A 144,179-nucleotide genomic window follows, 5' to 3' on the forward strand; every position below is an offset into this window, starting at 1 on the left:
TATCCTCTTTTATCAACTTTCTTTCTCTTTTTTTCCCTTTTTTATTTTTTCTTTTTCTTTTTCCTCTTTTCTTTCCCATCTCTTGAACAATATTTCTCGATGATACACGTCTGCGTATAACAAAAAGAATACACGTGAGAGAGGGATTGGAAAAAAATTGTCGAGTCGTGATCGTGTAAAAAATATCTTCATTCTCTTGAAATTTACGGAGGGAGGAGTTGAATCGAGGACAATTCGAGAAGCGAGAGCGAAAGCGAAACGGGGACAGAGTTAGGAGGACGAAAATCAGCCTCTTCAGCGTGTATTGTAAAATCGCGCGTATTTTTTTTTTTTTTTTTTCTTTTTTTTTTTTCCTTTTTTTTTCGTGTGTATTTGTATGTGTGTATGCGTGTGCGTGTATATCTTTTTATTATTTTCATTTCACTCGTGAAAATGCAGTCAATGAGACTCGGGAATCAGGCCAGAATTAATTATCGAACGATCGTTCAGCGAAACAATATTCTTAATTTTTTTATTTGAAAAGTCAATAAGTGTAGCGTGATATGAAAATCGAACGGAGAAATTTTGCCTCTTCTTTTTATTATTTACTTATTTATTTAAAAAACGAGAAATATATCTGTTAAAAAGGAAAATTTCTCCTTTTTCTTTCTCTCTCTTTATATTATTTTCTTGTGTATATTATCTTTTCGCCTAGCCTGTTCCCGTGAATTTTAGAATATCTGCCTTAGAGTATTTTGAAGATACAAAAACTACGATAGAAAACAGAACAGACTTCGAATATTTTTGTTCCAGTTTTTTTTTTTTTTTTTTCTTTTTCTCCTTATTCTTCCTCATTTTTTTAATTTCACACTCAACATCAACGTCGTATATTATTATTTTTATCCCATTTTTTTTTAAAATTATTACTATTATTATTTCTCTTATCATTATTTATTAATATTATTGTTATCATTAGTGTCATTCTTACATCTACATATATATATATATACATACACAACATGTGTTATGTATGTATATACACAATTTAATTTCACTCGAGCTCTGTTATCAAGAATTTAATCATCGTTACTTTTATATCGTATTATATTAATAGCATTTCTCTTTCTTCAATTTTTTTTTCTTTTTTTTCTTTCTTTTTAATATTGATTTTTCTTTGCTTTTATTATACAGATTGTCATGGTCGGCATCGCATTGCCGTCGATTTTTTTTCAGCCTGTTATTCTTACTTTTATAAATCTATCGCCTTTCATTCTTTTTTTTTTTTTTTTTTTTTTTTTTTTTTTTTTTTTCTATTTCCTTTCCATTCGACAAAATTTCGATAAATAAATAACCATGGCTGAGATTTTACTTTCAATATCATTCGCTTTATTTATTCTTCTCATTTTTATTTCTATAATATGAAATTTGTGCAGTTTTTCTTACGTTAAATTAAATTTCTCAATCGATCAAATATCTTTTCTTCGTTTTCTTTTTTCGTCTATAATAGTCACGATCAATATGAATATCCATTCCATTCTTTTATTTTTTAAGACTTTTCCCTTTGATCAATATCTATCGATTCTATAATTATATTAACAACCGGTTGTTCGAAACGTGTTTCCATAGGAAGAACAATTTATTGAAGATCTTTGAAAAATGATCGTCTATGAGATCCATCATCGATCCTTGGCACGATCAATTCGATCCTCCTTCACACGATGTTTCAATGAAGTAATAACTCTTGGATGAGATATTTCTTTTTACTTTTTGTTGACCACCCTTATTTATCGAAGAACTAGTAGTAGTTAGAGTCTACTTTCCTCAGGTACGTATTGTTCCTTTCATTTTAATAAGGGTGAAGAGAGGTAAAAAGGGCTGTTGAATTAATACACTATGCACGATATTTTTTTTAGAGGCCACAGTCGAAACTCTCCTGGTTTTGCACTTTTTCCTTGTAATCTTCCAAGTAACTATCGACGTTCCTGAAGATGCCAGAGTTTGCTTGATACATCAACGTTTCGAGAATTCTCTCGTTTTTGATCGCTTTCGATGGCAGAACGATCTGAAAGATATAGACGTAAGAAATCAGTTCTGTTATATTATTTTATTTCTCTCAAGTTTTAATTTCAATTCCTTTTCGAGCTTAATAATGAATATTCTAAGATTTTTTTTTAGAAAGAAGTGATAAAAAAAGAAAGAAATATTAGATAATCAAATCCAAATTCTTTTCTTTCATTGTCACAATAATAGAATTCAATATTATTTCTAATTTACTTATATTAAAAATTATAAAAAAAATATATTTGACCTTTAGTGAATTAACATTCTCACCCTGATAAGTTCCTGTGGTGTTATCCTATGCAGTTTCAAATCTCTACTTAGTCTGTCCATGATACGCTTGAATTCCACTTTCGGATCGACTTTGGTCGATTTTCTATCTTTAATCCTGTTCTTCGCCCACTCGAGCATCGCCTCGAATTTTCTAATCTCGCCAACTTCGAGACCTCTGCACATGATCATTTGAACCATCGACTCGCTCAGTGTCAAGAAATCAGGTGATTGGAACAGTTGATACGCTCTGGTTTCGATGAAAGCGAGGATCATGTTGACCAATTCTGAGGCGGACGTGTAACGCCAGCAATAATTCTCCAACGCGCTCAGCATCACGCATACGATCTCGATCCGTAAGAATTGTTTTGCATGGTGGAAACACGCTTGTAGAAGCTCAGGTAGATCGTAGTGTTCCGCTGCACAGATGAGACCCGGTATGTTGCTGCAAGTCAGTGGACAGGAGCCAGTTTGCAGATAATTGAGCAGGATTTTGAACGTCTTTGGATCGAACTCGATGATGTCGAACTGTATGAACGAGAAAAATTTACAATATAAAATATATATAATAATTTTATAATATTAAAATATATAAAATGTTATTCTATATAAAAAGTGTTGGAAATAGTTTGTAAAATTACAAAATTAAAATAATGAATTTTTAAGATGTATTAGAAAAATATTGAATAACATTTATATAAATCAAAAGTTTCATTTATGAATTTTGTTGTAATATAAAATGTATATGAATATAATTTAACAGAATGTTTTTTTACAGATATTTTAATTATTTTATTACATATTTGTGATGTGTGTATAGTTATCAACGGCAAAAGCTGAATCATTATTTTTTTTTTTGTATATTATTATTTACATGTAGAAAATTCTTGGAAAAGAAACGTTTAGAATCAGAAGAGTTACGACGAATTTTCAAGAATTTCAATCTCTATTAATTATTATATCATTTTATTTGCATATTTTCACATGTATCATTGTTTTTATATATTTTATGCATATTTTATATATATTTTTGTATTTTTTTTATAGTTGATAGATTTATAATAATAGCAGAAAGTTAAATATGTACAAGATAAGTACAAAACAGGTAAGTATATCAAATTTTATAATTTTTCTTTGCATGAAATTTTTATAATATTTTATAATAGAAGATTTATTGAATTCTTTTTAGAGAACAATGGACAATATTGCATAATATTATTGAATATTAAATTAATTGTTACAAATTATAGATTATTCCAAAAGTATGTATATTTATGATTTATTTTTCAATTCTAGTTTTCATTTTATAATTACAGAATTGTTTATGAAATATTTAAACAATTTTTATACTTAAAAAGAATTAAAAATATTTTTTTCAAATATCCAAAATTATCAAATGTTAATAGAAATTATGTTTCCAGCAAAATATTAAAATAAAGATATTAAATTTCCTTCTTTTTAATTGAAAGATTGTGGGACGAATTATAGATTTCGTTTTATAGAGAAATAAAATTAAATAACAAAATTTTTGAACCAGTTACGTTCAACACATTTTAAATTTGGAGTTTCATAAAAACAAGGAAATAGTCGATTTTTAAGAAATTTAATTTTAAATTTTTCTATGTTTTTATCATTTGTATAAACTTCAAAATAATAATTAACTTGCTCGATAAAGCAATCGAGACTTAAATATAATTTGTATCAAGAGATTCAATCATTATGCATTATAATTTCGAGGATTTTATACGTAATATTTTATCAATTTTAATAATATCTCATCTAATGTTATTAGTTTGAATATTTCATATAATAATCTTAAGATATAGATATATGTAATTGTTTTTTATATATTTTATATTCTTATTTCAAATATATTTTACTTTTTTTTTTACAGTTACTGGATAATAATATGATAAAGAAATAAATATAGAAAGGGTAAGTTAAATTTATAAATTTATAAATATAATTAGATATAAGTAAAGTATTGTAAAAAAGATTTGTTTCAGAAAATATAGTAGACTAAAAAGGTAAGTATCAGGAAAATATAAGGTAAGCATATCAAATTTTATAACTAGATATAAGTAAACTGTTGAAAAAAACATTTGTTCCTGAAAATAATAGCAGATTAAAAAGGTAAGTATAAGGTAAGTATAAGGTAAGTATATTACATTTTTAGAAATTTTTATCATCTTTCAAATTATATTTTACTCATGAAAAATTTCAAAATTTTCGAAAATTTAGAGTTCTGGCGCTAAAATTTCGGTTTGTTTACAAACATTGGTCTGTTTATTTACATTTTCAATGTTTATTTACATTCTCGGTTTGTTTATTTACATTTCCAATGTTTATTTACAAAAATTTTCGAAAATTTAGAGCTTTGGCGCTAAAATTTCGGTTTGTTTATAAACATTGCTTTGTTTATTTACGTTTTCAATGTTTATTTACATTCTCGGTTTGTTTATTTACATTTCCAATGTTTATTTACAAAAATTTTCGAAAATTTAGAGCTCTGGCGCTAAAATTTCGGTTTGTTTATAAACATTGGTTTGTTTATTTACATTTTCGGTTTGTTTATTTACATTTTCAATGTTTATTTACATTCTCGGTTTGTTTATTTACATTTCCAATGTTTATTTACAAAAATTTTCGAAAATTTAGAGCTCTGGCGCTAAAATTTCGGTTTGTTTACAAACATTGGTTTGTTTATTTACATTTTCAATGTTTATTTACATTCTCGGTTTGTTTATTTACATTTCCAATGTTTATTTACAAAAATTTTTCGAAATTTTCGAAAATTTTCAAAAATTATTTGTAAAATACTTACCTTTACTTACCTTCTATTTACTTACCTTTTTACAGCTACTTTTTTGTATTATATATTTTTCAACAGTTTCCTTAATTCTATATACTTACCTTTACTTACCTTTACTTACCTTTTTATAGCTACTTTTTTTATTGTGTAGTTTTCAACAGTTTCCTTAATACTATATATTTACCTTTACTCACCTTTACTTACCTTTTTACAGCTACTTTTTAAAGTACTTTTCAACTGTTTCCTTAATTTTAGATATACTTATCTTTACTTACCTTTTTACTTACTTTTTTACAGCGGTCTTTTCCGGCATTAATTTTTCAACAATTCTCTTAAATTTACATACTGTCTTTATATATATTATTTTGAATATCTCGTTTATTTTTCATAATATTAAAAAACGTTTCAGATAAAAGTTAAATGGTTTCGAAAGGGAGATATTCTTATAATCTTAATTTTTCCATATGTTGATCCATAGAAGATTTATGAACGTTAATGTTGATTTTTTAAATAGAATTTTAGATTCTTTAATGCTTCAATAAATGCATCTTATCATTCTCTATAAAAAAAAGTATTAAATCCCATATAGCAAATAACTCAGTAGTTTAAAAAATAATTTAATTTGATTAAATATTTTTTAAACTTTTAATGGTTTTATGCTATGAATGCCTTAATACTTTTTTATAAAGAATATCGTGTTGCATTTATTAGTTCATTGAAAGATATATAATTCTAATTAAAGAAACAATGTTAATTTCCATAAGGCTTCAATGCGTCCATTTGTGAAAAAATTAAAGAAAACAACATATCTCTATTCAAATCATATAACTTTTATCTCATTTTTTAATATCTCATTATGAAATATTAATGAGATATTAAAATAATAACCCATCCTATATTTCCCTCAATCCCTTAGAATTAAGTAAACTGTTAAAAAATGATTAATTCCTAGAGAATATGATATAAAAGGTAAGTACAAGAGGGTAAGTAAAAAAGGTAAGTATAAAACTTGTGCCACCTCCTATTAATTTATATTCTCCTAATACAATGTTAAAAATTCGACAAGAAATTTTTAATACTCGAAAATTGGACTTTGTATTAGGAGAGCATAATACTACAGGAGGTCGTTCGAAAAATACTTCCAAGAATTTTGACAATTCTTAGAAATGATGTCAAATACTTGGAAATTTCTAAATATTCGAACCAACGAAACATTTGGCCGAAAAGTCGACTTTGTATTAGGAGAACATGATATAATAGGAGGTCGATCGAAAAATTTTTCCAAGAAATGACGTCAAATTCTCGGAATTTCTAAAATTCTTGGAAACCAGGTCGACTTCTTAGAATTTCTAAACTTCTTGGAAATGACGTCAAATTCTTGGAAATTTCCAAATATTCGAACCAACCAAACATTTGGCCGAAAAGTCGACTTTGTATTAGGAGAACATGATACAATAGGAGGTCGATCGAAAAATTTTTCCAGGAAATGATGTCAAATTCTCGGAATCTCTAAAATTCTTGGAAACGAGGTCGACTTCTTAGAATTTCTAAATTTCTTGGAAATGACGTCAAATTCTTGAAAATTTCCGATTGCTCGAACAATAGAAGGTTACCTTTGGCCAAATATTCGATTTTCTACTAGGAGAACATAATTTAAAAGGAGTTTTTTCACATTTATCGTATATTTACCGTTCTCCTGCTTACTTTTTTACCATTTCCTCTTATCGTAGCCGATTTTTTAGAGCTTTAAAACGTTATTTTTCCCAATTTAAATATAAATTTAGACTTCTACTGCTAGTACACTTATCTCCACCTACTTTTGGTGCGTTTTTTATCATTTTTTTAAATTTTTTAAGAATTCGAGGATTCTTTGAGCACTGTACTTTTATTATTGGGAATGAACCGATTGTTTTTAATGATCTATTGCATAATATAATGCACTGGGTGTTCGATTAATATTATCTGGAATATCTCGCTTGTTTTTGGGAATATTAAAAAATGTTTGAAATAAAAGTTGAAGGATTTCGTGGGAGGTACATCCCTTTGCTATTTGTTTTTTCAAATATAGAAGCGTAAAGGATTTATGAGAGTGAATGTTGTTTCTTTAAATGGAAACATACTCTTTTTAATATTCCAGCTGATGTATCTTGGCATTGTCTGTAAAAAATTATTAAGGCATACATAGCAAAAAATTTATAGTTTAAAAAATAGTTAAATTTAATTAAATATCTTTTAAACTAATGATTTTTTGCTATATATGGCTTAGTAATTTTTTATAGAGAATAGCACGATACATCGATTGGTCCATTAAAAATTGTACGATTGCATTTAATGAAATAAAATTGACGTCGAGAACTTTTTTATGAGTCCATCTACGAAAAAACTGAGGGCACCAGAAGATAATCCTTTCGAAACCATTCAACTTTTATTTCAAGCATTTTTTAATATTATAAATAGTAAACGAGATATTCGAGAAAAAAGAATAAGATCGAAAATCGCTGAGCGATAGAAAAATTTTTGTCCAAAAAGTCGACTTTGTATTAGGAGAACATGATATAATAGGAGGTCGATCGAAAAATTTTTCCAAGAAATGACGTCAAATTCTCGGAATTTCTAAAATTCTTGGAAATCAGGTCGACTTCTTAGAATTTCTACATTTCTTGGAAATGACGTCAAATTCTTGGAAATTTCTAAATATTCGAACCAACCAAATATTTGACCGAAAAGTCGACTTTGTATTAGGAGAACATGATACAATAGGAGGTCGATCGAAAAATTTTTCCAAGAAATGACGTCAAATTCTCGGAATCTCTAAAATTCTTGGAAACGAGGTCGACTTCTTAGAATTTCTAAATTTCTTGGAAATGACGTCAAATTCTTGGAAATTTCCGATTGCTCGAACAATAGAAGGTTACCTTTGGCCAAATATTCGATTTTCTACTAGGAGAACATAATTTAAAAGCAGTTTTTTCAAATTTATCGTATATTTACCGTTCTCCTACTTACTTTTTTACCATTTCCTCTTATCGTAGCCGATTTTTTAGAGCTTCAAAACGTTGTTTTTCCCAATTTAAATATAAATTTAGATTTCTACTGCTAATACACTTATCTCCACTTACTTTTGGTGCGTTTTTTATCATTTTTTTAATTTTTTAAGAATTCGAGGATACTTTGTATTTTTATTATTGGGAATGAACCGATTGTTTTTATTGACCGATTGGATAATAAAATTTTTTTCTCCAATTTGTTTATCCGGATAATCTTTAACATATTTACGCTTGCTACAAACAAACACTTAATATGATTATTATCTTACCTGATATACGAAATAATTGCTGATTGTCGTGCATTTGAACAATTAATGCGTAACCGTTTGCATGCACTGTCATGTATGTACATTTATAAAAAAAAATCAATAATGTGATTTTATAACATATATAATTGAAGCCAATAATATTAACTGAGAGAGCGGCTAAGTTACAGATTCATCAATATTTATATTAGTTTATTATTGTTTATCAAATTTACCTCTGTCTGTGCCAATTTCGCTCTGTCAACTTTTTGCGCATCTGCACAAACACTTAGCCTTGGCACCGCTAATTGTTGTGCAGCTTTCTCCTTTTCCTTCGCCTCTTTATCTGTAAATATAATGTAAATAAATTTGTCTGGAACGAGATTTATCTCAATATCCGTTTAAAATTTAAAAAAGAAGAATTAATCCATGTTAATTCTTCAAATTAATATCTCATAGAGTTAGTTATCTGCTATTATTAAAAATTGAGCTTCTATTGCAATAAAAATCTAAATCTAAATAATAATGATACTATACTTACTGCTGCAATCCTGTGAACTAGCCCAACGTTTTCGATCCTCGGATTGCAAAGTGTTTCCGCTCCCGTGTTTTTTGATGCTCCTTCCCCAGCCTGCAGTGATCGTGCCGAGCCTCGAGAACGCCCGCTTCATCATCGGTGACGAGGGCACGCTTTTAGGTCTAAACAAGTCAGAGCCAGTATCTCACAGAAACCGCAGAGCGGCACCTCAGGATACGGAGAGGAAATTCTTCTTGAGAGGGAAAGATCATCGAGTTCGGAACAAATTGGATCCATGATGGAACGTTCGAGGGATGGAATTATTTATTTTTTTTCCAAAGGTTTGATCGGGTTTAAGTGGACGTTCCTGAACGCATCGAATAATAGCAGTAAAAATGTACATTACGAGACAACGACGAAAGCTCGTCTCCTTCGTTCGCAAAAATTGGAGAATGCCAATATAGAGAATATAGAGAAACCGAGCAGAGACAAGATTAAGAGATAATAAATTCAATTAATTCGTTCTCGAACGTGTTTACCGCATGCCTATATAGCCAGATCGTATGCCATAATCGTTTGTAAATAAATTTTTAAGATATCGAACATGTTTTTAACCCTTTGCGGACGAAACAATTGGAAGAAACAACAAACATTAACTCATATCACTTTTATATAATTATCTGTGTACTAAAAAATACAAAATATATTATATTTTATATATATCAATTAATTATAACTGTATTTACGTAAGTAGAAATGATTGTTCAATAATAGAAACTAACTGTTCAAGCACTATAAAATTTTCTGTATAAAGTTTTATTATCTCAAAAATTCATCAAACAGTTATGAAAACAAAGCGAAGAATTTTGATTTTCTTTTCTTTTTTTTAAATACTTCTATTTACACTAATAAAAACGATCAATATCTAATATAGATGAATATAATAATAGATGAATTTGAAAATTCTATTTGCGAGTACATTCGCCAGCAAAGGGTTAAAATTGAGAGAAAAACCGAGAATTCGAGAGATAGAAGGCAAACAGAGCACGCACGGCAAAGGAAAATGAAATAAAATATAAAGAAGAAAAAGGAAGAGAAAAAGAAAAAAAAAAGGAAAATCGACACGTCTATCACGACCGAAGCTAATAAGATAGATATATATTAATAATAATTAGCATGGCTGGTGTGATAAGTTCGATAGTTATTCTTGCAGTGCTTTTTTCAACGTTTTCAATTCGTTTTCAAATTATAATTTCGAATAATTAAACATGCTACACAATATAATCATTCAAAAGACAAGGAAAATATAAGACACCGGATTTCAACTATATCTTGCATCGCAAAAAATTCAATTTGCGTATATAATATAGAATATAATACGGAAATTTTGTCAAAAGTGAAAATACTTATATAATCACATGCGGTGCTGTGTGTAATTGTTTGTATATGCACGTGTATACAAGTGTGTAAGTGTGTGTACGTGTGTGAGGATAGGAGACATGGAAGTGCCGTAAAAAATACACATAATTACGATTAAATGTACGATATATAATATATAATATAAAGATAAATATATATAAAATTACATTCGACAACGACATCAAAGGCAAGTTGAATCTCACCGTTACTTCCGGCTTTTTTTTACTTGCTAAATAAATCCAGTTATATCCTTATCTTAGTCCATTTACATTAACCCATTTCTTTCGTGGATTAATTATGCAAAAAATTCGAAAATCGAAAATAAAATAAAATAGAAATGTTAAGATAGGATAGGATTGTGATAAGGATTCGTGTATGTATTTGTTTCCATGCAAGTCCTTTTTGATTAAAACGAAAATATTTTACTAGTTAATATTCTGTAAAAAAGATTTTATTTAATCAGGGGAGGATAGGAATGAAATAAATATTTTAACACAGAAAAGGAAAGTTGAAAATAAAAGAGAAGAAAAAATACAACTGATTGATTCTTTAATTTACAAAAAATAATATAAACAATATAAATTATAATAATATAATATAATAAAATGATACAATATAACAATATAATAAAACTATATTACTAATTACATTAATATTAACATAAAAATAAATATTACAAAATCTAATACATATAATTTAATTAATATATTGTTAAATTTAAATTACATATAATATTATAATGTAATGTTGTATTTATAAAAAAAATAAAAATTGTACAAAAAAAAAAAGGAATAATTTTCTTTATAATTAGAAAAAAATGGATTAATGAATACATTGCGTCTGAATTATATAATTGTCAATAAATATTTTTATTTGTTGCATATGTATTAATTAACCTTGATATATATTGATATATAAACTGGATTTGAAAATAAAAATGCACAATTCTAATTAACAAAAGTAATTCGCAAGATACAAACCTTGGACTTTCCACGTCAGGAACCTGAAGAAAGTTTGAACTTCTTGGTTTCTGTGGACTGAATAATGTGGGCACTGGCCTAGCAAGTAATTCGGCAACCGGTACTTGTGGACTTCCAAAACCAGCTTGAATTCCATACAACATTTCTTGGAAGACTCTAGAACAAATTTAAAAAAATCAGTAATTTTATACGATCTTATTCAAACGTCAATTTATTATTTGTATTTTTGGTATATTTAATTTTTAAATAAGAGTTTCAAAAATTTAAGACATTATTATAAAAATAGTAATAAAGTAATAGTAATAACAGTGAAATGAATAAAAAAAAAATGAAATAGAATTTTGTGAAAAGAAATTTATTTTGATATCAATTTTACATATATTTGAAAATTATTTACATTAATAACAACAATATAATTTAATTTCTTGATTGCAGATCCAGTACCTGCTTCTGACCGCCAAAATCGCTCTAACACCGAAGAATCGAACTTTCTGCTTCTGTGGACCATGCACCAAGAACGAAATGTCGAACAGATTCGTATTTAACGTGGCATTCTCTTGATCGTTCAAGAACACTTTAGTGAAGTCCTTGGCAAGTTGGTCTGGATCCTCGAATTGATCCCTGACTGAATCCAAAAGCGGCGAAGATGGCCTCATGTGTCCTATTGGTCTCCATGAACCACGCCTAAAAAAAAGAAAAAAAATAACAATGTCAATTGTAATAATTGTATTAATTGTAAAATTGTATATAATTTAAATAAAATGTAATGCAAAGTAAAAAAACCAATCAGCGTTTAATTTATCCTTATCCTTATTAATTTTTATTTTTTTACTCACCTGTACGGTTTTGGAATTTGGCCAGTTTCTGCGTGATTGGCCAAGTTAGCTACAATATCTTCCAACATTTGAGTCCTCGTTCTCTCTTGCATCTTTGCGAATTTTGGCGCGGAATAACTCGCTCTCTCTCCGTTGACAATCTTTGTCAATAACCACTCACGAAACATGGGACCTATATATATATATATTAATATCTTGTAGAAATCACAAGCCTAACTATATTCATACATTTTTGCAAATTAAGATTTCTTGATAGAATGTGTAGGAAATATTGTTTACCCTTTTTAAACACATTTTGTTCCCAAAGATAAGGTTTGTATGCTCCAACTTCGTCCCTCGTAGCGACGGATACTTCGTATCTGGTAACTTTCCTTTTTATCCGTGGACTGACTCGAACCAGAATAAACGTGTAGAGGAAATGCGACTTCATACAAGCTGGATTAAACGACGTCTTGTCAGCCTCCAAGAACACGACGCACACTATATCGTTTCCTATGTGTCGTTTCTTTTGCACCTAAAAAAAAAAAAAAAAAAAACTATTATTACCATTATCTTGAAAAATTAATTAAATTAATTAAATAAATTAATTAATTAAATTAATAAATATCAAAGAGGACAGATCGATTTAATTGACAGAGGCATAGTAGATACAATAATGAAAATATCGATTATTTATCGATGAAAATTAGTTACGTTAATCGGAAATGAATATGTTGGAGAAAAGAATTTTTCTTTACCCTCTGTACGTCGTGTTTCTCATTGGGGAGAAAGGTGGACACGTGGTACATGATCTCGATCCCTCGCCAATTGGTGTAGACCGAGTACAATCCGGTCAGATCATGAATCGTATCCAATCCACCCTTGTACTTGTCGAAACCCTTCAGACGAATTTTATCGCCGAGAATCTGCAGGAACTCGTCGAACAATGGCGAATTCTCGTGATTATCCAATATCTCTTCCTCTGTGCATTGATTCTCTTGAACGTAAAGAACCCCGACTTTCAGCTCCGATTTTATGAACACCTGATCCAGCTTCAGAAGCTCGTCCTGGGTGTCAGGTAATTGGCCCAACGTTAACGGTGGATTCACGTTCACCTCTTTGCCTAAACTACGCACCACTTCCTCTCGATTGTACCTGAAAAACGAGAATGAAAAATAATTTTCGTAACACGAAAACGATCGATTTATATTTTCAAAAAGAAGAGATTTCGAAAAGTGAGGGAGATTTACCTGATTTGAAATTTAATTTTTTTTTTTTTCTTCAATTTTTGTAGAATTTTCATAATTTGTATTATTTTTTTTAATCGTTGATAAATCTTTAAAAAAAGAAAACGTAATATTACGTAATCAGCATATTGTCAATGCATCAACAGATTTAGATTTTATTTGATTTCACTCCGATTGATTACAGCGTAACATTTCTAAATGAAAATAAAAGCAATTCTGTGTTACAGAGAAATCTGTGTTGTCTTTCACTAAATGATTTCTAAAAGCGTATATATGTTTCATATAAGTATGTGCTCCTCGTAGCAATAAAGTTAACTATTTGTTATTTGTGCAGCAAATAGCATTTTATGATTCTTTCAATTGGAATATAATAAATTTGTAATATTCTCAAAAGTAATTTAAAACATATCTTCCTATCCAAAGACACAAAATTTGCATTATCCCATTTCATTTCGAAATATAAAACAACTTTTCTCTTAATCCCATTTACTTAAACGATATTAATATCTCTAGAGAGAGTTAGGATATAACCATTCTTTACTCTCACTTTTAACTGTGTCACTCGATATGCGTATATTACACTTACAAGCGAAATGGCTGACTTATACTACTTGTTCGACTCGTGTTATTGATTTTTCGAAATTACTTTTGCAATTGACGCAATCAACAAATTTCTATCCACTTAAAATACAAATACAAATAAAAATACAAATACAAATTTTTCCAATATTTTTTCAAGAGATATTAAAAAATATCAAAATTCTTATAAAATTCTTACTGAAAATAGAAAATTAAATAAAATAAATACCTATCAGCAAATACACAACTCGCGGGAATCAATCCGTGTACAGTGTAACTGATAGCCCTGACGAGAATTCTGAACTGATCCCGACTGTTCAACGTTTCCTGCTTGATGCTAAGTATCACGGGGCCAAGGTCGTCGTCGTTGGTGAAATAATTCCAATGCTCAGTTCCATAGAAATATTTCTCGTATGTCTCTTGTTCGACCGAGGTCAACTCGAATCCTTGGTTCTTCTCCCATTGCTCCTCGATCGTGGTCTTCTTTCTGGGCACTTCGTCGGTGTCAGACTCTTGCTGGACCTCGGCCAATTCTGTGTCGGTCGCCTCTCCGCTCTCGCTCTCATCCCAGATCGTGTCAGAGGTGATCTGCTGTCTGGAGCACTCGATCCAGTAGCCAGGTGTAGGTATCAGGTTGTGAGGGAACTCGTTGCAGAATTCATCTATTGGAAAATATAATATTTTGCTTAATCATATTGCGAATTATTATGGATAAGAGTAACGAAGGAAAGGATGGTCTCTCTTCGTGAGGATTTAAGGAATAAATTAATTTGAACAAATTAGAGTTGGATTATTTGAATTTTTTTTCTTTGAAATTTAAAATAATAATTTTAACGTAATTTTTATATTTAATTCCATTTAATTTTTATCCATTTAATCAAAGAATGATTTTTTTAAAAGATTAAATTCAGGTTGAAGTTGTGAATAATCTTGAAAATGTAAAATAATAATTTTAGAATAATGATTATTTTATAATATTAAGAATACATAATGATATAATTTTTTTAAAGTATTCACTGTACCCATTAATCAAGTTATAATTAATTATTTATTATTTTTAAACTGTATTTATTATGTTCTTTAATAATTTATAATTCGAATTTTATTTACTAACGAGAGAAGAGGATTGTAATTTATTACAATTTTGAAGTTTAATGGGAAATTCAGAAACTAGTAATTTTATTAAAAAGACATTGCGCAACTTCATTATAATGATGTACGACTAAAATGTAATTCCGTGAGCGAGAAGCAAATAAAATAAAATTAAAAAATATGATACATGAAATATTTGTTGGACGTTGTTCAAATAACGAAAGAGATTTTATTTGTTTCATCCGTTTGTTACTTGATTACGGTTATGTATTCCATTAATCATTGTTCATTATTTAGTACTCGTAATCTCTCATTAATTTATCCGATTTTCATTCTTTTATTTGTTATATAACAGAAAACTTATTTGTTTGCTTTTACTTTTATTTTTATACGAAATAATTATTCATTTAAATTTATTTTATTTATTTTATTTCTTATTTCTTCATTTAACAGCGAATGATCATTATCTTTTCCTTATTTCGACGAGAAACTACGTATTATTCGATAAAGCAATCCTTATCGTTTGATATTTATTCATTAAAAAATACAAATTAGCAAATCTACAATTATATAATTATCATTTTAATAAAAACTTGCAATTTCACAATCTGAATTCACTGTAATTGAACACAATAGATATAACGAAAATTATTTTATACATATACCACATATCTAATTTTAACAATCGTATACCAAATTCAATTATTATTTATCTATCTATATAACAACGTTGAACAACTTTTTATCATTATTACTTACTTTATCGTAAAAGTAAACGACATCTAAAAATTATCCTCACGAGTCTCCTCAAAACTCAGCAATAAACAGAAACTTTTTCAGAAACACCATGCAACTACTTCACACCCCTGTCTCCCCCCAATTTCATTTCCCATTATTCTCCTCAATTCACCCTTCCATCCTCCTCGAAACAACACACTCCTCGCATCCTCGATCGAGAACGAAATTTCAACGAATCCACCCTCTTATTATTCACCCTCCACCCCGAAGCAACAGTCGATCCAAACCACCTCGAAGACGTTTCCTCGTAGCCACGTGGAAACGTGAAAGAGTCGAGAGGCGTGGAAATCATTAAGGAAGCAAGGCTGCTGTTGGGGTCGAATCCGATCGAACTATCGGGGGTTGCCCTCTTTCAAGGATTTTTTCTTTCGACGTGCAACTAGGCTATCCCGTCCACTTAGTCACGTATCGCGTTTCCCCCTTCGCAACATTCCGCTTTTCATCGATCCGCCCTTCTCCTTCTCTTTCTCTCTTTTCTTTCTGCCTCTTTTTTTCTCTCTAGAAGGTTTATGACACGCGGATTATTGTACGAGATATTTTTGAGGAAATCAAATTTTGGGTAAAGATTTTCTGGAAAATCTGAACCACCGTGGACATTTTTCATGGATATAAAAAATAAAATTCCTAAGTGATATGAAGATTATGTCATAAATCCTTGATATTATAATTATTGTATAGATATAGATATTATTCTTTTTTTTAGATTAAGAGAAGTAGAATTGATGATTGGTAAATTCGAGATCATTTTATATAGTGTCACGAAAAAAGTTCTTAAAGATAAGATGGCTTGATCACGATATATGAAGACGATATATTTGAAAATTTATACAACTAATTAAATCTTAATGCAACATTTTGTTTGTAATTTTTATTCTTTATGTATATAATTATATCATATGTTATTGTAAAAATTCGTTTGTTATTTTTCTATTTTCGTTTTCTCCTTCATTTAGAAATAATCCCTAGTAAAAACAAAAAATAGTAAAAATTCAACCGTTATTTATATATTGAAAGATAATTAAACATCTAACATTTTTTTTTTTTGATAAACAAATTCAGATATTAAGAATTGTCCGGCAAAAAGAGAGAAGAACTAAGAACTTCTAAAATATCCTATCAAAACGATCATCGCATTAAGAGCAAGCAATTCAAGAGAGCCCTCTCAAGGAAAAAAATCGCAAATCAAGCGATATATCTCTCGAATATCGATAACCTGTTAAAAATCCCCTTAGATCAATAAAGCCAATAAAAAAACACTATATTTTTTCAATCAAAAATTAATTTGTCGTGAATATACGTGTTATACACCAACCTTTAGATGGACACACACGTTCAACATTCTCTCTCTCTCTCTCTCTCTCTCTCTCTCTCTCTCTCTCTCTCTCTCTCTCTTTACTTGTTGGAACGTCGACGATACCACGGTCGACTCACTGTAAGGTAGAACACCAAACTGTTTATAGACAGGCTTGGTATTCGAACTTAAAGTGAACCGGCCCCGGTGCATCCTCGTCTCTCTCCCTCTCCCTCTCTCTCTCTCTCCCTTTCTCTCTCCAGACTGGTCGTCTTTCCGCCCCTCTAATCTCGGCTTTCTCCCTGCAGGAACTAATGGCCTGTAGTGGTTCGTAAATTCGATCGTCGATACCCGGGGACAGCCGGTTCCTCTTTTACACCCCCTTCCTACGGATGACGATGCTCCTCTTCCAGCTTCTTCTCGTATCTCTGCGTCGAAGGATCGCGAGATATATCCTCTCATATGGAGGATAAAATAACGATTAAACTGCGGATGTTTCCCCTCGTGATTTTCATCCTTACGTTTTATATATATATATATATATATTTTTTTTTTTTCAAAATTCGATGTAACTCTCGCAATAATAATTTTCGAAATATTTTTCTCGGTTATATTTCGGTTTGCGGAAAAATATGATAATACGAATATTTGAAAGGTGAGATAACGAACAATCAAAAAAATTGAAGTAGTAAGTATATGTAATAATAATAATAAAAACGTTGGGCAGAAGTAAGTTAATGGATCGTGTGACGTTAGTATCGCGTTCTCGATAGTGTTAATGATGATGGATTTTTAAAAAAAGTTACGTCTATTTTTTTTTTTTTTTCTAAATATCCAAAAATCCTTGTACGAATAATTATCTTATCGTTCTGATAATATCTGAATTGTTCTAATTCAAAATATAATGTAACGTGTTCAATTAATAACTCAAGGTTGCAAAAAACATGGTTTGTGTAGCCTATAATTAGCATTTACTACACGTATACTATGACTACGCTGTTATGTGAGAGTTTACCGATAGAATAAATTAATCTAACGATACAAATTTGCCATATGATTATAGAATATGCATGTGTGAATATATAATAATATATTTTTGCATATAATTATAAATATCAATATGCAAAACATACTTATTACGCGAAAGATAGAAAATAAAATATGTATTTGTCCATTATTGCTTTATCTGTTTTCTATATAATAATTTATGTAAACATCCGCAGTCTAATATCGTTGGTAATTCTTGGCAAAATTTTTGGACTTTTTGAGAAGGGAGAGAAGGTTGGTATTACGGTGAGATTTTTTTTTTTTTTTTTAGGTTGATGGAGGGGTGGTAATCTTGTCGCGGTGTCGAGTAAATGTTTGATGGATCGAGTTTGCTTCTAGATTAGTTTCTTTTTTTTTCTTTTCTCTCTCTCTCTCTCTCTCTCTCCTTTTTAGAATTATATGGATTGGATTTTATCCCGATGAGATAAGTTTAAATTTGTTACTTTTTCTTCTTTTCATCGATAATGATTTATGTATCTTTAAAAAAAATTTAAAATTGAGAAAATATATAATTTTGTTTTAGATAGATAGTTATAGATATTGAAGGTTATTTTCACTTAAAGATTTTTGCGATACTCTAGCTTTTATAAAATTTATTTCTATCGGAAATAATAGAAAACATTGAAATCCAGATGAAACTTTTTACACATTTCACATGAGTTTCGATTTTTATTTTAAAACTGGACAGATTTATACGTGTATGTATGCACGTTGCTTGCATACACGCGAGTTTACGGTAATTTTGTCGTTGAACTCGATGGATTCCATTGTAACAATTGTCAGTGAAAATTCTGTAAAAACGTTTATTTGATTTTTCGCACTTACGCACGATTTCAAACCGAACCCGTTTCATGAATAAAATGGATATTTGTATTATTGGAACCGAATACTTTTAACATCGCATTTCCATGAATTTATGTAAACTTGATTAATTTCGTACGCGGGCGATGTTGCGGATGTCATTTAGCAACGGTGTATTAAATTAAATAACGATTTAATTACACGTACGAGAATAAATTTTCAAAGTATACGAATGTATAAATGCTCCCACACGTATGGAATATTAAGTTGTCTATAATTTTGTCAGATTATTTGGATTTTTTCTGTTATTAATTTTTCATCAAAAAAAAAAAACGAATATTAATTATTGGCGAAAGAGATTTACTATTTTACTTTCGTTGAATTTTATTTTACTTTTGATTATATTCAACGTGGAATATATTGAACATTATTATTGTTTCGATGAGTGTACATATATAAATTTATTTGATAGAAAGAATTTCGTTTCTAAGTCAAGTGACATAGAATTTTTTTTTATAAACTGTGTTTTATAAACTTTCTTTAAAAAAATGAAATATTAATATTTATTTTAATTATAATGAATTTTAAACGTATTAATTTCTTTCAAAAATTACTTCCTTTTAGATGAAATATATCTATATTGAAATATCAAGTGGAAATAATTTAAAACAATAGATAAATAAAGTATTAAGTATTTTAAAATGCTCAAACATTTATTTTATCAAAATTTGATGACATTTCTATTTTTGCAATTAGCAAATAACCATTTCTGTCCACATGACAAATATTTGCCTTGAAATAACAAATAACTTGAATATGCGAAACACGTTCGTTCAATTAAGCTTTCAAAACATGTTGCAAAACATGTTTATTTACTTAAATGATTCCAGAATACAAAATACATGCACGTTTCCTTCACGTTTCTTCAAATATGTCGAGAGATATGTCCCAATATCATTAAGTGGAAATTTATTTACTTACGATAATAAATTTTATAAATCTCTACGAATTTATCTTCTAAACAGAAGATTTTTCTTTCTAAAATTTATCTTCAAATCTTAAGATCAATTTGCATTAAGAAAAATTAAATTTCTGAGATATACTTTTTTGAAAAACTTAAAAGATATTAATAAAAATCAAACATATCATTTTAAGTCAAACGAAGTAAATTACAATCTTTTATTATATGAAAAATTTATAATATCTCAGAATTCTTTTGTAATATCAAAAAATAACATTCCCTTGGAACAATAAATTATTATAAGAAGTGAACCATAATTAATTGAAATAAAAATTTTATAAATCAATTTTTAAAATTCTAAGATAATTGATATTAATTGTAAAGTATTCTTTCCAAGATAAAACATATGTGTAGCTTTTTTTTCTTCCTAAATTATATCTTATTTTAAAAATAAGAATGAGAAAAATGTAGAAATTAAATCATATACCAGTACGCCAACAAAACGACAAAAACTTAATCACGAGTTGAACACTTGAGGATTTAATTCGATTCGATTTAGATTCGAAACGAAGCCAGTGAATGTAAAGGCGTGTAATCCAAGACAGGAGAAACCACCTGTAGCGTCGACTCATACATATGTACGTCTAGTAAAAGTTCGCAATTCTAGTCTCTTTCCTTCCGTTTCCCCTCGACTCGTTCTCGAGTCTCTTAACTTGTTAACCTTCAACCGGCGACTGCGTGAATTTTCAGCATCTCTAATAACATCAGCTTATATATTTCTCGAAATAAGTCCGCGTTATATAATTATCCTAATATTTAGTTATCAAATTTGATAAATTATATTATTTTTAACTTATTATATGTAATTAAATGAAAAATTAATAATCGATGGAAAAGTTATGTATGATTTTTAATTTTATCATTATGTAATAACAACTTTGTGAAAACCTTTGTTTATTGAATCGTGAAATTTAAAAGTCTGCTTGAATTAAATGTGTTTCCATTGAACCGTGTGTTCGATAAAAGTGATTATATATTCTGTTTTATTTTGTTTTTGTATATCAGAGTTAATGAGGAAGGAGATAAGGAATTTATAATAGGACTTTCTCAATATTACTTCCTGTTAGCAAATAACTGTTCGAACCTTAAGACATTGATAAGAAATATGACAAATATATTATAAATCTTGACAAAGTGAAACCTTGTTTGATTCACTGATAAAACATATTCTAATATTACTACACTTTACTTTATAATACAATATTTCCTTTTTACATTGATTGCTATTTTAAACCATTTCACAAGACACACATGCCACAAGATAGTTTGGAAAATTGACAAATTAGCTGGCCATACCTGAACAAGCTTGCGGTGGTAAGGGGAAGATTAAGGTGGTCGATGACTTCCTTCGGGCAACTGCGCAGCCTAAACTTTGTGGTTTGAAGCTGCGCAACTGCTGCATGAAGTCCGAGCACTCCATCAGCGCCACGTCAGCGAAGTGAAGATCGCAAAGTATTTGGTTCTTGAACCTGTGAAACAGAAGGAATTAATGATCCCTCTGCATCTCTAAATAAATCGAACAATATTTTTTGAATTAATAACGACGAGCTTGTTATACGTATAACGAGCTGATGGAAAAATTTCTTCTGATTTCCGATACGATATCTTTTAACTTGCTTCCTGATTGATTTGCTCCATTTCACAATTTTTTTTTTCTTTCTTAAATTTATAATCTTACCGTTGCTCTTTAGAATATTTTATAATCGATGATGAAATGAAGATTTAATAATTATTGATATTATCTTTGTGTTTGATATTGCGGAATAATATCCAGATTATAGAATTTCATATTTTATAAATTTGGAAAAACTTTTTTGCTATCTTGTTTTTGTACCATGCGAAGATTTGTCTTTTGTTATTTAATAATATTTTGATGAGAGTTTTTTTTTATATTTTGTGAAATGTAAAAATATATCTCTTGTTATTTTAACTTTATGTTATGTAATAATAATTTTTATTATTATAAATTAAGAGGTGAATTTTAAATTTACTTTAATCATGTCATATTTTTCCTTTTTCTACTTATCTTTATCGAATTTATGAATATTTAAGAAAAAATTTTAGAAAAAATTTTATTCCCTTGTGGACAAATATTATTCTTTTCTTACGAGATGTATGTTTATTTTGTAAAAATAGCGCAAGTTGTATATTGTATGTTTTATGTATACAATATATCGGTTGGGAAAATATTTATCTCAGCGGTTCAATTAAATTGTATATTTTTATAGGTCGACGATCAATAAAAATAACAGCTTCTCCCTCGGGGTATATGAAATGAAAACTGCAATCTTTTTATTCGTGCAAATTTAATAATATTTGCGCAATTGTAAAACTTTATATCTTTTGATATGATACTCACCTTATCATTGTATTTCATATTACTTTATTATCACTTTATAATTGAAGAAATAGATTAAAAATAATTAATAAATATCAATTATTTTATTAAGAATCGATTAAAAAAATATATATATATATTTCACATTTGTAATGATTAATACAAAATATATCTATTAAATTTTGAATAATTTGCTTTAGAATTTATTCGTGCATTATTTAATTATCATCTAAATTTTAAATTTACGAAATCAGATAGAAAAATAAATAATAAATTTTAATGATCTATATTAAATAAATAACTTGAACGATATTTAATATATAATCTAAAACACTCGTAATTCCATACGTAACAGTTAATATTAATATTATATTAATATAATATTATATATAATATTAATATTAATATTACAAAAATTATATTGAATATAATCTATCTAGCAGCAATTTTTTTCTCTATGAAAGAGCTGGCAGAAAGAGAATTTACAGTTCCATTTATAAATAAAATATATCGTTCTCAAATATTTCTTCCAGAACATATTTCAAATTACCTTTTTTATTATTCTATGCAATCTTCGCATCTATTCACATGTGCACGTTTAACTACTTCACCTGCATGAAATAAAAAACACACACGACACAATTTTCGTTTTATCGATCCTCGAATCAAATGCATCTCGGGGGCCACGATCGAGCGAATACCGATTCCAACAGCCATGACGTTTTTCCATGTCACGTGGAAATACATTTCGCGATGGGAAAATTCTTTTGAACGAAAACAAACCGCGAGGAAATGAAGATCCTCGATCTAAAAATTTTTATTAGGAAAAGTCAATCCGTGAACGATATAAAACGTCAGCCTTTTGTATCTCTTTTGTAGCTTGAAATAACAAAAATATCGTGAAAAGTTTCATTATCTGTATTAAAAATAATACAAAATATGGATAAAAAAAATTTTGTTGATTTACCCGCGAATGTGTTTTGTTTATAAAATTCTTGATTAAAGCGATTGAAATGAAGTTTTTCTTTTATTTCTACGAATGAATTATTTCTAAGAATGCGTAGAATTATTACATTTATATTTTTTTTTTAATTTAATTTAGATTTTAGAATATGTTTCGCGTATACATAAAAGTTTTGGATAAAATAATATATGAAAATTATTTATCTTTATGAATAAATATAAGGATACATGGAATTATTTCAACAAATATATGTATATATATGTTGAAATACACATATATTTTTTTCTTAATAATTCAATCTAGATGAAAATTCGTTTTATATTTATATGAAAGTTATAAGTGAAGTAAAATGAAAATTTGGTATTTTTTTTATGAATGAAAGCAAGAACGTATATATATTATGATATAATATTATTAAAACTCGAGCAATATTTATTTTTTGAAAAATTACTCATAATATAAATTCATGAATAATTATCGATGATCATCACAAGAAATACTAATTCGAGATAACTGATATCTTGTTTGACCTTTTTCTTTCTGGGCATCAACAAGTATTTCGATTGCCCGATAATTTCCTAATGAATTCATTTCATGTTTTATGCATGCATTCTATTTTCTTTATTTGAAAAAACTGGTTTATGTTGCCAACAATGTTACCTTTATTTAAACGATTCCATACATATTCTACAATATTTAGGTCATAGCTATATTTATTACATCATTTCTAAAATCTTTGTAAAGCATAAAGATTCATTTCCATGTAATATTGCGAAAGATACGTTCATTTCCTATTATACGACAACTACTGTGAATATGGTATAAGATTTTTCCATTTTGATATTATTGAGGAACTGTATTGTTGCCTGCGAATTCATGAAATTGCATTAAAATGTAACATTGTGTAAAAAGCTTTTACATATATATTCCGTTTTAAAAATACTTTGCTTAGTTGCAATCAAAGAACCATAATGGCTTCGAATATAACATACAATGGTAAAAACTTCTTATTTGGTAAAAACTGCTTATTTCTTTACATAATACAATTTCCATTACAATAAAATATAGTGTTGTTGTTGTAATACAGAAGAATCGAATCATAAATTTATATTTTGCTGTAAACAAAATATTTCAAATCAATTATATAATAATTACAAAAAATTAAAAAAGAATCAAATTATACCGTGCGTTCAAGTTGTTAATTAATACAAAATATTAAGTACATTCATCTTAAATATACAAAATTTTGTATGCATAATTGTAACATTTGATGTACAGATTGTGTTTATCATTATAATGCAAAATTTTGATTACAGATAACAGAGTAACATTTAATATGTAATTATATAAGATTGCTTAAATCACTCACCGTCTAGCCCGTTTCTGATTGGGTCCTGTGAGATTCAAGCCGCAGCTGTTACATTTTAGACATTCCTCATGATAGTGATTGTTGTCGTACAGTGGTGATGGTTCTTGAAAAAATAAAAAAAAAAAGAAAAGATTAATCGTTTTAATCGTTTTACGAAAATAATTCAATATAATGATATCGATATAATATCGATATAATTTAATAAAAAATTCATTGTACGTAGCTTAATATAAAATTTTCATATATGGAAATTTTTGAAATGATTTAATATGAAATATGGTACATGTAAGATAAAATATGTATCTAGATCAACGTGATTAAAATAATGAGGGTTGAAAAAGGTTGAAAAGGGTCGAAAAGGGTTATCAAACGATTATCTAATCATAATTTTAAATATTTAATAAATCTTAATATAAAAGGAAAACTGTTTGTTGGTATATATAATGTACTATACATTATAACGTTTATTAAGTAAAATTAGAGTTTGTCGGTAAGTTTTTTCCATAAACTTTAAAATTTTAGAATCTAATCTAGCATAAAAAATTAAAAGGGAGAAAAAAGAAGAGGAAAAGTTAATAATGTGAAATGAGAGCAAACACAGCAGAGCAGCTGTTTAAAATTCTCATAGGTATTCGTCCACTTTGATCCAAGTCTTTTCACTTTCTCGTTGATGGCATAATTTTCGTGGAAATTATTCCTTTGAATGGAGAAAGTTTACAGAATTAATAAAGCCCGAGTGCGAAATGAATTTGCAATGGTTAATCCAAAATCAATAGAACTTCCATTTATATCTCATTAGATCTATTAAATTTCGACTTACCGGAATTATTAGACATTAACTGTATCTGTAATTTATTCAAATTTGCTCTAATTTGAAATAAATCAAGATTTATTATTTATTTTATTTTTCTTTATTTAATATAATATAAATCCCTTTTCTATAATATTCTTAAAATAACTATTGAAAGATTATCAATAGTTGTCTGTGATATTTCAAATTTTATTTGAAGCAAATATATGTGCGATTCAGGATTTAAAAATTAAATTATTAAATTATTATCTGAAAATAGAAAATAATTATATCGATTCCGTTTACGAAAAAATGCAAATAAACGAAAACCTAAATGAATGTCTTTAATCAACATGTTTTTAATTGAAGTAAATATCTCGTTTGAAGAATTTGAAATATGTTAAATATTAACTTGATTACAACGTTATTCCCTGATATCATAATATAATAATCTTCAAAATATTTCCATAATATACGTGAATATTTCTAGTATCTATGTAAGAAAATTATTTTGCAATTTGAAAATTATCTATATCGAAAAATTTTTCTCTTTAGATTTTGGTTTCATATATTTTCTACCTTCTACATTTTTAATTTTATTTTCTATCTCTTATATCTTTTCGGTCTCTAACTTCATTTTCTGTCTTTTATTCTTTTTGTATTACTTTATTTCCTATCTTTTTTTATTCAATTCTATTTTCTGTTTCTAATAAAACGTCAGATATAATCTAGTTCAATTACAAACAATAACATTCTCTTATTTAAAATTATTACTTCTATTAAACTTTATCGACTTCGAAAATCTCACTAAAACAGAATCCGCAAAATTCTAGCCTACATATCCGCCTCGATAATCCAATCACTGTGCAAACTAGCGAAAACGCCTGGAAAACGAACCTAATCCACGTATTCACAGAAACAAGAAGAAAAAAAAAAAATTTTGTCAGTGATGCTTCATCGATCAATTTCGAGGATTAATACTAGAAATCCTTGAAATTTTATCCTATAGAATTGTATTGGCAACTATTTTGATCGTGCACAATTTATCTATCTCTAATCGTTATATTATATTCGATATATCAATGATAACTTTTATTTATCTGTATATAAAGAAAATTTGATACGTGATTTAATAATAAAACTACAAGTAACACGAATAACACCATCTTTTTTAAGTACACCAATATTTTGAATGCTAATTTTATGTACTTTAATAATATTATAATATAATAATAATAATCATATACTTATTTATCTACAATAATATTTCCATTAATACTAGTAAATATAAACAAGTACTACGAATCAATATTTGATTCATTATTATATAACAATATAATATACACTATACGTTTTACAGTTATCTGACAAATGTTTATCATATTGCAACAATCTATCCTTATTCTATACATGCGAATTAACACCTTCCATTTCAAAAATTAAATTAAACTCTTCTTCTTTCCTTCTTTCTATTACTTGTCCCCTCCCCTCCCCCAAAAAAAGAAAAAAATAACTAGCTTCTCCTTTCTCATTCAATTAAAGAAATTAAATTCAATTGTTGATTTAATCACTTTAACAAAGGAAGAGGAAAAAAAAAATCGAAATGGTTTGACAAACGTGATTCCAATATCAAATTAGATCAAATCCAATCGCAAGGCTATACCTTTTCTCGCGTCCTCGATCGTCCTTCTTCTCTCCTCTTCACCCCCACGTTTTATAGTTAACGACCAACAGTCGAAGGGTGTGGCCTTCGATTCTCCTTCTCCCTTTTCATTCATTCTCCCTTTCTCTCCCTCTCGTGGGGACCATAAAAAATTCCAACGCGTGCCGAGCACCACGGTATGTTGATATCAAAGAGAGGAGAGGAGAGAAGAGAAGAGAAAAAGAGAAGAACGAGGTCGCCGAGGCGCCGGCGTCGTTCTCGTGACCGGCTAAACGTCTAATTGCACGCACGCACGCGTGCACGTTCAGATGCTTCTCTGAATCGGGGCAGTGACCGGAAATTTACATTTTTATTGCCGCCACTCGATGGCAGAATTCGAACGTTGGACGACTGATAAGGATGTAGGGCTCGAGATTGGGGATGATTTAGTAGACTGGAGAATTTTTTTTTTTTTTTCCTTTCTTTCTTTCGTTTTTCGAAACGATTGAGAAGGAATTGTGGTTTATGTATTTTTTGAGGATATCGGTCTCTTGTGTGGATATCGGTGTATGGAATTGTATTGCAATTTAAATGAGAGAATTTTTTTTTATAAGATTTTTTTTTAACAGGATATTGATTGAAGGAGAAAATTGTTCTGACATTAGGAAAATATATTCTAGTTTGAATTAAAACATGCAATAAATTCGATATTTTTTTTTTTTTTTTTTAGAAATTTGATATGGATTATTGGAAATATAAAATGTCATAGAATAAATTGTAAATTATTTTGAATTGTATGACGAATTGTTGATAATGAATATTAATCATAAAAAGAAAAAAAGGATAATCCTTTTTTAATTGGATAAAGAAAAAATATAAAGCTAATTGCGATTCCGACTTCAATTGAAAATACTTATATAACACAATTTAAAAAATTGATATCTGCGAAACATTTTTATTTGATATACGATAAAAGCAATTACATATTGTATAGAATATACATATGTAACATGAGGATATAAAAATGATGACGAAACAAAAACTTTTCTCTTAAAATGAAAATACGTTTCATCAGATAAAATGTATAACCTGTACAAGATTCTTTTTATCTCAACCAATAATCTTCTTTCATAAATCAGGGGATTTATCTTAAATTGCATCTTCTTATGCAATTAACTCAAAACTCTATAAAAAATAAAATAAACTACCAAATAAATAAATAAATATAAACGATATTTAAAAAATGACTCGTTAAACAATTAATATTTATAAAAAAAAAAACAACATGCAAGTAACAAAATAACTACGCAATCAATGTACCAATGAAATAACAGAGAATGAAATTGCAAAAAGAGAAAAAAAACTACTCTTTTCTAAAAAAAGAGAAAAGAGAATCACGTAACTTAAAATCTGTTCGACTTCATGTCACGATCGATTAAACCAGAATCCAATAACGTGACGCACACGGAAGAAATCGCGTGAAACAGGAAACGTTTCCCTCGAACTGGAAAAAGTGCTCTATGTGGAACAGGAAATTGTTGATTCGAAGTCCCGGAGATGCTCAAGTCCCCGGGTTTAATCGATACTGTACTATTAAAGCAAAATTAAATCTCTATCTCTCTCCCTCTCTCTCTCATTTTGCACGCCTACACAATCTGCGATCTACACAATATCACGAAACATACGAACAGCTAGATTGTTCAAGGGTTAACGCTCTCGTAAGCAGGAAGTGAACTTTATCGTGCTGATCCGCGACGAGCGATACACGAGATAAAATTCGAAACTTGTAAAAGGCGCGCCCGATTAATTAAGACACCTGAGGGTGATGATAAAGTGTGGTACAACATCCGTGAGGAAACGAGGGATGTTAATAGCGCCTTTGCAAAATCGTTCGCGTTATTTCGTTCATGGTTGGACGATGGAATATTTTGAGAGAATGGAGAAATTTGAAAAAATTTTAAATTTCTGAGAATTACAATTAATTTTCGATTGGAGAATTTGAAGATATGTACGGATATTACGAAATTAATAGATAGTTTATTTGTATTGTTGAAATTATAAATTTTAAAAAAATGTATTGTTTAGAAAAAGCCAATTCAAAAAGGAGTTTTATCTGTGCATTTAATTTCTTTTTTATGATTATTAAATAGAATTATTTTTTTTTTTTTTAATAGAAAATCAAGTCGTTGGCCTCTTTTATACACTCTTTTTTAATTCCTAAGTGATTCTTCAACTCTTTCTTGAATTAATGAATTTTAAAATTAATTGTTACTGATTAAAATATTATATGATAAATCATTGCTCTACATAATACTGAAAAAAAGTTGTGTGTAGGTTAATAAGAAATTTCTTTGCAAACGATTATATACATCTTCCATAGACGTGGTTTTTATTAAAGGCTGTTTGATATTCTGTCGTAGTTTTCGAAACCATTGCTTCTTTTAGAAGCAGGGATAAGAGCATAGAGGAGGAGGGGAAAAAAAAATGCCCTTTATCGTCTCCATCTCGATCAGGACTTTTAAAGAGGCTCGTTCGACGAAGAGGACTGGAAAATAATCGTAAATAACGAAAATTGCCCCATTGAAAAAAGTCTCTAACCCATGAGGAATATTTGTTGCGATGTAGAGAACAAAAATGGGGAAGATTGAACGATACTTTTTCTTTGAAGAAATTATACTTTTTAGAATTAATGACGAAGTTATAATTTTTATATAGTTTAATTAGAAAGTATTGTTTTTTTTTTTTAATTTAAATTCATTTTTTCATATTCTTGATATCATTTGAAATAATTAGAACATCTTTCTAAGTTAGACGAAGAACTAGGTACTTTCTGATTAACGTCATTACTATATTCTTCCACTTCAGTAACCAATATGACGAGAATCCACGCTTTATTGACTTCATCAAACTTGTCGAACTATTCATTGACATTAAATTAACCTAGTCTAGTTCAAGCCTACAAATCTTCAAAGCTTCCATTAGAAATCTTAATAGATTATTGAAATAAAAAAGATCAAATAAAACGAACGTTTTTGTCTAAGATATTTTACATCTTTTTGTTATATATATAATTAATGTATATAATTAATTAATATATAATATAAATTAATTTTATATATGTAAATATTTTCATATTACAATTTATCATTTTCATTGTATAATAATTTTAAGGAATATAAATACAATATAACAATTTAAGAAGCTATCATGAATTCTATTATAATATCATCCTATTTTGTTAATAAATATATATTTTTACTAAATGTTATTATATGTTCGCAAATATTTCCATATTACAATTTAATAAATCGTACAAATGCTTTACGTGGGCGAAAAAAAGAGAAATTTTACAATATTTCGTATTATTTTTCCAAATATTGACTATTTTTATTCCCTTCATTAAATATTTGAAATTTCGTGCTAGCCTTATTTCAGTTGTGTAAATATCTACAAATGTACAATATTTGTACAATATTTGTCCAGACAAAGAGCGCATTGCAAAGAATGAAGTACAATATTTACGTAACAAATTTAAACAAAATTGAAATAGATAAAATTTCTTAAAAAACTATCTTTCAATCAACCGATTCTCTCCTCTGCAACAATTTATCATTTCCTCAAATCAAGATAAATTGTTGAACAAAATATCTGTGTTATTTATCAGCCAACAAATGTGTTAATAACCACGAACAATTTACACGACGTGGACAAAGCCTGGCCACGATTATTCGCTAAGAATGGAAGAAGAAGAAGAAGAAGAAGAAGAAGTTAAGAGGCAGAAGCTCACTGTCGTAAGCCAGGTTTATCGTCGCTTTAACCTCTGCTCCGATTCCCTCCTCGCGCAAACCGACAAGTATCTGGCTTATCTGACTCGTTCGTCTGAAAGCCGAATCTCTGTCTCGGCTCGTAAAAAAGAAGAAGAAAAAAGAAGAAAAAAGAAGAAGTAGAAGAAAATCAGAAAGAGGGTGAATTTTTTTTCTGGCGAAATTCGTGAGGGAGGCGCAATTAGATGATCGTGAAACACGATTATGTTAAACGCGTGGATTTACGCGATGATCTATAGCGTGTGGATTGAGTAGGATTGATCTCGCGAATAGTTTTATTGGATATCGATAAATGTAAGGATATTCGTACACAACAATTTAATAAAAGTTATTCTAACGAATAATTTGAAAAATAAACGATTTGGGATTTTATTACGATTTAAAAAATTAGTTGTTTTAATAAGTGAAAAATAAGTAAAAGTGAAATATATTCATGGTATTTATTTTTATAATAATTATTTTTCTATGTATAATTAAATTATCATGTATGATCAACGAAAAAATTATCGTAATAAACGATTGAAAAAGTTCGTTTAGAAAACTAAATTAAGAAAACAATAATATGACATTTTATTGACTTTATAAATATACCAAGATAAGTTTTTTTTATAAAAACTTCTTTCTATAAATATCATTTATCGATTACCCCGAGTAATTTATTAAACACCCTTCCTCTTTCATCCCCTTTCTTTATAAATTTCTATCTTAACAAGTTTTCTCGAAAAATTTTTTCCAAATTTTTTGGTCAAAACTTTTGTTTCATTCATTCGATCTTTATTCTTCTCAAACTTCCGTCCTCGAAAATTATTTTTCGCATTTCTTTCGAAACTCTTCTTCAAAAAATTCTTCGTCTTGATTTCTTACTTTTTCTCTTTTTCTAAATTCCTCATTTTTAAGACTTTGATCGAGGCTCTCCGGTGCTCGACTTTCTTTCTCAGCTTCTAAAACCCTCTTTCTCCATCTCTAAACCATCTTTATCCCTCCTATTACTCCGTTCCCTTCAAGTACGGTCACTCCTTCGCACAAAGAGATATGCACACATCATTTTAAGCAATCCATTTCCCTCGTCCAACGAACATATTTTCCTTTAGCTTTTATTCATCAAACGTCGTATCGACACTCTACTGAATTACTGATTAATTATGCCATGGAAAAATAGAGGGATAGATGAATAATAATAATAATAATAATATCTGAATATAATTAATGAAATTTTAGAAAAATACGATGTAATATTACTGTATAAAAAAAAAAGTACAAAATAATTGAAGAATTTTTTGAAAAGAGAATTCTTGATATTATTGACTAATAAGTATTCTATATACAAAACAATGTCCAATTATAGAATATATTTATACTCTACTACGATAATTATTGAGATTTAATTTTCTAAAAAGAATAATATTTTAGATAACTCGAAGAAAAGAACGAAAGGGAGCTCATATTCAATGCAAAAAAGGAGACGGCATTACTTTCAAGCAAAGAGTAGACATCGTAATATATTCCACAAAAAAGATATCCAACGCAGCTCTCTTTTCTTACATTATATATTCTTACGTATCATCGATCGTCATTTTTCATTTTTTTTCTTTTTTTTCTTTTTTTTCTTTTTTATTTCATTTCCATTAAACGCTCCTCGAAATCTTCTCCAATACACTTCAAGCATGTCACGAATATTCTGGAATATTTCTCACGTGTCTCGCAACTTCATCGTAAACCTACTTTAGCCACCACGTAATATATACGGGCTTAATACACGTGTACATAAGTATACGCAGTATACATGTGTATAACTATGTGTTGCGCTCGTGCAAAGTCACCACCCATGGATATGTAAGGCTTTCGTGTTTACTGCAAAATTGACCGAAGTCAAACTAGCACGTGCTAGAAAGCAACATAAATTTAACATAAGATCACTTGCTGAATTGTGTGATAATTTATTAAATTGATAATATTAATCAATTGAGAAAACCTTTTTTTTTTTAATTTTATAATTTTCCTTTAAATAAGATAATTGAATGACTCACTATTTTACGTTAATTTATTTCTAAAATCTCATGTTTATATATACCAAAATTTTTACCATTACAAACAAATTCTAATTTTATTTGTTTTAGCTTTATAAATTAATATATAATATTGATAAAAGAGAGAGAGGGATAAATTTTATGTTAAAATAAGAAATATTATGCAAATTCATTTCAATAAAAATAATTTATATTTTCTTAACAGTAATGAAAATTAAATTATTTAAAAAGCTTTTTAATATTCGTTATCTCACGTTATTTCTAACGAATTCAACTAATTTTAATGAGATTGGAGAAATTCACTTCCTCGTTCCATTTTCAAAACTGTGAATTTAGAATCGCTCCAATTCATAGTTAATGTACACGAAATATGGAACTTTTGGCACGAATTTGCGATTTCAGCACATATAAAATAATATGGTACGGATCTAGTAATAAAGTACATATGTAAAGTTCCTACAATCTTTCAATTGGCACTCACCAAGGCCATGGATTTTCTCGAAACACAATCTCTCATAGAATTTCACCGTGGCGCCAATTGCGTTTCTCACATCCCTCTTACGAAGAAGGATAACTCTATTACCTCCTTCTCTAGGGAAAACCTGCTCAAGGCGTAAAAGAGAGAAGAATATAGAATTCTTGGAAATGATTAGTTTTAGAATTTTTCTACGAGAATAGAAATAATTTTCAGAATCCAAATATATATTATACGTAAACGATTATATTTTAACAAAAATATTATTATATATATAATTTATAAAGATAATTTATAATAGAATAGAATATTTATATAAATTAAGCTTTAAATACAGGATTAAAATAAATTTTAGAAAAATCAAAATTACTCAATGCCCTATTAAATTAATTAAATTATATTATAAAATATAATATGCTGTGTAACAATTATCATATAAAAATCTATTCTGTAATTTATTTATATTTTATTTAACGATTAAATGTTAATTACGATTAAATGAACTACTGATTGAATTCATTTGTCTAAAAGTGGATTTGTATTATTTGAACGAAAAATCGTAGTTAGAGGAGAGAAGTGGTGACCTCCAATTACATGAACTTCAATTATATAAACTGTTCGTTTCCCGACAACTTCAGATAAACGAAGTTCTATTATAACTGAACTATAATATATATACATTGTACTACTAACTACTAACAAGAATTACTACCAGGATCTAGCAAATGATTGAAATTATATCGTTCTAATAGCTTTTAATCAAATTCTAAATTCTACGATTTCAAATCAAGGATAAGTAAAGTATTTTTGATCTAACAATTTTTTTTCAATTCATTATTCTTCATTAATTTTTTAAACAAGCTAATAATTCAACAAATCTTCTTTCAAAATTAAAAATCCTTATTATTGAATTAGATTATCGTTTAACATATATTTATCTAATGTAATAATTTATAAAATAGAGAAACATTCAAATATAAATGTTTCAGTAGTAAAATCCATTATATTTCGCCATTCTATTCTTCCTATTCCTCCAAGAAACTTCCAAATTGAGATAGAAAATTATACATAAAAATATACATGAAATAGAATAAATCACTATCCTTTAACCGATAAAATATTCCATAAAGATAGTTTTACAACAAATTATTCATCCTCCTTCTATTCTCCGTATAAAAATTGCATTCAATTTTCAATGCGAATAAAATTGGAAAAGCTTTTAGACAATTAGGACGTTTCTAATGATGATCGATCGATCGTGGACGAATTGAATTAATGTGTTACGTAGGAATTAGTAATGAATGCGGTGGCTGCGTTGGAATTAATGACGGAAGACAATTGAGGCTAGACGGACTGAATTTATCGAAACTAATGAAATTCCTGGAATCGCGGGACGATGGCGATCACCACCGCTGCTCTGTTAAAATGATAATTATTTCTCAGGCAGTTTGTGGCTGGAATTCCTTGACGATTCTTGCGAATAAGAGAGAGAGAGAGAGAGAGAGAGAGAGAGAGAGAGAGAGAGAGAGAGAGAGAACGATGTCAACGACAACAGATTTTTCGATCGTGGCTTCGTATAATATTTTGGTCTGTGAAGATTCAGATAATTTATTATTTGTTTAATTCAAATAAATAATCAATAATTTGTTTAATTCAACAAATAAATAATCAAAAGACGAATAGATGAAGATTTGTTTAAAGGAATATATTTGGAATTAATTCTTTTTTGATGTTTTATAAAAAATTTTGTAAGCAGATAAAATGATAATTTTAATTTTATTCGATTTTATATCTTTAAAACGAAAAATGATGAGAAGTAACTGAAAAAAAGAATTTCAGTAGTGAAACTCGATATATTCGTGGCCATTTCATCTCGTCTCTTTCCCCAAGAGACTTGTCTTTAAACTGAAATAAGAAACCGAGTATTACAATATAAAACTTTCAGCATTGTTATTGAATGTTATTTTTAATTTCTTGTTACAATAAATTTTATTTGTCGAAAAGAAATAATTTTGATTCTATTGATTCATTCTTATATAAATGACAACAATTTATTTCTGACATCGATGATAGTTATTATGGACAATATTTTAATTTTTGAATTTAAATTGTTGAAAAAATTGATTTTCATTATCAATATATAAAATAATTTATTTGTAAATACAAGTTAAACATAAATTTTCAAATGAAAGATTTAATATTGATTTGATTTGAAACTGAACTTATCAATTATTTCTAAATTAATATCAGTATATTAGATTTTTCATTAGATTTAATTTAATAATTTATACAATTTTATAAAAAATTATAAAAACTAATTTATAACTTTTATTAAATTTTTTAATTAATTTTATTCGAGTTCATATTTTTTGCCGAGATTTTCAATTGGTTTTATTCAACAAAACGTTCTACACTATACTGAATCTTGTCATTTCATAAGTTACAAAAGTGTTTAACGATTTTCGCGTATTTTTCAAAGTTATAAAGTTACTTCCTTTTAAAAGATTCTGTATCAGAATTGCATGCATGACAAAAAAAAAAAAAAAANAAAAAAAAAAAAAAAGAAAACGAAATTCATTTTTCAATGTTCGATTTTACAAAAAGTATTTTTCTTTATGAAATTTTTCCCGATGGTGATATAAAAATTCTTTATCAATAAAATTAATCAAATTGAACATTTTTCAATTATTCTATTTGTTTTCTAAAATTTTTTACTTTCTATCTTGAAAAATTAAATATATAAAATTATTATTAAATTAAATTTATTCTTTTATATATTACTTACAATATTTTTTTATCATGCATAATAATGTTTGCAATTTAAAAAATATTATTTTTTCATATTATCCAATCCAAATTACCGTTCAACAAACTGTTAAACATAGAATCGATCATCATGTACGTAATCAGTAAAACATCACTGGCTTTTCAGTAGTAAAAACCAGTATTCGTAGCCATTTCGTTTTTCCCTCTTCCTTCTAGAAATTTCTTTTTTAAATTGCAATAAAACTCAATATTGTGCGCGTCCATCATACTTTCATCATATATATTCTTCGTAACCAATATATCATATATCCGTGATAGCTTTTATTCATCTATAAAAAGATCTCAACCGAACAGTAGTAAAAGCCAATGCCGAGCAATGGTACAACTCAATATTTCATTCGACGTTCCATATATGCTGTTCTTCATAATTATTCAAACGATGAGATTTAGTTCGATTAAAAGAGTTGAAAGCTTTCGAAGATTATCAATTATCCAAGATGATCAATTTTGCAGAATCATTTCAAAGATTATTCTCATTTTATTGCTAAAGTATTTCCCTCGATCTTTATTTCAAATAGTATAACTCAATATATATCGTCTAACGTACTCTATTCTTGCATTTTTCTACAAATTTGTATTAAAAATTAATAAAATTAATAATATATTTGAATATCAAAATTTTTCACGAAACTGGTATCACGTTCCATCTTATTTTTTCAAATTTATAAAATCAACCACTAATAAATTCCTTAAATCTATCGTATGATTATAAAGATACGATACGATTATTTTAATTTATTTTATTTCCTATATCCAAAACACTTAGACAAAATAACCTACAAAGTATATTATCATCTATTTATCTTACATCATGGATATTTTAAACAAACTTCCTCGCTTCCAAACTTTCCCCTATATATAAATATATAAGAGAGGTATCCCAAAACTTTTTAATAATACTTTTTAAAAATCATAAACCGAATAAACGTGGCCGAAGAAAATAAACATTTCGATCTTTCACGAACTCCGCCAAAGCTCATCCTCGATACATATTACACAATTTGCCAAAACTTTCCAATCCCCCGTAACATAATTTCTCCGCAAAATATTTCCCGCTAAACCGAGCGAAACTAATCTGAATCTTAAACAAACGTGATCCGCGCGAGGTGAACCTCTCTTCCCCCATCTACCCCCCCTTTCGATTAACATTTTTCGATTAAAAGCCCATCAAGCCGGCGTGACAAGCGGCAAGAGGAAGAGGTTAGATTAGGGAATAATGCGATCAGGCCGTTCGATTGAATTTCCATTCGTCGGGCGCAATTGCCCTTCCTTCGTCCATCGTGGTCCATCGTCTTCGATCTAAAACACGCTGCCATTGTACTCTCTCTCTCTCTCTCTCTCTCTCTCTCTCTCTCTCTCTCTCTCTCTCTCTCTGATTCCGCTACCAAGCGATCGAGGGAAGAATACGAAACGATCGACAGGATCTCTTTACGATTTTTTTTCCCTCCCCTTTTCTTCTCTTGGAGGAGGTTTTTGAGGGAATGAAAGTGAAGGGTCGAAGGAAGAGGGAGAGAATGGGCCGTTCACATCGTGAAACGAAGGGTGTTGGCTTCCATATAATATTCGTGAAGATGATTGTACAGAAGAAAGATCGATTTTTCTCTTCTTTTGGTATAAATGTTTCATTATTTGGAATTTTACGTTAAAATTTCTTTACCATCTCTTCGGATTTTGTATAAATAAAATCTATTTTTATTTACTAAATGCAACTTAAATATTATGATTATAATTTTGTTGCGAAAAAACGAGATATTTTCACACAATTTCTAACATAAAATTCAGAAGTATCTATTTCTCTTTTAATATTTTGCAAAAATCAAAATATAAATAATCATCAGAAATAACAAACATCTCTAATACATCATAATTATCCTCAAGTAAGCTCTTAACTCTTTGAACGTCACATATATATTACAAAAAACTACATACTATTTTACTCAATGTATAAGTCGAAATGAGAATATAGAAATAACAAGAGATTAATACAACAAAGATAAAAGGAGTTGATATCGCGAGAATCGAAATAGTCACTTATATTAAACAACAGTATTGACAAGGATAGGGGATGAACTCGAAGAAGAATATGTTTTCATCTTATTATTCGAACAGGAGAATACGGAAACAGACCCTAACGCAATTTCGAAATGGAGCCGCGAGGATTACATTAGTCTGCGGTTCGCGAATTAAGGCCAATTCCTTTTTTCCTTCCCCTTTCTTTCTATCCGCATTTCCTCCATTCCAGATATGGAATGGGATAGAAGAAGGAAAGATTGACTTCGAGACAAGAGTGTTGCGAGGAATAAGCGATGAGCCTTCGTGATAATGGAAGTGCGTCAGATGGTCCATATGGGGTGGTATCATGGAGTGTTTATTCGATAAGGAAAAGTTCGTTAAAAGGTATTATGGAGGATTGGATTTCGTTGGATTTTGATCGATGAGTTTTTTGTTGAGAAGTTTTGATTCCTGTGTTGAATATCGTAGCATGAATTAAAATTTCGTAAAATATATTTGTAATTCAATTTCTTTAAATCAAATAATATCTGTAAGCTGTACTATTCACTCTAAAGTGTAGCAGGTCTTTTTTATTTAATATACGAATATATATTCCATGAAAATATAAACAAATTCCTTTTAACAATCTCCAATAGGCCGAGAACTTTTGGAAAAAATAAAAATTCTTTCTAAAAAGAAGGGGCTATCACGATTCTCTAAAAAAATTCCGAATCGAATCGTTTTCGAAGATCAACGAAACCAAGGAACAAATATTTCCATTTCTTGTTAAAATACAAAACGTCCCCAGATGGCACCACTATACAGCCTATTATCCGATATTCCTTTTAACAATCTCCAATAGGCCGAGAACTTTTGGAAAAAATAAAAATTCTTTCTAAAAAGAAGGGGCTACCACGATTCTCTAAAAAAATTCCGAATCGAGTCGTTTTCGAAGATCAACGAAACCAAGGAACAAATATTTCCATTCGTGTTAAAATACAAAACGTTCCCAGATGGCGCCACTGTGCAGCCTATTGTCCGACATTTTCCAACGGATGGATGGTAATTAAATTCACGAATGAAGAAACTCATTGTCAAAGAGCTTTCAGAGGGAAGATAAGCGACAGTCGAGCAACTTTTGTGGAAGAAGATTCTCGTTCGAGGATGGTTATTCAAGAATGAAATGAAAACTCTCTCGCGCAACAGGGAACGGCAGAAGAACCGTTGTAACGACTTCCGGGGAGGAGTTATTCCAATTTCTTCTTCTTTTTCTTTTTCTTTTTTTTTTTTCCCTTCCCTTCTCGTAAGGAGGGATCTCGTAACAGACGTGAATTTGCGTGAAACTTGCGCTTTCGCTGCGAATTTTTCGCGAGGTTCCCTTCGTCGTCACCCTTGGTAACGAACAGAAGTTTCTCTCCCCTTCTCGGTTGAAATGAAACGTCGTCCCTGATAAATGCGAGTAGTTAGGAAGACTGGCCCTCGTGACTTAATGAAACGAAAGATCCGAGGGACGATCGTTCTACAGATTGGTGGTTAATCGAGGGGTAATTCAAGATGATGGTTTAAATGGAAGAATTGAGGGAGGAAATTTTTACTCGCGAGATGAAAGGACTCGACACAGGATTGTGTAATGGAAAGGAATACTATTACGATTTGCATTTGGAGATGAAAGTTATGAAAGTTATTTCAAAATGTGACGAGCTTTTGTACAATACTTCTCTTTTAAGTTTGTTTAATTAATTAAACAACTTTTATAATTATATAAAATGGAATTAGGTCATTCTATATAATAAGAGTAAAATTTTTATAGCTTGTGTTTACTGATAAACGGATAAGAAATAGAACTGACAAAATTGAATTTTATTACGAGAATAAGATTAGTAGACGATTTGATTATTCTCTCTTAAGAATACTATAAATATTAAATGTTTACTTTTCTGTGAAATTAAAAAAGAAGAAAGATTTCAACGTATTAAAACAGAAGAGAAACAATGAACGATATTATCGTTTTAATGAAAATTGAAATAACTGAAGAAACGAATATCTGTACGATCGTGACTAAATTATTAAAAAAGATTATTAAAACGATGATAATGAAATGATAAATACAGAAAGATTATGCGAAGAGTATATTCCTTTATAATGCTGAAAAGCTTCCCTCAAACGAGAATAATAATATTTATAATTTGAATTAACATATATTAATAATTGGACACGTTACATTTTAACGAGATTATTTGTCGTGTGCAATAAGAATTACTGTCATAAAAGCAGAAACTTCGTTTTACTTCGTTATTTTATAATGACTCGAGAATATTCTATCATTGTTAAATCCAAATATTATTTCTAATATAAATTTAACAATGCAATGACAATATTAATGAAACAATGGATTATAATTACTTTCCTCTTAAATTTAAAATGAAAAATAGATCTCTTGCGAGATGAAACGTATTTTAATAGGATTTAATTATGCAATTTGTATGATCGAATTGTTGAGACAATATCAAAAATGAATAAAATAAACAAATAGTAATTATTCGTCCGTGTTGTTTTATCAATCAAGAATCTATCTTTTGTTGGATAAACCGTAACTGTTTATATTACGACAAATTCGTTAATTAAACGATAATAAACGAATGAAACGATTCTTTTAAAAAGAAGGAAAAGAAGAAGAAAAATATTCCAGAAAAAGAAAACTCTACACCGGTGAAATAATTAATATGATAATAATAATATACAAAAAATGAATAATTCTATTTATTAAAATTACTTCGAATAAAAAAAATAGTTGAAAAATAATTACAAACAACAATATATAAACTGCAATCTTAGTTGAAAAATTAATATAAACTTTAATTTAAAAAAAAAAATAAAGAAAGATCCTTTAGAAAAATCTTTCTTTAATATCCTTGATAACATTTAAATTTCAAAAATAAGAAAAGAGGAAAGGTAAGAAAATAAATCCAAAATTAAAACAAATCAATAATTTCACAAATAGAAAAAAAAAAAAAAGAAAAGAAAGTGAAATAAGAAAATAAATCCAAGATAAAAAAAAATCGTGTTTATTTTCAATAAACCTGCTCCAAGGCCAATATGGAATCACATAATTTTTTTTACCACAATCTCTGGTTAAACGACGTTCCCGTGGCGCGAGATTAAAACCTGGTCAGGAACGAATCCCGTAATTCTCAATTAGAGATCCCTTCGAATTTAATCAAAGCTCCGACCGTAAGTAAGCGAGAAAGATCACGAGATCCTCAAGATTGTAGCCGTCAACACAGATTACGAAATATCCATGAAATATCGCGTGTTCGTTTTCCAATTATTGTATGCGTTTCGAAATACGATTGAACAATGAAAGCGTTTTAACGAGCACCGTTTATACCCTTCACTAATCGTGAAAAAATCGAAAATACGCGTCGCTTTTTTAACAACTGGCACGGAACGTGCTTCGCCATCGATATACAATAAAGAGCACAAGTGAACCAATACTGAGATGAAAAATTGCCGATTATTTTAAAGTGTAAAAAATTTCACGATCCTAAATTTGTTTTCTTCAAAGATGTTTCCATATCGTGTATTTTTCTATTGAAAATTTTGACATATTTTACCAATTGTAAGGACATTGAAATATTTTAGATATATTCGTGTAAACTAATTTACTACTTTAAATTATATAAAACCGAGAATAAAATTAAAATAAATGAAAACAAATTTGGTAAAATATATCTCAAAAAAGAAAAATATTATATTTTTTAACAATTGATCGTTAAAAAATATTTTAATATGTAAAATTTTTACATATTATCGTTAAAAAATATTTTAATATGTAAAAATATTTTAACAGTAAAATTTTAATTGGAAAATAGTGACGAGATTTTTTTTCTAAATGAACTATATATAATAAAAAAAAATATTATATATTCTACTATTAGTCTGATATGATATATATATTTATATAGATTTCTTTTAATTTGAAAAAAAAAGAGGAAAAAGTAAAATAGAAAATGGAGAAATAGAAAGTCGAATAAGAAGAGGATTGAATAAGAAGATGAAGTTCTGTTGGCAATAATTATGGCTGTTTTGAGAAAACCGATTTACCATCGATATAAATTTTCAATCTACATATCTGCAAATCCGAGAGAAATAATTTGAAAAAAATAAGAGGGAAAAGAAGGAAATAGAAATGGAGGAATAAGATGACGTTCTGTGAGAATAATCGTCGGTGTTTTAAGGGCTACGCGAAAATGCATTTCTCCTTCAGTCTTTACGATCGACATAAATATTCAACCTACACGTGGAATTTAAGGAGGAATTTAAGAGAAAGTAATTCAAGAGGAAACAGAGAAAAATAGAAATGAAGGAATTACGAAAAATGAAATGGTGGAATAGAGCAATAAAAGTATAATTTTACATTGTAGTTAATCTTTTCATATACGTGTTAAACAATATAATTAAATGATAAATAATATATTTAATCTCGATGAAACAATCCTCGAATCTTCTTTACGAAAAAATTGCAAAAGAAATATGTTTCTCTACAAATATTGAAAGAAAGAATAAAAATTTCTGTCAATATTTTTATCATAATTATTGTAACATAATATGATTATTCTAAACAAATGAAAAGAAATAGAGAAATCTAAAAAAAAAGAGATAATATAAAGATACAAAATTGTATAAAAATATCAGTTCCTTTCGTATTTTTCTGATACCTAATAAAAGGAATAGAAATAAAAAAATCGCAAATAAGGATCCTCGTTCTTATGATAACAATATAAAATGCATTTCTCCCCTGCTTTTACCGGCATAAATATTCAACTTCAACCTCTAAAAATTGAAAGAGAGAAAAAGAATAGAAAAAGGAAAAAAATGTAGTATGAAGATGATGCTCTATAAAAGTACATCACTTTCTAATGGTAGCACATTTTTCCTGCACACTTTATCGATATAAATATTCAATCTACATTTTCGCAAATTCAAAAAGAAAAGCATTGTAACAGTTTATAAACGTACTAATATCTCTCATTGTTATCTACCAGTTCTTGATCTTTCAATATTTTCTGATAATTCGAATAAAAAGATATTCCTTATATCGACAGAGATAGAAACACATACAATAATTATTGTAATAGTTATATTCTTATTCAAAAGTTATAGAATCCTTAATATTTTTAACAAAGTATCAATAAATTCGATATTTTATGACGATTTTATGATACTTCAAATTGTAAATATTTTTAATACATTATATATACTTTTCCTATCGTACAAAATGTCAAGTCGTAACTTTCTTTCAGATCTTTTAACTTCTGCCAGTTTTTATAACTTACCTATCTATAACTTCGAAGTACGTATTACACACTATATCTCTATATTATCCCTGTATAATATTCTTAAAAAAAATTCGAAAAGAAAAAATAGAAAGAGAAAATGAACGAAAATATTCGCCTCCGTTCAATGGCCATGCAAAACGCATACACGTATTTTACAACCTGACATAAATATCCCATCTATTTTTTTACAAATCTAAAAAATATTCCCCCTCAAAAATTTTACACGAAACAAACTTTTCTCGCACATACAGAAACGTATTGCTCAATAAAATAATAATTCTTCAAATTTCGATTCGAAACTGAATATTCAATTTGTTTTTCATCATAACCCAACATTATAAGTAGACAACAAATATTCATGAAGGAATTAAATCTATCCAGACACGTGTTACTCCAATATATCAAATAGTAGAATTACCATTCTACTTCGAATCGTTATACGTCCCATACATATTTTTGCATATATGCAAAATCATTCTGCAAATTATAACAGATATATTGTTTCCTTCAAAATCATCCTAACTTTTGCTCCAACTTCGAAACAATTAGAATGTTCAAAAGCCAGATATACAAAATACGAAATGCAAAATATAAAAGAATAAAGATAAAAAAAAAAATAACATCTGGAAGTGGCGCACAATCAGAGATCCTACCTCCGAGAAAGCGTGAGCACGTCGAGAGGCGGCAACGTCATCCCGTCGCTGGAATCCTTCGTCGTGGCGACGAGTCCTTTTTCCCATCACACTCGTCGCACACCTCCGTGTCACATGTCACACGAATACACCACCAACGAACATCCTCGAGCTAACGAGCGCGCACCACCGATCGAAACAAAAATCTCTGATCATCGAAGATTCAATTGGATTCACCCAGTCCAAGATCACAGAGATCACCCCTCGAACAAACGATATCCAAAAGAAATCTGCTGGTTCACGCACACAAGTGTGTCTGGCCGGCTTTCAACTAATATCCGCCGCACCGCCACACCGCCACAAGTGGTTGGTGCCCTGTCAGACACTCAGGGTCAAATGCGGCGATTCTAAGGGCGAGGGATCGACGGATTTTTATGTACACGGGAACGTTTATCAAGGATCGATCGATCCTTCGATCACCGTTCGAAGGGCACCACCCATCGTTCCAATCGTGAAAAATCGAACCCTCCTCTCTCAAGCAAGCGAAACAATTGGATTCAAATTATTACGAACTAACTGCACGCTGAATAAACTCGTCGTTCGAGTAAACACAAACAGGTGATCGTCGATAAGAGGACTTTGGTTTGTCAACACGAGATACCTCCTAATGGAAACACTTTGTTTTTCTCGGATTCGAGTCTTGGTCGATCCTCTTGATATTCGTCAGATATCTGAGAATCGATGTCTCAGATAGTATGGAGAGTATGTGTGTATGTATGTGTGTGTGTATGTGTGCTATTGTTCGATCGTCGATCAGGGCAACAATCGGATCCACGATCACCCGAGTTCACTTCACGATTCCACGATTCCACGATTCTAGTCGCATTGCTGTTGATATTTCTGTTTGAGGGGGAGGGAGGATATTCTCGTCGTCTCGCTGTCGAGGATACGATGGACGTGCAACGATGTACGAAGGGGTTTTGAAAAGAGCACGCACACGTTCAGAGTTAGCAGCTCATCGAGGCTGGTTGTCCTCTTCGGCTGGCTATCGACTGCCATGCACCCAGTGTCACATTGTCGGAACTAGGGGAGCTGACACCACGCCTGCGTTCACGGAGACGCTGCACGGCGTCGCGAAGCCGGCTGGCCACGGCGAAAGCCGTTGCCAGGGCGCATGCCGTCGTTCGATTCGATTATGGTCGAGAGATATCCACTGGCCGCGAAATTCGATTGGAATTTGTGGAGGAGGGGGTTTAATTGATCTCTCGAATTAGGTTCGTTTTACTGTGTTTTTGGGAGATAGTGATCAAAGGTGAGTCGAATGAATGTCTTTTTGTAGTAGATTTAGATTTTGGATAGATTGGGTTGAAGTTATTTCGAAAAATTGATTGATGAAAGTATCGAAGAATGAAGAGATATTTGGATCAATTGACAAAGGAGGATCGACATACGTAATAAAAAAATCTTATGTCTATGGAAGAATGATTGTCTGTGATTGTACAATGAGATAATATTATACTTACAATGAGAGATAGGAAATTTAGAAGGAATTTAAGACAAAGAGATTGTGTATTTTACTTTTTGATAAGATTTACGTAAAAATATGATCCTCGTGTATATAATTAATAATTTATTCTTTTTGTTTAAAAAAATAAAATTCTTAGAAAGATAAATTTAGCAATATCTTTGGAAAAAATTCCTTCTTTGAAATGTCTCGTCTATGATAAATGATGAATGAAATTTATCACTTACCAGTCTGAGTGCTGCTATCGAAAAACGTGTTCGATATCTCGACAGACATGGTAGCGAATGTTCCATCGGTGATTTGTGTGGAACTGTCTCTTCGTCCTTGATATCTCTGAACCTAATGCACACCAAAAAGAAAAAAAAATGTATTGAAAAAAGTAACTATCCAAAATAATTCGAAATATTTTCTTGAATTTTTAAACGAAAATTGTCATTTTGCTTTTTTAAATTAAAATTTTTTAAATTAAAGTGCTTCGTTAAATTAAAATATAAAAATTAAAAAAAGAAAAAACGGACCAGTTTTTCACTTTGAGAACTTTGTCTTCGAAAATTTCGACATCTTATTGTCTCTTCCGTGGTGCTCTGTCGTCTAAATCCACGAGCAATAAATATCTCGTCCGTGGTCGATTGTCTTCTTCCTATAGGAGCATGAGGTATAGTCCCTGGAGCACGAGCACATGGACTTGGATCCCTTGACGAACAAGAAGAACTATCCGGTGATCTAGAAAACAAAAATTTTTAATTATATTAGTAAAATTTCTAAATCAAAAACAGATGATTTTGTTAAAACTATTTTCTGTTCAATATTTTTCAATAAAGAAATTATAATGTATATTAATAACTCTGAAGAAAAATAAAATATATAAAAAAAGGAATTTTTTGCATTATATTATTTTATAATTCAAAAATAATTTATCAATTCCAAAATCTTAAATCAAAAATCCATCTATAAATCACGTTCATATGAAATAAACTTTTAGAAAAATACTTTTAACAATAACCCAATTGTTCTGATAAAGTAAACAACGAAATAAAAAAGGGAACAGAATATCAAAGCAGTCGATCATTTTTTATCTTCAGAAGATCTTCAAAGTTTTCCATAAAAAAGGGGTTGAAATTTTATTCTCAATCCCTTAATCTGTCCTCTATCGATGGAGTCGCGTTACCATCCGTTTACCACTCCACGAGGATCGATAAAATGCAGGTACCTTGGTGGCGACCGTCCTGCCATCGACATTGACTGTCGCGTCAGCTGAGATCTCTCCCTGATAGGACTGATGTCTCTTTTATCGACTGCTCTTTCTGGACTCAGATGGCTCTTCGAATCACGGCGCCGCGGGTACGAAGCGGAATCGGGGCTCAGCGAGTCTTTTCGAGCTCTTCGTCCTTCGAAAATATATCTTTCTGTCATTAATTCAATAATATATGACAATTTTACATAGAAAAAGAAAGAAAAAAAGAAAAGAAAAAGAAGAAGGTAAGGAAGAAAATTATGAACGATAGAATAATGCAAGTTATCGACAACAGGAAGTGGAGAAAGAAGAGAGACGTGTTTCATGGTTTTTCTATTTTCTTTTTAAATGATCACATCGTGCAGAAAGAGATATAGGTAGTGTACGTTAAAAGACTAAATAGTTAGTAGATAACATGTATTTATATTTAATGTTACATAAAATAGTTTTATTCGCAACGAGGATGAAAATGGTCGATAATGGTAGATTGTTAATGATTGTACCTCCTTCGTCAGTATCCGGTGACAACGTCGGCTGACTTCCTCGTCGCCGTGCTGGTGGCATCGACTCATCTATGGCAGCCGATTGTCGTATCAATCTCGACAACTTGTTCGGTGATACTTCCTTTCCCTTCTGATAACACTGTAACAGAATTGATAATGATAAAATGTTTCCAGTGTCTACTTGTATTATTATTAATAATAATATAATATAATAATAATATAATTAATAATGTAATTGAATTATTTAAGTCTCTTCTATAATTATAACGAGAGAGATTTCGAAAAATGTCAAATATGATATTACAATTACGATATATTTATACATAACGTAGTTATTCAAATTTAGAAAAATTATTGAAACGAGAGTATAAGACAATACCATAACCAAGACAAAGAATTATAAGCTAATAATTTTGATTAAAAATGAAAATAACATAAAATAACATAATTAATACTTTAATTTGCATCAATTTAAATTATATAATAAACAAATTGCATGATAAAAATCGATTAAACTTACCAATTATAATTAATATAACTATAAAAATAGTTTCTCGCTGACATAATTACTGACACAAATTGTATAATTAAACAATGACGAAGAAATTAATATGTTAATGATACTTATTACTCATATTAAATAATTTTACACAAATTAATTATAAAACTTCTACCATTTTACTATCCTTTTTTTCACCAGTTCCAATCACTCCACAATCAACGATCACACTAAGTTAACACTAATCCTTGAAATCCTTTCTCGATTCCCTCTCCAATAAAATCTTTCAATATATCTCACCTGAGTGGTCGAGTCTCTTCTAGTGCTAATCAATGGGTGGGTCGGTGTGTTGACGTTTGGCGAGCCAACGGGACTGGAGCTACCGGAAGTCGAGGTTCCTGGAAGTGGAAGGCTGCTACCCACCGTTGGAGAGACGCTTGGTGGCGTCACTGATGACATCACGATGGTAGGGGTAGTGATGGACGACTCGAGGGTTAAATTTTTACTGTCGACGACGGTCGCGGCCTTCGGCTCCATCGTCACTGTGGTCGACGTGGTCACCGCGGTAGTCGTCGACGACACAGTTGTGGTGGTAGTCGTGGTGGACGTTTTTGATTCGCTACTTGTTGTAACGGATGTTTTACCCTCGATGCTACTCGATCGTTCGCCTTTGTCCATGGAATTACGCGCTTCCAAATGCTCTCTGAAAAATAAAAAAATTATATCAGTCAGATTAATGGAAAATACAGTGATAGGAATTTTTCATTAATCGTTTTGCTTATGTATTTTTATATTATTAAATTTTAAACTTTTGTTATTTCTTTAATTATTACGTTGCTTTTTGAAATAATACATATGGGAATAAAAATTTTCATTGTACGAATAAAGACGAATTTATGCAAAATTGAACGTAATCATAATGTTAATGATGTTGTGATAATAATTAACATTATTATTCAATAATCAAGAATTGATTAATCATAGTAGGAAGTAATCTACATAGTAATCTTGCATCTGATTGTAATTTATAATCATTAAGCAAATATAATGAACTATTTATGTACATTCATTATGGTGATAAAATTAAATTATATGCGGATAAAAAAAACCTATCCTAGATATCGTTTTCAAAAAAACAATAATAATCGAAGATTATATTTCGTGTCTGAACAACAATGAAAATATAAATATTCTCGACCATCCATTGATTAAAAAATATTACCACTTCGAATAAATTATCGATTCAATCATAATCAAAATATAATCATTTCATAATTAATAATCGTCCAATTAATCGTGACTTTTGATTACTCTTAATGATCAGTGATTAATAATTTTACGTTTATAATTAATAATCTTCAACTACTCACACTCGCAATTACTAATCAATTTTGCAACGATCAGATATATTCGCTTAAGATATTAAAAGCTATTAATCCATCCCCATAATTATATCACATCGTATGAATTTTATTTTAACGTGATTTCTTTCACGTATCGAACGCGTAATAAAAGTAATATATATATATATATATACATATATATATATATATATATAAAATAATAACGTACGATCGATGATTCTACCCAAAATAATTCGAAAGCAAACCATCGTTAATTAAACCCCTAAAAGTGACTCGAAATTAACTTCGCGTTCAAAGCCGATCGTTTTCTTTATCATTGCACGAAAACCTGGCAAGGGAGGATAATTAAATTCCCTTATAGAGGAACAGAGGTCCGCTCAAAGACAAGGCTAGACACGCGTCACAATCGAAATCAGAGCCACGAGAATCCGATTGTTGGGTCGTTATGTACCTGACAGCATTGCTGGCCGCGCTATCCGTGCTCGAAGCGCTCGGTCTTTGATCGCTTCTGTAATATTTCATGGGCATCACGCCGCTACCACTGTCCATTGATTGCTGCGATTGCTGCGATTGCCTGCGCCTGTGGTGACGGCAATTATGCTTCCGTTCCCCTTGATTTTTCGCCCTTCCACTCTCCCCTGATCCGCGTCGAGATCCTCTCGAATCGGTCTCTCTGAAGCCTGGGAAATATTCGAGTAATTTGAATAACGAGCAAAGCTTGTTGGATGTTTTTGTCGGATATGTTCTATTAGGATTGGAAGAAATTTTGTGATGAAAAGTGATAAGTTATGGTGATAATGAAATATCAGATATTTTAAAATTGGAAAAGAGAAAAATGGGAGAGAATAGTTGTAGTTTGAACAAATGGAATCAATTATTATTATAGACAAGTAGTGTGATAAAACAAAGAAATAAATGATATATATTTATAAACATGATTAAAAAAATGGGATTTATTAAATAATAAATTGCTTCATTCTTCGACCATTACATTTGAAACAGTTTATGTTTCTCTGTATCTATTTTGTAGATTTTTATACATTCAAATTTTACATAAATATACTCGACCACATATACCTATCTAAAAGATCATCAAGCTCATGAAATATTGTATCAACAATCGTGTTTCAAACAGAAATATTCATGAAAAAATAATAATGAGATTCGAAATAATTAAGAAACAACATTTGCATCAACCAACCTCGATAGGTGGGCGAAATAACCGTAGGGGGTGGTTGCGGCTGAGGCGTCTCCTTCTTTCCCCATAATCTGGCAAAATCATTTTTCAGCTCGGTGATCGTTGAATCTTTTCTCGATTTCGTGGACGACTGGCTTCTGATCCCACTGTCCACCGAGCTCTCCCTCCTCTTGCGCAGTCTCTCAAGATGGCTCGCATCCGTGGTCGTTTGTCTGGACCACGGAAAAGATTTCGCTATATCTCCCAATGTTTCACGACGATATAGTTTATTCCCTCGCTCGCTCTTTCCACCGCCACCCCCGCTCCATTCGCGCAAAATGTCTGTCAATTGTGCCAAGCTCGATCGTCGACGACGTTGATTGGTCGCAGGTTCTTGCGGCTCGTTTGGCGGGGATATGGAAGTGATCTGTGTCGCCGAATCGCGTCTTCCGGTTCCTGAATCCATATTTATCATTATCATATTTATATAATTTGTATAATTATTTTATTATTATATAATTTTAATTTTTATTCTTAGTTTTTGTTATGAAAAAGTTTATGGAAAGTTTATGGAGAACGAGAAAAGCGATTTTCGGAGGAAAAAAAAGAAAGAATCGCGGTGTAATGTATGCCTTGACGAATTTTTGTGTGAGTGAGATTTAATTATGAAGTTTTCCTCACGTTGTAATACGGTGGTCGGGTTTAAAAGATGGAAAAATTAATTTTTTCCTCTGGGAATTTTTTTTATGAACGGGACAAAATGAAATATGAAGTGAAATTTGTCCATTTATTAATGGAATTGTATATGAAATTGCGTTAATGTTTCAGAGACTATTTCGTAAATAGATTGCCATGAAACGAATTTTATTTAATGATGTAATTATTTGAACGAATATTTATATATTCTGCTATAAATAGTGATTCATTACATGATTTATTATTTACTATGATTAAGTAATGATTTATTAAGTATGATAAAAATATGAAATAACAATAGAAATAATGAATAAAACAAAAATTTGAAACACTCACCAAGACGTTGTTTCAAGGTGGATTCCTCTACCTGTTCCCGCATAAGATCATCCCATCCATTTCCACCTTGCCACACCAGGCCGACCTGGTGACTCAGGATCGGTAGATTACACACGAAACAGATCGCTGTCATGCTTCTGAAATCGAAATATCCACAGATAAGATGATAAATCTCGATTATGGGCAAATATAATGAACTCAATGTGAAAGGGTGCAACGTCTCAACGATAGATTTTCAAACGTGAAATCCAGGCCATGCCAACAGAGCGTTTGTGAAGTGACACTCGATGATCGAGGTCGTGGTTTTTCTTGGCTACCCTCTACGTGGATTTTCTAGGATCACTTTCATGCTTGACAGGGTCACGAGACCCGCTTCTCCAGCGACCAGAAAAGGAGAATGAACGGAAGATGAAGCGTAATCGAGTCCACTTTTCGAGCAAACTACTACGATACTACTCAAAATTGTGGATAGGAGATTGATGGAATTCGACATTGATAAATATTTATCCTATTCTTTTCAAAATGAAAAATTTATAATATTATTTTTATCTCGTTGAAATATTAATATTTGCTCTTAAGATTTATTCTATTTTAATCTTTTGAAAATAATTATAATCTTTTTACAAAAATTCGATCATTTTTGTAAAAATATTTAACGCTTTCGAGTATAAATTAATAATTAATTAATTAATTAATTAATATAAATTAATAAATTTTAATAAATTAAAAAAAAAAGAGACACAAAAAATATTACAAACACATTCGAAAAAAATTTATTTTACATTATCCATCAACTTCCCGCTCGATCAACTTATTTACTGATGAACAAAACAATACTTCTACGAATACTTTTCACGTTCCTTTTAATTCACACAACACAATATTTCAAAATACGCAAAGCGAAAATTAGAGTAGGAGCGCGTTTAATCGTCTGGGACACGCTCCTGCTCGTATTTTTTTTTTTTTTCTTTCTTTTTGAAAAAAATTACTCTCCCGATTAATGGATGTGCCGGCAAACGATCGCCAAACAGAACAATACTCCGGCATAATGGAGGTACGATATGTAACGCAGATACGTGGCTAAAGGGCTGGCATTCGCGTCGGCCAGCATCATTCCAAAAGCGTGGATGCAGCGGAAACGAGATATGTACACGTGTATTCGTGTATCTAACCAGTGCACAGGTCGTGGAAACAAGTTTTCACGGAGATAAAGCAGCCACTCTTCGTCGGTGAACAAGTTGAAAATGTGATATTCGTTCACGGGGAGGAATCGTGTCGAAAATGACCGTTTGATTCGTCAGAGAATTTGGCATTTAAGTATGATTCAATTTGCAGCCGAGCTTTGAATGGGACGGATTTGAAAATTGAAAATTCAGGCCGGCATAGTAATCAAGTTTTACGTATCGTGTGCTACGATATTTGCAACGAGTTTGAACATTAATTAAACTAGATAATTGTATAATAATTATATATATTATGTGTATATAGTGATTTTATTTAATTTTATTTAAATGAATGTTGAAATAATTTATATATTAACAATTGCATAAAAACAATTGTTTTGATGTGAACATAATTATTTTTTATTAGAAATATAAATTATGTGTAATCGAATATAGAAAAAAAAAAAGAATAAATAATGGAACGAATAATTATTCAAATGAAATAAAAGAATTAAAGAAAACAAGATTCTCTTCAATTTATATAAACTATTTCAAAAATTATTAATTTATTTTATCTCGATACAAAATCAAGTTATTTTTAAAATAAAAATAATTCAGTATCTCGAATTCTTTCTACATTTTCAAAATCTTTATTTCAAATATATTTATATATTTATATACGTATATTATATATTTATATACGTATGTCCAAGCCAAGTTGCAATGTTCTTGCATTATGCTTGAATGAATATAAAATTATTTGTATAAGAAAAATTTGATTCTTCTTTTGAAATTGAAAGGATCTTTAGAAAGGAATCCTTTCACGTTCAGTTCACTTGTACGACAAATTTTTCCATTCTACGACTCGAGCATACGACTGTAGTCCTATTTTAACCAATCTTTTCCTAATTCCGGCTTTATAAGCTCGATATATGTATTTATAAAAAATATTATACGAACTTCTTGCAAACTGGATATTCTCGTGAGTACTTTGCAAAGTTTCCACAAAAGTTCCATCCTAGAATTTGTTATTTTCTTCAGATAAAGAAAATGAAAAAGATTTTTTTTATCTTTCATATTGAAATGATGTCGCAATATCTATAAATTTATAAACGTTTGATTGTTTTTAAAAAATTTTACGTATACATTTTCCAGTAAAATATCGGAGAAATGAAATTTTTAATTAAATTTTTGATATTAAATATTTTATTTTTTTTGTTTTTAAACTTTCTTTTTATAAAAACGATATATCGGCAGCAAATTGAATCATATTGAAACGAAATGCGTGAAATTTTCGACACTATCTTTTCTCGAAAACTGATCTTTATGCACAGATATTCAAATTAATATTCAGATGCTATGCTATATTTGAATTTATTATTTTGTATTGAAAGATCATTTAAACGAAACTTATGAAGATATGAATTATTCATTGCAGTTTATAAATACACTAAATCTAAAAGCCAAACACAAATCCAAAAATTAATACATAAAAATGTCTGTTCTTATTTATTAAGTTGCATCAAACAAAATGAGACTCAGTTGATTGCAAAAAAATTCTTTATAAATTTATATCGTAAAAAAGAAAAAAACGATTCATATTTTCATATGATAAAAATAATTCATAATATCCTTTTATAAAATATATTTTATAAAAGTAAATAATTCATATCGAATATTATTACGGTATATCGAATATTAATACGAATAATTTCATTCTCGATTTCACCCCAAAGAAATAACTCTGCGCCACATCCTGTGCATGATTATAAAAAAAAACTTGAGAGAAGAAAGGAAAAGAAAGAGAGAGAGAAAGAGAGAAAGAGCGAAAGAGAAAGATAATAAAGAGAGATAAAAAATATAGCCGTGTCTGCCCTCGTATCGATCAGCGTATATATATACTATATATATGTATAATAAAACTGTGAAAAAACGAGTTTCAAAAACGAGAACAAAACTGTCATCAGAGTGTATCTGGTCTGACGATTCGACCTGTAATGTCGAAGTCTGGGGTTCTGCAACGACATCGCATGGCAAGGCTCTGGCCGACCTGCAAAAGATACACACACACAAAAATGTTTTTTTTTTTTTCCTTCCTGTCTTCTCCAGAAGATCTACAATAGAAGTGGTTGACAAACAGATGTAATGACTCCCCACGACGACGTCGTATCCCGAAGTGATAGAATAATAGACAATTAAAACCTATTCATTCATTTCGAAGCCTGTTTTTTACAATCATTTAGGAATAGATTATTTCTATGATTCTTATATTTAAATGAAGATTCGTATATAAGTATGATTTGTATATCGGATGACGTTGAGAACCTCCACTTTAAAGTGGATCATCATCAACAATACATGGTGTTCCTAAACATTCATCCATGTACTAAGTGTGATTGACATAGCTTAATTTTGGTGATTAAATGGGAACTAATGGACTCTATGTCATAATAGAAATCTAAGGTAAACTTGTTATGTCACAACTCAAATATAATCTACGCTTATAATATAATCCAAATTTAACCCAAATTTGATCCAAACGTAAACTAATCTATTATGATTATCTAATTTTAAATTTTATATAGATAAATGATGGGTATTAAAATTTTCACACAATTTCTTGCAACTAAATTATTCAATAACAAAGTTATCCAATAAAGTTTTAATTACGTAGAATATAATTATCATTTGTATGAATTCTGAAGTTTCGTATAACATTTTGAATTAATCATAATTTAAGAATCGATTACATGTTACAAATATCAGACAAAATTATCAAACGTTTTTATTTTTTATAATTCTATCGTTTCTTCTCTGTTGGTTTTCTGCCATTCGACATTAAATAATACTTTGTTCACACAATAATTACCTGATTAAGTAATATTTGATGAACTCTCTGCAGAGTGTATACTTGATCATATTTACGCATATCAGTCTACTATCACATCCAAAAATCTTTCTAAAACAATCTACAGCAATTATTTTAGAAATATCAAATGTTGAAAATATCTCATACAATACTTTGATTCTTTTTTCCATGTTTCAAAATTTTTATATTATTTAATTTACTATTAATATTAATATGATATTTTTATATATTTTAAGATTCTAAATTTTTAAAAGAAGCTTAAGAAAGACTTTTAAACCAAATATAATTAGATTTTTAATTAATCTCTTTAAGAATGATTAAACCGAGACAAACTAAATTATTTTTTTATTTTCAATATAAAAGAGATTAATTTTATCAAAAGTAAATTTTTAAATAAAATCCCAAGAATAAATAATTCAAAACTAATGATGAAATATTTATGTACCAATGGCAATCATGATGTCAAAAATGAATGATCCATAATCATCAACCGGTGTAAATCTCCTTACCCGAAATCCTCCATTATTAATCCTTGCATTTATAATTTATTGGACACGTTAATAATTCAGCGTACGGTGACACAGGAGAATCGCATAATATTGCGTGGAGGAAGAGCGATTTATGTAACCTCGGGGATTCCTCGACGAACTCCCACAAGGTCGTCTGAATTTCGAAACGAATATTTCTATTCTTACGTCGTGCGATGTGGTTTTGTGCTTTCTTTTCGTCTGTAAGCCGAAAAACTTTTCCAGATTTATGAAAACATAGCGTACGCGTGAATTTTCTAACCGTGAAAAGAGAAGTTTCCTTCTTCTTACAGTTTTATCCTTCCTCGAATCCCTTTCCCCAGTTCTTAACCAACCACTGTTTTCCATATTAATGCCTTCAACCGTGGAAAGCCGAGTAATATATTTCATAAAAGATTCATGAATTTTCAAACTTTTTGTTTTAATATTGGAAATATTTAATATTTAATAATAATATTCTTTTTCTCGTGTAAAATAAAAACAAATAATGGTACAAATAAATTGGGATATCCATCATCAGATATAAGAAGCAGAATATTTAAACACGTAATATAAATCATAGAGGATCATCTCATTCGAGAATCATATTGGATTTCCTTATTTTAATTCGAAACATTATATTTCGTCCTGATATTTTTTTATAAAAACATTATTATAATTGCATAAAAATTTAGATTAAAAATATATACGTAAATTTTAGTGAAAGAAATGTAACATTAACATTCTGTATTATATATATTAGTACAAGTGTTGACATTAATCCTTAGTACGTGCTTTTAACAAGATAAATTTAATTATCGTAATTAGACCATGTTGTGACCAGCTGTTTACATGATCAAAATAAATTCCACGATACGCACGATAATCGATAATAAAACGATTTTGAAATCGTAATCCATTCTTCGTAATTTCTATCTATTTCGATTCTAAATGCTATTTTCAAAAATCGAGAAAAATGATTTATTCATTTGAGCATGTAAAATGTTTCAAGGATCCTTCAAAGGATGTTGAGCCGGAAGAGGTTCGAAGGCAGAAAGACAGAAAGATAAAATAACTTCCAGACAAGATGCATCCTACCATCATGGCAATAAATCACCATTTCTCGAACTTCTAAGGTTAAAAATAGTTCTCGAGACAAAGACAAAAAATGGTGTTTTCTTCGCAGCAAAAGAGGTTTCAAGACTTATAAAAGATATACGAGGAAGAAGATATATAAAAATATAATATATGAAACAATATTTCTTTTTTTTTTTACATATAAATTCAAATAATTTGAAATAAAATTAAGGAAATTGTAATATAAAAATTCCTAGCAAAAATCATTGTAAATATAATATAATTAATTAATTAAAAAATTACAAATTATTTTAAAAATTATTCGAAAAATAATCTTCTTGAAAATAATATAAAAATATTGTTATCAATATTTTTAACACTATTATTATACATATTGATCAATGTATTTTAATGGCTCTAATATTCCTCCATGAATATTGAAAATTCTCGAAACATTTGAAGACACGTTCGACTTTCTCATCAAGAAATTTATCTCGATTTCTCACGATCAATTATCGAATCACCCCTCCAGTAACCGCTTTAATCCACCTCCACAATTCCGTTTCCTCCCTCTATTGATGATCGATTAAATTTGCATACGAATTGATTTAAAATTGCTCTACTCGCGATTCTCCCTCAGGAGAAATTCCACGTTGAGACTCCTTTCACCAACATTCATGATTTCATATTCCAAGTGTTGATTTCTCTGAACACGCGATTAACGCGATTAAACATGATTCGTTCGAAAGAAATCTCAAATTTTCAAACAATTGATATCTTTATTCGTTTCCTATTTTTTATATCCCAATCATGTTTAATCAATGAAACGAATATTTATATGATCTTTTAAAATGAAGGAATATTACAAAGAATATTTATTAAAATAGATAAAGTATTGGACAAAATGTCTTTTTTCCCTTCGATTTAATTTACTTGTAATTTGAATAATTTTGAAACGTGTATGTTTGAATTTTAATAACCATTCGATAAATATTTTCAGGTAATTTGATTCCGTATAATTTTTAAAATTATAAAAAGGAAAAAAGAGATTCGATAGAAATTTCATCTTCCTTTAAACGTATTCGAGATCAATTTTATTCCAAACTCTAAAATAATAATGAAATTTTACGATAAATTTAAAAAGGAAGAAAAATTTCATTTTCAAAAAATCATATTCTTTTTTTTTTCTTAAATATACGAAAAATAATTTATCGAAAAAACCGTTAAGTTTTTAGGAATCTTCATCCTAAAAATTTCATTTTAATCATTTTACATCGACAGAATCTGTAAACAGTTTGTACGCAATACAAATTGCAATAATGCATCCATGATATGACATCGTATTGCGGTTTGCATTAACTGCCGGTGAAACATCCACGTGTCACAGATGGAATATATTCGATGTTTCGCGGCGTGACATTAATTTTCACGATGATGCTTCGTCCATTCGTTGAACATTGTATAAACGCGGCCATTTGATACCGAACGAATGCTTTTTTTAAATCTTCCATTTTATTTAATTGACAAACAAATGGACCGAGAGAGGAAAATTCACAAGTTACTTTTTCACGAATTTCTTTTTATAAAAAAAAAAAAAACATGGTCGATATATTTTTATTAAATCGATAGATTATTATAATATTTTCCATAATAGGGAAAAATTAATAAACTATTAATCTAAAACTAACGAAACTCATAATGTTATGAAACCTATCATAAATTTCTCATAGGTTCTCCTCTTTCATTAAATATTCCAAATATTATTTTAAAAATTTCAATAATTACATCATCATTATGGATTTACCGATATCTTGCACGATAATATATTTCGTGTAATTTTATATTTCATATAGGAAAAAAAAATCTTTTATTGTCTGTGAATAATTGTAACATTAAAATAATGAATTTATGTATGTAAAATTTATTTCATATATCATATGAAATAAATAATACATATGAGTGAATTAAATAATAAATTGAATCCTTATTTAATTGAAAATATCTCAGAATATAAAAATTTGTCATATTTCATATTAAATTTATAATTTTATGGAAAATTATTAATAACATGTGTCTGATTACAAAGGATCATATTCCTATATGATAAATTTTAAAAAAGCCACATATCAATTAATTTTACAAGTTTTACAAAATCCATATGCCAATTAATTTCATAATAGCTCGATTAATTACATAAATATGACGTTATCGAATAAAATTTTTATAAATGTCATAGTATCATCTGAAAAATCTGATATTAAAAATACAATTGTTCCCTTTTAATTAAATGCCATTAATTAATTAGAGTTAACCCATTATCAACTTAATATTTAATTAACAACCTTCAGCTTTTAATTAGTTTACTTAATTTTTATAATGTAATTAAAATCAACTGGAAAACGTTTAAAATTTCTCATTCCAAATTTTTTTTTTCAATATTTAAATTTTTCCTAACATCTACATGTAAAAGAAAATATCGAAAAGAGTCAACAATTAAAAAATCATATGTTATATAAATATATATGTTATATAAATATATAAAATTTAATCGAATCAATAATACTCTACCATAAGAAACCTATAATTAAGAATGAAACTTTTAAAAAATTTCGAAATAACTTTTTCTCACTCTCTGTTGAATATTTTAACACCAGTTTTAACATTTTTAAAGATCATTCTACATCCTCCTAATCTGAGAAAAAAATAAAAGAAACGAAATTTTATTCCTTCGAGGAAAGTGAAAATTTGTCTCCTCACTCCTCGCAAGAAACACTTCGTGATTGCATTTTTGAAGAAATAAACGATATTTCCGCGCGACGGTTACAGTGGTATATTTTTCCTCCACTAAATTGGAAGGCTTAGTTGCATCCCTGCCGCCTTAATAAAAATCCAGCCTCGAAAGTAATTCAAAAAGTCGATGTCGTTCGAAAAAAAACTCATTTTGAAAAACAGAAACAGAGAGAAAGAGAAGGGAAAAAAATTCCATCGTTTCTTCAAAACGAATCTTAAGAATGAATGATCGAACGTGAGATGGATTTTTTATTTTGTATGAACAGAAATATTATCTCTTAAATGAACAATTTTAAACAAAAGAATGTTTGTTTTTAAGAGATTAAGAGAGAAACACTATTTTTTCTTTTAAGAAAATTAAAAAGTAAATTTTTTTTTGAATGAATGTTCTAATGAATAAAATTTACGTAAATTTTGGAAATTAAAGATTAAACATTGTCAGTAATAATTTTGTATGTGATAAATTTGAGAAAAAAATTAATAAAATTAATAAAAATTGTAAAAGCAATATCAGAAATAACAATGTATACCTACAATTCGTTACTTATCGATTTATCACGTTATTAATTAGATAATTATTAAGCAAGAGAGTTATGAACACTTCACTTTATGACTTCGTGATAGTACTATCGAAGCAACAGTCAATGTGTACAGAGCTGGTGATCCACAGGTGGCTCTTAAATGGAAGGAACGAAGCTAGCTATAAAATGTCTTCGAAAGTGTGAAACTAAGTGTTACAATTATTATTTCAATTTATTATACCTTTATAACCGATTATGATTTTGACTCGACTAGTTCTTTCCATCAAAATTCTCGTGAAAATAAGAATGTTGTTCGAGAAAAAGAATTTTATAAGATTATCGAATTAGAAACCTTATAGGTAATAAATTCTTAAACGATAAATTAAAAAATTATTTAAAATTTTTAAAAATTTATATGCAATATTAAATATTAAAATAGATAGTGTAAACCACTTATAGACAAAAACCGATAAAACAAATCAATCATGATCAAACACAAATGATTACATCATTTATAGCCCCAAGTATCGATTACAAACATAAGTAGTATGGCTTATTTATGATCAGATAAGTGGAACAAGACAAAATGATCCAACAAATGGATTAAAATAATTATAATCAATCAAGCAAAATATACATTACTATATATTTCTTATTTTTCTATATATTTTCTTGCCATTGTGATATACATTAAAAAATTTATTTCTTCTTATAAAATTCATTAAATTGCTTTAATTATAATACAATGGCAAATCGTCGAAATTTCCTGAATTAATATGAATAGGAATAATCCATCAGAATTCCTTCAAATTCACAAATTTCATCTCGTCCACATCTGTGAACATTCATGTAATTATAGTAAATTTATCCGTTCTTATTTTACAACTATTTCAAATCCACGCCCAGCTGATAAACAATTTAATGCATTTCACTCGAATGTGAGATTGAAATTATGCAACACGGTACTAGAGGAATTCTATCACGGAGTAACCGCACGGACAGATTCATTTTCACGAGTATTTACTTCTCTCCTTAGAATACAGTCAATTTTCTCTGAATAGCGTTCGTCGCTATTCTAAATATAACAGGATGCTTCATTCACTTTGGATTTCTTAATATCTCCATTAAAAATAAAATTATATTGAAACAAATATTTTTCTTCAAATAACAAACGAACGTTAATATAAATCAATAAATTTCTTTTGTATATAATCTAATTTCTATAAATTTTTTTCACGAAGAATAATAGGAACGTACAGTTCACATTCGTGTAATGAAACCTCTCTTATGTGATTTATTGCAAAATTCTTTTTTTTTTTTTTACAATTAAAAAATAATAATTCAAATTCTTAAAACCGAAAATTCCTCGATGTATCATTGATGATTGAATATTCTTTTTTATATAATCATATAAAAAGATAAAACAATTGTGAAATAACAACTCGATTATCTTTCGCATTCGAAAATAAAATTTCTTTTACAACGATAATACATCAAGTTTTTCAAACGAAAACTGCGATACGATTTAATTTTCACTCTAATATACGCACATATGTATATTCAAAAAGTATAGGGGAATATTCGGATGATTGCGTTCACCGTGACGTCAATTGACACGAAACAGATTAACCAATCATCTGGCAACGTTCCACTTTCGATACACTCGATAAATTTCCATTTCTGTTTGCGAGCGAAAATCCATGAAAAATCTATTCGTTTCCACCTAATATATCATTCTATTAACATATAGAGATTTTTTTCATAAAATAATAGACGATGTATCTTGATTTCAATTCGTATTCGAAGAATTATTTTGGAATTCGTATTTTTGTTTAATTTGCGAAAATAGTAGGAAGTGTAGTGTGTGTTTACACGAGAGAAAAGCACAAAGGCAATAAATGCTTTTCAGTTTTACGTTTCAATGAGTTATCGATGTTTCCATTTTGTTCCATAAGGGTATGAAAATCAAAATTTTCAAAGAGTAACAAAGATGAGAGGAAGTTGAAACAGCAGCAATATATCGTTTTGAGATATATAAATTGATTGATATTGATGTACTGAATAATTTTCAGAGAATATTTCAATTGAATGATGAATTAATTGTGCTTTGTTTAATACACGATGCTGTAAGTTATATCTATAGAATTTTGTTCAAAATGAATTTATTTATGTAAAAAAGTTATTCACAAAAAATTTATACAACAATTGTTCGAATTCAGATAAATATTTTTTTTCAATGAAATATAATCTGTTTTATAATATTTTTTAAATAATTGAATTATTAAAAAATTTTTTTAAAAATTTAAATATTTGTGACGATGTAGCGTTGAATTGTTGTTGTTGTTTGTTTTGTCCATTATAATATTTATTTATAAAATATGAAAAATGAAAATAATATAATAAATGGAGAAAATCTAGAAGCAAAAGCCTGAAAATACTTTTTCAAGATTAAAGTTTCGAAAAACTCAAGATATATATTTCTTTAGAAACAGAAGGAGCTATTCCTTTTCAAGAAAGTTACACTCTAAGTTGATTAAGTGTATTAAATCAGACACTTTCTTTGACTCATTGTTTCCCTTTGAACTTCATTTCTTTTTCTTTTTTTTTTGTAATTTTATTTTAATGTATTAATAAATATATAATTATTCAAATTATACTTATTTTATATAATACTTGTTAATTAATTCTTAATTATGTATTATAAATAAATAAATAAATAATGTCAATAAATTGAAATTGAATAATATGAAATTTTGTGAAAATCCTATTCGAATTTCAATTTGAAAAGCAATATATAAATAGCAAATATGGAATTTAATTACAGGAAATACTTGCTATTGTTATGAAATATTTTACATTTCCTATGATACGATTAAATTAAAATCTTTAATTTATTATTACAAAACCTCTATTGAAAAGTGACGAATATTTTGAAGAATTAAAAAATGATAAAAGATAAAAATAAAAAATCCTTTAAATTCTTCCAAAAAAATATGAGTTTCTTAATAAAAATTAATAACTAATTCAAAAATATATTTAAAATTAATCCATCCTTAATATAATATAATATTTTGAATAATTTTAAAACATTATTCAAAATAATATCAAATTTAATTGGAAAAAATTCTCATTTCATTAATAACAACTGATCTATAAATCGAATCAAAAACCATCTCTTTCATACAGCAACAAAAGAATACTTTATCTCACCCAGAAACTCGAAGTAACTCCAAAAGAAAAAGCGAAAGAAAGAATAAAAAAAGGGGCGGGAAAGAAAAGAAAAAAATGGAGCAAGATGAAATCATACGCACTGTTACTCCAGGGGTTACTTCGAGCAAAAAGTGTCCCCATAACAACGAGAATGATACACAATCCAAGAAAGCAGAGGGAGAGACAACTGGATGACGAAAACAAAAAGGAAAAGATTCTTTGGAATTCCCTAGCATGGAAGCAACACTAATTTCCTTTCTTCTATCGGTGAATTTATGTCTGTGAATCAAAGATAAATTTGTCGAAAAGTTATGCCCTGACCGATTTTAACAACTTTGTCGTTAAAGTGTGTCATTTTGAACAACTTTTTCCTATACAATAGAATTTTATTTATATACAATACGATAAGAAAATAAATTTTTTTTTCAATCATTTTATTATTCAACCCCTTTAGTCGTTTATTATTTCATTCAATGTATAAATCAGAATAATATATAATATACTAAATATGAAATCTTAATATTTGAATGTAACAATAACGACGAAAAATGTATCCCTATGTAATGCAATTCATTGATGAATTATAACGAATTGATTAAAAATATTTAAAAAATTGTTCTGCTTGTCATTCCATTGAACATATTTATATTTTAATTTCGATATTAATTAAAATCTACTGATATTAAATTAAAATCAGGAGAGTAACATACATACACGTATGTAACTCGTATAATGATACAAGTTTATACAAAATATCTTAACATATAATTAAAAAACTAAGAACTAAAATACTTAACAATAAGTATAATAATATAACTGTCACTGAAACACTTGTTCAACAAATAAAGATCCAACAATGAAAAAGGGTGAAAGCACGGAGGAGTAAATAAAAGTGTCATGGAATACGATTCGAGAATTATTTATTCTCGACGAAGGAAAGTTGCAAATAGAAAAATAAGAAAAGAGAATCGCCGGGAATTCTGGCTTTATCGCTTCGTGTAAATAGGAAGCTGGATCCGGGAGGAGGAATCCGGGCATTATTGTCAACCCCCTCCGCGAAAACGTATGAAGTGCTCGAAGACGATGGAACCCCGGTGAGGTTTACAAGTAGAGAATGAAGGTATTATTGGACGCGACCAACTGGAGAGGAATTGGTCGGAGGAATGGGAACGGAGGAAATTGAAAATGTACAAGAGGTTATCCCGCGAGAGGTTTGAGGATGGGTTTGGCTTCTTTGAATTGCGAGGATTATTGGAAAGTGATTTAGAACTCATGTACTTTGCTGCTTTGGTGATTTTAATTAGATGTACACGAAATGTGATTCGAGACAGACATATTTAAAGTGGAAATATTTATGGATAAATTCTAAATTTTATTTAGAAAAATAAATTACTTCGAAATAATTTCAGTATTAAAAGATTTTAATTGCATTATTATTCGATTTTTTATTTTTCCCAAAAATCCTATACATCCCACATTTTTCACAATTCAAACAATATTCTAAAAAGCATCTATACAAAATATCTAGAAAAAATATTTTTAGTTACACGTAAAAACGAGCTATTTTTATTAAAAAAAACTATTCCAATTAATTAAAATCGCGTCAAAACAAATTAAATCAGAATTTAATTTAATATTCCACTACGCTTTAACTTTAAATTTCCAAACAGCAACAAAACTTCGTCTCGCATCCGCGATTTTAAAAAAATATATACATCTACGTCAACAATGTTCAAACGTTCCGCCATTAATTAACAAAACGCTGCGCATACCTCTCGTAAATGGAATCGACTATTGCTCGTTTAATCTGCGCGAAGAGGGTCGTTCCATTTTTACGATTCTACGTCATTTCTAGCAGAACAGGAAATTTTCATTTCGGCGTGCTTTAAAAAAAAAAAAAAAAAAAATTTAGCAATACCGTAAAATAGAATTTCCGTCAATCGATGAAGAAAAGTTAAACGGACGAGGTTTCCAATTTGTAAGTCAAATTCGAGAGTGAACGGCGATAAAAGCAAACCCGTTAAATGATAACACGCGAGAAGAGCTTTCGCAAGCAGATAAAGAATCGAAATCGCTCTTCCCTCCTTTGTGTGAATGTTTAATTAAAACCTTGATGTAATACCCTTTGGCGAATAAACGATGCATGAAACGTTTCTCGTTTGAAAAAGAGAAAAGAACGGGGAGAGAATGATAGGCAAATCTTGAAAGGTTTGTGATTGTTTTTAAATGTAGAATTAGTTTGACGAAGAAAGAATGCGAGGGAGCTTTGTTTTGACTGCTCGCGTGGAATTTGTTTATATTAACGGAGAGAGAAATGAATTGATGTGATGTTTATTGAAATATCTGATTCATAAAATGTATAGAGACGAAATATTTGATCGTGGAAAAATTTGTGTAATTAATTTGATATTGCAATTAGATATAGCCATTTCGATAATTGAAATTTTATAATTTTTATTATAAAAAATTTCTTGAGTATTTGTACAATTATTCTTGGTATCTTTTTGATATTTATATTAATTTCATGAATATTTTATGATGATTAAAATTTAGTAAAATTTCTCAGAACTATTATTGTATTCGATTCTTTCGGATGGACAATAATTTTTTCAATAATCCCTCTCATATTTTCAAGCTTCGTTACATTTCCTTCTTCATATTTCACGAGAAAAATAAAATCCGCAAAAATATTGTCGATATTGTCACGTTAAAAATAAGAGCATATATTGGTTAAACGATCGAGATACAAATTCCAGGATGAGCGAATATCCGACACGAAACGAAATAACCAGTTATCAAACACGATATCTAAGCGTAAATCAAATTTGATCGTCGAAGCTCTTGCTGTATTCTGTTGAGGAACAAAAAAAAAAAAAAAGAAAAAGGAAAAAAAAAATAATAGAAAGCCGTTCAGAAAACTGTCGAGGATGAAAAACTTCGTATCGAAATTGTGTCACGTGAAAGGGGGAGAAAAACAAGAACGAGGAAAAATAAGTACAAGGATTCTATTCGAGGGGTGACTGACGACGTGACTGATTTCCGCACGTGCTACGCCAATGGGACGTTGAAAAATGTACAGTTTTATCGTTTCCCCTGAACAAGAGTGACTTACGCCTCCTTACGATTTAAACACAGACACAGTGGATAACTTTTTTTTTTTTTTCAATTCGTTTTTATTATAGAGCATTTGCATGAACAAGAAAGAAAAAATTTATGAAAGAGGATATTGTTCTCGATGAATCGAGATGAATTATAACTTTGTATGATAATGTAAGTTATAAAGATATAATTTTATTTTTAAATTAAATCATAAACATGATATGATATTTTTATCAATTGATAAAAATTAATTTGCAAACGTTTAAAGATGGATAATATTTGGGTACTTGTTTATTTATTTATTTATTTTTTTAAACGTTTGTTGTTTAGACAACAAAGTTTTAAATATTATCTGCAATATTTACTAGGGATTTAATTTTTTTTTTTTTTTTTTTTACGAAATCAATATTGCAATGGAAGCTTAATGGACTTTTATATCTGATGACCCAGAAGCTTTTCGTGGATTTCGAAGGGAATACGAATGCAATTTTTCGATGTCTTTTTCCATGTTCAAATGTATTCCGACGGTGTTTTGAAATATCGATGATTTATATGTTCCTCATATTCTGTTTTCTTGATTAAGAAAAAAAAAAAGAATGTATTAAGATAAAACATGGATAAAGAGATAAATGGGAGAATTTCAAAGACTGGAAATGATGAAAAATGTATTATAAAAAATCTTTCTACAAAATAGATACTTTATCTTGAAGAAATATTAACTTTGCAATTACGTATATTATTATACAGAATGTAATTTATAATTTTTAAATATAAGTATAATAAAAGTATATTTAAATATACTTTTCATGTATAATAAATATTGTAACTTTATAATTCGCATATAAAATTTTTTCCTTCTAATTTTCATTATACAAGAAAAAAAACCATTACCTTTTATATAATCAATCTACATATTTTCTTGTATATAAAATAAATATATTTGTGTCTTAATCGTTAATCTTATAGTTACCTTATAATTTTTTATATAAAATGATATTGCATTTCAAAAAATCGTTCAATTTTTTACTACCGAACTTTCAAAGCTCTATAACCCAATATACCATCCACCCACGGAAGAATTTTCATTTCACGTTCATCAGATTCCATCAATTTCCCCTCCTATGGAAAAAAAAAAAAAGTTTCCATAAAACACGGTGCTCGGTTTTCGATCATCAAAAAAATTTTTACGTTGCCATACTCGGACAAAAAAGACCTGCCAACTGTTTCTTTCGATCGAAACGTCTCGTGTTCGATTGCGCCCTTCCAATAATAATTTTGAACGTAATAAAAATATTATCGTGTGATATGAAAAAAGGAATGGAGAAGTAATAAATTAATAAATGATTTATTGACGGATAGAAATTTTGGTAGAAAAAATTAATAATCTTAAGAAGAACGATTCGAAATAAAAGAAAAATAACGCGAAAAAAAAAGAACAATTGCTACAAAAATGGAACAACAATGTGACAAAATATTTCAATTGTCATTTACGCGAAACAAATAGGACACGAGAGGGGAAAGAGAATAAATCGCGTGTGACAAACACTGTCACGATATTTTTTTTCCATTTTCATCGCGTTGGAATCGCGTATCCATCAAAACTTCCAACTTCTTTTGTTCCCATCATCATGAACACGCTCAATCAGTTGGTCAATGAAACGAACGTTGTTAAAGAACCATCATGCATTCTCGACACGATATCAAATCTCACAACTCGCAAGAAGAAAACAAATCCGCGTAACTCGATTCACGAACAACAACAAGAAACTCTTCGACAAACTCAAACCAAACACAATACTCTCCTCCCCCTTCTTCTCTACACAGAATCATATCACAGAACACTCCGACGCATCGTCAAGAAAACTTTCCTTTTTCCCTCACGACGTACCTTTTCACCTCATCTCCACATCTCATCCAGCTATACATCTTCCAGCAAGCATCCTCGAATTCATACTAGAGACAAGAATACACACGAGACTTTCGGAAAAGAAGAAAGGAAAATAAGATTCTCGGCTCGCATCGAATAGGTTTTCTCCTTAATCAGGCCACGAAACGAGAGTGGTTTCCTGGTGTACGGTGGAGGAGAGGAAAGAGGCAAACAATGTATGAAGCGGGAAGGTGAAATAAGAAGGGGAAAGAGCTTTTACTCCCAGTGGCAAACTGTCGTTTCCCCGTGCATCTCGCGTTAATTTAAGAGATTACTGTACGCGGACACGGGCCGCCCGAGATGCTATTTCTGTTCGTTAAATCGTCCCTTCTGGGAATGGTCACGATATGGAAATGTGGAAGGGTGGAAATGCGGTTAGGGGAGAGTGTTTGCGACACAAAATCTCTCGGAATCGATTACGCTGAGTATCACTGAGAACTGAGTGGAGGCTTAAATGTAGATTACAAGCAAGATTACGATGTTTAGAGTTGACAGGATGAAGGAACTTGGGGATTAATATTTGTAATGGTGGTGTGTGAAATAAGGTGAAGATTTTTTTCCTTTTTCCTTTTTTCCTTTTTTTAGAAAATTAATATAAACGAAATTAAAAACTTGTTTATCCGTGTTTTGCGTATCTCAAAAAAAGAGAGAGAGAGAGATCTTTATTTACATCTTTGTCGAATAAACTGAGATGGGAGGTCGAAGAAAATTTGCATGTGAATTGGAATAACGCCTCCAAGGACTCGTTAAAAAATGTTTAACGCCATTAAAAATACCTCGTGAACCAGAACTTTTAAAATATCGGTGAAAAAGACGGCAGGGAGGCGTCATTATAACTTTGTTAACTGCACGATTTAGAATGTGGTTTTCCTAAACGAGTTTCTGATTGTGAGTTATCACATACTTCAAAAGAAAAAAAAAATACCCTTTAGCCTTTGTAACAGGTACTTTGACAACATTCACGCAACAAGTAGATGTGTATATAGTGTGCATATGTTCATTCTTTAACTATCAAATCTTTTAAAATGTCATTTTAAAAGATTTAAATCCAGTCGAGATAATGAGTTTTTTTTTACAATGAGTAAAAATATATACTCTCGTTCAAAAGTCTTAAAATAATTATTGTATTTATTTCAACATTGAAAAGAAATAATATAATCTAAAAAAAAAAAAAAGAAAATCATTTTCAAAATTACTTTAAACTTACGATTTATAATATATTATTATATCGACATTAGTATATAATTCAGTAAAGTATCTAAAGTAATTTTAATTTTATAACAAATTTATTTTCAAATCTTAGAAACATGCAAGTAGGGAAGCTAAGAAATTGGACTTTTTCCTTTTCAAAGATTTCGAAAAGAATCCTAACCTCAATAAAAAATACATCGCTATTTGTCAACGAATAAGAAACCTAACCTCAAAGAGACAGAATCCGTTGATCGCGTAGTTAAATCGCGACGTGAGACAGATTAATCGAGTTTTGACTCAATTTCGCGGCTCATAATTTAGGAAACTCTATCATTATCCGGATTTCGCGCTCCTTTTACGGTTTAACGAATTCATTTTAGTCGGGAAATTGCTTACGCAACTCGCTGTATTGAGTAACGAATACATCTGCCAGACGAAACGCGATTAACTTTTAAGCTGTGACAAGCACACACGAAACGTTTGCTCCAATAGTTTACTGAATTTCTGTGCGATGAAAACAGTTGTTATCGAAGATTTATCGGAAAATTTTGAAAAAATATATGAAACGATTCATGATGTGGCATTATAATTATAATAAAAGCATTTTACAAATAATATAATAATAATTTTAATTGGTAACGTAATTTCGCAATTTGCAACGTGTTAATAAATTTCACAAAGGATGCAATAAACAAATGAACCTACGAAGCTCGCCATTAAATCAAGCTGTATCGAGAGAAAGAGAGAGAGAGAGATTCGTTAGCAAGTTGTTAGTGACGTTAAACAACTTACTGGATCGTGCATTCCGCTGCATTACTTCCTATCTCGATTACGAACGTTCCACGCTTCTGTGCCACGATGTTAATTTAATTGAAGTAATTAACGAAGGATATATTAAAGTCGAACATTTATTTCACTCGAATTTTTCGTCATTCATCAGGGAAATTTCATTACTTCCGAGATAAAAATTAATAAAAATTTGGAAATTATTATTATTTGTTATTAAATTTATATCATAGTGTTTTTTCTTAATTTTTTAATTCAAAAAATTCCTAACAATTTCGACAATTGATGTATATTTATTACATCAAATAGGCTTTCTATCAAATAGTAAAATTGTATCCCTAATTTAATATTATTTAATTCGATCACGCAATTGAATAAGTTGAAAAAATTGTGTATCTATAAATATTCGAAATATAAATGATACGACAATTCGAGGAATAATCCAATAGAAATCACCGATTCGCGATACAATAAAGCAAACGAAATACGTTAATTGAAATCGATCAAACCGATAACGAAACATCATTTTACCTCGCGCGAATTATTTAAAAAAGCATCATTCATATAAAACTCTTTCACGTCGAATCGTTCATAAAAATAGGACACAACTCCTGTTAAATCGTTGTTTCCATTTCATAAATTGAAAAATAAACGATAGAAAGATAAAACCAATTGCGAAACGATCGTGAACCAACATAAACCTAAAGAAAATCAACTTTTTTTTTTTTCTACTACAAATTTCATTTTTATCTCGATTAAACGAATCGTGATGAAGTCATGATGAAGTAGAAATAAATTAAAACACGAGCTTCTCGAACTGAACAACTAAAGCAAAAAGATTGATCTTAAAGATTCTTAATTCATTAGTATTCCTCTTTTCATTTCAAGAATTTCAAGATTATTTATCATAATTGCAATAGAAAATCATTTTCTCCAACATCTCTTTGAAATATCAAAATAAAAAACGCAAGAAATTTGAAAAATCGAAATATCGATAATTTAATTGCCAATAAATTGATCACGCGAGAGAAGCCATCGTCCCACCATGGTTCCTTTCTCAGGAAGGATCGAAGCCAAAGTAAAGAGAGCCCCAACTAATGCAACTGTCAATAGAGATAAATACAGCGGCTTTACCACGTATTACTAATGCGGAGGTTACATTATGCGCATACTTGTGTGCATTGTGTACCAATAACACAGCCTATATTATTATGCTTCACCCATTGATCAACCGATCGAACATCAATCGAGATAATAGAGATAATGCAGTAGTCCGTGCGTTTCGAGCTACGTCCATTGGATCCCGAAGATTGACCCGTGAATATGTAGCAGACACTATTCCTCGTGCACACGCATTTCAGCCAACAAAACGTGAGACGTGCTGTTAATTGGTTCATCGTGAATCATTCGAGCGAGGATTACTGAGATGGATGTTTAGGTCAGTCGTTAATTACAAATTACAATTGGAGAATACATATAAATGCTAATAAAAATAAAATTATGCTGTAATTTCGTGTTACTTTATTTTACTTATTTTAACGCGTTAATTAGAATTTTGAAAATATTAAAATTAAAGAATACAAATAAATAAAACTAATTTCTTGGTGATATTGATATATGTAGATGTGAATAAAAATCTACATAATCATTTTTTTATTTTCGTATGTTCCTCGATAATTATATTATTATTATGCTACGTACCTCTTTTTTATTAAAATAGAGAGAGAATAATAATTACCATATCTTGTTCAATTTCAGAGCAATGCGTAGTCTACGAGCTCTCCACTAATAATGTTCGAAAATGTATCGAAACATTGGAAGTCAAACTTCGGTACGAATCGGAAAATTTCGGCCGAGATCGAAATCAAACCAAACATAAACAGTCTCGTATTGTATCGAATGTTTCGAGAGCTCAAGTTAATCTCTATGTTTATTAATCTCTATTGAATGATAAATAGATTTAATTTTCACGTAATATTAAATGTATAAACTAATAGAAACCTGTTCTTTTTTTTTTCTATTTAATTTTTTTATAACAATGTTTCTTAGATACAATGTTTAACGAGCAGAAAAGAAAATTCTTTTCGCAACAAGGAATATAGAATCTTTTTATTCTATTTTTATTCCTTTGTGTCGAAGTTTCTTAGATACACTGTTTGACGTGCAGAAGAAACTTTTTTTTTTTTTTTTTATATAAAAAAGAATATATCAAGGAGATTGTGATCGATTTTCTATAGATTGTCTTTGTTTTCATCGTTCTATTTTCTTACGCTATAAGCATCCCCAACTTGTAATTCTCCAGGCAAAGAGATCATTATCCAAGTCATAAATTCCTCCTCGTGGAACGTAATTTCGCCTGGGATTCGAGATTCCATTCAATCGAAACGCAATTGAAAAAGTTTTTGTAATTATCGAATGCAAGTTCTTTTATTTCATCGATTCCCATTTTCTCAATTTATTTCGTTATTTCCAAATAAATTCACCGGCTAAAGATATACATTTTCTCATTATCTTTTTCGTTCTCGAAAATTGATTGAATTTTAACACTTGAAAAATAAATACGTACACGTAATGAGACATTAAAAATAATCTCTAATTTCATTTTGAAAATGATTACACCATTATAATATATTTTGTGTTAAAAAGAAAATCCATTTTACGATTCACCTCATTCTAGAATACATTTAATTTGATAACATAAATTTTCCTTTACTTCGCATTACAAATTACATTATTGTCTAATTATTTTTAAAAATTATTTTGTACATATAAATCTTTTTTGTACACACTGGGTTAATAAATATTCCATTTATTACTAAATAAATAAAACTTGTAAAAATCTTCCAATGACATAATATTTGATAATTTAGAAAGACACTAATATATTTCCGCCATATACAGTCAAAGAAACAAAAACTTGGAACAGCCAATTTCTATCAACGTTCGCGCCCAATTAGACTCGACAACGGTTCCATACCAAACTCGTACCATTTCAGAACCACTTTCCTTGATTACTGCCAGTGACACGAGGCTCGAATAATTCACCAGCTCGATTACACGCCGCGTATATCGTTCGAAGAGCTCGTTTGACCATGATCGTAATAAAAGCACAAAGTGTGTTTCCGTTTCGAAGATCGTACTGGCCGGATGTTTATTGCCCAGCCTGTTTGCTCTCTGAAACGAAACGCGTGTTCGAACACCATCCCCCTTTCGATCGTTTCTCTGTCTCTTTTGATCAACTTTCGACGATTTTGCGACATAAGCTTTCCCTCCAAGAATTTTTTTCTGATATTCGCCTTGTCCCATTTCTTGTTTTGTAATGGAAATTGGAAAAGAAAACGAAGATGATTACGTGTTACGATTGATTGTAAAGATTTTTTAGAAATTTCTTATGGGGGGAAAAAATATAAGGTATTTAATGAAGATGGTAGAGAATGAAAAAATAGAGAATTTAGAGTATTTTTTTATAAATAAAAAAGAAATATAAAAAAATTGGGAGAGTGAAATAGTAGAAATAAAATGATGAAAGTTTAAAAGTTGAAAAAAGTATTGGTTCGAGAATTATAATTTTATCAGACTATCAATTTAATTTCGCCATAATTCTTTAAATTTTATAGTAGGTTGAATCAATCTATTTTTTTCTATCAATTTGATTATTTAAAAAATTTATCAAACATTTATCTATCGTTATTCGCAATCAGAATTTAATAGAAAGCAATTTCATGCTAGATACGCGTGCACGAATAAATCTCTTTGATCTGCCTTGTGTGCAAGTATGCGCAACACGTGGTCATGGTCGACGAGCAGCGCGAGCAGTTTCAAAAAAATGTGTGAATAAACCTCACGATCGTGTATTATAACATATGGATTTGTTTGATTGAAAACGTGGATGACAGCGATGGCAGAATTGTTTCATTATAAAGCCAGCTTGAAAATGTGGGAAATTGAGTCGAACACGACGAGCAATGAAAACAATTACAAATTTTGATTTTGACACATTCGTGATATAAATTTCATTTTTCTCTTTTCGAAGGATTGAATATTTATTTTTTGGTGTTTTATAATCTCTGTTAAATTGTTATCACTTCTATTTTTTTTATTTTTAACGAACTAAAATTTAATGTTATAAATTTGCAAGAAAATTAATTTTTATTAGATGTATTTAATCTTGTGATTGTTTTATTAATGTTATCAATTAAAATTTTATTTTATTTAAAATATAAAATAATTAATAAAATAAAACGATATTGATATATAAAATTTGTAAAATTAATAACCAATAATAACTTGTTTCAAGTAACATAGCTTTATGGTTAGTAAATTAAGATCTAGTGATCCCTAGAATCGCTCTGACGTCAAATGGGTTCTTTGGTGGCACTGTGTTTAACGTGTTAAATCGTTATTGACACGTTTATTGCTGATCGAATTTCCATTATCTGTTACATCATAATATGCTCATATTATTTTCATATAAAATTTATTCTCATATTTTAAAATTCTACACGATGCGTACTTTATCCCCATAAAAATCCTAAATTTATCACATGCAAAATACCGAAGATTTATACCGCGCATTAAGAAATAATTTTCGTACAAAACTTATTCCCATATTGTAAAACTTTATACAGAGTGAGTTATGTTAAAACATAACATCGTTTATTCCCCTTGGAGTTCTTTTCTTTGGAGAGAGTTTGTTAGATATAAAATATATACATTTTGAAGAAAACAAGTAGCAATGGTTTATATGATTCATTTTACGTACTACTCTTTGTAAATTACTACAAATGTATTTTCTTCTTAAAATTTTGTAATTTCTAATTTCTGTTATGTATCATAAATTCTATATTCTTTTTCTTTTTTTTCTCTTTTTTTTCACATAATAATTGTACATGAACATATCAATTTTTCATTTAATTCATTACAAATTATTTAAAAAAATTAGATCATTGAATTGTGATGGCAAGTTTACGATTGATTAACTTTTCTGATAATTAAATCGCCCATAATATTTTGCACGAGTACATCAAGAATGGGCAACTTTCAACTGTTTCCAATTCCAATCTCAATGTTCATTTACCAAAATCTCAATTTCACGAAACTTCATTATTCTCCTTATCAACCCATTATCTCCTTATCAATCTTCTATCCTCTAATACATAATTTCAAACCAATTTCTTCTCCCAATAAACCCAAGCTCATGGAAATATCCCTTCCAAATCACAACGACTGTAACGAAACACTTTCCATAACTTTTCTCGCGAAATTAATCGTTCTCTGGGCCGCTCTCTTTCACCTCTGAGAAAGAGAACCGCAAAGGAACATCTGCAGGCGACACAAGATTTCCGGAACGAGAGACTGCGAGCGTCAGCCTGATCCATGCAACCATGAAGCGGAGAGCTTTTGCTTTGGAATCTTTTCAGCGTTCGTCAGCTCGAAGATACGTTTTATGCTGAACTCGAACGAGCAAAAGTTTCAGTGGTTACGCGCACGAACGCCTGCCGAATGAAAAAAGGTTGAAAAATATGTAAAGCGACGAGGAATTTTAACTGAATTCTTTTTCGAGATTATTTTTTCGAGAAATTTGAAATAAATTAAAACGCTGGGATAGTGAGATCTCTGCAAGCAAATATTGAAGATAATGTTTTATGTCTACATCTTAAATGTTTTAAGATAAATTTGAAATAGATTAAAACAAATATGAAGAAATGAAGTATTTCTGTGAACAAATAGTATTTGGAGACAATACTTTGTTTAATGTTTTCATGGTAAATCTGGAGGAAAATAATATTTTGAGATAAAATTGTAAATAGTAAATATGAAGTAATATAAAACAAATTTTACCAAGATGTTAAAGAAAAGGCTTAAAAAAAAAGAGAAAAGTGATTTATTAATCAATTATCACAAATATCTAAAACGAAAGAAAGAAAAAGAATGATCAAATAGTGAAAATAGAAACAAGAGAAAACAAAATAACAAAAACAAAAGAGCAAAGAAGTGAAATTAATCCAGAACAAAAAGCACAAAGAGATATTAACCCACTTTAGTAAAAATTCAAACTTTAAAAACAAAAATTACAACAAAACTTTTTTTCTAACGAACAATAATTATGCGCCAAAAAAAAACAAAATAACTTATTCAACAAATTCTAAATTATAACTTAATAAAACTTAACCATTGCTCAAAGGTTCGAAAGTTTCAGATTTTAAATGTAATTTCAACTTGTAACGACAGTAATTTCCTTTGAGAGTCCACTTTCGCAGATGTTTCATAGAAACATACCATGAATATTCGAAATTCATTCATTACTCGACATAGATGCAAAAATCGATCGTACCACATCCAAAGGCAATATAACAGGGACGAATAATTGGCGATATGAAAGGCTTGTAAATTTACAATTTTGTTGGCGGATGGCGATTAAATAAAAGCCGAAATCATTCGAGGAAACGTTACATAGAAAATAATATTTATGATCGAATATTTGAATTAGCAAAGCGATCGTATAAACGGTATGCTATGATAATACAGACAAATAATTACATTTTCACGAAATGTACATGTATTCGCCGTATTGTTTACAATCCTATGTATATTTGCCGAGTTGTTGTGGTAAGTTTTCCTTGCTTCCACTATAATCAATCGGAAAACTATTATTATTATCGTGATATTGTTATTAATATACTGGGTCAGTTCCTCGATTAATTGGTTATATAGTAATTAAAACTTATTTATTTTGCCGCATTTGCATCCATGCTTTTAATCAAAATAGAGTTTCGAATTATTTATATATATATATTTTTTAATATAATAATTATATTAATAATTACGATAATTTAATTTTCATTTTTCAGCAAATAATATTTTCTACAATATGAAGATAAATTTTGGATGAAAAAATTTCAAGTATATTTAATCTAATTTTTATTCTAAATATTTTAAACGTTGATTTTAAAATATCAATAAATTCGTAAACACGAGTGAAAAGAACACGAGAAAGAAAAATTATTCCAATTAATAATATAATACAAATAGAAATTAAGAAATGAAAAAAATTGAATAAAGAAAAAACGAAAGATTAAAACTTCAAACTTAATTAATTTTAAAAATTCACAAGCTATTTCTAGCGCAATATATTTTCTTTCATTGTTAGGAAACCATTCAATTAAAACATTTTTGATTTCTTTGTTTCATTCCAATACATTGTTCCATCCAGATCCGGATCGATTATACGTTAATTACATGTTAAGCGTAGGCGCAACACCTACGCGTGTATAATCTTGTATCTTCGTGAACGATTCAATTTCGATGTTCCATTACCATTCGAGGAATTATCCTTTGCCAATCGGTTTTGCGCCCTTTCAAACCGTATGCTTTCCATTCTTTCGACCGCCCCCATTTCAATCGTGGAAAAAAAACGATTTCTCTTCGCGAACAGTGAATATTATTTAAACGTAAAAACGAAGAGGTATTCTTTCCCCGAACGTGCGTTTGCTATTTTTAATCGTGCTTCTCGCGCTTCATTCGGTGAAAAACACGAACTCACGTGTTAATGGATTGAACGAAAATGGAAGAAGAAATACTCTGAACGAAAATGGGAGAAGAAAATGGAGAAATATTCAGGGCCACATGCATGACAGATTTCAATTGAAAATATTGTTCCTTTGCGAGAAATTCTGGTTTTATGTTTGCTAAGAGTTTTTATACTTTTAAAATTTATGGTTCAGATTATTCATCCCTTTCTGGAAGATTATTATTGTGATTGAATGTAAAATATAAGATTTCCAATTTGAAGAAAATGAGAATAAAGTTGAGATCTAATGAAGAAAAATTTATATGGATATATCTAAACATATGTATAAGAATAAATTAAATTGAAAAATATTACTTTTCCATTTATTATTAACTTGTTCATCTATTTTACTTAAATCGTTCGTTATAGAAATTTAATTTTATCTGTTCCATCTTGATAAAAAAAGTAAAAGAGATTATATAGTAACGAAGTACTTATAAAACATGTAAAATATTCATTTCAATTTTTCTTCACTATGACGTTTAATCAATAAGCCAGAATTAATTTCAAAAATTAAGAGGAACAACGATGAAGCAGACCTACCTAATTAAAACTTGGTAATTGCATTATATTTAACTTATCTAACTTCCTAAAATCAATTGAAAGCCAAGAAAAAAAAAAGAACAACTAGCTTCTTAAATATGGTCTAAAACAATTTATTATAGGATATAAAAGGAGAGCAAAAGGAAATACAAAGTTATTGATCGACAGTTATCGACGCAACTCTGTATATCAATCCTATCAATTATCGTCATTGATATCCGATATAATTCGATGAAGCTACAATGGAATTACCACCATTTGAATTACGTTTGAATGTATGATTGACAATATGACAATACTATCAGAAAAAAAGCTATCGAAATCATATTTATCTGTAATCTGTAATCTTAACAATTATAACTTAAACTAATTTAAATTTTAAAAAATTATTAAAAATAATTTTTAAAATTTAAGGAATAAAATTAACATTTACTTTATTTTCGATCATATTTAATATCCGTTAATATCGACGATATAAAAACACGATTTCCCAAAATTTTTGCAAAATTTCCATCATATCCACACAAAGAAACGAAAGAATTCCAAATAACTCAACTTTCAAAATTACGCATAATCTGCAACTCAAACTCAAAACTCAGAGGATCGAGATAATCAACCTAATCTAATCTGCCCCCGCACAACATAACCGTAACTCTTTATCCACACGAGCTTCAACACGAGTCCCTCCACGAGGAAGCTACGAGGCGAATCAATTTCCACGCGTGTTCCTCCACCCCCTACCGTCCACCCTTACCCCTGTAAGGGGAGTAGTAACCGAGTTGTCGCGCGTGTAAGCTTAATTGGCCGTATCGCGTTGAATAACGAAATAATCGTCGATGAGGGTGGAAAATCGTGGTAAAAAAGCCCGTTTGATTTCTCCCCGTTTAAATGTTCCCCGCCATTGGAGGTTTATTGGATTTTCCCATTGTTGAATGCGCAGGGGATATTCTCGAATATCGCGGAAAATCGCTCTGATGGATCTTGGTTGAAACGAGCGGGTAATAAAACCAAGCGTTGAAGCGGATTTATTACACGCTCGGCCGGTTATGGTCGCGTCAAACGATCGAGACAAAGTGTAACACCCGGTGCGGTTCCGTTGATACGGTGTTGCGTGTCGTTTTAGAGTGATTCGTGGCGTAAATATGGTACTTTGGGACGATGCACGTTCTCTGAAAATTATTACGTACGTATTATAATGAGCGTAAATTGGAGTTGATTATATCTCGTTGAAAATAAATTTTTTATTTATTTGGGGCGAGGGATTGAATCGATTTCGAGGGAAAATTAATGGGATCTAGTTTAGGCGAACGAGTGAATTTATCGAAAAGATTCTTTGGTATATCGAGTTGGAAAATAATCACATCACGGAACGTTAGAACTCAGCGACAACATATCGCACTTTGCGCTGTTAAAATAACTGTGCACACGAGCATACAAGGGGAAAGGTAATTTCGTTTAATAGTCTCTTAAATCACGATATAATTAGATCTCGTACGAAACTGCTCGCATATTTTTGCGGTATCTGTTAAATGCAAGCGCCATACCATCAATCCGAGACCATAAACAATTAGTCGCCATAATTCCTGTTCTTTGAACACTGTTACACTATCGCTTCCAGACGATATTGTTCATCGGGTGTAATGGATGAATGCCTTTACATTCGAGCCGGTCCATTTACAAACTCATTCAATTTCAGTAACACGCGATTCTATACTCGTTTCTACGGCTTGGGCATTTCGATCAATCGAGAATCTAGTTGGTAGGAAACAGGGTTTCTCAATGTATCGTGAGAATAAAATTTAATTTAATTTGATTCATGAAAGACGTTTGATATTTATTAATGATATTTATAAATATTGATTTTATAAATAATTGATTTTAAAATGTTTCGCTAGTAACTGAAAAAGATTGAGAAACACTGATAGGGGAATAAGGGAATAATTGAGATAAGTTTAAGTGAAATTTTTGACGATGTTTAGATATTTAGAAATGATGTATGAAATCAAGAAAAAAAAATTTCTTGTAGATATTGTAAAAAGAGAAATAAAATAATGATGAAGAATTAAAAAAAAAACGTTAATACCTAGAAATCTAAATATTTTTTGAACCATGAATAAAATACGAATACGCAGAAAGTAATTTAGTTTCCGAGAAAAATTTCACGAACAGTAACGAAAAATTGAAGTATATATTTTTTTAGAGAAAAAAAAAAATAAAGTATCAAGAAATTCGTGTAATAAACGAACATAAAAATTCTCTTCTTTAATATCCGATATTTTTCTCTGTCACGTATCAATCAAATTTATATTAAATTACTTACTTTTCAGAGAAAATACAGTTACAGAATTCATTTGTTCATTCACAAAATTTGTAAAACAGAAGCAGAAAACCTAGTTGACGTTTAGATCCTTTTATAAATAAAAATTGCACGTTCAAAAATACCAACATGTAAATTTTTATCAACTTTTCCACGGATTCTATTTTTCGATTTATTCTGTCATTTTCCTCTTCATTTGCAAATGAAGAAAGGTGGAATATCGTTTCGTTGAAATTAAATTCTCTGTTCAAATCTCGTCTCGATATTATCTACAATGAAACTAATATTCCATCGATTTCATTCCGATTTTCTTTATTGATGTATCGTAACAAGGGCATCGTTGGAACGTTTAAATTTTAATATTTACAAAATCGTATACAAACGCACGAAAGTTTCGAACGTGTAATATTTTATTTATACGTTTCTCGTATCGATTCAACCGCCCTTTAAACTTATCGAAAAATTTAATTGAAATTAAATGAACAATCTTTCTCTTTTCCTCTTTTTTACATCTGTCCGTTCGATGTTCCGTATTATAAGTATTTTATGACAATAAATTGCTCTTCTCATTGTGCTCGAGCAAATATTGATACTCCACTTGAAATTTCTGTATAAAGAGGCTCGTGTTACTATTCAGCAATTTCTTCTCCTCTTATAGAACATATAATATTTTCGCGGAAATTTATAAAAATTGGGTTAACATCATCCCACGTACTCCACGAAATTGATATTTCATTCGTCGATATTATATATTATCACCAATTCGATGAATTTTATTACTCATTTCTTGCGGAATTATTTGCTGCCTAGTTCAACATTCAACAAGTTGCGCGTATATAAACAGCAAAAAATGAATAAAAATCAGTTTGAACCTTCGATCATTCAATTTCAATCGTTCAAAATAAAAGTTATTCGAAGATGAAAGAAAAAAAAACGTGATATTTATAATTCGGATATTTTTGAACGATACGGTACGAACATTATTGAGCATCTCTCGCGAACACTTCCATTAATACTCGAGTTGAAATGGCGGGGAGATTAACGCGACTAGAAATCGGCGTTCGCATAGCCCAACCGTCTCCACGTGTCGGAAGTCAATTAAGAGCGGGCGGAAATCGGCTGGGGCCGTGGTACAGGTGATTTTCTACGTGCCTCTCTCTGTAATTTGACCCTCCTTTGGCATGCTTAAAATTCAAAGAGCGTTACCAAACGGTGTCTTGGAAAATTGATGAAAGCGGAGCGAAAGTGGACCATCCCTTTTTTGTGATTTCTTTTATTTTGCGCTGTTCGATAGATTTTGAATTGATTAAATTTACTGGAAATTCGATGGGATTCTATTGGATGGATATTGGCTTTGTTTCTTGAGAAGCTTTGAATAGATATATTGATTAATCGATAGAACTGGTGACATATTTTGAAAAATATTAATATAAAATATAAAATATTCGACACAATTTAATGACACGTTTCAATATTTTTCAATATTTTTTACTTATTATGTGATTTTTTTTACATTATATTAAAATATTGCTCAAAATTGTTCATACAATAATTCTGTTATTATCATAAAATTTTTTATTATAGTTTTATAAAAAGAAAATCCTAAAACAAGTATCTAAATGAAAATTTTATTCTATTTCGAACCGAAAGGAATCTCTGGTGAATTATTTTAATTAATTTATTCTTTACGTGGAAATAATAAGAAAAATTTCATCCATAATTTACCTTTTGCTTTTAAATTGATTCATGATCTCAAATATGATGGATGAATTATTATCGATGACAGCTCGTTCATTAGTGGTCTCACGTCCTCTAAAACCGCCAAACCACTTCCTGAGGTTTCCCAAACCAAACACGATTATTACTATTTTACAGAAATATTGTATCGCGTTATAATATCACGTGATCAACGATTTAACGAATTATATTAAACATGTATGCATAAAATATTATGCATATTTATACTAATTTATACTACGATTTACAAATTATTAATTCTTCTGTAATAAAACAATAATTATTGTAATAGTAATTAGAAAATAAAAAATGTAAGACTCATAATTATACACCTCTTCTTCATTCCATTAATTAATTAATTAAAACAGAAATTTTTAAAATCGTTAAAATTCACTAGTACTGTTATAAATTAGCAAATTATAATTATTTAGATATAAAAAGATATAATTTTTAATCATTTCTTTTCTTCGAGAAAAGATCCTCATCCACGATCCTCCTCGACTTTGTAATTCAAGTTACATTTAAGAAAATGCGTAGGTATCGTTCAAAACTTCGTTATAAACTTCCCCTCACGTTAATGGCATCTGAAAGCGAGGCGTTCCATCCAAGTAGCTTTAGAATCCGAGATGCTCACATCTACAAGAACTATTAGACGCTTGAACGAGCTTACACGAGCCATTCCGCGTATCTAAATTCAACTTTCCATCCATGAAGATCCTATAAAAGTATTATTGGAAACCGTCTATTCACGACTTTCTGCCTTCTGCGCCATCAATCTTTTTATTGGTGGCCGTCAATGTCACACAATTCATTTTTTATGATACGTGTATCGCAAATGTATGAATACCTAAAAGAAAAGTATTGTTAGTATCGACCACAAGCTTTACGATATGTAGATCACCAAGATATTCTCCAAATATATCAATTTTATTTTATTCCTTTTATTATTTCATTTAAAATTGTTAAATTTTTGAAAAATTTTGGAAATTTTATTGAAATCTCATTTTGAAAATTATTCTCTCTATTTTCTACGTTTTTTCTATGTTTTTTCTATAATGTATTATTATACTATTGTAATATTGTTTCAATATTCAAAAAAATCTATCTGAAAATGATTAAGATCAGCTTAATCACAATTTTCTAAACGATCCTCCATCATTCGCGATAAGCTTATCTAACAAGATCGTGTCTGCCACAGACTTAACGACTTGCAAGAACCCTTTTTCATCCCTGATATCAAACGATCTAGATTGATCGAGCCTAATTGAATCGCCTAGATGGCGCTGATATCGTACCAAACCTTCCTCCTTCAGTTTCTCTCGAAGAAAAATAAATTAGTGAATGAAGTAAAAAAAAAAAAAAAAAAAAAATACTTTGTTATTTTAATTTTAATCCATTTAACGATTCAAACGTATCGCGTAACAGCTAGAGAAGACGATTATTGAGGATAAATTCGAAAAAAGAGACTGGAAACGTTGTGGAATATGCGGGCTTTTTTTTAAACTTTGCTTCATTGTTTTATTCTCTTTGCTTGCGACAGTGGATTGAATATCGACTAACGAATGAGGCATTCGTTTCTATTTGTTTCAGTATTTTTTTTTTATTTATTTATTTATCAGAACTTCTCTTTTAGATTTTTTTTAAACTGTATATTTATTACTGCAAGATATTTTACGATATTTTGAATTATTTAAAGTTCCAAGTGAGAAGTAAACTTTTCAGAAAAGTTAGAATGTGATGTATAATTTTGCAAAACTTGAAACATTGTTTCTGTTTTCTAGATTACATACTGATTTATAGTTTATGTAAAATTTATTAAGAGTTTGATTCTACTTTAGAGATTGTTTGAAAAGGAAAGAAGTTGATATCTTGATAACATAGAAACTTTAAGGATTAGTGGAGGCTGAATTGCGCTTGAATAATTTATATTAAAAATATGAAATTTAAAATCTTGTATGAAAGAAATAAAACAACATATAAATAAATTTTTAAAACAAATAATACAAGGAATCGTATATTTGAACCGTGTTGTTTTTAGCCATGTATACTAAAAAAATTGAAGTAAAACATAAAATATTTATGCTACGATGCAAATATTTTTACTACCCTCGCATTCTACCATTATATCACCATTTTTTAAAAAGAAAATATGAACGTTTGTACTTTAAATCTATCGTATAAAATTAAATTGAACGAGTGAAACAGAAGGTGTTTTCCAATATTCTCTTGCGATATATTTGAATAAATATCGCATATATAAGTGGTTATGATAAAAAGGACGCTGGTTACACGACGTGACCGCAAAACTTTTAAACTTGATGCAATGCATGTTAAACATTCGATCAAATATCGGCAAATATTTCAATTAGTTGCACGAACGCCGATATCCAATATCGATTTTGGTCCGGTTATTATGGTTTCGTAAATTCTACACACAAATGAGATAGTTCGTCGCGAGTTTTTCGTCCATATTGAAAACTTAGTTGAGAAAAGGGTGTAATTTGAATAAAAGCGGAAAAACGCATAGTTCTTCGTGGAAAAATTGTAAAAAAATGAGAAGAAAAATATTTCTGCGCGGCAAGATTTTTTTAGAAATTATAAAATATATTTATATTTACAATATTGCACTCATTTATATTAAATATCCAACAAATCTTTAAATGATTATTATTATTATGTAGTAAAAAAGAAATATGAAATTTGTAAATAAAATTTTTTAAAGCCTGCTAGTAATATTTTACTTTAACCTAGTAAATATTTAACCTAGTGATAATTTTTTCAAAAATATAAAGTAAACCATTGTTATCTGTATGAAAATAGTAGTGTAGTAACGCAAAAGTAGGTGAATACCTTTGGTGAAAAAGGGAAAAGCATTAACTAAGTTAAGAGCAAGTCTACTGTAAACGTTTTGAAGCGTTTACCATCTATAATGTAAATTGCTTAATTTATGGCTATATCAAAATATCGCCAAAGAGTGCAGAAATTAAATAATATTAAAACAGTTTAACGTTATAAGATTATAATAATATGTGACAACCGCTGTTTTTAGTATATGAATATACTAATATCCTTATTTTTATTAACGAATTCCATTATGCATATATAATTTAAAAAATTGCATTACTATATCAATCATTTTTTTCTTTCTCCATCAGACATACGATCCAATAACCTGGCATATTTGATAATCAAGCAATTTCGAAGTTCCTACCGTGCCATTCTACTATAATATTATAATATCGAAGCACTATCGATAAAATGTTCATCAATAAAAAAAAAAAGAGTATATAATTTCCTAGGATATTATTAATCCATTATTGATATAAATAAGTGCCATAAGGAACTAAATTCATCGAAGCAACGACGATACAAAGTAATCTTATTTTGTACGAGGAATCTCATTAATTTTCTGCCATATCGTACAAAGTATATAAACTATATCTGAAACCAGCTTTGTTACGAGCCGTAAAACACTATACACGCGTATGTTATTCACGCTTTGGTATCGCGAATCGTTAAACGGATCCGAGAGAGAGAGAAAGAGATAAAGAGAGAGAGAGAGAGAGAGAGAGAGAAAGAGAGAGAGAGAGAGAGAAAGAGAGAGAGAGAGAGAGAAAGAGAGAGAGAGAGAGAGAGAGAGAGAGAGAGAGAAAGAGAGGGGAGGAGAAGGAGGAAGAGGAGGAGGAATTCCTTTTGAGAATATTCAGACACGTGTAATTTGTGTTGCAAAATGCGTTGGAGGCGTAAGACACGCAAGATATAAGGAATTAAGGTCGACGTGTGTTCTGATGAACCATGATTCTTCTTTAATTATCTACGTCTGTTTCAATTACAAAGCAGATTCGTCGTGGAAAGTAAAAATTTAGAATCGATTGTGTGAGGAGGTGAACTCTCACGATGATTCGATAGAATGATGTGATAAAGTGATTTCTTAGAATAGAATGCAAGTATGCAAACTTATTTAAACATTAATATTACTATTATACTATTTATTATAGTAAATTTCTTTGTTTTAATCAATGATCGTTGTAGAATTAGATTCGATTTTTCCATAATTATTAATTTCATTATTAATCATTTTAATACACTATATATCATATTAATATGTATCTTTTTTTTTATTTATTTGTTTTATTAATTAAATGAAATATCACATTAGAAATTCATGATAATTTTGAAAAAATTTAATCTTTTGATAGTATATGGTTAGTACTTAGGAAATCCTAGATAATACCTATCATTCTTACATAAAATTTTTGATATAAATATTGATTGAATGCTCAACTTTCTCTCTCTCTCTCTCTCTCTCTCTCTCTCTCTCTCTCTCTCTCTCTCTCTCTCTATAAATTTTTCAATATATATTCTTCTTCTGCTTATGATTAGTAACATAAAAATATCAATGCATTTATTTATTGAACATCTTGAAATTCAATGTATTATTAATATGTTATCAAATGTAGAAATGAAATGAATTTTATACATCATTTTCTCTTATCTTTATCTTACGTTTATGCATACCATTATATTTTACAATATTCACTTTTTCTTGTGTTTTTTCACCAATTTTTTTTCTTTCCATTGGAATGAAGAAACAATAGTGACTGGAAGAGAATATTGAATTGAAAGGTAGTTGAATTTCAAGCCATACGTCGAAAACTCATCGTTCGAAGGATTGTCGATAATTGAAAAGATTTGTGAACCGAATTCGTAGATGAAAGATTCGTCGATAACTGTGTCTGCGATTTTTTGACAATGCGATTGTAGATTATACTGTAGAAAATATCAATTCGTACATATTCGAATTTCCATTTGATAAGAGAAACTCTACTTTCTGAAAAATTTCTTTATTGAAGATATATCGATATGAACAATATAGATAAACGATTTAACGATTCAATGGAACGTGTTTCCCTTTGTCAATTAAATTTAATTATCAATATCGATTACTTGGCAATCTTGCTCTTCTACACCAATTACCGGTACATTTTCAGTTTATACCAAAGGATGTTGCTGTGTTAAGAAAATTTAAAATGATACTTGAATTTTATAAAAACAAAAAGAAAAATTCAAAATTTAAAATACAAAATTTTAATATTTCTTATTTAAAAAAAGCTGTTCTTCGAAGGATGTTAAAAATCAATATTTTATTCATACATTCAACACTTGAAAAATACCAAAGAAATACAAAAGAATAGTCGAGATATGAAAGCATCACAACATATACTGTTGAAACATGGAACAAGAAGTATGATATACGTATATAATCAACCTGTATTTGTCCATTTGATAAATGTGGTATCTATGTCTATTCTTTATAAGGAAGATTAATACATCCAGTGATTTTTGAATTAATGTTACAACTATTTAATTTAATTTTAATTTTAATATTAAAATTCAAAATTTAGAAAAATTTAATAAAGTCCTCACGATAGAATGGAATACTTTATCGCTATAAAATTTGTGAAATTTCTAATAAAGAAAAATGTTAAAAATATTTGTCAAATTAATTTCAATTAGTTGTAAGTGATTGTAAATATTTTCCTTCATCCTCTTTAAAATTTTATTTTTTATTTATTGGTTTTCCAATTTCTTTTGAAATGATGATTTGATGATTTTACATTACTTTTAAGCAAACACATCTTCGTAAAATCTATCTTGGAGGCAACCAGTTATTCCTAACTCTGTTTACACAAAACGATTTCTTTCCATTACCTTTACCACGAATTTTATATATTTTTTCGCAACTGTGTTACGTGGGTTTTCCATTTTCCATTCGTTCGTCTCTTTTTAATCCGTATATGCGTCTTCTTCAAGAAATTTCATCATTACACAAACATCAAATTTCGTGGCTTTCACAAGAAAGAATTTTTAAAAAGTTCCTCCAAGTTCCATAAAGTAGATTTTAACTTTTATATTCATTATCTATAATAATATAACATTCAATTTTTTCTCAAAATTTGAAATTAAAGCCCATATAGAGAAATATTTTTCTATGTATTTATTGAAAATATATGCAATACGAATGAGATTAAATTTTTCAAATTTTTCTTTTTCTATTAGCATCACTGAGATATTTCTTAAATTTATGCACATTTTTATATAAAATTAAGTAAATTAGTCAATAAAATTTAGATTAGATGTTAGATTTCTCACAAGACCTAGAACTTACAACTTGGTGAACCTTAATACATCACGCAATTCGACCATCAAGAAACGTCGATGAATTTTAACATGCAAGAAATTTGTTTTCACCACTCGTTAAGTAATTTTTCATAATAATTTATAAAATAATAATTTTAGATATTATCTAATAATATAACTTTCTTTTAAATTGAACGAAAATTATTTTTATCTTTTATTATCCTGAGAAAATTTCATTATCTTATTAAAATCTTTGAAATTAATATTTAAAATTCTTTTAAGGTAATCGTAAAAGAAGATACGAAATTATCAAAATATTCACGGAATTAATTATTCTACGAAAGATTTCCAGACAAAAACGTAATTCAGAATTGAAATTTGAAAATTAAGAATATACACGAAGGAAGGATCTAATTACGATTGAGAAGAAAGATCGTTCTTTATTAACTATCTAAGTCAATCATCTTCGTAGAATTTTGTTAAGTATCTTAACTTTTGAGAAGATAAACTTCATTAAATTTCATTTCATCAATTTAATGTTCCTTGATACCTTTAGATTCATTTTAATCACTTTTTAATAAATTCTTCCAATATTCTACACTTTAAAAAGTTAAGAAGAGATTATATCTACCGATATAACTATTTAATATACTTGAATTTAATTAATCAATATACAACTGCTATAATAAATACAATTATATCATATGATATACCCATTTTCCAATTGAAATAAATTTTTCAAAACTTAATTATTATTATTAAAATTAATTTTTTTTATTAAAATTAAAAATAGCGTGAAGTAAAATTGCTGAGACACATCAAAACACTCTAATGAGAATTTTTATTTCTCCACATTGCCCCAATTGGATCTCTCTACGATATTATTACTGAACATAATGGTACGTGATAAAAAAATATCGGTCAACAAGTGTTGCAGCTAAAAGGAACACGGATAAGCCATTCAAGAGGGTTGAAAGACCATCGTAAAGACTGGTGTGAACACACCTAGCAACCGAGCAACAACCGTGAACAATCATGTGCGGCCGACAAAGGGATCACCTAGTGTCACTCTCATCGCCACAAAGAAAATTTTAACAGTCTGTCGATTATAGGAACGTGTCGATACACCCAACCCTTTGTCTTTCGGCTCTGCACTTCGTAGACGTCGATTCTATACGCGTGAAATCTCGTTAACGTTATTCAATACAGGGTGGCGTGAACGTACGCGTTACAAGGATTTTCTATTCTATGGCGGATGAAACGTATGATTGTCTCTTCTTCTGAGAAATTTGTGAAAATCGATAATTGTGTAGAAACGTCATTTTCGATTTTTATGAATTTTTAAATACGTTGTATTGGGATAATCCTGGTTAAAAGGAAAATTAGAATTGTTTACAATTTTCAACTATTTTCTCGTGTTTTTAAAATTGGAAGTTTTATCAATTATTAATTTTATAATCGTGTACATATTAATATACATATATAATAATATCTTATTATTTATTATATTTTTATGATCAAACAACTCTTTTGAATATGAATGAAATTGAGAATAACTGGAATTTATTTTTAAATAAAAATATTTGTATACAAAAATTATGAAAATAATCTGGATATTTGGTAAAATTATCGAAACATAAGTTATATAATTGTAATGATTTAATTTGTTAATTATTTATGAAATAATAATTGATAAAAATGATCGTATGCCATACTAAAAACACGAAAAAATGTTAAAAATTATGATTCTAATATTTTATATCAGATAAAAATTGATATTACAATTTTTTTTCTATTGAACTATTGTTATAATTTTCTAGATATTTGAAAAGCAGTATTATTACATAGAATTTCGTTATAGAATCTCGTAGTGAATGTCAATCACGAAATTTTTAACAGAATGACGGAGGACTAATTAAGTTCGAAATTAAATCACGATATAAACCACGTTTCGAAACCATGTGTGTCAATCGATGTCCTCCTTTCATGATTCTCGACTGGGATGGAAAATTGTCTTTTCCTGTTTGCTCTGATACAACGCCAATGTTATTAATAAATGGGACAGAAATTTGAATAACTATTTTAACAAAACAGGTACAAGATGAAAGAAAGAGAAAGAATATCTATGATTTATTCTTATCTAGAAATTTAGATATTCCAATATTTTTACTAGAATAAATATTATTAATTCTAATTTAATTATTATAATAATAATGGCAGCAATTCTATAATAATATAATTGTATAATAATTCTATTAATTATAAAATACAATAATTCTGTAATTCCATTTAATATGATAATTCTATAATTGTTCTATGAGTATAATATAATAATTCTATTATAATTAATTCTAATATGAAATAACATAAATATACATTCAATCATGTTGAACATAAATTTCATAATTCATATCTTCCTTATAACAATAGAAATTATTTTTAACTCATAATTTGTACGTTAATCACTTTGCCACTGAGAACTCAGAATCTGATAGAAAAGTTTAAAGATTCCGAAATGATTAAAAAGAAATAAAAAAAAAAATGACCTTCTATTTAGAAATTCTTTTTAACAATTAAAATTGAAAAATTCAAAAATTCAATGTCTCACAAAATTATTTATTAAATTCATTCCTCTTCAAAAAAAGAAATCTGTAAGAAAATAATTTTAAAATTCATCTTCTTATAATCCCAGAATCCCAAAACTCACGAACATTATTCCAATCAGCAACGAATCCTAACAATGAAATCTCATTCCTCATTTCTTTTAAAGAACTTTTCAATCACGATGAATCCAGTTTTTCGCGACCAATCGCGAATTTCTTATTTCCTCGATATATTCAAAATGATTCTTTAGTAAATCCTCAAAGAAGGGAGAAAAAATTAGAGGGAAGATGTTGGGATAAAAGCGAAACGAGGTACATTTTTCCATCGAAGGAGCTGTTTTGAACTGACGTAAACAAACAGAGGCTCCACTTTTTGATTAATGTCTCCGAGGAGACAGAAAAAAAAAAGAAGTCCTCCATGAAAGCTGCTCGCTGAGAAAAAAAGGAGGGGAAATAATGGAGGAACAGGTGTGAAGGTTGTAGATTGATGAGGACTATGTTGAATAATGTTTCAATCGTTGAAATGAGATTTGTGAACAATCATCGAGATCATTACGATTCTTCTATCGTGTGTTTGATTTATAATTGAAGAATTATCATAAAATGGAATAAAAGAAATTTTGATAAATTTAGATTTTTAAAACCCTGGCGATTATTAATTAATTTATACTTGATAGTTTTTTTTTTATTCTTTATAATGATAATCTATAAATTAAAAAAAAGAAAAGAAAATATAATCAATATAAGATTTTGAGAAAAGAAATTGATGAAAAATCTCAAATCTCGACGTACAATAAATTATTCCTTGAAATCAATTAACATTTCATGTTGGAATATTTACACCGTGTAAATATTCCTTCGTGAATAAACGAATTCATAAGAATGAATTCATATGAATTTTTATATATGTTAAAATAAATATGAAGTTATGAATTCAATAAAAAAATTTAATCAAGATAAAATTGATGGATAAAATACTGGAGATAAAATTGATCGAAAAGAAAAGAATATAAACGTGAAATAGAAATATAAAAATAAAAAAAAAGAGAGAAAGAGAAATAACTAAAATTAGGCTAAAATTAAATATATTAACCCTCTGTAGATACTTTTTTTAAAATATTTATAGGCAACTTATTTTTTTATTATAAAAATCTGAAAAAATTCCAAGAAACTTATCGAAGTATGACTCTCATTTAAGATACAAATGATTGTTAAATAAAACATTTAAAACTTTTTTCGATAAAAATAAAAACTTGCTTCGAAAAGATTTAACAATGGAATTTCCTCTCGATCCTAAAAAACCCAAATTATCTACAGAAAATCAATTTTTAAAATAACGTTTCTGTGACGGTTTTATCTTTTTATTGTAAATTTTAAATGAATTAAAATCTTAGTTAATGTAATACATTGTGGAGTATTGATATGTAATAATATTAATGTAGTAGTATTAAATAATGAATATTATTTAAATTTATCTATTATTTAATATGAAGATATTCAAACTATTATCATAAAAAAAGCTATCTTTTGAAATTAGCAATTGAGGAATTATAAATATTATTACATACCATTGAATGTTATCTTAAAATAAATATGCATAACTCGATATTCAATTAAAGATTTCAATATCAAAGATAGACTTGAATCAAATTATTAAAAAAAAAAATAGAAAAACTTGTCTAAAACAAACAAATGATTTGAAGAAAAAAAAGAAAGAAAAAATATTTTCACGTGTAAATAATGACTTTATAATGAAAAATCGTTGAATAAATCCTTTGATTAGTCTGTGCAAATGTTGGAGATAATATTACTATGATAATGAGCTATTTTTGTTAATGTCTCTTCTAACAGAAATTCGATTAAATGATACGAAAAAAAAGAATGTTTTAATATTTATAAAACAATTTCTATTTTTTTTTCCCTCTTTATCCATTGTTCGCTATCAAATTAATTTTCGATAGTACTTTTTAATTTACATTTACATTTTAGTTTACAATTTATACATACACATATATGATACTTTCCATAATTACATAAAAAAATTCTACCGGACGAATTTCTTTATTGAATAACGTATCTCAATAATTGATAATTACTTTTGATTTAACATCGCTAAATTTGATTTTTCTGTAAATCTACTCTTATAATTCTTTCATAATTTTCCTGTTCTTCCAATTTCCCTACCTTCAAATACAATTATTTCGCAAATGTTAACGAGACAACGAATAATCATTGATACCGTGTTGATTATTTTTCACTGAAACCGATTTTATCAAGACAATTTGAACTTATTAATTAAGAATACAAATGGAGGTTTCCAAGAGGAATAAATAAATCTCCATGGCTCGTCGATAATTTACACCGATCGATCGTCAAATCTCGCCAACAAAAGCATCTGCATATCGTGCAATTAATAATTCCTCTCGAGTATGGTAAAATCCAATCTGTTCGTGTACCAAATTAGAGGAATGGCATGTTAACAATTACATCTCGAGAATCTTTATTTGGAAAAATAAGAGAGAACATCGATATAACGAGGAAATTTAATGAAAAACTCGAAGAATTTAAAAATTGTCAAGAATTTTATATCTTCACTAATGGGAAAATATATTGCAAAGTTAAAATAAATTAATTTATATATTGATATGCATTTAAGAATATATTATTTAAAATTTTTAAATATCGTTAAATTAAATATCGTTAAAATAAATTTCATCATGAAAATATTCAGGAATTTGCTTGCTAATATAACAATATTAATGGGTGATAATATATTGGTGAGTGTAATATTAATGAAGTGGAATGGAGTGGATGTACCTACACATATTTTAACTGATATGTAATAATAAGTATTAAACTGTTATTTTATATTATCTGTAATAATAAATATAATTTCTCTGCAACAATACCTACAATAAAACATTATTTTTATTGGAAACGAATTATATCCGGAAACATTAAATGGAAACAATCATTAAGTGCACGTGTATTATATGGATATATGTGCTATAAAAAAAAAAAGAAGTACATCTAGATTTTTATCTTATTATTTTAATATATAATTAATGCTCGATGCTTAACGATGAATTACTCACAAGGAAAGTTGTTGATTCAGCTGTTTAATTAGAAGAAATAATGGTTGCAGCAGGATTCGACCTCCTAACCACCGACTGGAAAGTTCAGTATGGACCACAAAAATGTGCTCTGAAAATGGATGTAAGTAACTTTTTTTTGTAAACTTTTTTAATTTATCAAATCTAATGGATCTACATTCCACTATAAAATAACTGAATAAAGGAATAATCCAATATAGAGTTTAATTCTGATAATGCAATGTTTTAAACAATTATTAATTTTAAATCTACACATATATGAATATTTCAGAATATCAACAAATTTATTAACATAAAACTAAAGTAAGAAAATACCATAATTAATAACACATAAAAATAAGAATTAAAAAAATTGAATAGAAAACATATCTAAAAACATGCTCAAAAAAGAAGAATTCGAAATCCTTACGACATCTAAAAATATAACTTATCTTTTGCATACTAATTATGAAAAATTAGAGCCAATTTCAATTTACTATTAGAAAATCATACAATTTTTTTATACACACGAATATATTAACGTAGTCATGTTTTTAGCTCAAACCATCTATAACAATCTATCCCAAACATTAATAATTAAATCATTCATCTTCCACTTCGTTTCTCAAACATTTCATGCAATCGAAACGATCTTGGAAAGCAAATACTACATCCATAGAATATGTCCCTCTGTCACGTCTAAGAAAACAATCTGTCAAGCGCGAAATACGTTTAACGAATCAAGGTGTGTGCACAAAGGGTGAAGAGGGAGCAGTTAACAACGAAGGGACGTGGCTCTGTCAACCTTTCACGGTCTTAAGCTCTATCGATTTGATATGGGGATTGGTTGGCTCGCGATATTAATGTGCACAACAGGCTTTTTGAACGAATTTTAGGGGAATTGCCAAAAATAGGAGGGAAACCTTCTCGTCCTCGACGAGATTGAAGAGGAAAAGATGAATTGACAAAGGACGTTGTGAAACAGAAAATGGGGAGAAAGGAGAAAGAACCTGGGATTTCTTTTTCACTGGATTTCTATTTTTAGAAAATAAAAGAACGTGATGCGTCTTTTATTCTCTCTCGTTTGATAAATCGAGATTTGATTCGAGATCGAAGTGAAAATTATTTTTAGGAATCAGAGATAAAAGATTGGGATGTTCTTGATCGATAATTTTGACAATCAATAATATTAAGATTTGAAGATGCGAGTTCTACATAAAATTTTAATCTCTTTTTAATATAAAAATTTCTTCGATTCAATTTTTTTAAATATATATTTTTGTATTAAATAATATAAATTATTTATCTTTGAATAAAAAAAAACATCATATCGATGATAATATTATAATAAATTGGGAACGCATAAATTGCAGGAATAATTTCCTTCCCAAAGAAATATCCAAAATTCCATAAATCTATTCAGAAATTACAACGAACAGGAATTCATCGAAACATTCCTTCATTTCTCTAAAAAGTTCTCGATCCCGCCAACAATCTATCATAATCGGAATAACACATCAAACGACAGGAGTTTCATTAAAACTTTCCAACTTCATCTATATCGTTCCATTCACTGGTAAATACTTTTTACCAATCACAGAATTCCATTCGAGTTTCTCTTAAAAGCAACACAAATGAATAACGAAGATGAATAGTCGAGAAATTTAGTGATAAATTTTCGAAATGGGAAACTACTGTTTTAATCTGCAATCATGGCTGAGATATTGATTTTTGTGAGACGTTCTTTCAAGATTTTCTCAAATTAAAAACTGAAATTTCTAAAAAAAATAAAAAAAAAATTTTCTTCAATATGAAAGATTATTTTACATGAGAATTTTTTGATCTTCCATCGAATATTTAACTGCTTGGAAATTTTTTTATTAAATTTAATTCGACTCAAATTTAAGAACTGATTTTGAATATAATAATCGAGACAATTGTTTCGAGAGAAAGTAATAGAAAAAAAATGGGAAGAAACAGTAATTAATAATCAAAATAACGATACAAATATCATCTACAATTTCAAACAACCGTACCATCATCCTTCGTTAATTAACCTCCATCTAAAGTTAATTTTTCTTCTCGAAAATTCTCAATTCCAAAATACTATATTCTATGAAACATCTTCAAATCTCTTGAAACATCTAATCTTTTCAAAAATAATTCCATAAAATTAATTCCTCCTCTTGAAGGGGAAGAAAAAGCGATCTTCAAGCGTGATATTGATCGGTGACGATGCTCGAATTTCATTGATTTCCAAGATTGACATAGTCGCCGTGGCCCGCAAAATCCGGAATCATGTCCGGGTCAGAATCAACAGTTTGCTCTATCGATTAGTCGTCACGGCCTACGAAAAAGAGCGGAAACGTGACCTTGCTGACAACACCTGGGTGGGATATAGGTTTCCACGTGTCGAGAAGGGAATGTATTCTTCGAGTTTCGAAGACGTTCAAACGATGCTTCAAGATGTGAAAAAATAAGATATCATAAAAAATATTAAAATGATGTTTAATTGTTGAAATGATTTTTCTTTTGATAGATAGATAAATAGATAGATAGAAATAGAGAGAGAGAGAGAGAGAGAGAGAGAGAAGGAGGGAAGGAGGAAAAGGAAGAAAGAGAGAGAGAAGGGGGATAGGGAAGGAGGGAGAGCGAGAGAAAAAAAGGAAGAGAGAAAAAATAATAAATTTATTCTTTATAAAATATTTCTGAATTATTATTAAAAAATGGAAGTAGATTTTTTTATTTTGTTTCAGAGTATGAATATTTTATGTTATATATAATATAGAGTTTAAAAAAGTTTTTTTTATTTTATAAAATTATTTTATAAAACTCGAATGAAAAATTGCACGATGTAAAAAAGGATATAATGTTAGTAATTTTTTCATAAATAAATATACAGGGATTATTATATGGAAGGCTGAATATGTCCTTTTCGTTCACTTATATCTTTTAATGCATTAATCGATGCATAATGTGGTTTCATATAAAAAAGTATTAACCTACTTTCAACAAAGACATATTAATTTAAAAGGTATTAACTTGAATTTTGTAAGATTTTGTTGAAACGAATCTATAATATATGAAACCATATTAAAAATATAATCATTAATAAATTATCATTTAATTAAGAAATTGTTTATACAATATTTTCTATGAATACGAAAATGTACATTTATTAAAAAAATAGAAACAATTTTCTATTTTTTATTTTATATTTAATATTTTATTTTTTATCGAAAATATACAAAGACATTAAAATTCAACCAATATCTCTGCCCTGACTTTCATCTCTCTCGACATTGTGTCGAATATTAAATTCATTTTCAAATATCCAAATTTAATTTCATTAATCCGATATTTACCCGTGACCGAGACTTTCATTTCCATTAATACTTTTGCCTTGTCCGCACATCGATTCTTCCAATATATATTTCGTCCTCTCTGATTCTATTTAAAATTCAACTATTTGAAAAGATTTCTCTGCATCTCTATTGCTTTTCTCCAATATTACGAAAAATTGATCGAAAGAAAACAATATCCCAGATTATTTGAAATTGATTTCAAAATGAAGAAGAAAAAAAATCAAAAAAGAAACATTTAAAAGCAATTCGAAATGTTAACATCAAACGTAATATTATTTATTATTTTCTTTTTTTTTCTTTTTTTGATTCATTTTTATAGTTATTTGTCAGTATTTTTCCACCTTTCCAACATCCTCTTTTTATATTTGCTATGTTCTAATAAATTTCGATGGAAACCAATACTTTCTGACTCGAAGCTCGTTTTGTTTGAAGAAAAATTAACTATTGCATGAAATACAATAAATTCTCTAACAGAAACAGAATTTAATGTTTTTTATCATCGCAAACAAAACATGAAATATATACGTTGAGTTTTCTTTTTGTTTATTTTCTAATTCAATGATTGGATTAAATTTTTTTTAATTAATCAATTTTCTTCAATTACGAAATTAAAAATTGATACAATTGAAGTAATCTTTATTAGATTTGTTCGAAAATTTGAATGTATCGAAAATTTTAGATTGCAAAACATGACGTGATTTCTTTATTCAAACAACTATTGTTCAAAAGTTTGAAATATTCTTCGATTTTTATTAATGAACACAATATAATACAAAGACTTTATTTCTCTTTGTTTAAATATATAAAGATGAAAAATTATGAGGATAAATTATTTTTTGTCTTTAATCGAAATATCTTTCTCATTTTTTTAATGAGATTATATATTTAATTTTTTTCTCTCGTGCCATCTTTTAATTTATAATGGCATCACATAATACATTTAGATAGCAATCATTATGTTCATAAAAGATCCTACTAATAATATATATAATGAAACTGAACCTTAAAGTCATAAAAATATGACGTTATAATCGTATAAAATATGATATAAAAGTTATTTATAGTTAAAGCAGTGTATTTATTTAGCAGTAAAATCATACATAACTGTATGCACTAAACTAAGATAAAACACATGTTAATTTCTTTTATTTGAATTTAAATATGAAATACAAATGTAGTAGACAAATATAAAGTAATTTATCTTCTACATAATTTAAATTTTTCAATTATGAACACCGTGATGCAATTCTTTAATATTATGACAAAATGTACGAGTTGAACAAATTGTACATCACAATTTTTTTCTCGAGATATCACAAATCAAAATTTTAACTTTTTCTATTTTTTATCTATCAGTTTATTGGTCTACATTTTCCCCACAGCTCAGATATCTCCTTTTATAAATATCGAGCGCGTTTTATTTTCAACCCGTGACCTCACGAGGCTTGGAAAATCCCTGGAAATGGGGATACGTATTTTTTTCTTGGAGGGGAAAAAAAAAAAAAAGAAAAAAGAAAAAGAAAAAAAACAAAAAGCCTTGAAATTACGATACAGAACAAGACAAAAACAGAAAAAAACAGAAGCGACGAGTCTAAATTGAGACGACAATTGCGGGAGTTGGAATTGAGACAATGATGACGGAAAAATATAGTTGAAACGATGATGAATCCAAGGCAAAACAGTGATAATAGCTCGATGAATACAAAAGTAAACCGCGATGATGACGGTGTATTATTGTGAATACAAAAGAGGTTGCGAATACGAACATCGGGATAGAAAGAAGAATTATAAATAATATTGGAAAATATAACAAGAAAAGAAAAAACAAATTTTTTTTAACGATAGTAGCAGATCTGGACAAAATTTATTTCAAACAAATTGTTATTTTATGAGTAATGTATTTCAATTGATTTTATTTTGATCAATTAAATAAGAAATTGATCGATAAGGAAACAATATTGTCATTCCTTGATTAAAAATTTTTAAATGCTATTTTTAAAATGGCATTTAAAAAAATAAGTAACAAATAATGAATGCATGATACATATAATAGTCGTAATATGCGTGTAATAATATTAGTAACAAACATTTGACGCTGTATATTAATAAATCAATCATCTTCATCTTCATCGAATAACAAATAATAATAAATATAATAAATAAACGTGGCAAATATCAGATAATTTGTTTCGTAAAACGATAATGAATAAATCATTCAATATAATATTCGAGTGAAGTATTTCGTGTGAATTATTTCAGAAAAAGAAATTATTCCTCGAATAATTTTAAAAATTAAAATTTTGATAACAATGATATTTGAAAAATGTCCAGATCTGTTCTAAAACAAAATATACTCGTTAAAAATAGTTTAAGTCTTTTAACAGTTTTTTTTTTCTTATTCGAATAATCTTAGTTGAATATTGACGAGACGATTTTTACAGAACTGCGGTATTATCGTTTACGTATCATTTATCCCGGGGTTGGATTGACTCTGTCAGCTAAAAGAATTTTGCTGTCGAATTCCGAGACACCAGAGGGTGCATAAATATCTCGCGTGGGAGAGATAAATTCGTATTTGGCTCGGGTCCGTGGGTACACCACCACCCAAAAGACACACGAAAGCGAGTCTGGACCGTATAAAGTATTAATATATTCATGAGAGGGTCGATAAAAGTCAAAACAAACGCAAAAGTTCATATGAAAATTCTTTGGGGCTTATTTATTAAGTAATGCAAGCAATCGAATCAAAAAGAGAGAGATCTGTCTTCTTCAAGTAGTCTTCTTGAATTCTAAATTCAACTTGCATCTCGATCGAGACATTTTTGTATATTAAATTTTGCGTTTGTTCTGGCCTATTGGATCGATTCTCCAAAGATGTCTCATGAATATATTAATATGTAAAATAAGTTTTGTCCAGACTCGTCGGTCCACCCTGCGGTATAACTCATATTTGTGCCTTATATAAAGAATTGAACGAAAGACAGTTCCAAAGATCTTAGCAGGATCTTATTTTATTAACAATGACAACTGCAAATTTCAGTACAGATACTTGAAGAAGTATGGAAAGTATCGTTTTGTGTGAGGGATCCTCTTATTTCAAGTAACCTTCAAAGAAAAGCTTTTCACTAAAGCTTTTCGAAGAGAGGAAAAGGAACTTTGTTTAGACACGATGTCACTCTCCATTAACCATTCATATATTTTATCTTCTAGCTCATTGACCATCAAACTAATAAACTAAAAGTTTTAAATATCCAAAAATCGATTATTTTTTATTCGAATAATCGGTACCATTTTTCAAATAAATAAATTTCTTTCTCTTATAAATACTTATACACACAATTTACTTTTTACTCTGATTTAATTAACAATTTATTGATCGAAAAAAAAAATCGTTTTCTCGTTGACAGAAGCAGAAGGTTTATGGACTAGGTTGCTCGGTTTAACTCGAAAATTGAGGGTAGCGACAGGGAAAACAGTAATTTCCGTGTCTGTACTTCCAGATCAAAAAGGAAGATGCAAATCGACAAGCCGTGGTTGAATCAATTACCTGTCTCTGATCTCCCAATCCCTTCTGAACCTATTTTTGCACGAAATTGGGTTTAACGATTCGTTAAATTTCCACCTTTCTATATCGCCATTCATATTTCATCCCATCCCTATGTTTCCTTTTTTAAAAGGATCGGGGAAAATGAATACCTTGAACTGGATAAATGAAATTTTCCCCAATTTTCCGCCAGTAGATATATGGATATAATTTGTATCAAACAAATGATAGAGAAATCGTAATGGATTTTGATGATTTATTGCCATTATCGAAGTTGAAGTATTTTTTTTTTTTTTTATCTATTGGAATATATTATTGAAATGTACAGAGTGTTTCGTACATAATATATCATAGAATTGCTTAAAAATAATAATAATAAATAATTCCAAAAGTATCCAGCCATATTGAATATTCGGTATATTTTGATGAAAAACTATATAAAAAAAAAAGCAAATCGATATTATTATGCAATTTCTATGCGCATTGATATCATTACAATCACTTTTAAAAGTATTCATTGATATTTTTATAGTATATTTTCAATTTTCGATTTTTCGAAAAGCAAAATCTTATTCAAAAAAAGAAAATTTAATTTCTTGCTCTTGATTAATATTTTTTATAGAGAATAATTCTTCTTTATTCGATAAAGATACTATATTTTCTAACACACTCTGTATATTCTACTCTCTCAAACTAATTCCATTTTGTAAAGGTTCCATTAATTATTTCGCTATAATTACTAGGAATAAAATATTAATAACCTGCCATCGAGAAAAATTCAATTAACGAGCGAAAATTCGAAAAGGGAAGGAAGGAACGTTAATCGAGTAAGTTATTAACTATTAAGATTCGGAAAATTCTCATTACTTATAAAATAACTGAATGAAAAGTGAAAGACGAGACAAAAGTATTTTAAAAGATTAGCTCTATTAGTCGAAATTCTCAAAAAAGACACATTGCGATTATTCAGTCAATAGACATTCGGTTTAATAAAAACTGATACGCCAATATTACTATACCATTTTTTAATTGCATGTTTTGTTATGGAAAGCAACCGAACTATAATTACAGAAACTGTTAACTGATTCCTTATACTTCTTTTTTTCTATTTCTTTTTATTGGTTTATTATTATCCATTCATCGTTTCTATTGTTAAACTAAAAGATATATTTATGCAAATTTTATGCAGAATTTTCCTAAGATATCGAAACAAGTTGATATAGAAAAATATCGATTAAAGCTTATTTAATAAGTTATAAATAATTTAGATTTATATCAAACTATCTCATTCTTGCAAACTTCAATTAATTATAACTTAATAAATATCGCAATCGACATTTTTATAATTTGTTAATTTATATTTATTTTAATCTCTAGAATCTACCTTCCAAAATTACCTCCCATCAATATACTAACACTCTATATACTTACAGTCATATTTCTTTTATAAACATTTATAAAATTACATTTTTTTTTAATTACACTATTTTTCTAAATTTTATAAAACTTCTCTTTTTTGCACACATTAAATTCCATCATTCTACTCTTTTTTAAAAAAAAAAAAAATATCAATATGATAATTTATGATTAATATTTTATGACACGTATTTCATGGAAAAATATATTATTTCTCCAAAACAACAAAAAAGATCGCTCGATAAGTATTCAATAATCAGGTATTCACCGTTTCGTACTTTGTCACAAAGTAACACGACTAAATAGGATACATCGAAGCAACTGATGAGTAAATTCATGGCGAACTTCACCAAAAGTTGATAAAGAGAGAGAGAGAGAGAGGGGAAGGCAGCCAGTGGCTTTAGGGGGATACCACTACAACCGGCCTGTGACGTTACTATCCGCAACAGAGGAATGGCTCGAAAATTTGAGAAGCCATTACCTCTTGAATACGAAGAAATTGAAACTTTCACGAGAGAATTCGCCATTGCTCCGAGCTATCTCGTTCATTTTATGTTCGAGAAAATTCACCTCTCCCCTTTCATGGGAATCTTTTACATTGGTCCTTTGTCCCTTTTCGTTAAAGATTCGTGAAACAAAAGAGGGATGAAAATGAGATGGATTAAATGTTTTGATTGCTTGAATTTTTAATTCAGATCGTTTATTTGAATTCAAATCGAGACTATTGGGGCGGATATAATGGAAACGTGTTTGATTGGACGACAGAATGTTATTATGTTTTTGAATGAATGTTGACAACGAGAAACTCGTTTCCGACAAATTTCAAATGTTATGCTTCTAAAATGACTAGAAAATTTGACAAAATTTATTTCGACATTTTGCCTTGCGGTTGAATAGAGAGAAATGGAAAAAAATGTGAGATTAATTGAGAAATGTTATTATAATTTTCGAACGAGTATAAATTTCGTGAGGATGAAGAATGGAGAAATGAAAAAAAGTGGAGAACTGAAAATATTTTAATATTTAAAATTTCTAATTTGTATGCATTATCTTTTATTCTTTTTTTAGAGAATACTTTTTTTAATTTATCTCATTTTCTTTGAATAATTTTTAACATATCTTTTCAATTTAAAATGTAATAAAAGTATATTTTAAAATTATTTATTAAGTTTTGAAACTTAAAATTGGATTAAAAAAAATTGCATTAGCAATAAAAAGTTTACATAAGTAAACTTAAATTAATAGTTTGAAATGAACAAGATTTAATTTAACATTATGGAAAATTAATCAGACTTTTTTTTATTTAACAATTAATTCAATTATATTTAAATATATCCTCTACAAATATTCATTTTTCTTATTATACAACAATTAACAAACTTCGAAAACAAACATCATTATTTATTTTTTTCATTTCGAAAACTATTCTAATATAAAATTAACCATCTTTTTTTCATTTTTTTATTATTTTAGCCTTTAATTATTTATCTTAATACTATTTTAATCTTTTTTGGTTTCAAGGAAGAAATGTTTTAAAAAATTTAAAAGATAAGATTTTAAAATCTATCGAAATTTGTTTACTGAATTTGAAATATAATTACGTGATATTGATAGAACGATAAGAAACTTCCAAATAAATCCAGAGACTTTTGGTACACTTGCAGACAAAGGATTTCCATGGAAACGAAATGATAATTAATGAACACGTCTCTCATTAGGACAGAAACGATATTGTTGTTGTATCCTTGTATCTAGATAGGTGTTTGTTAAATTTATTTATTGACGCATGAACAAATTTCATTTGGAATTCGATTCATATAACGCGATGCTTGTCAGGAATTTAAAAATAAATATTTTAAAATCTAGTGCACATTGGAGAAGCAAAGAAAATAAAAAAATTTCATTTCTAACGTATACATTATTTGAATTTATACAAATTACACTTAAAATTAAAACATTTCGTAAAAACAAAAACAATAAAAATTTATTTAAAATCAATTTACGCGATATTATTACATTTTTCATATCAATATCAAATTAAACGAAATTCTAATATAGAAATTTCTTGAAATCTTTTCAGATTTATCGCAAAATTGTAACGAAATTTTAGATATTATAATTCGATAAGAAATTAATACAATTATTTTTAAAAGGTTTAAATGGATTTCAAAGTAAGAAACTGAGTTCAACACTGAAAAAATGATGGCATTTCAGGTAATAAAAATGAATTTCACGCTAAATGAATAAGAGAGGTAAGTAAGTCTTTATTATTCAAGACGTTCATTATTTCATCGTTAATAAAACAATCGTAACGAGATGAAATAAATGAAATAAATGAAATAAATGTGCTAATTGTTCTTCGAAGCACGCCAAGAATTTACTTCGTTTCCTAACATTTATTAATTATCAAATAATTCTCACAATATTTTGCTTTCAAATAATTCTCATTTTGCTTGGAGTTTATTATAGAATATTCTCTTTGATTGTCAGAGAGCTGCTTTTGAAACATTGAGATTATAATTATATTCGACATGATGATAATTTTGCTGATGATTTTCATGATTCTAGTAAAAAAAAAATAATAAAAAAAGATGATTGTGCAAATAGATAATATATAATTATTTTCCTAATTGAAAGATACTTTAATGTTTGTTTTAAAATTTACTTCAAATACTACATTTTCTAAATTAATTTGTCTTTTGTAGAAAACATTACATTTCATTATTACTTCCACTAAAGTTGATTAATTTCGAGGAACGTTCTATTTTAAACCAATTCGAAATCTAAATTATTCAGATCTTCCTGTAATTGGATTCAAAGTCCTCGATTTTATTTCAAATATTGTTTAACTAAATATTATCTAAACTAATATCTAAAGAAATCTATTAGATAACCTTAACTTTTTAAAAATTAATTATACATATCATTCTCCTACAAAATTTAATTGTGTCATCAGAAAAAAGAATTATTTAATAAAAAATATATAAATTTTCCAAATGCCAATTTATTTATTTTAAAATTCTTAGAAAATACAACAATGCACGTTTTTTCTTTCTTAAAAATACTCATTTAATTTTCTTCAAAATTCTAAAAAAGACATTCGCAATTATTTCATTGATCCATCATTCCTACGTTCGAAAAGACATCCAAAATTATTTCAAACAAAGTATCAAAAATACAAATTATCCCTATCTAAATTAAAGAATAAATATATATACGTTGAACAAAAAAGTTTATCGCAAAAACCAATTTCCCCTAACCAATTAAAAAGTTGAAAAATTTCCAAACTATGTTTTCCATCTCTCTCTCTCTCTCTCTCTCTCTCTCTCTCTCTCTCTCTCTCTCTCTCTCTCTCATTATAAATCTAGCAAAATTCACATGCTGTTAAAAATAACAGGAAATAAAAAGTAAAAGAGAATACGTGGAAGCAAACATTCTAACAGGTCTAAAAACCTATTATATCGATCACACAGGACTGGATGTCAAATATTTAATTGCTGTAATGAATGTTCGTTCACGCGGAAATTTTTTTCCCGGCGAATCGCGGATTTGTTTCGAAAACAAAGAGCAAACATATATAGGAAAACAATAAAAAAAGTGAATATAAATAGGATAGAATATCAGAAATGATTTTTATTGCTTTATTTAACGTATATTATATTTATTCTTTCATTGATATATTTTTTCTTCCTTTTTTTTCTATTTTTAATAATATTGAAATGTTTTTAATCTAGATTAAAAAGTTTACTTCAAATTTTTATAGAGAGTTGAGGAAATGTGGAGAATTTGTTGTAATAACGATGTAACTATAAAATTTGTAATTGTTTAATTGTTAATATGAAAAAATATTTTTCTGTACTTTTTCTATTGATAGAATTTAATATAAAGTGAATTTTCGAATATTGAACTTTCTATTTAGAATTTTTAGTAATGTTATATAGAAACATTCAAATTCGTTTTTTTTAAATATACATTATAAATGTTGTTTTAAACATTTTCGAATTAACAAATTCCCTTCGAAATTATTATTCGCGAATTTCTCAAGAATTCTTCTTTGCATAATTTATAATCTTGTAAGAAAATTTTCTCTAAGAGAAAAAAGGGAGTAAGATGCCTCTCCGTGAAAGTTTCTTCCAAAGAGACATAAAAACTTGCCCCCAAAAAGAATTTTGTCCGAAGAAAAAAAAAAGGAAAGTTTCTGATACGTCGAAAGGAATTTATCGCCTTCTCTTTCTTCGTCCCTTTTTTGTTTTTTTTCTTTTCTGATAAAAGAAAAAGAAAAAATTTGTGGTATGTATAAAAGATACCTTTTCATTTCTTTTCTTGCTTTGTTATCTCTTTTCATTTTTTCCTTCTTTCTTTTTAATATAAAACATATAAATACATGTGTATGCAAGGGATACGAAAAACATTAATTACCCTACAGGGGAATTTTTTTCAAAGTGAAAAAGAATATGATTATGGTTTCTGTATGAGCAATTTGCTGTAACGAAAAAGAAAAGCTCCAAGGACTTATTCCCCAAAGGTGACGAAGATTTTTTTCGAGAAGATATTATTTTTCATGCATGTAAAATTTTCTAAATTACAAAGTTTTGCATTAAAAATTTGCATTGTAATCTTAAATTTATTCATGTTGCACAAAAAGAGATTGAACGTGAAACTAAAAATTGAAGAAAAATATTATTTATTGAAAAAATAATCTGATATTCGTATATTCATCCTAATAATTTAAAATAAAAATTATTATAACGAATATATTTTAAAATTCAAAATACTTTTTTTATATAATAGTTCATAAAATAAATTCACGAATATTCACATATCTCATTCAAGCATAATGTACCATATACCAAAAATTATGCAAATTAAATGTATTTTCCAAGAAAAAATCCATGCAATTCCGATTATTATTCTTATATTTTTCATTGCGAAAAAATGACTGCACGTGCATGAAAATCATCAACCCTCGTAACAATATAATCTTCAAATATAATAATTCAATAAAGATATTCCCGTTCATTAGTCTGTTTCAATTAAATTTTTAGAGAAGAATAAATTTTTGATTGTATTTTAAGTATCTACCCACTCTTCGTTCACCTACGTACAGAAATATCTCTATTTTTCATATAAATTAATTGATGAAACTCGTAAGAGGAATATATAGAGTGTATTGAATTCCAATTGGAAAGTAATTGAACATTTTATGAGACTTTTAAAAAAGAAAAAAAGTTTCCTGATATTATTGAACGTTTATCGACATTTATCATAAATATATAGTTTAAACTAACAAGAAAACTAACATACAAGATTAATATAAACTGATATTTATACAACTTTGTACAATTGTTCATTGGAATCAATTGTGCAAAGTTTATTTGTATCATTTGATCAATTTTAATATATGTATATATTAAAAAAGAAATAGATTCTTTCTGACACTTTTAATAAATTATAAAATAGAATACACTGTACAATATGATCAGACAAGTGAAAAAGGTCGAATTGGAATATAGTCATATATCAGATGAGTAGAATAGATTATAGTTGTGGCCAGACAAGTAATACAAGTAGATTATAATCAGAATAATAGAATAAATCATAGTTGAAAAATAAAGAGACATATAAATCTTACAATTAGAAAAGAAATAAAATAGTTGTGATGAAACAAATAGAATAAAATAATTACAACCAGATAAATAATTCTCTAAAACTCTACTTAGAGAAATAATCCAATTGCATATTGAAATAGAGCATTATTAACATACAATTGTAGATTATGAGAGAGATCAAAGACCAGTACCAAAATACTCAAGTTGAAAATGAAATTCAATCTTTCATCTGGAAAGAAATCTTGAATAAAAAAAGAAAAGTGACGTTTTAAATCGTTATTATTAAAATTTTTGCTACGAATAGTTCACATTAGGAACGAATGATTAAAGCAAACGAATAGCATGAGCAGAATCTCCTATTGACGAAAATACTCCAGATATTCGAATCACAGACAAACAATTTAATACCTAATATTAATTCCCTATCAAATAGATATCTAAGTAGTATGCAATATAAAGTAAACATCCACTATAAGTAAATTATCAAACACTCGACTCTCGTCATACGAAACTTCTCTCAACTAATACGAATAACCTTATGTATCCTCGAAACTAAATTAATGCATCGACAACCATCTAACCATCGCAGATGCGCTTTAAAATCCTCTTTCCATCCATCGACAGCGTTACATCGATCGATGCTCCAAACGATTCACCAACAGGGTACAAACAGTACGATTAAAAATATCTCGTTAATCCCCCCAAAGGAATTCGAGATTCGATCCTTATGAGAGGGAAGAAACTCTTTGAACGTGCTTCTCTTTTAAAATATCTTCACGATTCTCTTGTTTTTTATTCAGAGACAGACCTCATTATTCGTTAAGGGAAGGGGTAGAAACCCGCTAGTTTCTAAAAAAGAATACGAATACGAATAAAAGGAAACCGCGTTGGTAATATGAAAGAAAGAAAAACGCGTGGTCGTTAATTTCACGCTGGAAAACAATTTCTAACTGGAATTAAGTGTTTCCTCTTGAGACGTATCGTTGAATAATTAACCGGAAACCACTTCCCGAGACAGTGTTCCTCTTTGATACGAACAATGACTGAGCTGCTATTTTTGTTCAGAATAATCATGATTTGTCCCTTATGATAATATTGATTTTAATGATAATTTGATGATAGTTGTAATATTTTGAGAAATGATTCTTAAAATATTCGAACAGATAATGAATAGAAGTAAATTTTCATTGTGAAAAATTTTATTTATTGTGTAAAGAATAAAAATTAAACATTGATAGTCGTTAAGAAATATACATATTCAGTTTCAAACAGTTACGATTAAAACGAATGCAACGAGCAATTCAATAAAGTCATTGGCAGACAAAAACTCGACAAAATTGTCGATCAGAGTGAAGAGAAACGAAAACACTTAGCGATACGAGGTGAAAATAATTGGCTACCGAGGCAATAACGCGGTAAAAATCGAAAGAAATGGCTAAACGAGCGGAATGAACGGTTGCTTCCTCCAAAGTAATAGTTTTTCTCTAAATTGAAATTATTGAACACGCGTTCATTCGAATAGGAAAAATTGGAAGAGTGGAAATTTCTTTATAAATAGATATATATATTTTTTTTCTTTTTTTTTTTTTTTTTTTTGAATATTCGATGCAAATAGACGAATAGAAAGTTGAATAAACACGATCACATAGCAATAATTCTTTTTGTGTGAAAAATTGGTTAACACCTTCATCCATCACTTACTTTTCTTATCTTGTTAAAATTAATATAATGAGGAAATAAATAGTTAAATTTTTTACTCGATATTTAAAGAAATAATTTTTTTTGAAATTTCTAAAGAATGAGAAAAATTTATTAAAATATATATTTTTTTTTTTTATTTTATTTTATAAAACTTTAGATTTTATAGAAAAAAATTCCAACGTTTTTAAATTTTCTTTAAATTTTTCTATGAAATACAAATTCCTTTGTATTTCATAACGAACGATATTTGTTCTATTTTTAAGTAAAATTAAAAAAAATATAACAAATATCAAGAAACTTAATCTACAATTTTATATAATTTTTTTTTAGAGAAATAAAGATCTAAAGATATATCTTGAAAAATTCATTGTAGGTACTCGTGTGTGAAAATGTCTGTTAAATTTCTTCCATATGTCTCGTATGCTAATTCTATTTTCAACGAGAGATGAAAGTGGAGACAAAAGTTGAAATAAAAGAATCGCAATAAAAGACAAAGGATATTCCCTTTGTTCGTAACGATACTCCTTTTTTTTTCTTTTTCTTTTTCAAAGATCTTATGTATTCCCTTTTCGAGGTAATGATATTTAAACTTGTTCATGCGAGGCAACATTAAATAACTTCAGACTTTCGATAAAATTGAGCATCATCAAGAATAAAGAGGATACTATTTTACATAAGCCAAACGAGAGATAATTTAAATTCTGTCGAAAAGAGACTCTCTTAAAATCATTTTGTCCCATATTCAATGAGATTCGATATCTTTAGTTAAATTTTCTCTTCATTTGAATTTCGAAAATTCGATCTTCACAGAACGTAATAAAAATATATCCTATTGAACGAAATTTTTCACTTTTTGTTTGAATATAATTACGCTACATTGAAACATTTTAATTTAAATATACGTAAAGAATATCACAAATAATATTCAAACAAATTATAAGTTAATGTCGAAGAATTTAATGATAATTTTTATAAAAACATGATAAATAAAATAATTACAATTGAGAATAAAATTATTTTTCTAAAGAAAAATCACTCTTACTTTTTCACATTGCCCTAATTGATCAGTAATAGAAACTGTTTGTAATCAATCATTTAACCAATACCTTTTTAGACTCTAAATATTCAAAAATCAATATTATGGAAATGAATCCTTCTACTTCCACGAACCGCGTAGCGAATTTATTTAATAAATAAATTGCGTTTCTTGGAATATATGGGAAACCAGATATTCCAAATGTCATCGTTAGCGAGAAATTGTAAAATTATTCGATATTTGTGTTACGTAATATTAACAATTACTAATAAATTATATCTATTACTGTACGTAACTAAGCCAAATTGAAATTGTGAAGAATGTACAGATGATTTGTATATGATTTCGTGGTACTATGATTTTAAATACATTAAATATAATTTTACAGTTACAATTGAACTAATTTATCCAGGAAGAAATCAATTTATTCAGAAACGACTTCAAAATTCAATGACTATTAAATCTAAAAAAAAAAAGAATCATTCGTTATAATACCTATTTTTTATGAATGAAAAAGAATAAATCCAACCCTTGCAATAGTACTCCTTATTCTAGATCTTTTAAAATATAATTCAATTATAATTAAAGAAATATAATATAATAAGTCAAGATTAGAAAAAAGTACATATTCTGTTAATAAAATAGAATAAGATCTGATAAAACATAATAAATCTGTTATCAGACATAATTTGGTAAAAATTGGAAAAGTTGGAACAGAAAATGCGCAATTAGATACAATAAGACAATTATGGTCCAAGAAATAGAACAAATGGTCATGATCAGATCAAATAATCTCAATTATAATACAAGAAGTAGAATAAAACAATTGTAATCATATAAATGAAATAAAACAATGTAATATACAAATAAAATAATCATAATACATTTAAATGCCATTATATTCAAAGAATATATCATTCTAAGAATATTCTAGATCCAAAAACGAGGAACAAATTGGACAATCCTCAAAGTAGCAGTTTGTCAATGAAGAAAACTTATTCGAGATAAAAAGCTTTTCTTAGGCAATTTGATCTTATTATTCTCGAAACTTTCGCTGCTGGCCGATTCTTGGCCTATTCTTCAAGAAAAAACAAAGTCAACAACTTCTGCCCCGATCACAGAAACGTGAAATGAACAAACACACTGTTCCCGACAGCACAACTGAAAGGTCGATGCGGAGGAAACAAAGTTCAATAAAGGCTACGAAATGAAAGTGGATGGAGTAATGGAAGCAGTTTAAAAAAAAAAAAAAAAAGCATGGTCCAAGGAAAATAATGGCATTGGAACAATTCATCCGTGAAATGAATTGGCCAAGATGAAACGGGAAAAGTTTAATCGGACAAATTTTATTTAAGATTCGTCGGAACGCGATTTTCGAGCTTGCCATTTGTAAAAAACAGGAGAGATACACTTGGGAATTAATTCATTATTAATAAATGTAATATTTAATTCTCCATTTTTTTTATTCTGCCAATTTGAGCGAAACACTCACATCAAAAATATCATAAAATATCTAATTGACTCAATTTTACAAAAAATGGAAAATTAAATTTATATAAAAAAAAAAGAGAATAAAAATGTCATTGCAGGTAAGATTTGATATATTTCGAGATTAAATAACTAACAATTAAAAATATTTTAATCAAATAATTTTTCACTTATAGATACTTTAATTTTTCCTACATCCAATCTCCTATTTTATGAAATTTAAAGAAATTAAAATATTTTTTTTACTGTTTGTGATTTATATTTATTATTATTTTTAACATTTATATATATATTTGTAAATAATATCTATTAAGTACTGTTTATCGTTTCACCAATTAATTTTTGCTAAAAATTAAAAAGGTACATAAAAGACAAAAAGAAAATATGATGAAATAAAATTAATAAGTAAATTAATAAGATTAATTAATCCTGGTAATGAAAGTTTGGGTTTTTTGAATTTGTCCCTTTAGAAAAATTCTTTGTTGAAGATACGATGTAAATTTCCCTTCAAATACATGAAAGTTTTATTACCGGGAAGGGAATTTAATATTCATGAACTATGTATGTGAAAGTTTTAATTCGACAGTTAACTTTCAGCAGAATCCTTACTTAGCTTTCGAAATACGTCTTCGTCGAACTATATTCGAGAATAGTAGAGATTGTTAACAAGTTTTTCAATATTCTTGACTGTAATTTCATATATTGATTCGCTATTCCGAGTTTAAATATTAATTGAAATAATTTGAAGCTGAACAATTGTTCATTAAATTATGAAATAATTAGAAATTAAACAATATATCAAGAAATTGGAAATTTGTTCTCAAATAATAATTGAATTAGAAATTTATTTATGAAAATTTTGATCGAAAAATAATAAAAAGAATATCCCAAATAGTGATATTTCAAAATATAACTTTGTCAATATATTTTTTTAACAAAATAATTTAAGAATGAATTGTGTGGATACAAAATTTTCTCATAATTATTATTTGAATTAAAAGTCTATTTGTAATAATAATTTATCATTAATATGATTCTAACTAAACTTTGTGAATAATTCTAAAAACTCAAAATGAAAATATCAGAAGTATCAAATGGAAAAGAATATTTAATGAAATTCCCTCCCACTAGAAACACTCGAGACATCGTGTCGTTTATGTACCATTGTTTTACACTGAATTAAGTTTTAAGCTCTGTATAAGACAATCCACCACCACGTTGTGGTGTAAACATTCTCAAGAAAAAGGATCTGAAAACACCATCAAGCTAATCCTCGAGCAAAGCACTAATCACGAGAAAGAATTTCCTTCAACATCTTCAACATTTGAAACACCTCTTCAAGTTTCTTGTTACTTTCAATAGAAATGAGCAAAATTTATCGAGTCCATAAATCAAAACTAGTCTACTAATCCATTACTGAGAACAATGCTCATTCAAATATCTATCCTATCTTCTACAATAGACCAAATAATCACTTACTCTATTAGAATAATTCCATTTCAATCTGACTAAGAAGTAGTCAAAAGCTAGTTTGACCTCAAAATTTCATCCCTCCATGATCAATACTAAACTAATTTCACGTAAATTTTAACAGAGAGAGAAAGAAATATCTTTTAAACTTTGAGTCAAATCATCGATTAAACGAACGAGAGAAGAAAATAATAATAAATATATGAAAAACTAATGTTTCTCTGAAAAGAACATTATTCAAAAGAGAAATATAATAATAATAATTAATATTATAAAATATCGTTCCTTTTATTAGCAAACTGAACTATCAAATTAATTTTCCTCCATAAATCAATTTCATATATCATTTCTCTCTCCCAGTTCATCTTTCAAGTAAAAAATCAAAGATAAATCAATTGAGAAAACGAATTTCAAGCAAAAAAAGAATATCACATAAATTATTCAATTTGAAAAACGATTGAAACAATATCGAACGCGTATTTCTCTAATGGAAAATTAACTTCATGAACAAAAAACGAAGAAAATCTTCGAGAAAGATAATTAAAAAAAAAATATCTAAATATTCTTACATTTTTCAATATTCAATTAAACTATTCGATTAAAAAGGAAAAAAAAACAATTAAAACAATAAACGCATATTTCTCTAATGAGAATGAAAAACTAGAAGGCAGTGAAGATGACAAAGAAGGGGGTGGAAAGAGGGTGGTGGGGACCGCGTCGGTCCAGAGATGATCCCGGCTATGTCTATTTATACAGCGCACAGCTACCTGTTGGCTGGTTGTATACAGTGGGTAGTAGGGCGCGTTTTCACCCCTCTGTGCCGTACAATGGTATAGAGTGGCGCGATAGCGGCCTGGCTGGGGCGCAACAGGGTATACCTGTATAGCTAAGCGTGCACACGAAGACGAGGCGAAAGCAGATCGACAATAAAGCTGGAACTGGGTCATTGGATCGGGAAAACTGGGTCGAGCCGCAGCGCCATGTTAAAAGCGGGCTGCCTCCACGGGCTAGACGGGGTTGTTCTCTTATGGGGGTGCGTTTGACCGAGTGAAAACTCGTCCAACCTGCGCACCGTCGTGGTCCACGCCACGTTTAATCCTTTGGATTAAAGGTTCCGCGAGTAAGATTTTCATGAATTCAAAAGATATTATTCAAAAGAAACAATGTTGAAACGAATTTAAAGTTGCATGATTTAACTGCGAATCGTGTGTTATAAATATATGTAAAAGGGGCTGTAATATTGGCAATGTAAATATCTTTTGGAAAATAGACCATGTTTTTTTCAGAATGATTAATAAATTATTTATTGCTGTTCTTTGAATTTCTTCAATTTAATATTATGCATTTTATAAAAATAAATGAATTATGTGGAATCTATTGATTTATTCTCGAGCATGATGTTCTAGCGTGTAACGCAAAAAAATTAAGTCAGATTCATGAAGAAAATTTCTTTAAATTAAATTGATACCCAAGAGGTGAAAGGATATCGAGGTATATATCAAGTTGAAATTAAAGATGGATTTTTCTTGAGATCTCAAAGAGAAAAAAATCATTTCTTTTTCTCTTGAGATCTCGAATGATTCTTTATTCAGAAATATGATCTTTTCGCGGTAATTCTTGAAAATTTTATTTTTTTTTTTTTAAATTTTATTTTAATTTCGTTAAATTAATGAAAAGCTGTTACACATTTGTTACGCATTGTGCGTTGTATTTATTATAAATTATATTTGGATCTTATTGTGAAATACATAATTATATCTCGACTGTAACAACGATATCATAATTTACGAAAATTTCAATTCAATTTATCATTTCATACATTCAGAAAATACCTTCAAAATCCTTCCTATCTGCAGTTTAATGATATTTTATAACAATATTTCTTTGAGAATTATTAAAATACAATTCAATCGTTGAAATATAATAATAAATTGGTTAATGAAATTAATTTTTTTTGTTATCTTTCCAAAAGTGTGATTCTTCAACAAATTCTCCATTCATACGAAATATAATTATTATAAAATTTCCAACCTATTTTTTTCTCCCCTATTTTTCACAATAAGTAATAAACAATGAAATGCAATCAAATTTTCAATAAATCAAAATCAAACGCAGTTTACATCCCCAGTTAATCAAAATCAATCCTCCGGTTAATTAGGATTAAAAGCAATCAAGCTCGCAGTTAGGTAGAATCGGAACCAATTAAGATTTCAATTAGTCGAATTCCAACTTGTATTCAAGTTTCGTTACTCGAGATTGGCGTAACACACTACACAATATTTCAAAGAAATTACATCCCTGACTTCCAGTTGTCCTTTTAACGAGGAAACGATCAAAATGAGCGGAACCATTTATCCAAACGTAATTTTTTGTCGAAAAGAAAGAAAACAAAATCTCCCTGAAAAATGAAATTTCTTTTCTTTGTCGAGTATTTTCCACATTCGTTTCTGTACAAAATGAAATTGAATTCTTCTTCATTATTATTAATTGATACTGATTTTGGAACGTCATACGAAATTATTATACAATCTAATAACCAGAATTCGTTCATTTATTATCCGCGATTTATTAATCGAACATTGAATCAACGAGAGATCTGAATGCGTAGGCATAATTTCTGTGAAATCATTTTTAACGATTAACGATTAATAATAAATGTGTTATGGAAATGAGTGATCAAAGTTAAAGTAGTATCATAAAAATAATTGGATACATATAATTATATCTGAATAAAAATTTATATTAATCCTATATTAAAAATAAAAATTCTAAAACAGATAAATTTGACTGTTTTAATAATTCATATGTTGATTGTAGTATTTTCTATTTTGTTTGTCAGTTATAAATATTTGCCAATTACGATTCATTGAAATTTTGTTAGCTTTAAAGAAAAAGCTAAAATTAATTAAAATCTGAACAGCTAGATGTTGCTTATAATTAATTTATAATTAAATTATACACGAGTTGATTATAGTTCATGTTTTTGAAGATTAATTAACGATATTTATTAATATTAAATAACAAATACAAGTACGATAAAAAATAATGAAATTTACTGGAATAATGGAATGATTTCTTGAAGTTTATTAAAATTAAATAAAATTAATAATTAATTTTCTTTGCTTTTGTACATATTCCAGAATATATGAATTACATTTTCTCCAATGATTCATCAAACGTGGGTACACAATAATCGCTCAATTTACCTCCTTTAATTTATTATAACGCGCAGCAAATTTCCCTCGTTTTTCCTAAACTTAACCTAACACTCACTTTTATGTACCGATAATTGCTTAAAAATCATCCCATATAATCGTGCACGTTTAATTACAGAGTCAACCAAAGGATGTGCGACAAGACACCTATTTTAAGATTAATTCTCCACCGATGAAAATACGTGTGAAGGACACGTCGCACCCCTCCATCATTATAATAGAGTGCTTCCCAATCTTTTTTAATACGATACCTTTTCGTAATATCCAAATTATTTTCGACCTATTTTTCATGTATTTTAACGAGAAAAAAATTATCATTTTTATTTACCATCATTAGTCTTCGATTAGTATGAAAGAACGTAAATAAAAATAAAATTATAAATAAAAATAAAATAATAAAAGTAATATTAAAAATAATAATAATAAAATTAAAAATAATAAAAGTAAAATTAAAAATCCTCCACAAAATATTTGATGACGTACAAAGGAATCAGGAGTTGAGAATCATTGTTCTGATAAAATACAACCGATTTTGCCTTCACTAGTTTCTACATAGATCACTAATGTTTTCTAGATGTTACGTGCAGTTGCGAATAATTGTAGAAACAATGTACCCTTTCAAGCGGATAGTATTGAAATAGAAGAAGAATAGATAGACAAAGAGAAGGATACGATGAAAAACGATCCCACGATGGATAATGATGGTGTTTTATTAATTATTAATAATTATGTAAAAATATATAATTATTTATATCAAAGAATACAGAGAAAAATATGAAAAAAAAATAAAACAAAAAATTGTAAATAAATTCTTGCTTGAAAGATTGAATTTTAAATTCAACGACATTATAAATATTTAGAAATTTTTTATTTTTGAATCGATTAAAATGCAAATGTTTAAATAACTCGACAAAAATAAAAAATAAATTTTATAATGAACGATATATTATTTAGGAAAAATAATGAATAAAATTCACTGAAAATTAAAAGAACAACTTCGAAAACATGTCTGTTAAAATCGATACACGTACGCTTGTATTTCGTTCGCAAGTGTGTTTTATGTATGCGCTACAACTTTGCTGCAACTGCGTTCAAAAATAGAATATAGAGGCGCATTTACGAGATTTTAAAATAAATATCGCAAAGAGGGAAAATTAGCGAACGAGAATATTCAAAAATCGATTTTTTAAGATTCAATCATTAAATCAAATTATTAATTTAATAATTTATATTCTTTTAAATATTTTTCTTTTATTCAATCATTCTTTTTTTCAATTCAATTTAATTTATACGGCCTATATATATAAAATTGCATATATATAAAATTGAGAATAATTTGAATTACTTATCATCTACGAAATAATATCATTATATTCCTAAATATCAAATAAATCGAATTTATTAATTACCTTTCATTTATTACCCGAACTAATTCTTTTCCGTTTTTATTGCCTTTGTGAATTAGAGAAGAATAAATTAATTCGGAGGGAAAAGTGCAATTCAAATTCCTTCGATTCGAAAAGTCACTAATTTTTATAATTAACCTTGTTCATTTATATTCCTAATTTAAAAGCATTGTTCCCACGGGATGAAAATCTGAAATATTAGAATGGAAGATACTCGATACTTGGAAAAACTGGAATCGTGTGATATTCAAAGAAATTATGATTAAACACATTGTTATCTATATTCTACAAAAAATATATTTCGATGGAAATTTGAAATGTAAAAGCAATTGCATAATTTACGGATGTTAATAATATATAATACCAATTTAAATATCAAAACAAAAGAAGAGAAATAATTTCGACTCTTTCTGAATTGAAAATGAGGAGAAATAGAATCACCGGTTGTTTATTGCTAATCGATATTGGGGAAGGCGTTCACCTTTTATCCAATTCGAAACACGCGAAAATCGGTTTAACGAACTTTCGATTCTTCAGTCAATCCCAATACACGTGTTTCTCGGCTCACAGACTGTCGATTCACTCAACTCGTCGTTCGATATTGTATTTAGCCGAGACAACAAGCTAGTCTCCAAGTGTTGGAACAGAGGGATGAGAGGCCGAAAGAGAGGGGAGGTCGACAGGTTAGAGAATTGGCAAAGCCTAGACAATGCGCCCATTGTACGAGCAACTCCATTAGAGCAAGCGTTTCCCCGGTTTCTATGATAGAAAATAGTGGGAAGAAGGGGATGAAAAATTATTAGAGAAACAATAAGTGTCATAGCTGTGGAAAGAAATTCTTTCTTTGCAATCCTTGAACCCGAGAAGAGAACTATTGATCTTCGTATTTATCTTTGTTTTATCACGATCGAGTCTGCAAAAGACGAATTATTCTTATTCTCATTACTTTAATTATTAAGAAAAATTTTCTTTCCAAGTTAAATTACACGATTTTCTCAATTTGTTCCGTGACAATTACATTGTTTTTAGAGTCTCGAATTTTGTCACTGCTTTCATCGATCTGATAAATAAATTTTACTCCACGGAAATGGAAATGAGAACACTTTTGTTTTTATTTTATAATAGAATTATAATTAGTATTATAATAGAAAATATTATTATAAATATACAACGAAGATTGCATTGCGTATAAGCACCTTTTTCACTCTCGGTTAAACCAGCATTTGCAATCCCATTTCGAGTGAAGACGAAGAGAAGAAATCGGGGAACGAATCGGCCTTCGATTTATGCAAGTCGAATCTATTCGACAACGTCTTTCAAATTCATCGTTTCATGACGCAAACGACGTCCTCGATGCAAAGAGGTATGGCGACGTATGCGGTTCACGAAGCTCGCAAAGTAATCCGATCGTGGACATCGATACGAAGCGTGGAACGTTCGTGAACGTTTCCACGATTACACGTTCCAATGCCACTTGACCTCTACGAGAATGCTCAGAATTCGGAAACTGCCTCTCGAAGTGGTTGAAGGGTTTTCACCACGCAAATGAAACACCTTTTTTTTTCAAATGATAATGTGGAAATTTTGTTAAAAGGTTTATATTTTATTCGCGATTGTTAATCATATCGGTATGTAAAAGTCACGATGTAAATTTCGATTGATATTAATTTCGAAGTTAATAATTGCATTGCGAAATGAGAATAAAGATTTAGATTGTGCATATGAAAAAATTAGGAATTTTCCATAATTTTTCCCGTCAAAGATAAATGTCAGCATGAAATACAAGCTTTTATCTCTAAAGATGACAAACGTGGATTGAAGCAAAAAGAACAAAAAAGAAAAAAAAAACTGAAAAGTACAAATGTACCAGATTAGTAATGTAGACGTTTGAAATTCAATACGACAGACGGAAATCCCTTAAATCCCCTGTTTTCGTCATGGCTGTTCAAATATTGACTTTCTCCTTTATCAAATGAAACGCATCCATCAAAAATTTGTCATATCGCCCTTATTTGTGCTCTTTTTTAAAAAAATAAATAAAAAGTATTTAGAAACTATCGGTTCGATCATTGATGAGAAAAGAAGGAGTAGAATTCGCAATGAGCGTTTTAAATCTCTTACCTAGAATAAAAATTATGTTGAGAAATTTTTCAAAGTTTACAAAGCTAAGGAATAATTTCATTTTCTTTTATAAATTTTATTTCTTTCTTATTTCTTCCTATTTTTACCTCTTACAAGATTTTTACAATTTTCTTCGAAAGTTGGACAAATAAAATCTGATTAAAGATTAAAGATTAAGATCGGTTCATTGGTTTTTTTCGAATCGAAGAATTTTTATACAACAAATCACTCTATTTCTAAAAAGAATCACGAACAAACATCTTATACTCAATTCAATAAAAGATACAAACCAATATCAAATCCATTACATCCATAAATCCATATTCTGCGCGTGCCAAATCCACTTTTATTCCAAGATGAAAGCAAATCTAACGCGTCTACTTCTAATTACGTTATCTAAAGAAACCATCGCCTATGATTAACAATTTGCTCAAACCGCAAAGCACACGCCAAATTTTCAACCGATTTTAATTACCTCTTAGCAATGTTGTCGCAATATTATAATAAATCGAGTACGAGCATCGAGATCGCACGGAAAAATTTCACGAAGAGGCCGATCAAAGGGACACGTGCTACGGCCAATTCGATACACCGATTAGAAAGCAAATTCATTTCCATGCTATGTTATCGAAAACCAATATTTCCGTCTCTTTATGCAACTAGCGTGAATTCTTCACGATCGGCTCTAAGCCGCGTGAAATTTATAGACATTGGATCGATCGCGTTTCGATATTTCTTTCCTCGATCTTCGTGTTGAGAAAAGATTATTTCTGAAACGAACAAGGGCGAAAGCTTTTACAGTATTTTTATCTTTCACGAGTCTAAATTTCTATGTTCAAGATACATTTTTAAATAATTAAGTATATCCAATATGGACAAATTGTGAAATTGAAATATATAAAAGGAAGAGAGTGATAAATACGATTCGTGATAAAGTGATGGTTCATTCCATTGACATTAATTATTGGTATAAATAGATAAGTTGGGAAGAACTACTTAAAGGGTTTTTAAGAGGAATGATGAATAAAAGATTCGATGTGGCTAGAAATGAGAAAGAATAATTTCAAACTTTTTTGTGTTGGTGATGTGTATTATTTTATTTATCATTTTTATAATCATATCGCGAGTAATGCTCATCAGAATATTTTACGAAATAATATCATTTTCGAGAAAATTATACTCTGAACAATGCGTTTGAAACTAGTTGTAGTCGTCGAATGAGAAATCTGTATAACGTATGAATAGCGTATTCACCACTAAACTATAATCCTGAACATTCCAGTATCCATCCGGAATTTATATATTTCAGGAGATTATACGTATTTACTTTTGGGATCCCAATCCAACCATTATCTGATCTCAATTCGTGATCCAATGAATTTCGATATAATCATTAATCGTTATTTGTTTCATTGTGTTTCTTAACGCTGTTTACAATAACTATCTGTTTGACAAATTAGCTATTGAACCAATATCGATGAACTTCTTTCATTTTTAAATATACGTGTCATAAATTAGAATTAAATTAGATTGTAATAATTTTTTCTAACAAATTTTCAAAGTTAACGCGATTTTTTTCTTTTAAAAAAAAAAATGGATTCTATGAAATATTCCAAACTTTTGATTTCTAGCCTATAATATCACGTAATGCTTCCATTGCTTTTGTTTTTATGTGTGGCAGTAGAATATACGTACAGAACAGAACACGAAATTGTTTGCAAACATGAAAATTGAAGTAACTGCAAAATCCCATCCAACATACATATTTATATAGAAACTTTTAAAGCTCCAACACAAACAGCTCGGATATCTACACAGTCCCTACTAATTAGGGTCTTATGCAATATCATTTACCATGATTATAATCTATCCAGAGAACCAACTATCTCAGCACATGGAGAACAAGCTGTGCTTGTAAATGCACGATGCTGATATGCCATTAATGATCGGACAAATAATACATCATGTATAAATAAAATAAAAATTTGGAATTTTGATAATTTAAAAAAAGAACGTTAATTAAACACGATGCAACAGTTTCTTTTATTTTAAAGACTAAATTATTTCTTTTTTAATTATATTCATTAATTATCTTTTTGCGAAAATGAAGTTCGACTTATAAAAAAAATTTAAAAAACCCTGATTGTATTGTTAGAAGATTTAAACATGAAAACAAAAAATTAGAAATGATCGGTTCTTTCTTCCTCTTCGATTCACTTTTTATGAACTCTAATTCTTTACTTTCAATATCCTTTGACCTATTCACTAATCTTCCTTCAATATTGTTCTGTTAACTAATGCCATACTAATGAATGTACTATCAGAGCACCTTCGCCCTTCTTCTTTTCCCCCCCTTCCTATTTTTATTAGAACAGTAAACGCTTCGTGATTCAGAGACAATTAATCTTCATTTTAAGAAAATGGCAAATCGTAAATAAAACGCCCTTTTCTTGCGTGCGTTACAGGTAGAAACGATCTCTTGTACTCGATTTACATGCACACGTATAAATGGTTTGATTCCACGAGATCAGATAGAAATGACTTGTGATAAGGATGTTAAAAGTTACAATCGGTCACAAATTTTACACACGCTCGACTAATATGTTATTAAAATAAAATTCGAATTTTGAAGTTAAGAAAAGTTTTTTATATCGTATTTTCATAACTGATTGATATACTGATTAATAATTGAGCAAAATTAAATGTTTTATAAATATCGTGGATATGGAATGGAAGGCAATTTAAAAAAAAAAAATTAGTGCTTGAGATATTATTCAAAGGAAAGTTTTATTACATTAACAAGGTAACAAGGTAATGTTAAAAGTTATAATAAAAACTGTGATAAATTTTATTAAAGTTAGAAATATGAAATATCTATCTGATTACATGTCTCAATTTCCCGTCGTGTATACTGTGTTTCGTTTTTGTACCAAATTATTTTAAAACATGTATATTGTAAATGATAACTAGACACGAAACGTGATTTTGAAATAATAACTATAATAGACGAAACTTATTAAAAGAAAAAAGAAAAAAAAAGAAAAATTCGAATATCTATATTTCATTCTTTAGAATTTAATTAACAAACGAAATTCTAAATTTTTCTTTACCCAAATTTATATCCTTTCCTAATTTAACCAATAACGCTTCGACATTACACGTTTCACGAAAATTCTCGATCAAGTGATACACGTAGAAAGGAAAATTCATCAAAAGATGAACTTAATAACTCCATTTACCAATTTTTATTATATATATATATATATATATATTTTATAAAGGAAACACGCCTCATTAACCGCTTTTTAACTCTTGAAATCCAGAGATCGGTGAACGTCATAAGATTTAATTCTCAAAGGATTTTAATTGAAGATACAAAGAAACGACGAAAATTCATTACTCGGGATTAATCTTGTCTTCCGGTTCTGATCGAAAGTCCTGACCTTTGTCGTTCGAAAAAGAGCGTTCTCGCGTGTTGATCTATCGGAGGAGAGGGAAAGAGAATCCAGATGAAATCGTTTTTTTTTTTTTTCAGTTTCCACGACGAGATTTTTCCTCTTTCACAGAAAAAAGTCGACGATTGAACATCGCCGATATCGATATCGTCCTTGGGGATTTTATTAGCAGATTTTATTATCCACAGATGGTAGCAAACAACTGATTGCCTTCCTTGACGATAAAATGATCTATAACGTTTCGATCCATAATCAATTTCTGCGATAAAGTTATTATCACGATGAGGGGAGTAATATCGTAAAGATTAATAAAATGGATACGATTTGTTATTTGTGAAATATAATTATCCGCGCTGTTTGAAAGAGTATTGACAAGTAATTTACGAGAAAAAATTGTATATACGAATAAAAAAATTAATTTGTTTAAAAGAAATTATAAATCGAATGATATGTTAATATAGGTTTCAACGGGAAATTTTGCAAAGATATTTTTGTTATATCGTTATATTGAAATAATCGATATAAATTTTGAAAAATTTTCAATTTATATTCGGACTTTTATCATTTTATTCTGTGGAAGTTTGTAAATTGGATATTTTTTTTTTCTTTTTTAATAAAATGTTGTAGGAAATTTAATATTTGACACAAACAAAAAAGTTACCGTTTGTCTTTTATATATATATATTTTAATGAAACTACGATATTTCACTGTTTTAAAATTTTAAATAAAAATCTGTGTAATTTGATCAGAATTAATTGCTTACATTATGGGAAAAATTATCTCTGACTCTGTAAGATTTACATTTCGAATATTTTCATATTCGATGAGAATCTTAATAGCAAAAATCCTAATTAAATTCTAATTATTTCACATAATATATTCATGAATGAAATTTATCTAAAATTATTATCTATAAATTTTATTTTCGACGAAATAACATCGAAAATATTCCTATTATATTATATGATATTCATTCTACAAATTTTATCTCAAATTGTATTTTATTACTGACATATTTTGTAAAAGCTGGTATAATAACCACAAAATTTCGAGATTTTTTTTTTTTATTATTCATGAAGACATCCCTTCGTTGCATAAAATTCTGCAACATGTAGATACGATTCAAATATTTCTTTATTTTATATAATAAAGATTCTTTTGCAAAATTTTCGTAATAAATACAACAATTACAATGTAATCATAATATCGATATAAAATTTATCTCCAATAATATAAAAGAAGATATATTTAATTTTAATTTATATTTTGTATTTAAATGTCATTGGTAATTTTTATTACTTTTTTGCCACATAAAAAATACAAAATAAAAATTAAAATAAAGTAAAACCAAATTTAAACTATACACAATTTCAATAGCATAACTTAATAATTAATTTCAAATGCCAGTAATAACAAAAATTTTGCAAAAATAGGCATAATGCTCGAACAAAATGTTAAATTTTAAAATCGCTAACCATAAAACACGACCGTATTTTTTTTTTTTTATCAAATTTTCCCCTTTATATGCACGATAAACGTCAAAATTGAATTTCAACTGGAATTTCTCCTCGTAAAAATTCCTGCTATAAACTACTGTCTCTACAATTATCATATATTATCATATCCATCCAATGTCGCGGATAATAAAAAAATATGTCCCGTCCCGTATCTTTGACGTCAAAACTAGAATATCGTCCTACTACAATCTCCTCGATGGATCATTTTACCATCACATCCACTCGATATAACGGAGCTCGAGCACCGAGCAACCCCGTGGACAAGTTTTCCCTCTCAACAGGTGGCAATCGATTAGAGGGAAACAGACAGCCAAGGGATTCCCCCGAGATTGAGACACTGGCAACAATTGGCCACCGTGATATATCGACATTGATAAGTTTAATCGCAACGGATGGATGGATCGAAAGATTACAAAGTTTTTTAAAGTGGTGCATTTTGTTTAGATTAAAAAAATAAATTTCGCTCTTGCGAATGGTAATTTTTTTAATGTACAATTCTAAAGAAATATCTTTATTTTATTTCTATCAAATTTTTGTAAATGATTGATTTTTTTTTCTTTTTACTAAGACTTTTTTCTTTTTACTAAGACTACATCAGAGATTAAATCTGAGAAGAAATATCTCGATATTTCGCAAGTATCGCAGCTAACTTTATTGGAGATCGAATAACAATATTTTTCCTTTTATCTAAAAATAAAATATTGAGAAAAGTACCGTGTAACACGAGATCTACTTCCATTTCATTTTCTTCTAATACCAAACTCGATATCGAAAAAATAATTTCAAAAATTCCTGAAGAATGGAAATTGAAAAAAAAAAAAAAAAAGAGAATCAAGAATCTAAATAATATCGAATATTTTATCCTATTTCCAAAAGTCACATTGTTTTAATTCCAATCTAAATTAATACAAACTTCTTGACCAAGAAAAAAAGATTAAGATCAGATTCCCCATTCATTGGCAATAATCGAAACTTGCAACAACAACACCCTGATAAACGCACGCAATTTCTACATCCTTTAGACAGAAGCTGCTCCCTTCGCTTCGACGGAACACAACGCAAGAAATTTAATCAATAAACAGAGGCGGAGAAGGCGGAACAGTTTGGAACGAGCCCCGGGGACACGATTATACAGACGTGTCGTTGCTACGCGCGATAAGCCTCGATGAATAAACGCTTGATCCTAATTATAATGAGGTCGAAATTTCGGGGAGCGATAACGGTTTGGCCGTGGTGAAGGGTTAATCAGAAATTCAGAGATCGGATCAACCCTAAAAACTTGATGACGGAAATGCTGACGAAGCTCATTACGAAGCGGCAAGCGCGAAATCGTGACGGGATTCGTGAGACAATCACGAGTTATGGTCGTCTGCATCGTCATCCTTAAATCCAAGCATCCAAGGATCCAAGGATCCAAGGATAAATTCGTTTCGCAGGGATTTCGTTCGTGATTCGTGTGTGGATTGGTTGCAAATTATGTTCATTCAATCTGATCGGTTTCGAAGAGAATTTAGAAATTTGAGAAAAATAAGGAATTCGATGATTTGTCAATGTTGTAATTGTTATAATTACATCAGTTTAATTTTTTATCTAAGCAGCTTACAAATTAGTTTGTTTAATTTATAAAATTGGTTTTATAAAATTAAAGGTATCTTTAAGCCTATCTTTAAATTTTATATTACATAAATTAGAAGTGAAAGATATTTTCTTTAAAAAGTGTTTATTCTTAGCCTAACAGTAATATCTGTTATAATATTTTAATTGAATATGGACGTGTTATAAATATGAAGTTTCAAGAATATTTGACAAGATGTTTGAACTAGAACAAAAAGATTTTGTAACCATTGTTATTTGTATCGTGTACATCATTTCTTCAACGTTCTTGAGGTATTCAAGTGTACGTGACAGATTTTCAAATGTGATATTCTCGGAAACGAGATTTCAAACAGAAGAAGAAACTTTCCATAAAAATTGAAACGTACAATTTAAAAATAATATTTATTGGACAAGTTGAAATTCGGAATAATATCAAAATACTAGATTGAAAAATAGATTCTGAATAAGAAGAAACGTCAACGTTTCAAAAATATTGGATTTGGCACCGCTAACATTTGTAAACTCGATTTCGAACGAGTTCCAATTACAAAAATATCATTGAAAAATATGGAAAAACGTAAGAGTGCATGAAAATAAGACGGTATAATCGATTATTTTGTCTCCATGAATATAACTCTGCCGCGAAACAGTGTTTTCTCAACTTTCGCCTCAAGTTTTAACCTCCTCCTGAATTGAAACTCTTCCACGCAATTTTCCTACATTTTACAGGCTATACTTTACGAAGTTAACTATTCTTAGTAGATAGACAAGTAAGCACTTTACAATTTAACAAATAACTCTGTTTCGATGTTTGATATGTAAAAAAACCGTGAATTAAATTTCCCGCGTTACGATGAATTTCAAAATGGCGAAACAATAATGGGACATATGTGAAAAACATTTAAATTGAATCGTAATCGTAAATAAAGTAAACGAAACTGAATAATTGCGTGCTTTGTCTTTGTTGTACAATTATATTCAATATTCTTAAAATTTGTTTTAATTAAACGTGACACTTCGACAAACTATAAATTAAATCCGCCCACTCGGCCACTTTGTTAGACCCAAAGTCTGGATAATTACGCGGAATTTTTTCTTTTGCGTTGGAACTTTCTTAGCAATTAACTTACGCAAAACAAATCTTGACCCGGAACATTTTTTTTCTCCGACGTGGTTTTTAATTATCTTTGCATGTAAAATGTAAAGTGTTGAGAAATGACTATGGAAATTTAAAGTAGTTATTTATGTAGTTGAAAGAAGTAGAATGGCTAATCAACTTGAAATATAGGATTAATTTTTTTTTCTTTTTCTTTTGTTTTTTTTTTTTTTTTTTTTTTGAAAAATATTACCTTTGGGTGAAATATTGTATCATAATAAGGAATTATTATTATTATTAAATTATTATTATTAAAAGAAAAAAATCACGCTACAAAACTTCACTTTCTTTATTTAAATATTCCTAATTTATATTTTTCTCCTGTAATAATTCATCTATATTATTGTTATATGTATAAATAAATTGAATAAAAATTCCGCAAGGAAATATAAAACTACGTTTTATATCAAAAATATCATACTATGGATTAAGAACTTTTTCTTTTAATTCACGAATATCGTAAACCCTTAAAATCTTCTCTTAACTCTTTTCTAAAAAAAAAATTTCTAGAATAATTCATTATACGGTATGGATGGTAAAAATTTAAGAACATAATGTACATTTAAAATCACTAAAGCTTTATTCTTGAAAAGAATTTATACTAACTTTGAATTTATGAAATGTAAAAGAGATAAAATATGCAAGATTAAAAACGAATATGGTATTTTCTATTTTCATTAAAAGAAGATACTATATAATATGGAATGATATGAAATTGAAATAATATGGAAAAATAGCTTTAATGTATTCTTAGCAAAATAAAAGCTAAATGCAACGCAAAAGATCCTTCCTTATTTCAAGACTACTTATAGAACCTGTATAAAAATCAATATATAATAAGACTGAATTCATAATTATTTTACTTTTTCTAATACTTTGAAAATAATTTAATCACGATGGAAAATTTCTCCAAGCTATAAACTTTAAATTAGCTCCAATTCATCAAAAAAATTAATAAATATTTCTTGAATATATTAGATATAAGAATAAAAAAATAAACTTGCTACTGCATGCATTGTTCTCAACTGTGAAATTTTAAACAAATGAAACCTATCAAAAACCTAACTGAAAGGATTTAATATTCTACGAATCTCACTAAAAGAAAAAAATCTTATTATTTGCCTCTAAAATTATTTCTATACAAAAAAAAAAATTTACCGATGTATAATAATATAAAATTGATTAAGTAATAATTGATAAGTACAGCTATGAATAAATAAACGAACATTGTATAATAGCATTTGTTATATCGACTCAAAAATTGAAAAAAATATTAAATTTCACAAACAATTTAATCTTTAAAATTTTTATAATAAAATTGAATAGACATTGTATTGAAAATTTTTATAATCCAAATAAAATGACATTTTTTTCATGTTCTTTTGTGTCATATAAAATATATCCCTTTTTGAATTAAATTGCCAAACATCTATTTTATTGTCGAATAGAAAATTTGCATTGATGTATCGACAAGACAAAAATTTTTAAGCCCCTCATACAAAATTCATACAAAAACGTTAGATGCACGCGCGTTAAATTTCCCGCAAAACATCATCTCTATAGTTCAAAGGGTAAAAAGCAAGAAAAATAGGGAGGAAAATTTCCACGTTTAGGAGCCACGTTTGAAAATTGTATCACTATCGAAATCGATAGTTTCGAGTTTAATCGAACAGGTATACCAGATGATATCGTGTTTCCGTGGTATCAATGTTCTTGCTAGTAAAAGCATCTCGTGTTCTCTCTGACTAATTGAATCCATCGTGTTTCCTCCGATAAAACATATACTTAAACGCCTGTATTATACTATAACGCGAGACACGGATATAGGATCCTGTATTTGAAAAGAAAATGACAGAGAAAGAATAAATTCGAAGATATGAGCCGAAAATGGGATGAAAATTTATGAGGCTTTTTTTTTTTAAATATAGAAAAATAAAAAATGACGTATCTATAAATTTGAAATTTAAGAATGAGAAAAAAAATTGGATTGATAGAAGACTTTTACTATGATTATATGTAATATATTAACAATTAATAATCGCATAAAAGATTTATTTAAATAATTTTGTAAAATCGTTTTTAAATATATTGCAAATTTTTACCTTTGTAAAGAAGTTATTGGATATAGAAGAAATATCATTTGTGAAACTGTTATTCCCTTTATAAAAGGAAAATGAAAGATCCCTGAAGTCTTCTCTAAATATATATCTGATTAATTATCGAAGATAGATCCAATATTCATCAACTTTTTTTTGTAAAGGAATTATTACATGATATATTGTTTGTAAAGGTCTTCTTCCTTTGTTAAAAATTTTTATCTTTTTTTTATTTGTATAAAAGAAATCTGATTATTAAATTTGATTATTAAATTTAATAACATCTGATTATTAAATTTAAATTTAATAATTGCTTTTAATTTCTTGTCATTAAGTCAAAGGTGATTATGATAAATAAGTATATGTATTTTTCACAATAAAAACTATTCCTCATAAAAAATATATATAAAATTAAGTAATTTAAATTGTTATCACCAATGACTTATTTATCTATTTGTTATCTATTGGTTATTGATCAATTTTTATTCAAAATTCTACTTTTTCTTATTTTCTAATACCTCTCTTTTTTCAAGAACAAATAGAACAATAATTAATTCCAAGATTTGATAAATATTGAACAATATATCTGTATATTCTATCATTGAAACGGATGACCCTAAATTAACAGAGTTAATCGACGAACATGTCTTGATACCAATTAACTCCAATTAGTTGAATTAACATTGCCGCCTAATTAAGCACTCTCGAAACAAGTTGTTCCACGTCACGCTAATAATTCAATCGTGTCACGTGGAACAAATATTTTGTATTAGAAATTGTATAATCGATTTGTGATAAATTATAGCCAATAAATTGATACGATATATGCGAAAATATTTGGGACAAATTTTAGGATAAAATAGAAATCATTACTGGCATAAGATTTTGCAATATATTAAAATGAAATTACGATAAATCGTTCAGTCGAATTTTTTAAACGAATTTCGAAAAACGATATAGATATAGATATACTAAGATATATAGATATACTTGAAAACGATATAGATATACTAAGCTATGATTAAACGATACAGAAAAATAGTTTCAGAAAATATTGATTGAAAAAAATTATAAATCTCAAATTATAATTTTGATATAATAATCTTCTATAATTATTTGTAATATTATAAAATAATTGGAAAAAGAAAATTCTCTATTATTATATTATTATAAATTCTTTAAATTTCGTTAATCTAATATAAATTACAAGAATAATTTATTTTATCAGGATTTCTATTCATAAATATTCTCATTTATTTTCTATCCTGTACAAGAGGCGAACAAAGATTAATTCTAGCGGACATTTTGAAAGATCCTCTAAACTATATAATTTTAGATCAAATAGATTAAAATTAAATGAGCAATTCTCGAGACGTTAAATTGTGTTTCTAATTACATTTATATCAGATTTGCATACATTAATCAATTTCTACCTATATTTCGAATATTAAACATAATATAAAAAAAAAGATTTATTCTATGTAATGATTAAATAAATTATTTTTAAATAAATTATTTTTAAATAATTTTTTTTTCAAATTATCGACAAAGAACTAAACTGAAACATTAAAATCACATATATAATAGGAAAAAAAAATATGAAATCTTCGAAAGACACGTAATCTAATATCAATAATTTCATTTTACTATAAAGAATACAAAAGTTCTTTATTCTGGATAGAACATTTTAAGACGAATAAAATAACCTACAATTGAAAATCAACTATGAAAATTAATAAGCAAACTAAACGAAAACTAAATTATCCCATAACACCAAGTTTACGAAACCTTCCTTTATGAAATCATATTTTATAGAAAATTCTCTTCATCGTACAAAGAAATCAAATTTTTTAATTAAAATCTCAAATGTTGATTAAAATATTCTCACACACAAACTATAAAGTAACCAGCATTTAAAGACTTAATGGTATCATCAAAGAGATTTATATTCAGAAGGGTTGCAAGGTCGATCATTCGATCCAGAGATAATTAAACGCTTCATCTTGATGCAGATTAAAGCGTCCAGCTCGATCGTTTAGAAGGAAATCTTCCCCGACTATGTAAATTCGTATCCTCATACAAGCCTCTGGTCTTATTTGCTTCCATTAGCATGCCTCGAAAAAGAAGGTATTAATATATAATTTCTTTCAATGGAGTCGTTTATCATCGAACAGATTTTGCGAGAAATTATAAGACTGCGAGAAGAGGAGTGAAAATTAAATCTCGATGAAAAATTTAATACCGGTTGATACGAGAAATGCTCTTATTTTATCTTATAACGAGCAAAAAATGATTAAATTATCTAGGAGACGGATATCGAAATGAAAATCTGAAGAAGCAAGATTAAATTAAGACGATAAAAAAAATTATTCGTGATTCGATCAAAAAATATCTTAATCTTCATCGGATGTTGAATCCTTATTATGTTAATTTTTTAACATATTTATTTGAAATTTAATATGATAATAAGATCAAAAGTAAAAAAAATACGAGTTTTTTAACAGGAAATTTTGTTCAATGTTTGAATCGTTACTTGGATTATAAAAAAGATTTTATTTTTTTATAATCATAGTGTTCTAAAATTTTTTAAAATACAAAACAATAACTGGTGTTTTAATTATAAATATTGGACATTTCTTTGATTTTATTTATGTAAGAAATTATACAAAGATAAAAGTTATACAGAAGATAAAAGTTCCTTTCGACTATTGGATTCTAAGAATCGATCAGAAGAAAAGAAACAACAGGATAAAAGAGGATTTTCTCTCTAGCCTCTAGCGGAGAAAAGGAAATAAAGAGAATGAAGAATTTTATCTGTTACCTTTAGTTTTCTGTAACACTCTTCGACTTCTTCGAAAATTCCAATACTAAACTAATACTTTCTTATCTATTGTGTAACACAATAATAATAATTGCTATTGATACTATTAATAATTTTTCTGAAAAAGTAAATTTTTTCAGAATGTAATTTTTTATAGAGAAATCTTCAACTAAAAAAAAATAAATATAAAAACATTTTTTCAATCATATTTTTTTAAAAAATGTTTACTTGAAAAGATATAATAGATTCATTCAACAAAATTTTCATTAATCATTTATAAATTCGAAATAAATATTCAAATCTTTCAAATATTTAAACATCATCTCAAACCAATCCTCTTTTTGCCAAATTTAATTTCTCAAATTATATATCCTTCCTAATAATATATCTCTCTATCTCGAAAAAACAATTTAACCATACAATAACATATAATTAATCGAAATAGTTTTGAAGAAGTGAATAAACAAAAATAGAGGGGAAAATAGCAAACAAAAATTGGAAAACGAGCGAAAATAAATAATTGCTTAATCTAACACAATGTGTTACGGTTATTCGATTTTAACGTGGCTTCTCTCTCTCTCTCTCTCTCTTTTTTTTGATACTTTAACCATTAATTAACAACATTATGGGAGATCTTTAAGTGAATTATTGGCAAAAATGCGATTTAACGACGACGGTATCGGGTTTTGAAGTGAAATTAACGATTGGCCAATGAGCGGAAGATAATTCGCAACGACGTGTCGTCGATGAAACCAGAAAAGAATCTTTTTTTTTTTTTTCAAGGAAAATTTCATTCATCCCAATTCTGATATTTAATCGCCTCGTTTTTTAACGAATGATTAAAGGAAAGGAAATAATTCAGGATCCAATAATTCTCGATCATCGATTAAAAATATATTTCACAGAAATACTCATCTACTTTTATCATTTTAAATGAACGAAGAAGATTTAGACACGTACGTGCAGAGGACTATTACACGATCCATTAATTAAAACGAGTTTTACTTTGAGCATCGAGTTCTTTATCCATCTATCATTAACGATAATAATAACGCTTGTGAATGTTTGCGCGATTTGTTTCAATCGTTTTTTCATACAATTAATTAGCAACGTGTTATTTTTCGAATGGAATGTTGAAATTCTATATTTTTTTTTTTTATCATAAACGATAAAAATTGCAAATTGCTTTACACCTGTTTCCTTTAGAAAATACTAAGAGTGAATGTACCACATTTGTGCAGAAAGCCATAAAATCGATAAAACAAATGTGATTTGATAAAATGGGATGGAATAAGTTGGACTCGATTTTCACCTATAACTGGAGGGTTGAGGCCGAGAATAGAAACTGAGAAAGCGACAAGATTTTTCTAGAGGTTTTACTAGACTCCCACATGTGCACTTTTGGCTTCAAGATGTCTGGTAACGTTCTACTTAAAAGATCTTATAAATGTTTTATGATAAAAGATATTTTAAAGAAATTCATTCTAGAGCACTGAATCTTTTTAAAGTTAAACAAAACTTATAAAATTAATCAATTTTGCAACGCGTTATTTTTAAAATGACATCAATAATGCATAAATAATAACATCAATAATAATCAATAATAATATTGATAAATATTGCAAAATTGCAAATCTTTGCGTTATTTTTTGAAATAACAATCCGTTTCCTCTTATATATAAAACTATATATAATTCTCTTATATATAATAAAATATATAAAATAAAATATAATAAAATATATATAAATACTCTTATATATAAAACTATCGTAAAATTATATACACCCACAAAAGATTAAAAATACAACGCAATCCCCAATCGTGCACTACATCCTACGCAACAAACTAAACAATAGAATGAACGAATGAACAAATCCAAAATAATTACAACTAATTCCAAGTCGCCGAGGAACAATAGCCCATTATTTAAAAAGCAAAAAAAAAAAATCCACGAGACAATATTTGAACAAATCACTGACCCGTAATCGGTATCAACGTGCACGAGAAGAAGAGATCTATTAATCTACTAATGGCAATTCCACCTCGAAATTTTTCTAATTGCATCCTCGATAGAGTCAGCGGGGCGTGCAACGCCGAGCTCCTCTTCCTTTTCATTCCTCCCGTTGCCGGACTTGAAACAGATGTTTGGTTGGTGAGAGAAACTCGATCGATCGAATCTGGTTCCGCACGGAAGGAGCCGCGGCAAAAGGAGATCCGGCGAATTACCATATATGCATTCGAGGTCTCCAATCATGGCGCGCGTGATTACTCCGGAAGAAAAAAGTTCCTTCCAGTGATTCGCCCGCGAAATTGCTCGGACGAGATCCTCTGCAAGAGTTTTTGTGACATTTACGTATGCGCGTGGGTAATGAACGTATTCTAGTTGATATATCATCTACTTCTGCAATATTTGTCGAACTTGGAATGAGAAAAATTTACTCGTTTCTAACCCGTTTGTCTTCGTGGATGAGAAATAATTCCGTGAAATATTTTTCGTGTCTTTTAACTTTGTCGTTTTAATTTTAGTTTCTCGATATTTTTTGTGTATTCCTCATGTTTATTTGAAATTTTTCAAATATTGATATTTAATGGTATTAAGGTGATTGAAATACACGAAGCAGATTTATGGAAGATCTCAAGTTTTGAAATATCATCCTTTGGACTTGTTAATATTGTAAGTACGTAAGAGGGGAAAAATACATTAATTAAGAAATTTTTCATTTCAAGACAAGACAAATATATCATCCTATACACACCTTAATTTTTAAAATTAATATAACATAATCCTCAATTTGATCTACATAACAAATAAATAAAAGAAAAATCCAGGGAATTAAATATCAATATAAAATCCGTACGAGTTCATCCATTCTAATCCGCTAATCCTCGAAAGCCACCTACTAAATTCCACAATATCCAGTAATATCCCTTTGATACTCCCATAACATCGACCAAAATCGAACTAATAACCCCCAATTTCGTTGGTGTTCTCAACCAACTCTCAGCCACGAATATACAGGGGAGGAGGTTTCTATCCAGGACAAACTAAACTCAACTTGGAGAGAGCAAAGTTAACGTGGCACGCAGGAGGTTATCGTAAACAGGTCCCTGCGCTCTTCCCGAGTGGATCTCCATTGTTCCACGTGAAAAGCGATCGGGGACACGGTTTGATTTTCGAGCATTCCGCCAGCCACTGTTCCCTCGTCGGTCACGTCACTTAATTCCGTTTCGATCGTGTTGAACAATTTAAGAGGAGGAGGTCGATGCTCAGCCCGACTTTTTTCACGCATTGTTCCGGAGGATGAAACGAGTAACTGGGTCAAAGTTTTTTCGATCGATCGGCCGGTGTTTAAGTTGGACGCGACGGCGAAAAGGGAAGAAAGGGAAGAGGAAAACCTGTTGGCTCTTCGTTTAGCATGGTACACAAGAAAGTTTGAATGAATTTGATGATAATTTTTTGATATCGAAAGGTTTTTGTCGAAAGGTTCTCCAGAAAATGAAATATTTGAAAGTATGAAAGTGGAAAATAAAGGCGACGAAAAATAGATCGGGTTGAAATTTCGAGGGTTTTCATTTTGAAATGAAAATGATATTTATACAGGGTATAATAGTGTAGTATTGTTGAATAAAAATAATGAAAAATTTTTACGCTGAAAATTTTTGCTTTTATGCAGGAGTAAATATTTTTCTTTTATTGTTTAATCAATCCTCATCTAATAATCATTTCTAGTTCTTCCATTTAAATAAAAATTTCCTCTAATCAACAGAAATTATACCTAGTTTACCTAGTTTATATTTCAAAAAGCTGAACAATGTACATTACAAATACACATAACACGCTATGCAATGATAATAATTCAAACAATGTCCATTTAAACTCAATAAACTTAATTGAAATGTTCAGTAAACGATATGAAAATTCACATTTTCTGAAAATTTAACAACGAACTGAAGTTTGTGTGCAGGAAATTTTCTCAAATATCAACTTTTCTATTGAAAATCCTATTATTTTTGATACACGAAATCTATCAAAAGAGAGATTGCATCCACTTTGAAAAAGATAAAACTTATTTATTATAGCTACAATGGAATAACAATGAATTGTCAGTATGCACACATATATTTGTTTATCGTGGTTATGTATAGATTTATAAAAAGAATAGCATTTAGTGCTGTCAAGATAACACAACTCAGGTGTATGAAACATTTTGTCAAAAAGCAATTTGTATACACAGAAAGTTTGGATGGATACACATTCAAGGCTCGAATCGAGAAATATTTTTGTTTTAAAGTTAAATTGATTTCTGTTGATAGAAATAACAGTGTTGACGATAGAATATTATTGGCTTGATATATAAAACTATAAGAAAACTGTAAGCTCGAAATATTTTTGCAAACATTGACTTTAAATTTTGACGAATTTTGTAATTTGAAATCAAATTTATTTCACAGTATGATTTGATACTGTAAATTAAAAATAAAAACGATAAGAATGATATGATAAAAATAATTAATTTTTCGAGAATAACTGATTATACTATCATTTTTTTTAAATTTACTAAAAATTATCGTAAATACAAACGAAATTTAAACGTATCTATTGTAAGATGTTACTATTCCATGAGGAATATAACTCGATAATTGAATTAGTTGAACTAATTATTAAATTGTTTAAATAATGACCTACATTATTAATTAATTTCATTTATCAATAATAAGTTACGAATGAAATATGTATTGTAAACATTTGCACTCGAAATTTTCATTACTAATTCATTAATATGCTTTACGAACTTCCTAATAACATTCAATCTCCCATTAAATTTAATATTATAGCATTTCAAATTATCTGTGTGAAAACGTTAATGAAAATACTTTTCCTTTTCCAATCACATTATAAAACTATATTAAAATTTATTCTTCGATGATAAAAATTTTTGTTACCCTCTCAAAATCAGATCAGATTTCTTTCAATAATCTTTTTATAATCTCAATCTCCACTATTTCCCCTCTCTATTCTCTCATTGTTCCCAGCTAATTTTGAATTTTAAAACCACTTAGATTTTCGTGGGGGACATCATAATTTTTTAAATGAAAACTTATACGAAACTTATAAAATATTACCAAATATAAAAATGTTTTAAAATACTGACATATCATCATTTTTTATTCTCGTACTGATCTATGATTATCATCCCTTAATATTATCTACAAATATATATTGATAAACATAAAATTTATTTTACACATTTTACGTTCAATTTTAACGAAATTTTTTGAACCATCGATTGCCAAACATTGAAGCTATCATTACAATGAATAAGATAATAAAAATTTCTATGCCTAAAATCAAAAACAAATTTTTTATATAATAGAAAATTATTTCTAACAATCTCTATCTTTATCTTTATCTATCCTATTTATTCCCAATATAATTATTACATTTAATAATTTTATATAATTATATTTGAAAAGGCGAAGAAATAAGGAGTAAACAATATTCGAGTCGAGCCACGAATATCACGGGCAAAAGTGGAAGACAAGGGTTCGACATACGAGGCCGTGTTTGCATTGTGCGAGAGCAAACGAAGGATCAAACGACACCGTCGTCGTCTATAATCTAGTTTTGCTAACCGTATTTCCGGGATCGTTTAGAAACAGCTCGAGGGACGGTTAACGAAACCGCGTTTCCCGATATTCTCGTTGCCAGAGGCTTGCCAACCTGTTATTATAATCGTGGAAATTTTCGCCAGATCGCTGAAAAATTTATTAGATTTTGGGATCAGGCTTCACACGCGCGGAAAAACACTCCGGAAGCACTTTCTCTCTCGTTCGTGATGGGTCAAGTTTGAAAAATTGGCGAAAGGAAGGGGATTAAATAGTGGAAATTGCGAGAGAAGTAAATGGGGAAGATTTTTCAACGCTTTCAAAGGTTTATTGATGTGTTGTTATAGGGGTTATTAAATTATTAGATTAGATTGATGTGATTAAATGAGAAAATTAATATGGAAAATTTTGTTTGTATCAGAAAACTAGTTGTTAATGGAAGAAATTTAGGGATGAAAAGAGATTTTATTGGATAAAAATGGAATAATTTAGGTACTCTAGAAGAAATTTAAAAAATTATATTTAATTAACTTGAAGGATTCTTTAATTTTAATTTTCCAAAATTTATATAAAAGATAAGAGATAAATAGTATACTAATTTATGTCTATCCTTCGTGTGTTTCATATTTTATTTTCTTTTTTGTATGTTAATCGTTTTAGAAATATAGCTACACCCAATAGCAAAAAAGATATTTCATAATATTACATTTTTCATTAAAAGTGATTGTTACAAATCAATTTCATTAAGAAATATAACTTTTATATTTCTTATTGTTTCTAGTATCTAGGATATTTGAATATTTTTTTAACATAAATTTTTACTAGAACTTTCGTTGAAGAATGTCTCAAAGCATCCAAACTTTAATTTTCCAATATTCTATAATTTTTTCTCGTTTCAGGAGATAAAAACGTTTAATAAATAAAAAGTTACAACATTGGCTATTGGGTGTTTATAAAAAGAGAAAGTGCTTTCACATTATTAGTCGGTCACTCGAAATGATTTAATAATAACATATAAGGGATCGATAAAAAACGTGGTCCCCTTCAATTTTCCCTACAATAATAATATAAAGGAAAAATAAATTTTCCACAATATTATATAAATTAATCGCAATATTTTATTCACAATTTATTCAAAAAATACGATGAAAGATGAAATTATTATGATCATTTTGAAATTATCATTGATTATAATATTATAAAATATTCTACTCATTATTCGTGAACATCTGAAAAATTTATAACAAAATTTTTTACACTTGTACAGAACCTACCTATCTAAAATTTAAAAATATAATATTCTCAATTTCATCCTTCGATCATAATAATTAAATCACCCACTGTAATATAATTTTTTATCAAAATAACGAAACCAAAACTGCGATTCTTCGACAACGTGAAATGGAAACGTGAAAGAAAAAGCACGCACTTTAGTTCCAGTTTCACTTTCCGACTTCAAGTTCATCCTCAAAGAAATCGTAAATAAAATCCGATCGTCCAAGTTTTCTACTGGATGGAGATTTGTTAAAGCGAGGATATACAAGAGGCAAAGGACAGGGAGACAGAAAAGAATTAATCTTCATTCCGTGGCTCTGGTTTATCCACGCGGTGTGAATTCCATACCACCGTTCCACGAGATCCTCCGCAAACACACAGAGAAGATACAACTAAATGTAAAGAACCGCGTCACTGTATCTACCCTTAAACCTCTCTAAATAATTCAAGAACGTCGATCAGTAAATCTTCGTTTTAAGAAAAGTTCCAATGCAAGAATTTGATTCGTTTTTAAAATTTCCCTTCGAATCTTTCCAAACGATTTTTTCCGAAAATTTCATACGCAATTTTCAAATTTTTCTAATAAAATTTATAAAAACTAATAAAAAAACTATACAATTCAAATAAATATTATTAAAAAAATTATCCCTGTCGATATGACCTATATAAAATTCAAGAACCAAAGAAACTCTACAATTGTTATAAAAATATAAAAATAAAAAATTCAGTCACGAACAAAAGAATCTTCCAATTACCAACGATTAAAACAAACAATTTCACAATATCCTTCAACTTGAAATCGTTAACTGCATTACAAAAATTCACGATATCTTCCACCATTACGAATAACAATCGTCGTAAAAAATTACTTCGATCTTACTTCAAACAAACAAAACAAGAGATAAACATAAAAATCGAGGAGGGAGAGGGATGAATCGGATTAAACAGGATCTCGTACCCGGTTTAAGGGTGGACGAAGAACGCGAGAATAGAGGAGAAAGAGAAAAAAGAGAGAGAGAGAGAGAGTACGTGTGCGTGTATGCGATCGACCAATGTGTGAAGGAAATTTACTCACGATTGTGTTGCACGTTTCGGTGGTGCGGCAGGACTGTCGTCGAGGGTGGAAAAGCACGTCGGACCGGCCGAGAAAGAGGCTTCGTTCCTCTCTCGACGCGCATCGCGCAGACGTGCTTCTCCAACCCCCCTCTGCATTTACGTGTACACACGATAAACGGGAGTAGAAGGAAGATCGGTGGTGGTTTTCTCGGGGTTGTTACAGCCGGACAGAAGGGCCGAAACGGATGTCAAGGGATGGTATCGCGAATCAGGGTGACCTACACACGCTCTCGAGGAAAAGGTGGTTTCGCGGAGATCGTGGAGCTGATACATTGAACTACGTTTTTATTTTTTTAATTATTTATAGAGAATTATAAATATTGTGATTATGATTTGAAATTTTATGAATACATATATATTATGGTTCGGATTTTATTAGGGTTGTGATTTAAATGATTTTAGAATTGAAATTAGTGAGAAAAGATTACTTTGAACAATTTCATTCGTCAATATATAACACAATCATTTTATTTATTTATTTTATTTATTTATTTAAATTTATCATTTTCCTTTAGGTAAATATAAATAAAATGAGAATAGATAACAAGTATATCGATATAACGCCTTCACTATTCCCCGCAGTTGAAATTTAACTTTAAATAAACTCCCGTTATATTCCCGTAAAATGTGAAATAACATTGCACTACATACATAAGATGACGCATAACATCTTGCACGAAGAGAAATGGAAAGAACGTTTCCGCAGATTTTCCGCTATTCCTTTCCGCGGACATTCGAGAAAGAAATCGTAATGAAATTCATACGACCGTGAAGAATCGGGACGCGATTTTTTTAAGAACGTTTTCCCTTCAAGAATATCTTCGAGTGGCTGTTGAAAAATATGAATTCGAGAAAGGGACATTTATTATTCGACAGGGAACAATTTTCACGAAGGGTGTCGCATTGAGTCTTTATCAGTCTTCAATTTCTGAATTTTCAGTCTGAATTTCTTTGCAAATATAATATTATCGAAAGATATCAATGCTTAATTATAATTTATAATATATTTGATCGTAAATAAGTTGTATATTTTTACGTAAAATGAACTGTTCGTGAATATGAAGAAATAGAATAGTTCAACCCTCGAATCGACCAAATATAAATGATTATCAAACGATACGTATGTTTTGTGATGCAATGAAAATCGACACACCCGAGGAAAAATTGATCTGTAAATACTATGATCTGTAGTAAAAACGTGAACGTTGAAACGCGGCAACCTATTTCTTTTATTTCGACGAACGAAGGGGAAAGTTAGAAAAGAGTTCGAGAACTTTCGTGTTGAATGCGTTGATTCGTAAAGAAAAGAGAAATCAATGAATCTGTCAATTATTCAGCGAGTTAAAAATAAAAAGAAGCATACCACGGGATGTTTCTTCTTTTGCTTTCTCTACGAAATCAAACACTGGGTTTTCTCTTTTTCGTATTTGCCTCGATTTTATAGTCCTAACTAAAGGATTCACGACACGCCAGATTTCTCGAAAAATTATTTTTCCATTTGACAAATGTGTTTAATTATATATTGAAAAAGAAAAAGAAAGAGACGGAAGAAAAAATATGTGTATTTTCTAAAACAAATTAGTAATTATAAAAATATTTATTTTTTGTGAATTAACAAAATTAATAACTCGATACATTGTGCAAGAAAGAAAATTGTTTTAAAAATCTCTGTGATGTTCAACAGTTGTCTTTTTCTCTCTCTTTCTCTCTTTAAAAGTTAATTACTTTTTTTTCTAAAATTAACTACCCTTTCCGAAAGTTAATTATTTTTGCTGAAAAATATTTTATATATGTAATATGTAATTTACATGTATAATAATTATGTGTAAATACATTCATTAAATACTATTATTATTTTTTTATTTTTCTTTTTCTTCTTTTTTTTTTTAATGAAGTGAAATAAAGGTTCAAAATATTTTTGATAAAGAGAAGAATAAAGAAAGAAATTTCTAATATTTAAATTTTAAATTTATAATTTTTTACAGATCTCTCTTATTTTTAAATTTTATTTTGGGATTTTATATTATTTTATATTAAGATTCATATAAAAAATTAAAAATCTAAAATAAACCTAATTTTGTTGTATAATATGTAAATGAAATTTATAATTCTTTTGATAAAATATTCCAATTTTCTTGAAAAACTATATAATGTGTACAAGAAAATTGGATATTTTTTTGAGCTATATAAAATATAAAAAAAAATTAAAAAAATTTGATAATATATAAAAAAATTAGTATAAAGATTGAAAAAATCTTAAAACAAAGAAGATAGACATTAATAGATATTCAAATGAAAAATAATGATATTACACATATGTATCGATGGATACATTCAGAATGATAAAAACTGCATATGATTATACATTCGAATGGTTTATCGCCTGTAAATTTCACTTCCCTAATCGAAGAAACTTTCTATTCCTGTACGTGATAGAAGTCCATTAGAAAGATAA

The 144,179-nt window shown here is 28.6% G+C and overlaps 1 protein-coding gene across 2 annotated transcripts; it reads right to left on the minus strand.

Annotated features, from left to right (window-relative positions):
• Positions 1–1,289: 1,289 nt before the first annotated feature.
• LOC122710897 lies at positions 1,290–94,818 on the minus strand. 2 transcript variants are annotated; one of them, XM_043929124.1, is made up of 22 exons: positions 94,716–94,791; positions 54,726–54,783; positions 51,571–51,707; positions 50,563–50,994; positions 49,813–50,041; positions 48,298–48,700; positions 47,499–47,637; positions 46,972–47,149; positions 46,280–46,484; positions 45,989–46,100; positions 24,690–24,792; positions 21,315–21,487; positions 14,198–14,630; positions 12,901–13,297; positions 12,443–12,677; positions 12,164–12,335; positions 11,772–12,011; positions 11,328–11,483; positions 8,953–9,110; positions 8,648–8,757; positions 2,311–2,835; positions 1,290–2,041 (listed from the first exon to the last, which is right to left on the minus strand). In XM_043929124.1, the coding sequence occupies exons 2-22, from the start codon at positions 54,758–54,760 to the stop codon at positions 1,889–1,891; spliced, it is 4,725 nt and encodes a 1,574-aa protein (XP_043785059.1). In that variant the 5' UTR covers positions 54,761–54,783; positions 94,716–94,791; the 3' UTR covers positions 1,290–1,888. The 2 variants fall into 2 exon arrangements, with proteins under 2 accessions (XP_043785059.1, XP_043785060.1); XM_043929125.1 differs by lacking the exon at positions 54,726–54,783 and having other exon boundaries at positions 94,716–94,818.
• Between the last annotated feature and the right edge of the window lie 49,361 nt (positions 94,819–144,179).

The sequence above is a fragment of the Apis laboriosa genome, unplaced genomic scaffold (genome assembly GCF_014066325.1).
Source record: "Apis laboriosa isolate Shangri-la unplaced genomic scaffold, ASM1406632v1 scaffold15_cov152, whole genome shotgun sequence".
Classification (NCBI taxonomy): domain Eukaryota; kingdom Metazoa; phylum Arthropoda; class Insecta; order Hymenoptera; family Apidae; genus Apis; species Apis laboriosa.

Coding starts and splice junctions, on each gene's coding strand:
- LOC122710897 (XM_043929124.1), bottom strand. CDS start 54,760: ATGTCGTTGCAGAACCCCAGACTTCGACATTACAG. Junction 47,150..47,498: donor ACCGGATACTGACGAAGGAG/GTACAATCATTA, acceptor ATATTTTCGAAG/GACGAAGAGCTCGAAAAGAC. Junction 21,488..24,689: donor AATCAGAAACGGGCTAGACG/GTGAGTGATTTA, acceptor TCTGTTTCACAG/GTTCAAGAACCAAATACTTT.